Raw genomic sequence first — 137,465 nt, forward strand, 5'->3', positions numbered from 1 at the left:
CTTCTCTTATATGAGATATGACACAAGAAAGGTAAACTTTTTTATATCACCAGAGAAGATACAACCAAGTCATCTCTGATATGCTCAGAATACACTTTTTTTTTTTTGTTGAAGATCAGAATACACTTTCTTGACAAGGAAGAAGGTGGTGCTGACTCTCCCCAGGGGCAGATGCTCGATCTTACAAATGTTTCGTAAACCCTAAACTCTAAACCTGAAGTTAACAACTAACCAGCATAAACAGATAGAAGTGGTTCTAATGAGATAAGAAGAAAAGGATATTTGTATTCACTTAGGGTTTTAAGTGATAATCAGTAGGATATATGTATTCATTCATTCAAATTTCAAAAGTAGTTTACCAACTTGCTAAATAAAAATTCAAAAGTTGTAGCTACATAATTGTGCCAAGAAATATATATACTACTGAACTAGAACCTACCATCAGAGAAGAACCAAAAAACAAAACCAACCCCTATAAGTTGGAATGGATAGGAGAACCTGGTCTTCTTAGGCCCAACCGGACTTGTATCGCCGAAAGAGCTCTTCCGTCTGTGCGTTCTTAAACGCGCTACAACCAATGAGATAGACACATATAAGCACCACCAAAGTGATTATAAGAATTGTATTGGCTCTTCTCCATTCTTTCCTTAGGTTTCCTAGTAAGCCGGCCTTGCAGGCGTTACACCCGTAACACAACTGTGATTGATCGTTACCCCACATAAAGCAATCGGGGTCTGAAACTTGGTTCGTCGGGTTTACCCAAAATGTTGGATTAACGTATGTGTAACCACATATGGTTGGAGGTTTACAGCAACCTGACTGGTAGATCATAAACAAAACACACAAATACCAAGTTAATAGACTAAAATACATTTTCGACTTTGAACAGAAAGATTAGTGCTGTTCTGTTCTCATTGTCTCGATCTGACTCCTCTGACTTGTTTAAATTTGAATCATCTGAATAAAATAGACCCAAAATCAACCCAAATTTGCCATTTGTTTTGCTATTAATATGAGCCAGACAAAAACAAACATTCTGAAATTTTGACTGAATTAACTTTAGCTAGATATCAAAGCTAAAGATCTTTACTACCAACCATTGGATGGTTGAGATTAATTAAGTTCTTATCTCAAACATTCTAAGGATCATAAAACCAATCTAAATTTCAAAGAGAATCATAGCAAAATGGAGTTCTACAAAATGGGTTAAAACCCTCAAAATCCTACAAACATTTTATTTTCTTTCTAGGGTTCATACCCAAAAAAATGTTCACTTATATGGTAGCAAGTTCTACTCAACAAAGATCAAACCTTTAGACCAACTTTTAATGAATTTAGAGAGAGAGAGGGAAACAGAGTAAGAATCAAGAAACTAATAAGAACCCAAAAAAATGAAAAGAAAGAGTTTACCTGAAGAGGAGAGATATGAGTTACAAAGAACTGACCAGAAGAGGTGAAATCTCTACTAAGTTTAGAACAAACATCAGATTCAGCAAGACAAGTTCTAATTTTGCCCCAATTACCAGATTCAGTAACATAATTTCTAAGCCAAGAAGAATACCCATCAATCCTATACTCTTTATAACCTCTACCAGGAATTTGATAACTACCATCATCTCTAGTAACAACAAAAGCAAAGATTAGTAAGATAAGAAGGATAATGATAAGAAGTGCCATGGAAAAGAGGTAACAAGCTAAAAGGCCTTGACGATTCCAGTAAGAACCCACAAAACCAGCAAGTGAAACAAAGAGAAGAAGTACACCAAGTAGAAGAACAGGCCATCTAAAGAGATGAACACACTGGTTATCTGCTTTTTTTGATAACCAAATTCCAGCTGTTATTATGGGTATTGAACAGAGTAAAGCTATGAAGTTGAGTAGTGCTGTGATCTTGTTACTCACTCCCATGGCTTCTTTTTAGATAGAGAAAAACTTTGAGAGAGAGAGAGAGGGTCTTTTCTAGTGTGAGAGTGAGAATGGAATCAAAGAAAGGTTTTGTTGTTTTTCTCACTTTTTTCTTTATGAGATTTTTCTTACTCGGTATCTCACTTGCTTAAATATACTACTGGTGACAGGTCTAAGGATGAGGACTCAGTGTTGTATGTACAATTTTCTTAGCTTATACTTGGTTAAAGATGGGTTAAAGGTTAACTATGTTGAAGTCAAAGAGTTACGAGGGTAGATTTTTGTGACGCCCGAAGCCTTAACAGTTATCAGTATTGTTCTCGCTTTGACCGCCTCACAAGGCACCACGACCTCACCGAAAAGGCATTGGTACTTACTAAACTTGAGCGTACACCTATAGTCCAGTCTCTGGACACTTTTGCGAGCTATGTGGGACTATCTCAATCCCCCACCATTACCAAAGAGCCGTCCTCGGTTCTGATACCACTTGTGACGCCCCAAACCTTAACAGTTGTTGATATTGTCTCCGCTTTAACCACCTCACAAGGTACTGAGTTTTATTCCTGGCGAAGGCACCGCGAGAACAAAGAAAAAAGAGTTATGGGGGTTGAGTTGGATTAATGCACTTAAAACAATTAGCATTACTTGTGGTTCTATAAATAGGATTTCTCAGTAGTAGTCTTGGGCGAGTCCAACTATTCAAAGTTCAGAGTGGAACTCTTTTGGTTAACATATGAACACTTCTCAAGTGCACTTCCCCTCTTGTAGAAATTTTGGCATTCACATAAAGTCCAATATTGAAGCGGCTCAAAATACACTTTGCCTCTTAAAATTTCTGAGTGGAACTCTTTGGTGTCAACATAAAGTCCAATATCGAAGCGGCTCAAAATACACTTGCCTCTTAAGTGATTTTTATGTGTTAAGCTCCTCAATATTGGCTCCTAAATAGTCGGATCATATGTTGGTTGAACCGTCGCACAAGTTAAGACTTTCACGATGAATGTGTTCCGTCATTCATGATAGTAGATTAGATCTTGTCATAATTAGATAGTTTGTGACTAAAATCTTATCAGAAAATTGAATACGTACTTGCTTTTCAACACGTCATGAGCAACCTCAACTGAAATTATCAGTTGTGTAAAACATAACGATATAGGTAAGCCTAAAATCTGCCAAAAGTGAAAAACTCTAAGTTGAAACAAATGAATCTAAAGTTTGTTTCGGTTATTGGGTGGCGATGAACCTATCAACCTAAGGCAGGCGAGGATGCCGATCAAGTCTCCACATTTATTAGTTGTAAACAAATTGTAAGTCATTTGTTAGCAGACTAAATAGGCAAATTGAAATTTCACTTGACTCAGAATTAGCATGAAATTTTAAACTTATAATTTAAACTTATAATTTGTCACTTCCAATCCCAGAATTACATATAGTATAATATATCAAAATGGCACATTAGTAAACATTTATGGATGAAACAAACCAGGAAAATCTCATAAAAAGAGAACATAACAAAATCAGCATTGTCATCCTAGCCAAAATATTGAAATGGTTTGCTCCTTCATAATCAGTGAGGTACTGGCAGAACTTGAGAGATGGATTGGTGGGTAGAGATCGGGTTCGTCTGAAACTTACACTCTGTCGACACCAATCCTAGTGGGCAATTGTTGTTCTTTTCATAAATAATTGCGTTGATGAGTTGAAAAAGAATTCGTTCGAGATCTTCTCCGTCGCTCCATTCATGAATTTCTGCCTTGATCACTGATCTATCGACACTTATTAATTCCCATAATGGGTAATTCTTTCTAGGCATAACTTTATCTACTTGTTCGAGCTTTAAACTCGGGCAAAAATCACCCTTTCCATCTCCAAGATATATGAATCGATTCTTTCCATTTGCATGAGCTTCTGCTTTAATCCTTTCGAAAATTAATCCCTGTATGACAAAATCAGAACCATTTCATCATTCTACGTAATCAAATACCATCTTCATTCATTTTAATCAAGTATAAGGCATAAACTAACCAGTGTAACATCGTGGAAACCTCGTGATTATGTATTTTATAACCGATAAAGAGGCAACGTCATTAGTTTATGTGGGAGTATTAAATTCGAGACTTCTTTTTGTCTATAGCCGTCTATAATAACAAATACATCTTGACATGGCATGTTTATGAGTAAAAGGATCACATCCCCTAACTTGGTCATGTTTATTTCAGAACTGAAATCTGACTCGAGGCCTGACTCAAGTAGGGATTTAGACTCCATTTTTAACTGCTCCACTAAATCACGTAAAAACAAGTCGGCCGAAATTACTATTTTATCCACGTAGGTGTGACAAATAAATCATATACTTAAACGAGTCAGATTTAAACAACGAAAAAATATAAACTACCTCAAATAAATTAAAAAAGATATAATTAAGAGTAATGATAATATATACCTTGCACATGTTGGGAGGGCAAATAGCACAACCATGAGAAGAAGTAGTGAAATCATGGTAAGGTAAGATCCTGAGCTTTCCATCGTCATCGATATAGCTAGGGTTAGTGTTAATCTCCGAAAAGTAATCCATTAATCCATGGTGTTTTAAGATTGTTTCAATGAAGAATACATTTGCATCACTCAATATCCTCAATTCACATCTACAAAAAGAAAAAGAAAATCCTTATAAATAAATCTAATAATATTTTTTAATAATTTTGTAATTAAAAAATTAAGAAAAGAGCAAAAAAATAATTACCCAAGAGCATGAGCAGATTTAATGGCTGATATAATATTAGGATGGAATGGAACACTTTTTAAACAATTGGCAATCTCTTCCATTGTTCTTCCTTGTGAATGAATTTCAGTCATCATCCTATCCTGAAAATCAGATTAAGAAATTGATTTTGAGATTAAAATTACTAATAAGATTATAAATATATAACAAATAATCAAACACTAGTTTATTATTAAGAAAAAATAAAATAAAACCCCGGTTTATTTTTAAGAAATAAATCCAACCCTAATTTGTTATTAAGAAATAAAAATTTAAAGTTAAACCAAAAGAAAAAACAGAAAAAACAGAGAGAAGACAAACCATGAGGGAGTTGAAAGGCATAGTAGGCATTAATTTATGAAACAATTCAGTGATACCCATTCCATCAACAACCCAATCATCACTATCTTGATCGATAATTGTCTTGTCGAAGTCGAAAACTATAACAATTCCTGCCATCTTAAACCCTAGCTAGAAAATGGTTTTGTGAGAATGTGGCCAGGTGAAACTTGAGAAGAAGGTTGAGAAACAAAAGGAATCCGAAACGGATTTTAGATGCCTTTGGAATATTACCCTACTTTCCAATTTTCCATACTCTTTCTAAAAACCGGTTTTAATTCTTACTTGCCCACCTGCTCTTTCTAAAATTAATTATCACAATTATTTGAAATAATTAAGAATATTCTTTTTTTTTTTTTTTTGGTAATTCCATTACAATTGGTATTGATACATCATCGGATGTGATAAGCTCGATTACTACCCATACAAACTCAAACAAACCGGGCCTATACTCCATCTAATCTATGGCCTATAGCCCATCTACATTATTATTAATACCCTAATAATCTCATTTCAAATAAAATAACCAAAGATTCCACCTTCTCTGGGATTTGAACCTGGGACCTCCAGGGATTTCTGAAGTTTATGTCAACACCTTAGACCACTTGGGCTACCAATTGTTGACAAGAATATTATACTTGGAAGAAGAATTTTTCGTTTTATTTTTAGGGTTGTCGTGACCAGTCCAATATGTCGTCCAGTGCCACAACTTCGAAAAATGTCTAAACTTAAATTCCGTTAGGTACCTTTTCTCGCTCTCGCTTGGACTGGCATGCGTCGTGTGTCGGATGCTGCCACTTCAGCTCCCTCGACGTGCGCTTCATCATTGTGTCGCACCTAGGAAGCTTCCTATGGTTTCATTTCTTCGGGTCTGGTTTGGGATTTTGTGCGGCTTCTCCAGCAACTCGTACACGTTTAGAAGGATGGTTACCTCAGGGGCCTTTTGATTTTTTTGGCCTATAGCGCCCTTAAGGGGCCTACCTCGTTCCTCTTTAATTTCCCACTCACGAGGCGCGAATTGGGCAGGTCTTGGAAGCTTCCCCTTCACCTCCTCGTCCGAAATTTATCCTTGAGATGCACTACGTGCACAGTCGAGGACCTCTGGACATGTCAATACAAGGCCCTTGCGCTGACCAGAAGAAAGAGCTCAATCCTCCGCTTTATAATACAAAATTGATGTTTGGTCTATTTCCACCGGAAAACATCAACTTTTTAACCAAGCATAATGGACTTTATTCCTTTAGTGCACTGAAAAGAAATCTAATTATCAAGAATGACAATATGGTAGTTTGATTTCTAGTAACAACATAACTGTTTGGTTTGATCAGATTATATGATCGATACAGAGTAATTTTCTGAGTTTGTGGTTTTCTTTCTCAAGCTAAATTTTATTTGACCGAATTGTGATCCTGCGTGACAAATATTTTGGGAGCAACATAGGAATAACATTCTATTTTTGCATGCTAAACATGACAGTGAAGTTATTTTTCATGCAAGGAAAACACAAAAAGGATTGAGGTGTTAAGGTTGAGTTATTAACGGAAAAGATAGCCGAGAAACTCCACGACCATAATTTCTCCTAGGGTGTGTTTGATATCTCTTATTTCATGCAAATAAAAGATAGATGTTGCCCTCTTTTTCGTATAGAGAGGGAATATATAACTAAGAAATAATCCTATATCTGTAAATAGCAGCGTAAAAATGGGTCTAACAACATTGGAGTTCTCGGAGATGTATTATATCAAGTTTAAATGTGGACTAAATTGGTTGGGTTAATCCCAAATGTTCATCTATTCCTCCTGCTTTTCCATAGATAATGAGCATATTCCCAAATATGTGCTATTTGTCTCCATAGGGAAAATAAAGAGAATTAATGCAGAGGAAAAAAAAAGAAATTTGGTTTAGGAAACTCTTCACATGCCATCACCAATTTAGCCAGGGCAGATATATATTTATGGCTCATAGTATAAGTAGATTGGAACTCAAACCTTAAATTCGTTTATGGGATGTAGCATGAGGATATGTTAAGGATACTAGTTAATCATATAAAAATCAAGTTTCAAATTGATTTTCCATAGTTATGATGAATCAAACGTGATTATTTGTTCGGACTTCGGAGTCATTGGACATCTACGATTTTTTGAATATTATGAGCTTATTCTTATTATAGATGTGTTTACGTGTCCGGATAAGAAAAATACCTAAACTTTATTCCCCTCTTCATAATTTTATCTTGCTTAAAGAAAATTTGTAGTTTGAAAGCTTCTTTTCATAATTAATAATCTTTGTTAGAAGATGGCAGAAAAGAGAATTTGATGTTGCCAACACAAATTAAAGATAAGAAAAGGGGGGGACAAACCCTAAGTATATCACCTGCGAATACCGCGAACAATAACGCAATAAATACTTGCTATATAACAAGAAGAATCAAATATAGCCCGATTTAGACTTCGTTGCAATTTTCGTATTTGTTATTTGCTCATAACTACTTAGAAATTTTGTGTAGAAACACTCTTGGATAACTAACTCTTGGATAACAACTCTTCACCAAAACTATGGTGGATAAACTGAACAAAGAAACAAAGAAATCGAAACCTCTTACTCCTTCGGATTTGAACAAATCCTGGATTACCAAAGACTGAAGAAGTTCAACACAAATGATGGAGACCATCAAGATGGGCCTCACGGCCGAACTAGTTAGAGGGCCTCATGGCCGAGTCCATTAGGGTTAGAGTTTAGGAGTTTCCATGTTTTAGTATTTCCTACTAAGTCTAGGTTTAGAAGTTTCTATGTTTGAGTATCTTTGATATTTAGGAATCCTAGTTTGAGTCTATCTAGAAATTTCTAAGTTCCTATAAAAAGAAGTCAGGTCTGTCCTTGTTATTCAGATCAGAGAATATTATGAATCAAGTTTATCGTTTATTATTAATCAAGTTTATCGTTTTATCACTTTTATCTTTATTTCATTAGTTTAGTTTAATTACAATGGTGGATTCCATTACTTTTACGCTTCCGCAACAATCTACATCAGTTGGTATTCAGAGCTTGAAGAATCTGGGAACGAAAGATGAAATTTTTTTCATGGATACATCTCTCCTTGAATGCTGGAATTTTTTTCCACGTTTAGGTTGGGATCCCTTTCGAGATTCAAAACAATTTTATGTTGATCGAAAAGATCAAGAAAAAATTAATACCGTCTCTAAAATTCCTCTATTCGACGGTCAATATCATATCAATTTTTGGATTCAACATATGGAAGATTGGTTCATAAACCAAGATATCCATGACGAAGATAAGGTTTTTCTCATCGAACAACATATGTTCGAAAGAATCTATGAAAAATTCAATGCAATGCAATAGAGACTCATTAATCAAGGAAAAAAATTCGTAGACGATTGGACTACATTGAAAAGCATCTTCAGGTATGTTTTTCTTCCTTTAGATGAATATTTTTCATATGTGGAGACAAAGATTGAATCAAGTAGACAGTTCTCCAATGTTACTTCGGTCACCGTCTTCGATGGTATTGAAGAAGAAGTTTTTGACAAAAAGAACAAAATTTTCTCAATGATCGAGGAAGAAGAAGAACAAAGTGAATTATCCTCTTTTAGCTTGAAAAAGTCAGTTCATTCTGGTTTAGATTTTATCAAGCCATATTCGAGTTTGGTTTATAAGCAACACGAAGATGAACGTGGGAAGATCGTTCAAGTGAAGGATTTCAAGGTTGATTTTTCCATAAAATATTATGTGGTGTTTGTGGTCTTCTTCATCAAATTAAAAGATGACTGGAGATGTTGTAATTTGTTGGAAGTTTCTTTCCTACATTTATTTTTGCAAGATTTTTTGCACTATAAGATTGAAGCTAGTGATTTCGTCTAAGTGGGTGTCCTTCGACCCCAATGCACTATTCGCTCGAAGTGGGAATTAAGGATTGCATTGTTCAGTCTCACTTGAGGGCAAGTTCGTTCTCGGTCGGGGAGTATGATGGAGACCATCAAGATGGGCCTCACGGCCGAACTAGTTAGAGGGCCTCACGGCCGAGTCCATTAGGGTTAGAGGTTAGGAGTTTTCATGTTTTAGTATTTCCTACTAAGTCTAGGTTTAGAAGTTTCTATGTTTGAGTATCTTTGATATTTAGGAATCCTAGTTTGAGTCTATCTAGAAGTTTCTAAGTTCCTATAAAAGAAAGTCAGGTCTGTCCTTGTTATTCAGATCAGAGAATATTATGAATCAAGTTTATTGTTAATCAAGTTTATCGTTTATTATTAATCAAGTTTATCGTGTTATCGCTTTTATCTTTATTTCATCAGCTTTATTTCTTTAGTTTAGTTTAATTACAATGGTGGATTTCATTACTTTTACGCTTCCGCAACAATCTACATCAAAGACTGAAGAAGTTCAACACAAACTAAACTAATGAAATAAAGAGTTCATTAGCTTAGATGTTAGACTTTATGTAGACACCAAAGAGTTCCACTCAAAATTTTTACGAGGCAAAGTGTATTTTGAGCCGTCAATATTGGACTTTATGTTAATGTCAAACGTTCTACAAGAGGGGAAGTGCATTTGAGAAGTGTTTCTGAAGTGGTTCTTTCAAGAGAGATTGAAAGAGAAGAATATTGGTTTGAAGAAAAGAAGATTATTAATCTCATGCAACAATTTAGTTTGTGTTGAACTTCTTCAAGTCTCCACATTTACTAATTGTAAACAAATTATAGTTAAAGTCATTGTTAGCCTCACTAAATAGGCAAATTGAAATCTCACTTGACTCGGAATAAGCATGAAATTTTAAACTCATAATTTTTCACTTCTAATCCCAAGATTACATATATAATCAAAATGGCACATTACTAAACATGAGTAAAAAAATTTGGATGAACCAAACCATGAAAATCTACTACAAAGAACATAACAAAATCAGCATTGTCATCCTGGCCAAAATGTTGAAATGGTTAGCTCCTTCACAATCAATGAGGTACTGGTAGAACTTGAGAGACAGATCCATGGGTAGAGATCGGGATCGTCTGAAACTTACACTCTGTCGACACCAATCCTAGTGGGCAATTGTTGTTCTTTTCATAAATAATTGTGTTGATAAGTTGAAGAAGATTTCGTTCAAGATCTTCTCCGTCGCTCCATTCATGAATTTCTGCCTTGATCACTGATCTATCGACGCTTATTAGTTCCCATAATGGGTATTTCTTTCTCGGCATAACTTTATCTACTTGTTCGAGTATTAAACTCGGGCAAAAATCACCCTCTCCATCTCCAAGATGTATGAATCTATGCCTTCCATTTGCATAAGCTTCTGCTTTAATCCTTTCGAGAATTAATCCCTGTAAGACAAAATCAGAACCATTTCATTATATTAGGTAAATACCATGCATGTAATTCATTTGAACATAGTATAGAGTAAAGAATTAACCAATGCAACATCGTGAACAACCACGTGATTATGTATTTTATCACCGATAAAAAAACGACAATGTCATTACTTTATGTGGAATATTGATATTAAGTTTCCAAAACCAGCATATGAGAAGACGCCCTCGGTATTGAAGTTCGAGACTTCCTTTTATCTATATTAACAAATTTAATAAATCAAAGAGACACAATTAAGATTAATCTCATTACAGAGTCAATGTTCTAAAAAGAAAAAGAAATACTAAAACTACTTTAAAGTATTGCCTATCGAGTCTATGATCCTTCTTGAGCTTTTCCAGCAACTCTTGCCTTCTCAGCTTTTGACAGGTTCATCTCCTCTTCAATAAATACTCAGCTCCCTCTTGCTCCTGTCATTCATAATGATAAGAGTCTTTTAGGTATCACATACCTCGAGGAAAGTGTATTTAATTGAATAACTTTTAATAATTTTTACCTTGACCGGAACTCCCAGCTCCGTCGTTTAGTTCTTCCAAGAATCGCGGGCAATCTCTTAATCGAATATTAGATGTACTACCGCACACAAGACATCTCTTGTTAGGAAGGATAGTTCTGGGTCTTGGTGCTTTCCTGCCCATTCTCTTGCCAGACGGTTTCCTTCTCCTAACGTCTTTCGTTCACGTATTTACAGTCTCCTGAACTCCTAGAATCTCTTCTAGAGTTTCAGGGGTGCTGAACCTACTTTCAGCAACTTCCAGAATCGTCAGTAGACTTTCGAAGGATACCTGTCCAAACTTTTCTTCAAAGTTTGCTACTACATCCTGAAACCTTTCATCCAATGAATTCAGGATGATGTCAACTGCCATTACGACTGGCATAGGAGACCCCATCCATTCCATGTCTTTGAAGTGATCAATCATCTCCAAAACATGATAACGGACGGGTTTCCCTTTCTCCAGTAGCATTCCCAGTGTCACTATTGTGATTCTAAATCTTTCTATTCGACATTGTGTTCCAAACACTTCTCTTAGTCGTCGAATAATGGTGTATGCCTCCATTTCAATGAACATATCTATATATTTTCTTTCCGTGGCCATTAGCATTAAACCGGTTACTGGCGCTGACTTCCTTCGAATATCGTCTACTTGCTTACGTTCTTCATCAGAAGAAGTTTCTGAAAGCACGGGGATCGGAATGTCCAATATTTCTGCGCTTTCTCCTAGAACCTTTCTCAGGTTCCTCTCCCATTGAACGAAGTTGGTATCGTTCAATTTCTCAAGTATGGTATAGAGGTTGAAGATGTTCGTTGTCATAATTAAACTACATGTAAGAAATGCGAAAGTGATTAAACTTGTTATCCTGGCAATTTTCTCAATTTGCCTATATTATTCTACTTTTGTTGTCCCCTTAGAATAATATAATTCCAAGATCCCATTCCTTCGAAATTAAGCGTACTTTGGCACTGCCCTTAATTCGTCGTCCTGGGTGAGTAACTCCTTACTGATCATATCTCATATGATTCTTGGTTAACGATTTAAACATTAAATCGTCCTTTAGCCTCGAAGTCCAAAACCCTTTTGCTGACTCGTTTGAGAATAACCATTTAGACATGTAGACCTCTTCATAGATCTACCCGTATTGTCCCGAGGTAAAAGATGGCACCCTGCTTTGGCATGACCCACCATCGATGAACAAGGGCTCAACCGGTGTCTTAATCTGGGTAGGCTTTACTCAAAATTCTTTTTGGGACTTATTACGTAATTTATCAAGTTGCGTTACTGTGAACTCTTGCATAACCATTCATGAGTTATTACGTAAAAGTTTATGTGGGTTTGCGTAATGATTTGTTAAATCTTAGTATTACCCCTTAAAAGATCCCATCTTTTAAATTTATTTCTTGTTCGCCTATGGTTCGATTGGATCCATATCCAAGAACCTCTATTGACTACTCCCACTTGAACCATGATCTCATCATTCAGTTCGTCAATAGATTCTAAGACCCTATACTGTAAGTATTATTCGGGCACAACTCCTTGCGCTTAGAACAAGAAATGATAATCCTATCTAAAGGTATACTATTCTACGCAATCACATACATTCATACATACAAAAATATGACAATCATAATAAATAAAGTATGTATCCTAGATTTGTTTCTAGGTTTTGCTATGTATCGTATAGCTATTCGTGGGATTTTGTGACATCTCTATGTCTAATGGCTCTTAAAGTTTCGTATTCTCAATACTCAAACTAGAAGCACATTACGTTTCTTCCTTAATTGTTTCCAAAATCAATATAAGGAAAAACTCCGTTTGGGTTCTTCTCTAATCCCGGGTCTATGTCAGAAAAATTATGCTCGGAACCGGGAGAAAAGTCTGAAAAACTCCCTTTCAGATCATGGCCTAAAAAGCCCTTGAGTCCCACTCAAAAAGATCTGAGTCAACCCTGGTCAAAGGCCCTTGACTGGTCTCTGGTCAACTCTTGACTCAACCTGGTCAAGGTCCGGTCCTAGAGACAGCACCTTCCTGCCGTGCTTGGTCTCTCGGGCAAACGCGTCCTAGCCCAGCTAGACGCTTCTGTCCTAGGACAGACCATAGACATCTCGGGTGAGATGTCTAGGATGCGTCCTGGTCGCGTCCCAGACGCGTCCAGACCATCCGGTCGCCTTACATCCCTCTCAGGTGCTCAATCCGAGAGCTGTTGGAACTCCCAGACGCGTCCCAGACGTGTCTGGACTTGGGACAGCACATGTGCCATCTCGGATGTTCGGTCCGAGATGCACCCGTGCTTCACAGTCGTGTCCCAGACGCTTCTGTGCACAGACGGCAAGGCCATCCTATCTGGGATGCCTTCTGGACGCGTCCAGACGCGTCCTAGACGCTTTTGGATGCTCCGGTCGCATCCCAGTCGCGTCTGGAAGCTTCCAGTCGCATCCGAGATGCTTCTGGTCGCTCCAGACGCATCCTGGATGCATCCGGACACTCGTCCAGTGTCTCGGTCCTAGACCGAGACTCTAAATAGGTTCCCTCGAGCGCGTCCCAGACGCGTCAGGGATATCCGAGACGCTCCTGTCTCGGAATCCTATTCCGTCTCGGACTGGGATATCCCAGACGCGTCTTCCACGCGCTGGGACGTCCGAGACCCGAGAGTCTCGGACTCCTAGTCCGTGTTGGACTGGGATATCCCAGACGCGTCCTAGACGCTCTGGGATGTCCGAGACCCGAGAGTCTCGGACTCCTAGTCCAGCTCGGACTAGGATTCCCGGTCCTTCACGGACTGGGATTTCCAGTCCGTGTCCCTGTTTGTCTCGGACTGTCTGTCCGAGACGTGCTGGTCCGGTCCGGACCCGTCCTGTCCGGTCCGGACCCGTCCTGGCCGGTCCGGACAGTAGGGTTTCCAAACTTTTTGGAAATCCAACCGTTCCAACTGATTTTTCTTTTGTTTTTCTTTGTTCCAGCTGCTGTTAGGTACTGTTTTTTATCAATTCATCAACCAATCTTCATGGTTTTGATGATTTTTATCAAAATTCTAATACCCTAAAGCTTGTTTATGAAAACTCTTTTCATAAAACTATGTTTCTAGTGTTTCTAGGTCATGAATCTCATCCAAAACCCTAATTTGATCTCATCAAACTTATGCTTGAATCTCTATTCAAACAACAAAAACACTAATATCTAGTTGTTCAAGTATGAATCTAATTCGTCTAGTCAAAGATAGTTCATGCAAACGGCTCGTGATGCCACTGAAGGGGAATAACCTAGTGTATCTCATACACCTAATTGTCTAGTGTTGGTAGCGGAATCTCAAACATCATATGTTTAACACTAGTTTCCAGGATCTATACATGAACATACCAATGAACTAGATTGGAAAGATGATTACCTCTTAATCGCTTTCCCACGAACTAAATTCCGATCAGTATTCGGAAGATAAGAGCTCCAAGTGTAGCTCCTCTACTTGAGACACCGAGTAATGACTTGAACTCCCTCCTTTCAGTCAGCTAGGACCTTCTTGAAGGTTGAGATGAAGAACTCCTTCTTCTTGACTGGATACTTGAGAAAACTCCTTTTCTCTCTCTCTCTCTGAGATGTATATTCTGAAACTCTTTCAGTTAACCCTCAGACTCTTGAGAATTCAATCTCACTCTTTAGGTTGTATAATTAGGTATATATAGAAATCCCTAGAAGAGGTATTAGACTCAGACTAGGATTCCATAAACCTAATTATTAGGCAACACCCAAAATACCCTCCAATGGGTCACTTAAGTTGGCCGGCCAACATAGCCCTTTATGGGCTTCCTTGACCGGCCCACTTAGGGCCTAGCCGGCCATCACATGGCCGGCCCTATTGCCTGGGCCGGCCATCACATGGCCGACCTCCCTAAAGCCATTTCGGGCCTCCCTTTTGGGCCCGGACATGTTTATCTCTTCGGACTTCTCCGAATCTTTCAGGACTTACCAATAACGGATCCAATCCACTTATTTGCCATTACCCATCTCGTCAATTCTCTCCGTTCAAATCATTACTCTGTTGTGTAACCCTTGTAGGATCCGGTCTATGTTAGCCGCGAATCAACTCTTGATTCGACGATCGTAGTTGGCTTCTAGCTAAGCATTACGACCCCTAATTGGACCGGACTAATGATCTTCCGAGTAAGGTCATTAAGATCCTATTAGCCAAATTGCACGCATTGCATACTTGGTCGAAGGACACTCCTTCGGAAGAAGGATACCATTCCTTCAGACTTTTAGGCATTATATCCTTCACCCACCACACGAGGCCCACAAATCCTGTTAGCTATTAAAGGGCAAGTGAGTTTTATTGGTAATTTTTTTCTCTTTGAGGAAAGTTTTATTGGTAATGAAGTGGGCAGAAAATTTTCCGAATCTACTTTCCTTTTGAATTCTAGGCACGTGAGTTACTCTCTCTCAGTACTTCCCGTGCAAATCTCTCCTTTCCATACTAATTGGAAAAAAAAATTTGTATCTCCTCTCTCTAAACATCCACACTTATTTCATTTAAAATTTTACTTTTCCCAAATTCATCTTTTTCTTAATTTATTCTCTTTCTTTTATTTTATAAAATTTATTTTCTTTCTAAATATGCAACTTATTTCCTATCTTTTAAAAATTTATGTCCTTACCTGTGATTTTGGTGCAATATTAAAATCCTATCTCTCCTTTTGTAACAACTTTTTTTATCTATGACTAATTATTATGTTTAATTAGTTTTTTTGTTTATGGCACAACAAAATAAAGTCTACAAATTTGAAAAGGCACTAGCAAAAAACAAAGAAGAAATTAGTATATGTTAATATGTTATTGGTCAAATTATTTTGAATTTGATTATCGTTTATTTTTTTAAAAAAATCTTTTCATGTGGTTATACCAGGGCCCAGCTTAGAATCTGGCATTGGGCCCACGAATTCTCAGGTACAGCCCTGCCGCCGGGTTTTGGCCGGGTTTCGTGCTGGGATGTGTATCATGGTTGTAGTTATATTTATACATTGTTTTCAATGACTGAGTTCTTATATGTTTTATATCTTTGTTTTCAATAGCTCAAGTCAGCAACCTTAAGGAGGATAGATTTCAGTCAGTGGGGATTGAAGATGATGATCTATCTAATCTCTATGATCTTGTGAAGATTCTCACTGAGAACCAACTCACACTAATCAAGGGCAAGCATCTTCTTCATCTTTTGATATCTTTCGGTACCTCATCAAAGATTGCACCTGATGGTTGACTCAAGCTAACACGTCCCTAAAATGAACAGATACGCCCCAAATACTCACATCTATTCGATTCTTATAAATTGAACCAAAAAAACTCCAAATTCCATTCCATTTTGTCTTGTGCTTTCAGCACTAAGAGCTCTATATTACTGTGTGTCAAAAATATTAACTCTAAGGAAAAAAGTCGGGCATTTTAGTGAGTCTAGAATAACACCTCAGTGGAAATGTCAGAAGGATTCCGTTCAGTCTCTCCATATCTGAATTAAGCATTCTAAGTGTGTCTTGGTAAGTAAGCCTTAAATTAGTCGATGGATCAAGAGCATAGAATCAAAAGTATCCTAGTATGTCTAAATATGGAAAGACGTTCTAGAATCAAAAGCATTTTGTCGGATCGAAAACTTGGAGTCTGGAGCATCTGATTGTGACCAGAAGAAAAAACTGAAGTCAGGTGTTAATCTTGAAACCAAGTCAAAGTCAGGAGTTATTTAGAAACCAAACCAGGAGTCAATAATGTCAAGTCAGAAGAAGTCCATGACTTCATATTGCTTACGAAAGTTCATCAGCTTACAATCACAACCCTGAAAAGTATAGTAGTTGTATCCCTGAGGCATAAACCCTAACTGTAGGTGTTGTTATAGGGATGTAAATGTCTTAAGAAAAGAGAATTTATTCTCGCCTTGATTGAAACATTCTTTTTCTAATCCTCCAATATTTTATTTTATTTTCGTTTATCTGATTTCCAAATTAAAGACATCTGATTTTTTTATCAGAAATGTATTGACTTTCAATTAATAAGTCAGAAAACACAGAAGCAATACAATTCCTCTTTCCAATCTTAAATCGATAGTGAGATTCAGTTACATATCATTTGTTCTGGATAACGAACACTATTGGTTAGAAACATGAAAGATATTGAATTGTTCTCTTCCCTAGTCTATCTTCGTTAATTAGAAACGAAAGTGTTTCGTTGATTACTAATAAAGTCAAAGCAGTAATCTGTTCCACCGGTGACTCGGTTAAGTGACTCGCTAAGTCAACCCGTTGAATCAATACACCGGAAACAATAGGATTCTCCCTTTCATGATGAATCTTATTATTAGGGGTATGTTATTCTTGTTGCATTCTTACATATCAAATACTCCCAGATCACGATTCATAGAAATAACATTCTATTATTGCAGGCTAAACATAAGAGTAGGGTTATTTTCATGTGAACTCTTACTCACACCTTAACTGAATCAATACAGTATATTAGAGGGGTAGGGGCTAGGTTTTTTCACACAATGAATCCACCAAAGATTGGGTCTTCATCAAATCAATCAGTAAATCAATGTATCAAACCTATAGCTACTTTCGAATGGCCACACAACTACTGATGAAATAAAACACAGAAAGGATTGTGGTGTTAAGGTTGAGTCGTTAACCGATAAGATAACGGAGAAGCTTCACGGCCATACTTTCTCCTCATTTTTGCCCTCTCTTTCGTATTGAGAATGTGTAACTAGCATGAAATCGTGATGGAATATGTTCGATCATTCATGATAGATAAGATCTTATGAGAATTTGATAGTTTATGACTAGATTGAAATTTCACTTCTTGACTCGGAATCAGCATGAAATATTAAACTCATAACTTTTCACTTCCAATCCCAAGATTACATACTATATATTATATCAAAATGGCACATTAGTAAACATTTATAGATGAACCAAACCATGAAAGTCTACTACAAAGAACATAACAAAATCAGCATTGGCATCCTAGCAAAAATATTGAAATGGTCAGCTCCTTCACCATTAGTGAGGTACTGGCAGAACATGAGAGATGGATTTATGGGTAGAGACCGGGACCGTTTGAAGCTTACACTCTGTCCACACCAATTCTAGTAGGCCATTGTTGTTCTTTTCATAAATAATTGCGTCCAATTCTAGTAGGCCATTGTTGTTCTTTTCATAAATAATTGCGTTGATGAGTTGAAAAAGAATTCGTTCGAGATCTTCTCCGTCGCTCCATTCATGAATTTCTGCCTTGATTACTGATCTATCGACGCTTATTAATTCCCATAATGGGTAATTCTTTCTCGGCATAACTTTATCTACATGTTCGAGCTTTAAACTCGGGCAAAAATCACCCTTTCCATCTCCAAGATATATGAATCTATTCCTTCCATTTGCATAAGCTTCTGCTTTAAGCCTCTCGAAAATTAATCCCTGTAAGACAAAATCAGAACCAATTCATTATTCTACGTAATCAAATACAATTTTCATTCATTTTAATTAAGTATAAGGCAAAGAATTAACCACTGCAACATCGTGATTATGTATTTTATAACCCATAAAGAAGCAACGTCATTAGTTTATGTGGGATATTGATATTAAATTCGAGACTTGTTTTTGTCTATAGCCGTCTATAATATAACAAATTTTCATAATCACCGCTTGAAGATATAACAAATATTGACATCTTGACATGCCATGTTTATGAGTAAAAGGATCAATCCCCTGACCTGGTCATGTTTGTTTCGGAACTAAAATCTGACTCGGGGCCTGACTCACTTAGGGATTTAGACTCCATTTTTAACTGCTCCACTAAATAACGTAAAAACAAGTCGGTTTTACTATTTTATCCACGTGGGTGTGACAAATAAATCATACTTAAACGAGTCAGATTTAAACAACAGAAAAATATAAACTACCTTATAACCATATTTAATATAAACTACCTTAAATATAAACTACCTTAAACAACGATTCAAATTTAATATATACCTTGCACATATTGGGAGGGCAAATGGAACAACCATGAGAATTAGTAGTGAAATCATGGTAAGGTAAGATCGTGAGCTTTCCATCGTCGTCACCGATATAACTAGGGTTAGTGTTAATCTCCGAAAAGTAACCCATTAATCCATGGTGTTCTAAGATTGTTTCAATGAAGAATACATTTGCATCACTCAATATCCTCAATTCACATCTACAAAAGAAAAAGAAAATCCCTATTAATAAATCTAATAATATTTCTTAATAAATTTATGATTCCAAAATTAAGAACAGGGGAAAAAAAATTACCCAAGAGCATGAGCAGATTTAATGGCTGATATGATATTAGGATGCAATGGAACACTTTTTAAGCAATTGGCCATCTCTTCAATTGTTCTTCCTTGTGAATGAATTTCAGTCATCATCCTATCCTGAAAATCATATTAAAAAATCAGATTGATTAACACTACTAATAAGGAGATTAAAACAATAACAAACATTAGTTTATTATTAAGGGAAAAATAAAATAAACCCTTGTTTATTTTTAAGAAATTAATCAAACCCCCAACTTACTTTTAAAAGAAACAATTAAAGTTAAACCAAAGATTAGAAAAAACAGAGAGAAGACAAACCATGAGGGAGTTGAAAGGCATAGTAGGCATTAATTTATGAAACAATTCAGTGATACCCATTCCATCAACAACCCAATCATCACTATCTTGATCGATAATTGTCTTGTCGAAGTCGAAAACTATAACAATTCCTGCCATCTTAAACCCTAGCTAGAAAATGGTTTTGTGAGAATGTGGTTTGATTAATAGCCAGGTGATACTGTGAAACTTGAGAAGAAGGTTGATGTATGTATTTATAGTGCCGGTTAAGTTGATTTGGTGAGATAGAAAAGGAATCCGAAACAGATTTTAGATGCCTTTGGAATATTACCCTACTTTCTAATTTTCCATACTCTTTCTAAAAACCGGTTTTAATTTTTACTTGCCCACCTGCTCTTTCTAAAATTAATTATCACAATTATTTGAAAAAATTAAGAATATTCTTTTTTTTTGGTTATGTAATTGAATTACATAACCAAAGATTCCTCTGGGATTTGAACCTGGGACCTCCAGGGATTTCTGGAGTTTATGTCAATACCTTCGACCGCTTGGGCTACCAACTGTTGACAAGAATATTATACTTGGAAGAAGAATTTTTCATTTTATTTTTAGGGTTGTCGTAACCAGTCCAATATGTCGTCCAGTGCCACAACTTCGAAAAATGTCTAAACTTAAATTCCGTTAGGTACCTTTTCTCGCTCTCGCTTGGACTGGCATGCGTCGTGTGTCGGATGATGCCACTTCAGCTTCATCATTGTGTCGCACCTCGGAAGCTTCCTATGGTTTCATTTCTTCGGGTCTGGTTTGGGATTTTGTGCAGCTTCTCCAGCAACTCGTACACCTTTAGAAGGACGGTTCCCTCAGGGGCCTTTGATATTTTTGGCCTATAGTGCCCTTAAGGGGCCTACCTCGTTCCTCTTTAATTTTCTACTCACGAGGCGCAAATTGGGCAGGTCTTGGAAGCTTCCCCTTCACCTCCTCGTCCGAAGTTTGTCCTTGAGATGCACTACGTGCACAGTCGAGGACCTCTGGACATGTTAATACAAGGCCCTTGCGCTGACTAGGGGTGGGAATCGGGCGCCCATGGACACCCATGGGTAGCTTAGGCTCGGGCTCGGGCGGGTCGGGTAGATTAGGTCTTTGGTCATTAGGGCAGCCGGGTTAATCGGGCGGGCAATTTTCACTTCCCCAATGATCAAAGCCCGCCCATGCCCATTAACAGACTCGGGCAAGTCGGGTTCGGGCTAATCGGGTGTCGGGTAGTGCCATTACACATTAACGAAAATTTTAATTTTAATATTAATGAAATGATATCTAATGTAACTTAATAGTCAACAAGTGACTTAGTACTTACAACCTCTCAACACTTTATAAGAGTTTGCAACACCATTCTCACTTGTAAATGAACAATGTGGGATTATGGGAAGTTTAAATTATTTTGAAGTTTTCGTAAATATATAGTGCCACATTGAAGTGAATGAGTAGAAAATTCCATAAGGTTGACATTATAAGTAAATAACTCCCATTGCCATCAAACCAAGCTTCTACTTAATAAAAGTGTTTCCTACTCGGACCCATTTCTAATGGGCTCGGAAATTTAGTCTTTCAAGACTAGATAATAGGCTATTTAATGGCTAATGTTTATAAATATAAGTTGCGGGCTCGGGTATGGGCGGGATGGCGGGTGAGCTTTTCCACCCGAGCCCGCCCACTCTTTTTCGTCGGGCCGGGTGGGATGTGCCCACGTCGGGCATAGGCGCTCATGGGCCATTTCGGACCCCGGGTGCCCATGACGGGTGGCGGGCATTCGGGCGAAAATCCCACCCCTAGCGCTGACTAGAAGAAAGAGCTCAACCCTCCGCTTTATAATTCAAAATTGTTGTTTGGTCTATTTCCACCGGAAAACATCAACTTCTTAACCAAGCATTATGTACTTTATTCCTTTAGTGCACAGAAAAGAAATCTAATTATCAAGAATGACAATATGGTAGTTTCATTTCTAGTAACAACATAATTGTTTGGTTTGATCAGATTATATGATCGATACAGAGTAATTTTCGGACTTTGTGGTTCTCTTTCTCAGGCTGAATTTTATTTGACCGAGTTGTGATCCTGCGTGACAAATATTTCGAGAGCAGGATTCATAGGAATAACATTCTATTTTTGCATGCTAAACATGACAGTAAAGTTATTTTTCATGCAAGGAAAACACAAAAAGGATTGAGGTGTTAAGGTTGAGTTATTAACGGAAAAGATAGCCGAGAAACTCCACGGCCATAATTTCTCCTAGGGAGTGTTTGATATCTCTTATTTCATGGAAATAAAAGATAGTTGTTGCCCTCTTTTTCGTATAGAGAGGGAATATATAACTAAGGAATAATCCTATATCTGTAAGTACCAGCGTAAAAATGGGTCTAACAACATTGGAGTGCTTGGAGATGTATTATATCAAGTTTAAATGTGGACTAAATTGGTTGGGTTAATCCCAAATGTTCATCTATTCCTCCTGCTTATCCATAGATAATGAGCATATTCCCAAATATGTGCTAGTATTTGTCTCCATAGGGAAAATAAAGAGACAATTAATGCAGAGGAAAAACAAAGAAATTTGGTTTAGGAAACTCTTCACATGCCATCACCAATTTAGCCAGGGCAGGTATTTCTGGCTCATAGTATAATTAGTTTGGAACTCAAACCTTAAATTCGTTTATGGGATGTAGCATGAGGATATGTTAAAGATACTAGTTAATCATATAAAAATCAAGTTTCAAATTGATTTTCCATAGTTATGATGAGTCAAATGTGATTATTTGTTCGGACTTCGGAGTCATTGGACATCTACGATTTTTTGAATATTATGAGCTTATTCTTATTATAGATGTGTTAGGTGTCAAGATAAGGAAAATATCTAAACTTTATTCCCCTCTTTATAATTTTATCTTGCTTAAAGAAAATTTGTAGTTTGAAAGCTTCTATTCATAAAGAACAATCTTTATTAGAAGATGGCATAAAAGAGAATTTGATGTTGACAACACCAATTGAAGATAAGAAAAGGAGGGGACAAACCCTAAGTATATCACCTGGGAATACCGCAAACAATAATGCAATAAAGACATGCTATATAACAAGAAGAATCATATAGCCCGATTTAGACTTCTTTGCAATTTTCGTATTTGTTATTTGCTCATAACTACTGAGAAATTTTGTGTAGAAACACTCTTGGATAACTAACTCTTGGATAACAACTCTTCACCAAAACTATGGTGGATAAACTGAACAAAGAAACAAAGAAATAGAAATCTCTTACTCCTTAGTATTTGAACAAATCCTAGATTACCAAAGACTGAAGAAGTTCAGAAACACTTCAAACCAATATTCTTTTCTTGGTTTGAAGAATCTTCTTTTCTTCAAACCAATATTCTTCTCTTTCAATCTCTCTTGAAAGAACCACTTCAGAAACACTTCTCAAATGCACTTCCCCTCTTGTAGAACGTTTGACATTAACATAAAGTCCAATATTGACGGCTCAAAATACACTTTGCCTCGTAAAAATTTTGAGTGGAACTCTTTGGTGTCTACATAAAGTCCAACATCTAAGCTGCTCAAAATACACTTGCCTCTTAAGTGATTTTATGTGTTAAGCTCCTCAATATTGGCGCACTCTTAAGTGATTTGTGGGTGTGAAGCTCCTAAATAGTCGGATCATATGTTGGTTGAACCATTGCACAAGTTAAGACTTTCAAATTGAATGTGTTTCGTAATTCATGATGGATCATTCATGATAGATTAGATCTTGTCATGATTAGATAGTTTGTGACTAAAACTTATTCGGAAAATTGAATACGTATTTGGTTTTCAACAAGTCATTAGCAATCTCAACTGAAATTGTCAGTTGTGAAAAACATAACGACATAGGTGAGTCTAAAATTTCTCAAAGGTGATAAACAAGTCGAAACAAAATGAATATAGAGTGTCTTGGTAAACAAAAATTGGGTGGCAATGAACCTAAGGCAGGCAAGGATGCCGATCAAGTCTCCACATTTACTAATTGTAAACAAATTATAGTTAAAGTCATTGTTAGCCTGACTAAAAATAGGCAAATTGAAATCTCACTTGACTCGGAATAAGCATGAGAGTTTAAACTCATAATTTTTCACTTCCAATCCCAAGATTACATATATAATCAAAATGGCACATTACTAAACATGAGTAAAAAAATTTGGATGAACCAAACCATGAAAATCTACTACAAAGAACATAACAAAATCAGCATTGTCATCCTGGCCAAAATATTGAAATGGTTAGCTCCTTCACAATCAATGAGGTACTGGTAGAACTTGAGAGACAGATCCATGGGTAGAGATCGGGATCGTCTGAAACTTACACTCTGTCGACACCAATCCTAGTGGGCAATTGTTGTTCTTTTCATAAATAATTGTGTTGATAAGTTGAAGAAGAATTCGTTCAAGATCTTTACCGTCGCTCCATTCATGAATTTCTGCCTTGATCACTGATCTATCGACGCTTATTAGTTCCCATAATGGATATTTCTTTCTCGGCATAACTTTATCTACTTGTTCGAGCATTAAACTCGGGCAAAAATCACCCTTTCCATCTCCAAGATATATGAATCTATTCTTTCCATTTGCATAAGCTTCTGCTTTAATCCTTTCGAGAATTAATCCCTGTAAGACAAAATCAGAACCATTTCATTATACTAGGTAAATACCATGCATGTAATTCATTTGAACATAGTATAGAGTAAAGAATTAACCAGTGCAACATCGTGAACAACCACGTGATTATGTATTTTATCACCGATAAAAAAAACGACAATGTCATTACTTTATGTGGAATATTGATATTAAGTTTCCAAAACCAGCATATGAGAAGACGTTCTCGGTATTGAAGTTCGAGACTTCTTTTTACCTATATTAACAAACTTTAATAAATCAAAGAGACACAATTAAGAGTAATGTTAATATATACCTTGCACATATTGGGAGGGCAAATGGAACAACCATGAGAATTAGTAGTGAAATCATGGTAAGGTAAGATCGTGAGCTTTCCATCGTCGTCACCGATATAACTAGGGTTAGTGTTAATCTCCGAAAAGTAACCCATTAATCCATGGTGTTCTAAGATTGTTTCAATGAAGAATACATTTGCATCACTCAATATCCTCAATTCACATCTACAAAAGAAAAAGAAAATCCCTATTAATAAATCTAATAATATTTCTTAATAAATTTATGATTCCAAAATTAAGAACAGGGGAAAAAAAATTACCCAAGAGCATGAGCAGATTTAATGGCTGATATGATATTAGGATGCAATGGAACACTTTTTAAGCAATTGGCCATCTCTTCAATTGTTCTTCCTTGTGAATGAATTTCAGTCATCATCCTATCCTGAAAATCATATTAAAAAATCAGATTGATTAACACTACTAATAAGGAGATTAAAACAATAACAAACATTAGTTTATTATTAAGGGAAAAATAAAATAAACCCTTGTTTATTTTTAAGAAATTAATCAAACCCCCAACTTACTTTTAAAAGAAACAATTAAAGTTAAACCAAAGATTAGAAAAAACAGAGAGAAGACAAACCATGAGGGAGTTGAAAGGCATAGTAGGCATTAATTTATGAAACAATTGAGTGATACCCATTCCATCAACAACCCAATCATCACTATCTTGATCGATAATTGTCTTGTCGAAGTCGAAAACTATAACAATTCCTGCCATCTTAAACCCTAGCTAGAAACTGGTTTTGTGAGAATGTGGCCAAGTGATACTGTGAAACTTGAGAAGAAGGTTGATATATGTATTATAGTGCTTGATTTGGTGAGAAAGAAAAGGAATCCGAAACGGATTTTAGATGCTATTACCCTACTTTCCAATTTTCCATACTCTTTATAAAAACCGGTTTTAAATCTTACTTGCCCACCTGCTCTTTCTAAAATTAATTATCACAATTATTTGAAAAAATTAAGAATATTAGTATACTTGGAAGAAGAATTTTTCCTTTTATTTTTAGGGTTGTCGTCCAATATGTCGTCCAGTGCCACAACTTCGAAAAATGTCTAAACTTAAATTCCGTTAGGTACCTTTTTCCCGCTCTCGCTCGGCTGGCTCGCGTTGTGTGTCGGATGCTGCCACTTCAGCTCTCTCGACGTGCGCTTCATCATTGTGTCGCACCTAGGAAGCTTCCTATGGTTTCATTTCTTCGGGTCTGGCTTGAGATTTTGTGTGGCTTCTCCAGCAACTCGTACACCTATAGAAAGATGGTTCCCTCAGGGGCCTTTGATTTTTTTGGCCTATAGTGCCCTTAAGGGGCCCACCTCGTTCCTCTTTAATTTTCCACTCACGAGGCGCGAATTGGGCAGGTCTTGGAAGCTTCCCCTTCACCTCCTCGTCCGAAGTTTGTCCTTGAGATGCACTACGTGCACAGTCGAGGACCTCTGGACATGTCAATACAAGGCCCTTGCGCTGACCAGAAGAAAGAGCTCAACCCTCCGCTTCATAATACAAAATTGTTGTTTGGTCTATTTCCACCGGAAAACATCAACTTTTTAACGAAGCATAATGGACTTTATTCCTTTAGTGCAATGAAAAGAAATCTAATTATCAAGAATGGCAATATGGTAGTTTGATTTCTAGTAACAACATAACTGTTTGGTTTGATCAGATTATATGATCGATACAGAGTAATTTTCTGAGTTGTGGTTCTCTTTCTTGGGTTGAATTTTATTTGACCGAGTTGTAATCCTGCGTGACAAATATTTCGAGAGCAGGATTCATAGGAATAACATTCTATTTGTGCATGCTAAACATGACAGTAAAGTTATTTTTCATGCAAGGAAAACACAAAAAGGATTGAGGTGTTAAGGTTGAGTTATTAACGGAAAAGATAGCCGAGAAACTCCACGGCCATAATTTTTCCTAGGGTGTGTTTGATATCTCTTATTTCCATAGAAATAAAAGATAGTTGTTGCCCTCTTTTTCGTATAGAGAGGGAATATATAACTAGGGAATAATCCTATATCTGTAAGTAACAGCGTAAAAATGGATCTAACAACATTGGAGTGCTCTGAGATGTATTATATCAAGTTTAAATGTGGACTAAATTGGTTGGGTTAATCCCAAATGTTCACCTATTCCTCCTGCTTTTCCATAGATAATGAGCATATTCCCAAATATGTGCTATTTGTCTCCATAAGGAAAATAAGGAGACAATTAATGCAGAGAAAAAAAAATTTGGTTTAGGAAACTCTTTTCACATGCCATCACCAATTTAGCCAGGGCAGGTATTTATGGCTCATAGTTTAAGTAGATTGGAACTCAAACCTTAAATTCGTTTATGGGATGTAGCATGAGGATATGTTAAGGATACTAGTTAATCATATAAAATCAAGTTTCAAATTGATATTCCATAGTTACGATGAATCAAACGCGATTATTTGTTCGGACTTTGGAATCATTGGACATCTACGATTTTTTTAATATTATGAGCTTATTCTTATTATAGATGTGTTAGGTGTCAAGATAACGAAAATACCTAAACTTTATTCCCCTCTTTATAATTTTATCTTGCTTAAAGAAAATTTGTAGTTCGAAAGCTTCTATTCATAAAGAACAATCTTTATTAGAAGATGGCATAAAAGAGAATTTGATGTTGGCAACACAAATTAAAGATAAGAAAAAGAGGGGACAAACCCTAAGCATATCACCCGCGAATACCGCGAACAATAACGCAATAAAGACATGCTATATAACAAGAAGAAAATATAGCCCGATTTAAACTTCTTTGCAATTTTCATATATGTTATTTGATCATGACTACTAAGAAATTTTGTAGTATTAACTTTGTCACAAGGGAAAATAAAAGTTGAAAAATCAAAAGAGAAAGATCGAGTTAAAAGTTAAATTAGTTGATAAATGAAGTGGTTGAAGGGCTATTTTACTTATGAAACATATGATCACCATCAAAAGTTCACAAGGATCTCAAACAAGCCAGTGTTACTACACATTCATCATTTTATTACTTTTCTAGGTGTATCATGAGACCTACTTTATTTTTGTATATGAAGGTAAGGGTATACATGTGCAATTTATTAGGAAGTCTTCTGATAGAATTCTCATATTGTTATAAACTTGTAATGAAGTTTGGACAGACAAATATGAATCTATGGTTTAACATATTTCTATAAGATGACACATTAATATTGAAAAGCATTTCATTGTCCCCAAGCTCTATATTGGTACCAAAGAATTTCGGCTAAGAACTTTTTTTTTTTACTATTTAATTTCGAATGTCTCTCTAGTGCTCTATATTGGTACCAAAGAATTTCGGCTAAGAACTTTTTTTTTTACTATTTACGAATGTCTCTCTAGTGCTCTATATTGGTACCAAAGAATTTCGGCTAAGAACTTTTTTTTTTACTATTTAATTTCGAATGTCTCTCTAGTGCTCTATATTGGTACCAAAGAATTTCGGCTAAGAACTCTTTTTTTAACTATTTAATTTCGAATGTCTTTCTAACCGATTGAACTTCGGGAACAATATAAAATTATGATAGCTTCAAAATTTTGAAGTTGAAGAAGGTTTTTATTTCTCCCAAACACCACCACTTCTGCTCTTCATGCCACCAAGAGTGGCTGACAACTTTCCATGGTCGACGACCTTTCAGGGAAAAAAAAGTCCAAGTCATCTTATTCCTCCTCTCCTCCCAACACCTACAACCACCACCACCATTTATCTCCCTTCCCTCTCTGTTCCGACTTCTGACGAAAGGAAAAATACCTTCAACGAAACAGATTGAGAGAAAGAACATGGTAGTGGTAGTGGGAGAAGCCGAGAAGAAGAAGATAACTTTTTTTGAGAGAAAAAGACATGGTGGTGGTGTACTGGTGGTAGGAGGAGATGAGGAAGGTGGAAGGTGAAATGATCATGGTAATATGTTTAGGTTTCATACTTCCGAAGAAAATAGGAGATCGACGAAAACCATAGAGCATTCTGACCGAAAAAATAGGAGCTTAAACCACCACCACCATTTATCTCCCTTCCCTCTCTGTTCCGACTTCTGACGAAAGGAAAAATACCTTCAACGAAACAGATTGAGAGAAAGAACATGGTAGTGGTAGTGGGAGAAGCCGAGAAGAAGATAACTTTTTTTGAGAGAAAAAGACATGGTGGTGGTGTACTGGTGGTAGGAGGAGATGAGGAAGGTGGAAGGTGGAAGGTGAAATGATCATGGTAATATGTTTAGGTTTCATACTTCCGAAGAAAATAGGAGATCGACGAAAACCATAGAGCATTCTGACCAAAAAAATAGGAGCTTAAATAGATATACAGGAAAATAACAAAAATAATTCCATCCCTTTTTATTGAAAAACCTTCCCTTTTTATGCACCACCACCACACTCTTCCCTCTCCTTATTTATGTGCTTTGTGGTTCACACAACTTTATTGACTCCTCCATCTCTCTACAAATGAATGATTTCAAAACTCTTCCTCTCTCTCTCTCTCTTTCTCTCCCCCTTTCTCTCTAAATATTTCTCTTCTATATTTCTTCTATCTGCACAGTTCAAAACTTATATATAGACTCATATATACCCCTTAAGTCACCATATAGATTACAAGTAAGTTTTGAGCCCCCCCCCCCCCCCCCCACCCCCGCTGGTCCTCCGGTACACTTAAGTGTTTAAACGAACACCAGTTCCTCGTCATACTTTGAGAGAAACCCGCGTTTTTATCGGTTTTAGCTTCAAACCCATGCTTTCTGGTGATAGGAGCTCGGGAGAGATACATGATGGGCTCAACGGGCTTCTCGGACTTCCATTCAACTGGCTCGGTCTATATAGTCCATAGCCCATGAAGAAATACTCCAGAGGTATCAGCATTGCGTGTGGCTGCTCCTCTGTCACCATCGACCCGCATGCTTGTACCTGTTCAATCACCAACTCTTTGTAACTAGGACAGATCCAAACTTATAGTACATATTTTAGGGTTTAGGGGCAATTGGGAGATCTATGAATCTGACTAGCAAGTACAAACATCATTATATTAATATCGTGTTTGCCATAAGAAACAATGAACATACCTCAACCAAGGCACTGAATCTACTGTCCAAATTCATCGCCATATGGAGAGCCTCGGAGTGGTGAGGAGATTCATCACCAACAAATATGAGTGTCCTGCAACATAACTTCTTCAATCCCTTAGTAATGTCGTATCTCCTGCAAATAAGTTACATCTTGAGTTAGAACATTTCAATCTTTTGATTCATCCCCATTCAACATCAATGTTACAGCATATAAAAGAATCACAAACACATCTGTACGTATAAGAGAAAGATCGGGAATAGGCTTTACTCATTAATTGCTTGAAGAAATCTTGATACATTTGTGCTCTTTCTCTCATCTAACAACTGCATAATCAAGCAGATCATGGAATTAAAATAAGTATTCAGCCCGATTTATTCAAAATCGAACCGCTCAATATAAGTTAAAAGTTTGAAGAACTTACACTTCTGCAACTTGCTACTATATCTGATTCTGGAACTTGTGGACCACCACGAACTTCCTGTCGAAAATAGAGTACATTACCAACTTGGCAATCAGAATGAAGAAAGGCAAACCAGAGAAATGAACTAGATTAGAACGATATAGTTGTCATGGAATACCTTGCTAAAATACCGTTGCAGCAAGCTTTCCTTTAGCAAACCGCACATACCATAGAAGTAAAGCAAGTTTAACATGACCTGCAAATATTGGATATGAATTTTAACACTCAGCTTTTTGATGTGTGTGAGATAATGAGAGCATGAGTCGAAAAAAGGACCTTATTATACAACCACTCTGTCCAAGAGGGTGATTTGCAAAGAGGAGAAACAAGTATCAACCCAAGAACTCGCTCCCTGTACTTCATCTGTAACCACGTTAACATTGAAATCATTTAAAACCCAAACTCAAGGATATCAATCAGGTTTGAGCATATAGAATTTCATTTACTAACTGCTGGGAAGTCAACATACGGCAAATAATGAAAGGATGTAAGCACCCGCCGTGACCCCCAAACACATAACTGCATCAAGCCTGAAAAATAGATATCGCGACCATAATGAAAAGCGACTTACAAACTGTTTCCACTATGAGAAGGAACATATATTACACAAGATATTTCCACAATGACAAGAAACAAACGACAGCTTGTGTGACTCGAGAAGACCTTAGTGGCACAGCCCTATAAGTGGTTAATACATTAGGATAGTTTCGCGACTTCTAGTATTCACTTTATTAGCTTTAAACTACTTCCATTTCCATTTGAAAATAATGAGTTTTACATCTTCTCCTGATTAGTCTAGTTGATAAGTCATAAGTCAGTCTTCCTTAGTTGCTTCCGTGAAAGCTATATCATAGGACTACATATGCCACCACCCAGACACTACGGATAGAGAATATTCCACATCTAAATGTATCTAGCACGAGTTTGAGACTCTATAACAGAAAAGGTTAGTAACTTGTCATGGTAAATTTGTAACTGATTTACCCAAAGAAGTCAAGCACCTCAGCCACCTGATCGGCCAAGTCATCAACAGAGGGCACAGGTATATCAGAAGAAATCTTAGCGGCTCCCAACTGCACAATTCAGAAAAACACAACAAAATAGATAACTTGAATTAATGTTCAGTAGCATCCAACTAAAACTCGATTCGGAATACAAATTTGGGAAAGGGGGACGAGTAAAGGAATGAGTAAACGATAAAGAAAATCAAATCCAACAGAGGTTGCAACAAACCTCATGCCCAGGAGGACTTATATGATAGATGCAGAAGTTATGAAGCAACAAAGAATCTGCTTCAGGACAAAAGAATAACCCTTGGAAACATGACATATCTGGTGAAATAAGACAGAGATCAAGAGAAAACTATTTAGTACATCGATCACATGACAATGAAGAAAGCATGCAAAGTTGAGCAAACAATACTTAGAAATCACAAAAGAAAAAAACAATGACCACAAAATTCAAGCTTTTTCGCATATAGTAGATATTTATGCCACTGCAACCTCACTGTTATTTGTTTGGTTTCCCTGTGTACATTGTTACATAGATGAGAGTCACGTAGAATATCACTTTTTCTTGTTCATGAATATTTGTTGTATCAATAAGAGTGTAAGACCATGAAGTATCAGAATCCAACACAACCACTTCAACCTTTTCATTTAGCAATCTCATCTCGACATATATTTTCATGCAATAGTACGGAAGCAAACTAAGGTGGTTTGATTCGGGTAACCATTGACATTGAAACAAACCATGGTTAGACCTTGGAACTTTGGAAGATGAAAGTAACCTCCATAGAGTAGTACAACTTCAATAAATATCTCGTTTTAACCTTTTTAAATTCATGATGGAATAAAAAATATGATGACCTATACAATGTTTGAAAAAACGGCTGAAGCGTGCGCCTTGAGACGAGGCGGTCACGAGGTGCCTCGAGGAGTACGTTTCTTAGAACCTTCAACCTTATACTATTGAGAAGAAGAACTCCTTAGAATTTTTGGTTTTGCTTTTCATTGTTATTTCTGAGTTGTTTGGTAACACTTAAGACTTCACACTATGGTAGTAAAGTAAAAAAAACTTGTTATGTTATGTTATGCTGTTACATAATTGATGTCATTTTCTTAACCAATTTTCTTTTTCGTATTTTAAGCCTCAAGGCGCACTTCGAGGCACCGCCTCGCCTTGAGGCGTAAAAACGTATTTTGAAAACCTTGGACCTATAGATTGCAATAGGGAAATACCAAAATAATTATCAAAATTGAATTGTCTTTTTTTACAAGGATCAAAGTACATCATCATGATTGATTGACCACTATACTGCCATCACATAGATACTTGGACCCTTAAAAACCACGTCAAGGCCATAAGCAGACCCTAACAGGCCAGAACACGGACTAAGGAGGCCGAAATTTTATTGGTACCAAATAAAAATTGAACTGTGTTATTTCTTAATCCATCAACAAAAGAATCACTCACGATTTAGAGCTAAATCAGGATAAGTAACAAGGGCAGGCTTCTCCGGATCTCCATACACTGAAACAGATACAGAACCATGGCCAGTTTGTATAAAATGTTCCTGACCACATACAAACAAACAACATAATTGTCAATGAACAAAAAAGCAAGAAGAACACAACTCAATCAAATATTCAAGAAATGAATGAGACAATCATTTCAATCCTGTTTTAGACCTAATTGAACTTGTACCAAACCATAAAATCTTTGTCAATAAAAAAACAAACAATTAGGCATAGCTTATACAAAAAAAAACTACCCATTACAACAAATATCTCAGGTTTTTTGAAAAAAATCCTAAAACTCATCCGAAAAATGGCGATCAAATTCTAATTCCACATTTTCAATAGCTATATAAAATAGAATTTCAAAAGATGAAGAAGCCCATAATAACACAAAAAGGAGAGAGAGAGAGGGAGCTGTTTATTATATTAAATTATTAATAAGCACCTAAGATCAAAACACTAATCAATTTTTCCCACCAAAACCTAAAATTTGAACCCCAAACCAGAAAAATGAATTAATTGACAATCAACAAAATTAAATTTTCAAAAAATTGATCTGAAATCCTATGATAAACTTCACACAATCAATAATAATCAAAATGGGCCTCTTCAATCAAACACCTCAAACATTAAAGCTAAAATCATAAAAACAACAATAAATGAAAACCCTAAATGATCTCATTATCATTCAAAAAATTCAGCCAGCCAAAACAAATGAAACTGATCATTTCTTTTTTCTTGTTGAAGAATCTTTACCTTTCCACCGAGGGAGATTATTGTCTCCATATCAACAGAAACAGAACCGCTTGAATCTGCCATGACCACGGCTCTGTCCCTGGAAGCCGAAACCTCCCTTTCTCTCTCTCTCTAAATTCTCTCTCTAGAAATCTTTTTTTCTGGGGGGTTGGAAGAAAACTTTGCTTCTCTCTTACTATTTATACTTCCGATTCTCCCTCTCTCTCTCTCTCTATCTCATTAACTGCAACTTAACTCACGGTTAACCCCCCACCGACGATTTTATAATCTTGACTAACTTTAGACCTTGGTTAAAATTTAACCACAGTTAAATAAGAACAGATCATTTCTTTATTATTACCATAATAACCTCATCTATTTACTGCAAGATATTTAAATTACCAAAATAGCCTATTTCATGTTTTGGACTTTTGCCGCGAAAGAAGGAAATTATTTACCTTACCGTGACTTCCGTCTCTCCGGGCGGGACAAATATAACGAAATCTTGAGGCTCCATAGTTAGAAAAATTATATTCATTCCTCCGTCTCTCCTCCAACACTCCGCATGAGCGACATATCACTTGAACATATATTTTCATCTTTCTCTCTCTACTTAAAAGAGTGGTCTAACCACACACTCTTCCATCTCGTACCTTCCAATTCTTCCACGACTCATCATTATGTTTTCTTGTTTGTATTAATTGACTCATGATTTGGAAGGGGAAAGATTTTTCCACATTTTATAGCTAATTCCAAATGTAATAACAAACCAAATTCATAACAACTATTGTTAAATGGTCGATATAGTTGTACAAAATGACTTGATCAAATTAATGTAGGTTACTTTTCTTCCGTTTCTGACTGCAAAATGAATTTCACGTATTTGGTGTGATAGAAATTTAAGATGTAATGGTACAAAAATAATATTGTCGAAGTGATTCTATTGGATAATTATTGTTTTTAGATCTGAGGAAGAATCACAGCTAAGACCAAATGCACCCCTCGACAAGTCGACATCCATGAGAGAGAACTGTAAGAGAGAAAGAGACAAATATGCGAGTGAAAGATGACATGGTAAGAGAGAGGTAAAAGAATGACGTGAGGAAATGATACGAGGGAGATGGGAGAAAGACTTTAAAGATATAAACATAGACGGATGGAAGACTGAGTAGTCGCAATGCAGTGAGGAAACTAACTAGTAAAGAGATGACAAGTTGTCCCTAACGAAAGCATTGGCTGTAAAGAAATTCAAGGTGAGATAAGTAAGTTTAGATGTGGATTTGTAAGCGGTCTTCTCGTTCCATTTTTTTGTCAAGGTATTGTTCGTGAATTTCCCTTTCAACCAATAATGGTTTTCTGTCTATGGTTGTTCTTGCCATTTTGCTCTTACAAATATAGTCAGTGGCGGACCCAGAAAATCTTCTTTGTGGGGGCACTTTTAGTCAGGGACGGCACAGACCCAAAGCCACCAAAACGGTCGCTTTGGGCCTCAAAATTTGGATTTTGTATGATATTTTCAAAATGCTTTTATATTTCAAATATATTTTAAACTAGAGTTAACATGTAGCTTAATGGATAAGAGCATGAGTTTTGTGTAAGAGGTCAGTGGTTCGATTCCTCTTATTCTAAGCACTGTTAGAAATTTTATTTATTTTTTTAAATTTGCAATATATTAGAGACACTAATTTTAACTTCGCTTGGGCCTCCGGAATGTTTGGGTCGACCTTGCTTTTAGTTATAATATGTTGTAAATTGTTTAGAAATCTTGATGTGCGTCTGAGCTAGTGATTTTATACATTACTGTTAGTTCTAAGCCAACTCAACTACTATTTACTTGCGAGTTATGTTGACTATAACAAATATAAATAAGTAGTCTTATAATTCGAAATATATAAAGAAGTTAAGGAAATAGAGAGTGTAAACTCATTTTAGAAAATAGTTAGAAACTAACACACACGCAATTTAGAAAAATAGTCGAGAAAAAAATTATATATATATAAAATGAATTAAAAAGAAGGCATAAAATGGTAGTACGAAAAAAACTAGCTCTAACAACATTACGGGAGTTAATAGTGAATTTACAAAGAATAAAGGCAAAAAGATAAAATGATCTATAAATAAAGGGGTCAAAATGGAATAACATTGGGTTAATATGACAGCAAATTGAAAACTAGGGGGCATACAAGAATTTACCCACAAAAAAATCAATAAATGAAAGGCTACCCAGACAAGAACTCGGGTCTCCAAAACCATCACCTTACTCTCTTACCACTACACCATTCCATACTTACTGTAATTTCTAGGGTTTGTTTGTATTTATAATAAGGGTCATTTCCCTAATGGGCCCCAACTTTGTGACCAGCTTCCCGCCTGGCCCCCTACTTTACGAGAAATACCCATATGGCCCCCTTCCGTTATAACACCGTCACTCTCTCTCCTCCATCATGTTTTCTCTCTCTGCCAACTCACGCCACATCATCTGTTACGCCACCTCATCACCTTCTCCGACAGAGGTCGCCGGCCGGGCAAATTTCCGGTCGGCGACCTTCAAACTAAAAAAAAAAATTATTTTTTTTTCTCTTCCTCTCTCTCTCTCTAAAATTACTCCGGCGAAGGGAGACCTTCGCCGGAGTGGTCTGTTCTTGAAGAACAGACCTGGGTCACCACTCCGGCGAAGGGAGACCTGGGTCACCACTCCGGCGAAGGGAGACCTTCGCCGGAGTAATTTTAGAGAGAGAGAGAGGAAGAGAAAAAAAAAAAAATTAGTTTGAAGGACGCCGGCCGGGAATTTGGCCGGCCGGCGACCTCTGCCGGAGAAGGTGATGATGTGGCGTGAGTTGGCAGAGAGAGAAAACATGATGAGGAGAGAGAGTAACGTTGTTATAACGGAAGGGGACCATATGGGTATTTCTTGTAAAGTAGGAGGCCAGGCGAGAAGCTGGTCACAAAGTTGGGGGCCATTAGGGAAATAACCCTTATAATAATTGTTATATTCGGAAAAACTATATAACTTTACACTGGACGCATGGGGGCACGTGCCCCCACGGGTCCCTCTCTGGGTCCGCCCCTGAATATAGTTTTATATTTTTTTTAATGTATCGAAGGCTTGAAACTTCATTGTCACCAACTTATCAGTATCTTTTCACTTCAATTTCACTTGATTAGTATCCATGAACTTATTATTAATTGGAATTATGGAGGTTCAAATATCAATATCTATCTTTTTTTTTTTTTTTTTTTTGATGAGAAATATCAATATCTATCTATTGATTATAAATGTAAGAATCACATCATAGGGTTAGAGTGTCTCCTCACGCCCTCACCTATCAATTAGTCTAGATAGTACTTCCTAATTATATTTCAATGTTCAATGAGAAGCCCTATGACATGTATTTGTAGATTGATACAAATTTCCACGTAACAACATGCATTTCCATAACAACCATCGTACCTCCACCTTCACCTCTACCACAACCTACCTTAACCACCACATGCATCTCAACCACCACCACTCCTTAACCGCCATACTCCTACTAACACCAACCGTACCTCCATCATCACCACCGTATCTCCGTCACTGTACCTCCACATTTCCTCTACCACGACCACCACCACACCCTAATCGCCTCATGCATCTCAACCACCAAACATCTCAACCACCACATGCATCTCAACCACCACATGCATCTCAATCGCCACATCTCAACTTGTCAAACAACACCATGCCTCCATCACCACACGCTTCAACACTTCAACACAACCATGGGCGGACCTATGTGAGGGCAAGAAGGGGCAATTGTCTCGGGTCATTTTTGAAATTTTGTAACTTAAGAAAGGATAATTTCGTCATTTTGAATTTTTTTTAGAAAGTCTGATAGGTTTACAACCCACCAGCCGAGAGGAGAGAGACCAAGAGTATTTGCAAGGAAAGAAAAGATTGGGAGGGAGGGAGGAAGAGATAGGAAGATTTGGTTATCTTATTTCTCCCAAAATTCTTCAATATTTCTAGTTTTGATTCAGCCATTTAGTTAGTAGTATCTTTTAGTTTCTTATGGTAGGTTGTTTTAGGGTTTCATTGTTTTTCGCTTTTTAAAGTTTTGATTATTTGAGATTAGTTTAGCCTTTGAAGAACCTTGAACCTATGCAAAATTCTAGATTCATAATTGTTATAGTCTATAGTTTCTCACCCTAAATTGTTTTAGGTTTTTTTTTTGTTTCCCTCTCTAAATTGTTCAACAATGGGATTTGATAAATTTGTTTTAGTTTCTTCTTTGTAGATTGTTTTAGGGTTTCAGTGTTTTTCTCTTTTTAAAGTTTTAATTGTTTTAGATTAGTTTAACCTTGAAGAATCTTGAACATATGCAAATTCTAGATTCATAATTGTTATAGCCTATAGTTTCTCTCCTAAATTGCTTTAGGGTTTTTTGTTTTTCTCTCTCTAATTTGTTTAACAATGAGATTTGATAAAGAAAACTTATAAAGCCTATATTCATAATTGTTTCTCCCAATATTATTTTGAGATTTTTGTTTCTTTTTCTAAATTATTATAGTTTGATCTTGGAATAAGAATACTTATGCATAACCTAGAGAGTAGAGAGTTCATAATATATTATTAGATTTTGTTTCATAAAAAAGAAAATTGATTTTGACTCAAAATAGAATTTCATTTAAGTTAGTCTCTCCAAACCTTAAACCTAGGTAATGTATGTTTTGATTCCAATTGAAAGTATGGTACTACTTATATAGTATACTTCATAAAAAAAAAAAGTCTGTTAAGTTCAAGGAAAGAGCTCGCCTCCCTTGGTTTGAAATCCTGGTTCCGCCTCTGAACACAACTACATGATTTTATCAGCGTGACCACTACCACCATCAACCATCCTTACCACCATTTGCTACAAAGTAATCATGGAAATTATGAATTAATTATATTGAAATCAAGTGTCTCCGCCAGAAATGAAAATTGACCAGGTTACTATATTAAGTTTTGAGAGATGCTAGAATCACAAAAGATTTTGACAAAAAAAAATTCCCAGCTGATGTGGCGATTGTGATTTTAATCTCTCAACGGCCTAGATTTGGTCAAAGTTTGAAACCATACCCGCCACATCAGCTGGTAACCTTTTTTTGTCAAAATCTTTTGTAACGTTATCATTTCCCTTAAGTTTTTTACCTTTTTTTATTCATAAAATTTTATTTTGTCAAATATAATTTTGATAATTTTTTATTTATGAAAGCAAATGTGCCTCTACTTCAAACAAAACAACTACTTTTAATTGTCAAATGGCACCTTAATCATTACATTTGAAAATGATGTATAATAATTTATTTACGATTGAGTTATGACAGCTTTGTTTATATACATGTTCCCTTCGTACAGAAAAAACACTTTGTTGTACTCTTTTGAATGGTTTGTTGGATTGGAGTTTAGAAAGAAAACATTTACAATTACCTTGGCCAATGTTTTAAATAATGTTGCATTAATCAGTGCGATGCTGGAAAAAATAGTTGCAAGTGATTCATTGATTTTAGATGGAAATTTACGTTATATGTGTTGCGTTGAACATACAGTGAATTTCATAGTTAAGGATGGACTAGATGTAATTAGTGGAACAGTTGAAAACCTTTGAGATAATATTATGTTTTAGACAATGATCAAAGTAGAGTAAAAAAATTTGATGAAGCATCTAGTCATCTGGAAATTGCATGAAGGTAAAAAGTTGTCCCTTGATAGTAAACTCCTTTTAAATTATGTGTTTTTGATATTGGAATCCAAAATTTATTATAAAAATGTATTTCCACATTTGAAGGTAAGGGAAGAGATTTACGTATCTTTACCATCAGATTTTCATAAAAAATTAGCGAAAAATATTTGTGGAAGATTAAAGTTGTTATGTTCAATCACTGAGATATTCTCTGGGACAAGGTTTTCTACTTCAAATTTTATTTTACTGAAAATATGTGAGATAAAATTAGCTTTACATAGTTAGTGTTATTCTAGAAATGAGGTGGCTCAAGAAATGACAGCAAATATAATGATAAGTTCAATAAGTATTGGAATGATTGTCATGTTGTCGGAGGACTAACAATAATTCTTGATCTTAAAAAATAAAATTTGGAACATAGATCCCATAGACTGCGACTTTGGGGAATAAAGAAAAATCTCCGGAGCATAAAGACTTAGTCAACCGATATTGACATAAGGAAGCATATTTATTTTCTAATCCAAAAAATTATTAAGTCGTTTTTTGCTCCCGAATCTTCATCTTCACCTCAATTCGACTCCACGATTTTCAACCACTATAACTTTCAGCCACAGTAACCACAACCAAATTTTTTCTCTTTCTCCTCTCTCTTTTTCCTTTCTTCTTTCTTTACACTTGGCCAATCAGGCAATCACTCTTATCTTCATCATCTCTGGAACAAGTATAAAATCTTACTACATAGAATAAAAAGAAAACAAGAGGAATTATCATTTAAGCTCTTTAATTTTCCAAAGAGCTACTTTTATTAATCTATGGCTATGTTCACATAGTACCATCCCTGCAACAACTATAACCCCATTTATACGAAAACCCACTTTGAACTTTTCAAAACCCTCGCGAATCTCAGCAACGGACCTTGGGGAGAAACTCAATTCATTTGTTACAAATTCTTCTTCCTTGTCATCCAATTGGGCACTTGATTAGTTGGTTACTTAATTGGAAATGTTTTTTTTGCTTGAGGGTAGTGATTGTGACTGCGAGTTTTAAAGAATTTAGTGCTAATAATATTAGGAATACCTTTAGTCGTTAGGGTTTTGTTATAGATGGGATACTTTTAGGTATTTTTGATAAATCTGAATATGAGACTTTATATTTGTTTAAGATGAGGAACATAATAGATGTAATTTGAACTAAGTGTAAAGGAAGAAGAAAAAGGTCGTGACTGTACCAGGAAGTTGTGGTGGTGCAGGTGATATAGAAGATGAAGGGGCAATGTTTGATCAAATTAATTTTTGGACTAAAAAAAATATTCTGCCGAAAATGTACAAAAAAAACATGAATTTCCTAGAAAATTTATTCCTGGAGATTATTCTTTATGCCCCAAAGCCGTGGCCATTCCATAACATAGGGTGGCGTATCTCATTTGCGCCGATGCGCAAAGCTTGTTACAATTTTTCTAAGTGTCAAGTTAAGTTCAAATCAAATAATAAAGTAGTCGGGTTAGTGATTTAAGCGAAAAACAACATCCTCGTTAGTGATCATTTGTCAAAAGGTGTAACCGTGAAACCAAAATTGGACCATTACTTGGAAGAAAATGTTATCTCGCAAAACTCATATTTTGATATTCTAAATTGGTGGAAGACAAACAGGAGAAAATATCCAACACTACAACTGATTGCTCAAGACATCCTTGTGTATACCTATAGCAATTGCATCTGAATCGACATTTAGTACAAGCGCTAGAATAGTCATTGAATATCGTAGTAGACGTAGTTTAAAAGTTTTTTGAGCCATATGTCTACACGAGATTTAGAATGAAAGGCAATAAATATAAAAAGGTTTTTATTATTATTTTAATCAACAATTAAACTTACTAATGTTATTTTCATTATTCAATTTTCATTTAATACAAAATTCAGTGTTTTGCAATTAATTTTGGTCACTAAATTCTAAGAGCAAAAATATGTGACAAAGAATTAGATAAAAGAAAAAAATATCTAAAGTTGATATTTGATTTGACTTTTTTTTTTTTGTTGAACTATATTTGATTTGACTTATTATTGAAATCGAATTTTTGGGTTTATAGTCCAAAAAACGGGTCCTAATAGTAGATATAATCCTCTCTAATCCTATAAAGGGTTTTAAAACCAAAAAAATAATATAAATAGATATCTAGTCCATTTGGTCTCATCTAGAGAGAAAACACAAATCTCTAGAATAAATATTATTTCATAATCCCTAATCTAACATTTCCATATTTTATAACTGATTTATCTTCGAAATCTATGCATATCTTTTTCAATATTTATCTCTCATATTTCTCTCCAATCATGTTTCTATTCAAAGTAAGGATATCTTCATTATTATCTCCCATATTTCTCTCCAATCATGTTTCTATTCAAAGTAAGGATATCTTCATTATTTTCAGTAACAGAAACTCTTTATTTGATCTCTCTAAAACCGATTTAGTTGACAAACCTCCATTAAACACAGAAAATCTTCTTCTTCTACATTATATTGCTGTCCAAATTCATCATTTATCAGGTTTAATACTTTCGAAATCTTTATAAACACCATTGTTAATATCTAATATTTCTTCTTATAACTAAAACCTTAATCATTTCGCTCTATTATAAAACGTATCAGATTTATGATACATATCTATAAGATCTGTTTACTAATTCATTAACTTCGAATGTATGATGTTTATTTTCTCTCTCTAAAATTTTCATAACTGTTTAAGATCTTTATGTTTATTCCTTGTTCAAAGATTCATAACTAAAACCCTAAAATTTTCATAACTGTTTAAGATCTTTATGTTTATTCCTTATTCAATGATTCCTTCAAAGTTATTATGTTATGTTTGCATCCAGTGATAATATCATGTTTCTTTAGATCTATGTTTAATCTTCTGTTGTTTCTGATATTTCGTGAGATCAGATTATCAATCATCAATCGAATGTTTGATGTTTATTTTCTTTCTCTCTCTTAAAATTTCATTTATGTTTTTGATCTTGATGTTTAATCCTTCAACTCGAGTTTGACATTATAGCAATCAATCATCATAGCAGATATCTTTAGATTTGTAGTTTAAGCTTAATGATATTCTCATTTTTTTTCTTCAGATCTGGTTTTCAATCCGTACGGATTTATGAAACATTTGTTCTTTCATACGATTACTCATAACAGAATTTACAGTACATGTACTGTATCGTAAATTACCACAATTTATAGTAAATAATGGGTAATTTATAGAACATTACCCGTGCTTTAACACCAAAACAGTACTCATTTCATTAGTAGAAATACTTCGCTTTACTATCAAATCTCGTGTACTTTGCAAAAGTATATATAATTTACGTATATCTTCATGTTCTTACCATTATGTATATAATTTACGTATAAGTGCACATAAATTATGTATCATTTATTTACCATTACGTGTACTTTTCATCCAAAACAGTAGCCTTGATAAGTTTACCAAACTACTCAAAACCTTCAAATGTTGTCAAAATTTGACAAACATTATATATAATTTACGAAACTGTACATGTAGTTTATAATACAATATATGATTTTTTTTCTTTAATGTATGTGTATTTATGTGTGTAGATTTGATATACCAGATGAAATTTCAAAGAAAATCATCAAATCAAAGTGAGTCAACGAAACTAATGGAGAGTACATTGATGGGCACCATTTTTGAACCAAATAAGATTTTGTACTTTTTTTTTGTAACAGAATGTAAAGGATGTATAATGTAAAAGAAATTATATGTAATGTAAAAGAAATTATGTGTAATTTATTGAACAAGATCCACATACATTTGATAAATTATGTTGTATACTTGACAAATGGTGGTTTCATCGTCATAATTAATACATAATTTACGTATTTGTTTCATAATTTGTATTCTATGTGTATTTATGTATGAGTAAAAACGAAAACATATGTTGCTTTAATGTTCCCAGAAAAATATACTATTTCCAAAACTGAAAGTTAAGTGAGAGAAAGTGATATATATGTTTTGTATATTAACCCCCAAATCACGCTAAATTGATCCTAGAAAATATACTATTTCCAAATCTGAAAGTTAAGTGAGAGAAAATTGATTTGAATCGAAAAAAATTTACATAGTAAGAGAGAGAAAATTGATTTGGTTTCTAAATCTGTAAAGAAAAATAAAATTGATTTGGTTACGATTTTTGTTTTGAATTGATTTGGAAATAGATTTGCTTTTCAAAACGGTTAGAAGATAGAGAAAAATCAATTTCGGATTTATACGTTAGTTGCTTTAAATCCCCTAAATCACACCCACATTGGAAACATTCCAAATTCACCCTGGAAATTAAAAATCCCGTGATTTTTGTAGGAGGGACATGGACGGTAGTTCTCTCATAAAGAATGGGTTATTATGTCCATAATGTAAAAGGACTAAATATCCATGTTTTGGGAAGATTGGATCATAAACCTTTTTTGAATATTATTTTGGTTTATATACCCACGGACCCTATTGAAATCTTCACTACCGCAATCATTGTTTCTATTGGAGTTTTTTTTTGTTGAAAGGTTTCTATTGGAGTTAGGAAACAAATGTTAGTGGTTCAGATGATGAATGAGCTCCTCGGATATGAATAGCCTTAGAGTTAAACAAGTTTGAGTTTTATATTATCTAATTAGTTGTGGTTTTTACGGTTGATAAAGTTAAAACTCCTACAAAAAATTTCTTAACAATGATATAGTATTACTTTTAATTGAAATAACTTAACAAAAAAAAATAATTGAATAACTTGAAATGATACACATTACATTTTCTTTGAACCTAACCCTACCTGTTTCATATTAAAAGAGGCGAAACGTGGCGGTAATGGTTAAGCTACTTTTAGTCAGAGTGGTTATGGTAATTAATGCGCAATACATTAACAATTGGGACGGGTGTGGTAAAACTCAAGACTAACGAGCCTTAAATGGAAAAGGGGGTGACTTGTTCCAAACTCGCCCCCTAATACCAATAAAAAGATTTGAGTGTAAGTATTCATCTTTACGCCTATCTGTTAACTTTAATAGTCCTAATAATAATACTAGTAAATTTATGAGTTAATTCCTATTTGGCCCCCTACTTTGTGACCAACTTCAAATATGGCCCCCAAATTTCTGTAAATTCAAATATGGCCTCATATTTTCACACAAATGCCATAACTACCCCTCATATTAATGTATTTTCAAAATAAAATAAAATTTCCGGTCGGCGAAGCTTCATCGGAGAAGAGAGTGCTGACTTGGAGAGAGAGAGAGAGTGAGGTGAGTTGGAGAGAGTGGTGACGTGGAGAGAGATGAGTGGTGGAGACGGAAGTGAGGTGGAATTTAGGTTTTTTATTTTATTTTAAAATATATTAATTAGAGGGGTAGTTATGACATTTGTCTGAAAATAGGGGGCCATATTTGAATTTACATAAATTTGGGGGTCATATTTGAAGCTGGTCACAAAGTAGGGGGCCAAATAGGAATTAACTCTAAATTTATTATGCGCATTTTTACTAGAGGAGATGCTAGACTTAGAAAAACATAATATATTTTTTAAATTACGAATATCTTTTGTTGTTTCTCCCAAATATGATGCAATTGTCAGTAAACAAGAGGCGAGTCATATTAAGATTCGAACCAGGGATAATTATAACTTTTAAAGAGACCTTTGTACATTAAGTTTTAAGCGTTCCACATATAATTGGGCCCCGTCCCAGTGGCGGACGAAAAAGTTTTTTTTTTTAATTGTGGGGATGCGCATCTTATGCACCTTTTTAAATATTGGTAAACACTTTCTAGTTTTTTTTGTTGAAATACATTTTAGTTAATATATTGTAAATTTTAAAGCTCATAACTAATGTTAGATTTTGAAATTACATTTATAATCTCTAACGAAACTATGTAAATTATTGTGGTATAAGTGATTTAAATTATTGTTTTTTTCGACGATCTAATTTACTAATCGATTTGAAGAATATATCTATGATCTCGTTACTTATCTTCCTTCTGGTCCCTTTTCTGGTATGTGTTTGATCTTGTTTTTAATCTCATTCCCGTCAGGCGGCGGTGGTAGCCAAGAGGCGATTAGGTTTAGAAGATGAATATATGAGAGAGGAAGAAGGTGACAGGAAAAACATTAAAGAGTGGTACTTTAGGAAAGTGAAATGTTCAATTTATAGTCAATGCACTGAAAAAAAGGCACCTGTGTATTTTGCATAAACTAAGGGTCCAGGCGGAAAACTGATAAAAACTATGGGTCAAATGGGTAATAATCATTATTATAATCTTGTTTCTGATCTTTCTGTGATCTATGTTGCAGACCTTGTTGTTTTTTGTGACTATGTTTGATGTTTATCATTTTTTACCGTTTGTGGTTGTTTGATCTTCATTATTGGGTTTAGTTTTGTTTAGCTTGTTGTTAAACCATTAGAATCATCGATTCATACTGTAGTTTGTTTCCTTCAAACAGTTGTTTGTGTTTTTCAGGAAAAAATGAAGAAAGATATTCAACATCATTTAGTATTTAGGAAAAACAATGAACAAACAATTGTTTATTCGATAAAAATAGGTGTTGTGTTTCTACCAACTGTTGTTTTTTGTTTCTAAAAATATGAAAAAAAATGTACCCCCAATAAAATTAAGTATTTGGAAAAAGTAATGAACAAATAGATGTTTTTTCCATATGAACAAGTGTTTGAGCTTGTTTAAAAAAATTGTTCTTTGCATCGTTTTAGTGACAAAAAATCATAAACGATAACAAAAAACAGTAAAAATGTGTTTTGAGACAAACATATAAAAAATAAAACCTTCAAAATACAAAAAAACATTTGGTGAAAAACTGTTAGGCCATGCTTGGCGCGCGAGAATGAAATGTGATCCCCGTGAATGGCATACCCATAACGAGATTCCTGAGAATCAAATTATCAGTTTAATGTTTGGTTTGACCAGGAATAGGAATTCGATTCCTGATAGATTCTTAACCTGATGTTTGGTTTGTATAGGAATAAGAATGTAAATTTTTGTAAAAGTCATATTATGCCATTTTTACTTAAACTACATAAATATAACGTCAACCTTGTTATATATTTTAATCAGTATAATCTATTCAAATTTGTGTATATGAAATAGTAACGCGATACACCAATTCAAGTATATTTAAAATTTTATTTACAATAAATAAGTAAGGATCTAGGTTAATAACTTTTCGTTTTAAACGTTATGAAATTGATTGGAATGAAAAAAGAACAAGAGAGAAAGAAAAAAAAAACTAGAGAGATTGAGAGAGAGTTGCTATGGTGGTGGCTAGTCCTAGATTTTTAATTTTTTAATTCTGATATTATGTGGAGGACAATTTTAATACTAGTCATTCTAATGTTTTATTAAGGATAATTTTGTTCATTAATATTAAAACAAAGCATTCCCGGGAATGAAAAGCACAAACCCACCCCCTACCTGGGTTTGTTATTACCCCATTTGGGAAGAATAGGATTCCCTCTGCATTTCCGCGAGCCAAACAATAATCAGGATTGTGATTTTTAGGAATCACATTCCATTGCCACACGATTCTCACGGCCAAACATGGGATTAGGGGATAAAAACAAAAACTCTAAAAAGTGTTTCGTAAATAAAAAAATAATTAAAATAAAGGTAAAGTGAAAAAAACAACGAATCACGGACAAAAGGTTATAAACATTGAAAACTTTGGAGGGAAACAAAAATAGGATATGATTTATCGTTGTCCTTTTCGTAATTTTACCGCGAATAGTTTTTTTCACCCTTTCGAAATTGCATTGTTTTTTTCAAATGTTTTCGATTTTGTTTTGTCTGTTTCACTATCACTTATTTGTTTAATTCCTTTTCTTCATCGTTATTTTCTTTCTAAAGATTACATTGAAAAATGGAGTCAGGACAAGTTAAATCCTAACCCTTCCTAATGCAAAATCTTAGGATCCATTTGATATGTGAGACTTGATGGGAAAGAAAGTCATTTTCTTTCTGATGAGAATCAAGTTTTTAAGTGTTTGATTAGGTAGCAAGAAAATAACGTGTGCCTTTAAAAATCCCGTTCTCTTCGTTTTTTCACCGATTAAATGGGAGGTGCTTTTAGAATTTCGTGATATTTTTGTCATTTCGACCGAGATATTTTGAAACTTTGGTGAAAACTCGATACTCGACCGCATGATACCCGAAAAATTCGAAAAGTTTGACGAACTTGGACGGGTTTTGGACACTAGGATTTTTTAAATTACCCGTCCGATTAAACTCGAAAGCCCGAACGGACAGAGAGTTTCAAAGCCCGACCGGCCCGATCCGATGAATGTCATGAACCCGACCGATCCGACCCGGACCGATTCCCACCCCTAATTAAGAGACATTTTAATCAAAAAATACTGTTATATTTGGTTCCCATAGACATAGAAAGAAGATGCTACCACTCAAAATGTAAATTAATATCCAAATACTTTTCTAAGAAAAAAAAATATTACTTTATATATAATTGACGTACGAATTCCCGAATATGACAACCGGATGCAAGATTTATCAACTATATAACTCTTCATCCAAATCTAATGGCTCTTATACATCGCGGGCTCTATTTCCTACCGTTTCCGGACAAACGTAAAATAACCCTAACAAAACCAAACCAAGTTCATTTTCCAATTAATTTACTTTTTGGGTGCTTCTAAAAGCACCGGGCCAAAAGGCTGTTAGCATCCATCTCTGTTAGCACCATGCCCAACCGCTCATTTCTCTATTAGCACCGTCCAATTATGTAGGCACCGGTCAAGTGGAGTTAATCCTAACCCCTCCATCCATCTCTCACAAAATCCAACCACAATGATGCCCTAAGCTAGACGGACTGGACCAGTCCGCCGTTTCCCTTAAGTCACGGATTAGCCAATCCGTTACTCGTCACATGCTCACGGATTGGCTAATCCGTTTCTCTTCACTTTGTCACGGATTGGCTATTTGGCTAATGAGGCATGTATATAATCAGAATGTAAACAGTAAATTACAACAATCTCTTCTTTTACCTGTTCTGTTTTAATGCAAACTTTGACTGACAAAAAAGTTAAAAAGAGAAATTAATTCAAATTCGACTTGAATAAAGAGGAGTTGGTAAACACAAGCAAGAGAGAATGTAGAGAGAGAAAATGTTGGTTATGGACTTCACAGAGGGTAAATAAAAGAGAGAGAGAGAGAAGAAAGATAAACTTTCTGCAAGCTAGGCAGAAAATTGATGGTCATAACACTCTCCATCTCTTATCTTCTTTTATCCCGTTTTGAAAACCTAAACCTTCATCATCTTCTTCTTAATTATATTTTAGAGAGAGAAACTAAATAGATATATATATATATAGAGAGAGAGAGAGAGAGAGAGAGAATGGAGTTTGATGATGATCATGAGGAAAACCAAAAAGATGAAATGAGTATTGGGATGCCAGTTTCAGCTAGTTATGAATCTGTTCTTGAAAACTCATCAAAACAAAAAATGGGGATTACCGGAGTTGGAGGAGAGACGCCGGTGGTCAGAGGTTCTAGTTGGAGGTATAAAGAATGGTTAAAGAATCACGCTGTGGTATCGGTGGGCTTGCTGTTGATGGTTGTGGAGAGTTCAAAATACAGTAAGTATTATTTTTGAAGAAGATAGAAGAAGCAAGCGAAGGTGAACGTCACCTACATTAAAAATCGGTGCTTATAGAGAACTCGGGTCAATAGTCATTGACCCGAGTCGATAAAATTTCTGGATGCTAACAGCCTTTTGGCCCGGTGCCTTTAGAAGCACCCATTTACTTTTTTATTCTTTTACCAATAAAAGAAAAAAAACAGACGAAAAAAAAAGAAAAAGAAAAAAGAAAATGAGTTGAGATTCTCAGATTCTCATCCCACACCTTTTCTCTCTCTCTCTCTCTCTCTCTCTCTCTCTCTCTCTCTCTCTCTCTCTCTCTCTTTGTCAATGAAGAAGAGATAAAAAAAAGAAAAACCAGCATTTTCATGGAGTTTTCTAGGGATTCAGAAACCTAAGAAGATCTAGTACTAGTTGATAAAGGTTTATTATACAAATTGAAAGTGTTTCATGTTTTGAACTCCTCGATCTTATCTGTTGATTTTGGTACTGAAATTTCAATAGTCTAAAATTAGAGAATGAACGAAGAAAGAAAAGATGAAGTTGATCTTTTACATCCGCTCGAGTGGAAATTCTCTCAGGTTTTTGGTGAACGAACTGCTGGTGAAGAAGTTCAAGAAGGTATGTAATTATGTATGTATGTATGAATGAATGAATGAATTACCTTTTTTGTTGGATCCGTTTGAGTAGATGATATTTGGTTTTGATTAGGGCATGCTTGATGTGGTTTTGGATCTGTTAAAACTGATTCTTATTGATTCATTTGCATGTATAATGTTTTTGTGTATTTGGATTTGGGGAAAAAAAAAGTTTGAACTTTTGATGTTAAAATTGGAAGAAACGAGGGTGATTGGAAATATTAGGAAGTGAGTTAGTGAAACTTCTTTAAGTTAAGTTTGAACTTTTGAAGTACATGCTCGTGATTTTGGTAACAAAAGTGACTTTGTACTTTGAGTTAATGAGTTAGTTCATCTGAGCTTGGGTTTTTCAGGATTGCATTTAGAGAAGGATTTGGTTTTAATGGAAATAGCTAATAGAGCTGAGGATTGGAGGAGTTTAGCTGTAATCATGGATTTGTAATCCCTATTTTGATGCAAAGAGTATGCGATATGATCTGAAATAATGTATCTTTAATTGGAAATAGTTACTTGTTGGCATTAATGGATTTACCAAATTTGGAAAACCTTAACAAGATGGAGTAATTTTAACACGTATTGAGATAGAAACAGTGGTTATTAGTTACTCCGGTAGTTGATAAACGAACTTGATTAAATAGACACGTTTACGATATTACAGAAGCAAAAGATCGAATCAACAAGCGCATAATTGGTTGTCTGAATCTAAAAGATAGTACAAGTGTCTGAACTTCCAAGCACCAACTAGGTACGTGGTGGTCGAGTATAGAGCGAGAGAGAGAGAGAGGTAGCTAGGTTTCAGATGGGTAACCTACTAATCTAGTATATGGGTAGATGAGTGTGAGATGAATTGATCGCTATAAATATTAAAGGGAATTTGGGTATAGGATACGATAAAAGTCTAATGTATATCATGTCCTCTAACTTCTAAGGTAGTTTCGCTTAACTTTACTATGTATCGGTTATCTGCTAGTGTCTAGATATGAATGTCATTGATCTGTGGTTGGAAAGTAACGTGGAATAAACCCTAATATGTTAACCCTAGGTAACTAGGTTTTAATGGAATGGCATTATAAGGATTGCTTTCTGTTTACGGGTTGAATGTGTCGTCGGGAGCATGCATAAGTTTGTATTAGTTTTTCTTTTAAATTTCTGTATATTCTTCGAATGCTTTGCGTTGTGGGACGGAGGTATATATTAAGGTTGTTTTAGTAAAGTTTATTTATGAAACTTTTCCTCTACCGTTTTTATTGCAGGTATTTCTTTCGTATGGATAGAGTTTTATCTGATCTTCACTTGAGTATTATTATGTAATCTCCTGATATGCTAACCATTTCGTTACTTTCTTCAGTCGACATTATTTCCGCAATTGAATTTGATAAAACTGGGGATCATCTTGCTACTGGTGATAGAGGGGGCAGAGTAGTCTTATTTGAGAGGAGTGATACCAGAGATGTATGTTCGTCTAGCACTTGATTCTTTCATATTTAATTTCTTTTGATTCTCGGTATATACTGTAACCTTTGTTTGTGCAAGTTTCTCATATGTTCTGTGATTTACATGTAGCATGGAAATCGAAGAGATTTGGAAACAATGGATTACCAAATCAGTAGACACCCCGAGTTTCGCTACAAGACGGAGTTTCAAAGCCACGAGCCGGAGGTAAATACCATTTAATTTTCGCAGATTGCCTTTTGTCAAGTCTTACTTTTTCTTACAAACTGCCTCTACTTCAGTTTGACTATCTGAAGAGTTTGGAAATAGAGGAAAAGATCAACAAGATCAGATGGTGTCAGACTGCTAACGGTGCATTGTTTATCCTCTCAACTAACGACAAAACTATCAAATATTGGAAGGTGGGGATATTTTGACATTTGTTTTATGACTACGCTCACTTAATTCTGTTGTCCTTTATTTTTTCCAATCAATATGCCGCTGTACTTTATCCATAGATAGCCATTTTATGTTACATCTGTATATTTCTCATTTTCCTAGTGTGGGCTAATTCTCGAAATCATATTCGAGGTAGTCTTTGAGTTATAAGTACTCCACGAGTATGTTCTTGTCTGCACGACTGCATGAGTGATAAAACATGATTTCTATTTCCTTTTCAAGACAAGAATATCAATTGTTAAAATGTACGAATGTAAAGTAGGTACGTGTGTCACAACATCGACGATAACGATAAGCATGCGATTTTGCACAAATAACATCACATATTTATTTGCAATTTTCGACCACCCTTGATTAGTCAAGTAAAAGAGAGATCTATAAGTTGTGTAGTATTCTAATTCAAAATACATGGTGCTCCCTTCTGCTATTTCTACCTTCTTGAGTTAATGAGTCCTATGGGAGTTTATTATTATTGATGCCATGTTTTCGTTGGATAACTTTCCAAGCTTACTTATTATGTTCCCTTTTGAATCCTTGTGCAGGTTCAAGAAAAGAAGGTCAAGAAAATATGTGAGATGAATGTGGACTCCTCAAAAACTATTGGCAACGGCAGTAGTGCTGGTCCAAGTACAACAGCTAGCCCGAAACCCTATCTTGCAAATGGAGGATGTTCAGAAACGTCATACAGTAATTTGAGCAATGACATCTTGTTTCCTCCAGGAGGCATTCCGTCGCTACGTTTGCCTGTGGTAGTTGTACCTAACCTTGATCTTGTGGAGTACTAGAGTAGTACTACTTGAATTTATCAATTTAGCTTTCGTATTTGTAGTGGATCTAATCTGAGACCTATATATGCGTGTTTTGCTTGTTAAACATAATTTAATACATGATTTTACCCTTTAGTGGAGTTAGAGCTTCTTAACTTTTAGTGCTTTCAGGTTCAACTAAAATAACTGAATTTGAGAAGAGGATTTGATTTAAGATCTAACTCCACTACAGCCATAAAAGCATGCCAGGACTCATGTTAAACATTAAATTAGTAAATTGCGTATAAAACTATTCAGAATAGATCCATAAGATATAAGTGACACTGTAATGATTTACTTTATTTGATGTTACTTGTGCAAGATCTCAGTAGCTTCTGACTTCTGTTACTATCTATTTTGCGCTACTAACATTTGTAGAATTCATGATGTGTAGGTCGCTAGCCAAGAGACAAGCCTTACGGCGAAATGTCGAAGAATATATGCTCATGCTCATGACTACCACATAAATTCGATTTCAAATAACAGGTTAGTGCATTTCACCTTCTGGCACGATAAGTTATTTATTTACATAACACACTCTATTAGTAGTACTTTCTAGATCCATATTTTTATTGGAGAAAATATTCAAAATTACTTTATCAAAAAAATTTGGATTGTTTTTTGTACTCTGTTGTTACGTATTTATTTGTATATGTTCTTTCCGCAGTGATGGTGAAACTTTTATATCAGCAGATGACCTGCGCATAAATCTTTGGAATCTAGAAATAAGCAACCAAAGTTTCAATATTGTTGATGTGAAGCCTGCAAACATGGAGGATCTAACTGGTACAAGTAGTCAAAATTATTCATTATACTACATTATAGTCCTACTCGTAAATGGTCTCTGCATCTGAGGATCAGTGGTTGTTAATCTTTCCTCAAATCCATAATCCGCGAGCGTGCTGCTAAGTTAAATTTAGTAGTATCTTATAGTTGGGCATTTGGTAACCTCACCGTTGTATTTCATTTGATCACATAATGTAGTAGGGTCAACTTCATGCAGTACATGCTTTAACTTATACTAGTTTTCTACTTGCAGAGGTTATAACATCAGCTCAATTCCACCCTAGTCAATGTAATACATTAGCATATAGTAGCTCGAAGGGTTCAATCCGGCTTATTGATTTGCGGCAATCTGCTTTATGTGATACTCATAGCAAATTGTAAGTGATCTGTTTCTGAACACCAGGTGTTTGATTCCCATGACACTAGAAGGATTGATACCATGAACTTCTTCAATTTCCATTCATTGCTATAGCAGACTCTAATTTATGCTTACAGGTTTGAGGTGCAGGAAGCACCTGGCTCAAGATCTTTTTTCACGGAGATTATTGCGTCAATTTCTGATATTAAGTTTGGCAAGGATGGGAGACATATACTTAGTCGTGATTATATGACTCTTAAGGTTCGAATCTAACTTCCGTTGATACCATCTAGGGTCTGGACTCTGGAGGAAACCCCATTGTGTTCAAATTATTACAAGACTTTCTCTCTACTCACTAAAACTCACTTGGCTTGGTTGTTAGCTATGGGACATAAATATGGATTCAGGTCCAGTTGCAACCTTCCAGGTTCATGAACATTTAAGACCCAAGGTGACATTTCTTATCTGCATCTCTCATGATTGAACTTGACGATTCTTTCTTTTTCTTGATTGTAATAATCGTCTCTGATCTGTCACAGCTTTGTGATTTATACGAAAATGATTCAATTTTTGACAAATTCGAATGTTGTATGAGTGGTGATGGATCACATGTTGCAACAGGTTCTTACAGGTATATACATACTTTTAATTGCGCTATTCTACTAAAATCCCACAAACCGATAAAATACTAACATGTGCAATGTGAAATCCCAGCAATTTGTTTCGTGTGTTTGGTTCTGCTTCTGGTAGCACGGAAGCTACCACTCTCGAAGCCAGTAAGAACCCCATGAGGTATGTACCAATCAACTGGGAAGCCATAATTTCATCTCTGTTAATTCTTTTTGTCAGATTTTGGGATCTCTTGGAACTCAGTCATAGTCATCAGAAATATATCAATTTCCTCCAATCTTATATATATTTCACACATCAACCCATATGTGTGTGTGTGTGTGTGTGTATTCATCCCATTTCTGAACAAAGAAGAAAAGAACATATCAACCGAACGATTTTTCATCAGCAATGTCGACTAATAATATCTCTGATTTCCTCCGCCCCATTTTCTTGTTCAGGCGACAGGTTCAGACTCCTTCGAGACCTTCGAGATCACTGGGTAGTTTAACTCGTGTAGTTCGACGAGGTTAGTATTATTCGAGTTCCAGATAAACCATAGGAAGCTAATGTATAGTATATTTTCGTTTCTGGTGATTTAGTCAACATTTTATTTCCCTTGCCTTACTTCTTTTTTGAAATCTATAGCAGGAGGAGCAGATAATTCAGGTGTCGATGCAAATGGGAATCCTTTCGATTTCACCACAAAATTACTTCACCTAGCTTGGCACCCAACCGAAAATTCTCTTGCTTGTGCTGCTGCAAATAGCTTGTACATGTATTATGCGTAAAGAGATGATCGTGGAAGAAATTTTGCGTTGCTTGGGAATATCTCTCTCTGCAAATCAAATATAGGTCGTTCAGAAGTAGCACTTGCAAGTTTTCCTTTTGTTCTTCGGCAAGCAGATCATTTTTAAATTATTTCCTTTTTGTAGTTATGTTCCTATTGTGTTGAAATTAGGTCGGAAAAAGAAAATGTGATTATAGATATTCTGCTTCCGAAGCGAAAACTGTTTCGTACTGAGATTGAGATCAACGAGGGTGTAGAAATGTTTTGATAATTACATTGTTCTCAAGGGTACTTGATTTTTGAGGGTTTTATTCTCAAATCCAACCCAATGGAACTGTTAATTCCTCAGTTCTAAGTTCTAACCCGTTGATTATCTTTTACAAAGAAAATTAAATACCCAACTTAAACGAGTCCAACTTTTAAGATGGCTTGTTTCGACGACGCTTTTATGCTGCTCTTTGACATGCTCAGCCTCTTCCGCTGAAGTTTTCTAATGGAGTAATGTGCTCAAGAACGTCGCAAAAAGCACCTTAAGAATGCATCAAGTAGCCTAAAAGCATCACTCAGAGTGCTCCTAAAAGGAGTCGTCTACTGTGTCCGTCCCACAAATGCTACCTAGCGTGCTCGAATCCAGAGTGCTCCCAAAAGGAGTCGTCTAGAGTGTCCCACAAATGCCGCCTAGTGTGCTTGAACCCAGAGTGCTCCCTAAAGGAGTCGTCTAGTGTGTCCCAAAAATGCCACCTAGTGCGCTCGAAAACCGTCGCATTACGTGCTCCCAAAAAATCCCCTGTCCTAGAACTGTAGCCTAAAATATCTAAAAACTGTCATCTCATATGCCTCAAAAGCGTGATCTAAAGTGCCCCATAAACGCTAACAAGTGCTCAAAATACTCGGAAAAGTGCATCAACTTTCATAAAGCGTCGTCGCCTAAAGTATCTAAAAGTGTCGCATAAAATGCATCTAAAACGTCCATTAATTGCCGCGAATAAAGTGGGAGAAGAGTCGACCAAGTGTTTTCACCGCCTGGGCTTTTACATTTTCTCTTTCTTCTTTCTCGCTCTACCAGACCAGAAGAGGGATTTCTTTTCTTTCTTCAACAATGGCGCTTCTTCCTCGCGCAGCTCGCTATGCCCTAATTTCATCTCAAAGATCCGCATCAATCCACACCACACTCCCAGCTCTATCAACTACCTCTTCTTCTTCACCTGCTCCTTACTCTCGTCCACCACTTCCTGCAACTCCAAATGGGGTTTCCAAAGCGGCTGAATACGTGATCTCGAAAGTCGATGATCTAATGAACTGGGCTCGTCGTGGATCTATCTGGCCTATGACCTTCGGTCTTGCTTGTTGTGCCGTTGAAATGATGCACGCCGGTGCTGCTCGTTATGATTTTGATCGATTTGGTGTCATTTTTAGACCTAGTCCAAGACAATCTGATTGTATGATCGTCGCTGGTACTCTTACTAACAAAATGGCTCCTGCTCTTCGCAAGTACGTCTCAGATCTCCCCCTTTTTCATCATTTCAATTTCTTGTTGTTTTCATTATAATCAATTTTGTTTGTCAAGTAAAATTTATATCTATCTTGTCTTGAAAATTAGGGGTTTCGTTGTTTGTCATCGAAAATGTTAAATTTAGGATTTTTTTTTAGATCCCAAATAGCTTGAAATTGATACCATGAATAGGTTAGTGGATTGCTCAAGTTTTATGAACGATTGAAATTTCTAGTGAAGTATGTTTTCATGGTTAAATGATATTTTGATTACTTTTGAATTTATAGAAGTATTAAAGTTTGGATATTGGGAATATGTTTAATGATCACAATGGTTTGTGAGTAAACTAAAGATAGGGTTTGGGATTGAGAGGTTCCTTGTAGAATAAAATTCTTAGAATCATGTTCTAAGTTCTAACACATTTTAGATTCTAATTTTGTTCATAAAGGTAAGGGTATTACCAAGCATCCAATCCGATATTTGTTCCTCGATTCCTTGTTGAAAATTGAAAATCAAAATTGGAATTCCGAAGCAAAACAATTTTGTTCATTCTGTGGAGTCACATTCTTAGTTGTGCTTCCTATAATTTCTTAGTTTAAGTGATAATCAGAATCATTTCCTGGTATAACTTAAACCCACATACACTTCCAGTAGCTAAGGTATCCTATTGGATTGGTTTACATTCTTTCAGTTTTTACTTGCTCTGGTATCTTCAGAATTAGTCGATTTAGGACGTGAGAGAGATATTTGATCTTCGTCTATTTAGAAAAATAAGCTAAAGTTGAAATTAGTGTACTTAAACTTTTGCGCCGGCACAGACTCACAAATAATCTCCTTACTTGACTTGAAAACCACTGGGTAAAACATCATTATGTGATTTAGTGACTAGGTGGAAATGATGTTAAGGATCGACATGATTTTACAACTTAAGAGAAAGATGGATTAGTTATGTAAAGAAGGTAGCGGTTTTTCTTTTGCAGGGAAATTACTACCTAAGATGCCTTTGTTTTCTTAAACTGTTAACTAGAATAACCTTTGCGTTTTACATCATCAGGTAAAGCAAGTACCTATTTTTACATCATAGGGATTCCATTCGGGTTTTTCTTAAACTGTTAACTAGAATAATCTTTGGCTGAAAAATCTCTTAGCTAACTAAACATATGTAATTTGATTAGGACGCCATTTAATCCAACAATGAAATTAACTGTGTTGTGTGATTACTATTAAGAGAAAAGCTTGTGGTTTATAGGCTTATACCATTTTAGATGCCAATCTCCATGAAATGTTGGTAATAAAGAGCGAAATGATCCAAAAATGGTCAAGTAGGAGATCGGGTTTTGTTTTAGAAGTACTATTCCCATTTGTAATATCAATTTCTGTTTAATGATTTCAAACAGAATCAGCAGGAGAGTTCCATTTTGATACTAATTTGAACTAATTTGCAGAGTTTATGATCAAATGCCCGAGCCTCGATGGGTTATCTCAATGGGAAGCTGTGCAAATGGCGGTGGCTACTACCATTACTCCTACTCTGTTGTCCGAGGCTGTGACAGGATTGTACCAGTTGACATATATGTCCCTGGTTGTCCTCCAACAGCAGAGGCTTTACTTTATGGAATTCTTCAACTGCAGAAGAAGATTAACAGGAGGAAGGATTTCCAGATCTGGTGGAACAAGTAAATGTCCCTAAAATCCGCTATCGTACAGCTTATAAAACTGTCAATCTGAGTGTGTTTTTAGGGTTTTATTTGCGCCGTTTGTTGAAGAAATAAATTCTTCCATGGAAGAACTTGATTTGTTTGTCTGTTTTATATGTGGTAGAGAGATAGACCCTTGTATTTATGGGCTATGGGATTTCATATGGATGCTCTCTCTTTCTCACTCTACACATATTTGGACTACTATTTAATACTTATTTTGTAATTTTAAGTTTAAAGTCGGGCCCTTTTAGGACTAATAGAAAGCCTCTCTACCAATTGGCTAGCTCCCATTTTACCATTTCCTCTTGGCTTCAAAAAGCTTCACGAGGAAAGGTTACTTTAATTCTTTATAAAGAGATGGGAGACCCCATTCAACCACCTACTGATGTGGAATGGTTTAGAGGACTTTCTCAAAACCACATCTAGCAAAGATGGCAATCGTGATAATTTGTTTTAGAATTGTGGTGACCAAACCTTTTTTTTTTGTTACAACACCAATCAACCTCCGAAGTTACTCTTGCCTCCAACCCGGGAGCCCCATGCTCCCGGGCCCCAAAATATGGCCGTTGGGAGCTCCAACGGCCATATTTGGGGTGGATTCCCTTTTTAGGGGATCCACCCCACTTTATTTTAATTTTTTTTTTTATTTTCTTATTGTTGTAAATACTTCATTTTTAAGTATTTTTCTCTAATTTTTAATTTTTTTTGTTTTTTTTTGTGTTTATCTTTCTTGAATAATATCACATTTTAATTCATAGTCGAAATCTAATAATTCACAGTCGAAATTTAAAATCAAAATTTTGCACCACGTACTTCACACACGTATATTATTTTGATTTGGGAGCCCCTGCTGGGAGCCCAAAGTTGGAATTGAGCAAAGCCTCGAGGGCCGAGGCTCCCAAAATTGGGAGCCCGAGCCCCCACATTAGAGTTGCCCTAAGGGGAGCTTTAAAAGAGGCTCCTATAAAAGTGTTAGCCGTGTAAAGCTTCCAAAATTCCCAAAAATTGTTAGTGCCCCTTGCCAAAATGAGCACCTCTTTTGAACAGCACCTTTCCTCTTGAGTTTGACCTGCCAGCAAAGTTAACCACATTAGATCACCAATAGGTCACCCCAGTGTATTTATCTTATTAACCATTATTCCTATTTCACATTTTCTCTATTTTTTGTGCAGTTTAATTTTTTGCAAAAGGCACCACCTTTTTCTACCTTAGAATTTGTTTAAAACGATCACCGTTTTGAGGAAAGAAGAAATTTTTTTAGGGTACAAAATTTTGCATGAAAAATTTTAGACAAACTTTTTTGTTTCCCCCAAAACCCCCCACCACCATTTCTTTTCCACGTCGATAAAGACGGACAAATTGTCATTCCCGACGACCTTCCATAGTTTTGTTTTAGATATTTATCTCTCCTCTTTCCTCCGTTCAACAACAAGGGAGTTCCACCAAAGAGAGAGTCCTTCCATTCACGAGAACAATGAAGATTAAGAAAGACAAAGATACTGAGAAAGACGAAAAAAATGGAGGTGATGGACGGAGGTGGTGGCCGGTGTTAGTAGTCGAAGATGGAAGGAGATGAGAAAGAAGTGGTTTTATTGCTACCAAAAATTTAATAAAATCCAAAATGTTCCTTTTTTATTTTGTAAATTGGGAATTTACTTGTTTCGAGAGAGAAGAAAGATAGACATACACAAATAGGAGAAAAATGGTAGTGGTAGTCTATAGTGACCATTTTGTTGACTTTCTAGAAAACCATACTTGAAAAATTTGTTGTTTAAGTGGCGTCGCTAATATATTTTAGCCTATTTGCTCACAAAAGAAACGGTGGAAATAGAAATATCGAAATCGGTACTATAAAAGCAATTCTCCCCAATTCCTAGGCTTTCTCTCACTCTCTCTCTCTACTAGTGTACTGTCTCTGCTAGGGTTCTGAGAGAGAGTACATAAGTTTCACTTCACAATGGCGGACGAGGCGAACTACGCATCACGAACTGACAACAAGAGGAAGTACGACGATCAAACAAGCACAACTCCAATTTCATCCGGTCCTCGTCGTCCAACAGGTTTCTCTGCTCCAATCACTTCCCTATCTCCTCCAGATTCAGCCAATACTCCTCCTCCTCCTTCTTATAATAGTGTTCCTCCACCGGTCGACGAGATTCAAGCCGCTAAACAACGAGTTCAAGAGATTGCTGCTCGTATCTTTAGCAATGCTGAAGCTAAGCGTCCTCGTAATGAAAATGGTACTCCTACTGATGATCCTAATGATAAGGGTTTCTCTTATCCTCCCCCTGGTTAGCCCTTCTCTCTCTCTTTCTTTAGAAATTGATCTGATTTTACTCTTTTTGATGCTTTATGATTAGGGGTTACTTGGGTCGAGTTTATACTGCTGATTTATTGTTGTTAGGGTTTGGAAACTAATCTAATTATCGAATATTATTGTCTATTTCACTATATGGCTAGTTAGTTTTAGGGATTAGTAGTTTTTTGGTTGACATTTAAAAATGATATTTTTGAGACTTTATTTGTCTGAGAACTGATTAAAATTGTAAAAATTATGCAACTTGGCTACAGATCTTGGACGGAAACCATCGGGTTTTTCGAATCAAGCAGGGTTTTCTCCTTCTCCTGCACCTGCTGCTTATGGGTTTCAGCAAGGTCCTAGCAAAAAGATAGATGTTCCAAATGGGAAGGTTGGTGTTATTATTGGTAAAGGTGGGGAAACAATTAAGTATCTTCAGCTTCAGTCTGGAGCAAAGATTCAAGTAACCAGGGATATGGATGCTGATCCTCATTCCCAGACTAGACTCGTTGAACTGGTGGGAACTTCTGAGCAGATAAGCAAGGCAGAACAGTTGATAACCGAAGTTCTTTCAGAGGTAATTTTCGATTTACTCACATATTCTGCTTCGTGGAGTTCCTTCCTATGTAGTTTAGGACTGACAAGCTGAAAATGTCTAAAATGTACATTAACGGTGCGGCTGACGTTCTTTTTCATTTGTACTTGTTTATTCAATTGTGCAGTCAGAATCAGGGGGTTCTGGACAAGCTCCACGACGGTTCACGGGACAACCTGGGGCAGAGCAGTTCACAATGAAAGTCCCAAATAACAAGGCAAGTGAAAGCTGTGTTCTCTGTTCACTGCTCACATTATGTATGCGTTGTTTCCTCTGGTAACATACAAGATCGCTCGGTTTTTCAGGTTGGTTTGGTCATCGGCAAAGGAGGTGAGACCATCAAAAATATGCAAGCAAATTCAGGAGCTCGTATTCAGGTTTGCAACCTTATCATATTGCAGTATTCTAGTTGGCCAGTTGTTGGACTGAGTTGTCTTCCTCAAGTTCTCTTAGCCCACAAATTTTGTTTTACAAATTTTATTGTGTCTTTTCGTTGTTCAGCTGATACCTTTGCATTTACCTCCGGGTGATACATCGACGGAAAGAAATCTCTATATTGATGGTACACAGGAACAGATTGAGGCTGCAAAACAGTTGGTCAATGAAGTAATTGGTGACGTATGTCTTCTGGCCGTTTATCTGTTTTATATGCACCCAAGTGTTAAGACTTGTTTTTCAAATGTGGTTATTTCCCTTTATATAGTCCTCAATGAATTAACAGTGTTTCGAGAAACTAGTTCTGTTTTTTCATCATTATTAACCCCAACGCCACCCCCATTCTGGTATGGATGATGAGGTGTTCTACTATTTAATCCGATAGTGTACTGCTCAATTCACTAGATTTTCATTGCAGTCACAGTATATCCATGACAGGTTTCAGAGTGATGAAGTTGTTTACAATTAGATGTGCGAACTCCTTATATGAAATGCTTAAATATTCATATTCTTAGATAAAAGATGATTATATATTGCCTCCTATTCCATTAACTTTATTAGGTGCTGACATCACTCTTTAGGTGGTTCACGGACCCCGTATCCTAAAGCAGTAAGCTTATCATCACGCTACCTTTCTATTCTCTTGAGAATTGCAAACTTTTTTTGTCCTACCTGGTTATAAGTTGTGTTTATTATTCGTGATGGATATTTTATGAATTGTGACTTGATTTGGAGACTAGTATCTGCAGGATAATTGAGTTGCTACGGCCTAAGATTTGTTCTTCTTTATCAGCAGTTAGTTGCCTCATGTATTTTCATGATATTTCTTGAATGTATAGGCTGAACATGTAAATAGTACTTATATGTACAGCTTCTGGGAAAATTATTTGGAATATTATCACTTGTGAAGTACACCAATTATTAGGAAACAATCAAGTTAGACCTGTAGCTGTGGGTGCTACAGATGATCTGTCAGGAGGAATGGAGGCTATTGGTATGGGAGCTCCTCTAAGTGTTCAAGTTAGTGGGGAGACTCTAGAACGAATCTTCAACATTCTTGGAGAGCCTGGTGATATGTTAGGTCCTTGCCTGATTTCAAATATGCTATTATAAAATTCTCAACTTACTAGTACTCTCTCCCTCTTTGCTAAGTTTGGTGAATGATTTTGATCCTGCACTTCTACAATTAACTAATGCTTTTGAAAGGCACTCTAGCTATTAAATGACAGTATATCTTTCATCATAGATAGAATAAGTAAGTGAGAACATAATATGGCTTGATATCTCCTAAGTTTCTAGCATTTTTATGCGATCGTTTTTTATCTGGTTATTTTGTCATAAACTGCCTGGATAGTTGCCACTATTCTATTGTACCCATTCAGTTCTATTAGGTAAAGGATGAGCATCATCTCCTGGCGTAATTCGAGTAATTCACTCCAATTCGGTATGTAGGCGTCTTCACCCCTCTCAATACAATATATATAATGCCAAAAAATCCTTGTTTCAGGACTTCTTTATTTCACGACTCTATGTTCTTATATATTTTTGGTGCAGATTTTGATTTATGCTAGTTTATGTCGTGTGTGTTCTATGTTCTCCTGCCTACATATTTCGACAATAAGAAAAAGTTTCCTATTCTTACATAAATAATTTTTTTTTTTGCAGAACCGTGTTCGAAATTCTTCAATGGGTGGAGGGTTTTCTCAGCAAGGTTACCGTCCTCCTCGACCTCCAACAAGTTGGGCCCCACCTGGGCCTCCTCAAACACAGCAATCTGGCTATGGCTACGGTCAGCCTGGGGCTCCACCTCCCTATTCTCAGACACCTTATGGTGGTTATCCACCCCAACAGGCCTCAGGATGGGACCAAAATTCTGCCCCACAAAGTCAACAAACCAGTCAGGGTGGCGGATACGACTACTATAGTCAACAACCTCAACAACCACCTCATGGAGGCCCTTCAACTCCGGCTGACAACTCCGGTTATAATTATGGTCAGCCACCAGCTTCTGGTTACGGCCAGCAACAGGAAGATTATACTGCTGGTGGTTATCATGCACCGGCATCTCAACCTGGATATAGTCAACAGCCAGGATATGATCAGTCCCAAGGCTATAGTTCTGCATCTACTTATGCAGCTCCAACCCATGATGGAGTTCCTCCTGCTTATGGTTCACAAGCTCCTCCACCTCAGGATGCTCCTCCAGCTGGAGCTCAGCAAGGGTATACAGGTCAGCAGCCGAGTGCTACCACCACCCCAAGTTATCCATCTCAGCAAGGTTATGGGGTGCCTCCAACTTCACAACCAGGTTATGGAAGCCAACAACCAACACCAACTGGATATGCGCAGCCTGGTTATGGACCACCCCAGGGGCAGAAGCCACCACCCGGTCAAGCAGCTTATGGACAGACACAACCACCTGCTCAGACTGGATACCCACCACATTCACAGTCAGTCTCTGCTCAGCCAGGCTACTATGCCCCAAGTTATGGGGCACAACCACAGCAGCAGACGTATGGATATGGAGAGTCTTATAGTGGTTACTCACAGGCGCCCCCTGCATATTCTAATGACAACGGTGCTGGAGGTGGAGGCAATGCTCATGGGACGTATGAATCAGCATCGGCTGCTCCAACTGGTCCACCGGGCAGCGGAGTTCCCAAGGCATCACCTCGGAGTTGAATGTATTGTTAATGCAATTCGTTCCTCTTCAAGTAAGTAAACTTCTAAAGGTTTTATGGATCGAACGTTATTTGTTTTGTTGTGTTTAGGAAATGGTTCAACTCTTTATACTTGGTTTACTAATTTTTTGATATTGTGCTGATGGTTAGCTGATAATACTTTGTTTAACCGATTGAACTTGTCTATCATCGCTATGAAACAACTTAATGGCCTGATTTAGAAGTTTTACATTTCAGGAGAGAACTGCAAATGGTCACATAGTAGAACCATTAAACTTATAAATTTCTCAAATAGGTTTTGGGTGTCTATGCGTTAATGTCTCGTACAACTTGACTCGGCCGATTGACCTTTTGCAGGTTAACTGAACAGTTTTCATTTTCATTTGCTCGAGTTCAAACTTGCTTTCCCAACTAACTGGTTTTGGCTTCAACCATATATTTCTGGTTTAGAATGAAAATAGTCTCTTTAAATTAGTGCTACCAGAATGACAGAATGTGGACTAAGCATCTCCATGGAGACGCTTGATTTCTAAAGCATGAAAGTTCATCTCCAATGTGAGATTCTATTTGGAACTCCTTGTCAACGAGGAGGTAGTTACTTTTGGAGATCTCAAGAAAACATTTTGTATCTAGAGTGTGTTATTGTGATATATCTAGTTGCTCACCTCTAGTCCGAATCAAGATGACTCCTCCTTCTCCTGATTGAGCTTGTGATGCCTGCCTTCTGTCCAACTCGAAAGAGTTTTTCGCTGAATCTTAAAACTTTGGGGGTGCTTATGAGCGGTTCCGAAATGACATGCTATTCTGTCTCATCCTTTCCCCGGATGGTAGGAAGAAGAACCTCCCCTTTTGGGGCGAGTTGATGCTTCGCCCTTAAGGCGGGGTACTCCAGCCTACCCTTCTCTAATCATCCAATCTCGCGAGGAAAAGCAAAAGGACATGAAGTCGGGGATGTACGTCTAACTACCGCTACCTCTCCTCTGGCGAAAAGAACACCTAATACCAAAATTGTCGATTCATAAAACTGTTGAACCGTTCTCCACGTAGCGTCATGTTTCTCCTCTCTAATGCTTTCTTGGCTGCTCCAATGACACGCGCACACGAGGGTGTGACCCGTGTCCATTAGGTATAGTCGGTGCTTTCTTGGCTGCTCCAATGACACGCGCACACGAGGGTGTGACCCGTGTCCATTAGGTATAGTCGGTGTCGTCAACACATGTTACGTAAAAATTGGTGTGCATGTTTTTCTAATAGAAATTGTTTATGTTTTATTGATGTGCTATTGCTCCACGCTAAAAATCCAGTGGTATACATTTTACTACCGACACTTCACAATTGAAAATGAAATTTTTATTTGTACTTCTTCCTATCTTCACTTGTTTCATAAAAAAAAAGTTGTTTTAACTTCGTAAACACATAGAAATAAGGTTCCAAAAGTCCATAACAAAAATGGAAATTTAACAAAAAAAGCCACGTGAAAGTGCTACAGAAGATGGAAATATGGGACTATACAGTGAAAAGGGCGAGAAAAAAAAAATGTAAAAGTTGTTTCTCCTTTCCCTTTTCACTTAAACCGTGGCGTGACATGACACTCTAAGTTTGAGACATCAACCTTTGAAAATCACAACCAATAAAAAAAAAAATTTGTTAATAAAGTAGATAATGAAGAACAAGTCGAAAGCCAAAAGCGATTTTATACCAAAATCATTTTGGAGGGTTAGGGTTTTTGTGTTAACGTCTATCTTTAAGATGATAATTGTAAGTTGGACGCATATCATCCTCGTCATATCTCAAGCTACTACAGAAGAAGAAAATTCAAATAAAGGCTCTACACTGAGACTCGCAACATACCACTAACTAAATTATTATGAGAGATTTATAGGCAATGCCCGAAGATGTTATAAGCAACGTATTTTACCTGCAGGGTTAAGCTTCATCTTCTTCCTTCTATCTTCGCTATAAGAATGAAATTATTAAGCAATGAAGAGTCCAAGTCAATTGAAAATAAATAGCTCAAGCAAACAGTAGACCTAATTCCTCAAGTTAATCTAATGGTACAAACTAACCATTTTTCTAAATGTAAAAACAAATCCCAAATTCTTAATGGAAGCTTTTCTACAAACCCTTCTTTAGATAGTCTTGATAAGAGCCTCATAATACTTTGTGTTGTCACTTTTCTTAGTGCTATTCCAAACGTCTTTGCTCAATTTCAGAAAACCCAATCAAATCCTGCAAAATCATAAACCAAAACATCAACATCAAAACCCTAACACCAATTCCTAGATACTAACAATTTCCAACTCCATGAATTTAGATAAAAACGTATGATCCCAAAACATCAAAAACATACTTTGGGTGTCGATTACGACATTAATGAACTAATGAATTAAGAAATTAAATTGAAACCCTAACGAAGAAGGAAGGAAGAAGAAGAAGGAAGGAAGGAAGGAAGAAGAAGAAGAAGAAGAAGGAATATGAGAGAAAGAAAAAAAATCAGGTCAAACCTTGGATGAGACATCGCCTCTTAAGAACACATTGCCTTTAACCAAACTAGTGGTTGCTTTTATCGAGATTGCCTATAACAACTCTAAGCATTGCCTATAAAATCTCCCAATTTAGGAAGCCGATTTCCCTAGGGGTATTTTAGTAACTACAGCATGTTTGGTAGTGAAACGTAAAACTTAAAAACCTCGAGGACCTCTAATTGTTACTACCATCATTCTTTTTAGGGTTTCCGGAACTCTACAAAACGTCGTTTACATCAGCCACTAGGGTTTTTCTTCAGTGTTTTCTATCTCCCCTCCAGAACCTACAACAAGGTAAACCGAAACGAAAAACCCTAAGTTTACCTTCCTCTTCTTCTTCTCTGATCTTCTCTTGATTCGATTCAAGTATTCTCTTTCTTAGATCTAGATTTCATTGACGTTTTAAACTAATAGTTTAGTTGTTTATCTGCTACAGGTAAGATGACTACCGTTTCAGGAGATCTGATTTGGGAGGTTGTGAAGAGGAACAATGCTTTTCTTTTGAAACAGTTTGGAAATGGTTCTCAAAAGGTTCAGTTCTCCAAGGAGAGCAACAATCTCTATAACATTAACTCCTTCAAGCACTCAGGTATCTATTTCAACTTTTTTTGATCTGAACATTTTATCATTTTGTGTATTGATTTGTGTCTTTGTTTTGTAAATTCTAGGGTTAGCAAATAAGAAGACTGTTTCAGTTCAACCTGCTGATAAGGATCTTGCTGTTGTTCTTGCAACTACAAAGACTAAGAAGCAGAATCAACCTGCAAAATTAGTTAACAAGTCTGTCATGAAGAAGGAATTCAGACGTATGGCTAAGGCTGTCGAAAACCAGGTAATTTCATTAGCTTGATTTTTCATTCAAGATTTTTTAATTTAGTACATCAATTATTCGAGAAATCTTACTGATTTAGCGAAGTTAATGGTGAGATTAAATGTTAACTAGTGAGTTTAGTTGAGATCGTGAGCTTCTATGTTTATTTGTTTACTTCGATTCTCTGTTATTAGAAGCTTACAAATCAGCGAGAAGAAGCTAATATAGAACTATAGAAAGCATAACCATTTAGAGAAGTGGGTCTTCTGTGGAGGTACTTAGTCTTGGCTTATGATTTTATGAACTTCGTCGAGCATTCCGTTTAATATTCAGTTTGTGCGAAACTACCGTTTTCCCGTTTTTAATCTTTGATTGTTTTCGGTAGTAACCCATTTCAACCAAAAGTAAGTATGTGTTGTTTTTGAGTTACAAGTTAGAACTTTGACGACCATGGATTACTAATGTTATTTGAGCATTGCTTAAATTGCTTGTTTTGAGAGTTGGTTAAATTCTCCTGATTTTGTAAGATTTTTGATGTTTCTAAAAGCAGTGTTGAGTAGCTATCTTATAAGAACCATGCAGGAAGTGGTTCTTCGGTGAAATACTCTTATGCATGCCTTCTGAGCTTACTTTTAGTTTGATCGTATATTCGTATTAGATGTAATTGTTTTCTATTTGACTATTTTTTATCACTTGAGCTAGATTGGCTCAGTTTCTTCCATTTGCATTCTTTATTTCTTTTAGACTCCGTTCAAACGAAAGTGCGTTTTCAATTGTTAGTTGTTTACGCTTTCTCCTTTTTGTAACTGTATAAAAGTGATTTTGAATTCTAAAGCAGTGATGAACAGCTAACATATAAGAAGAACCATGTAGGAAGTGGTTTTTCAATGAGATGCACTTACGCTTGGCTTCTGAGCTTATAAATATGTGTATATAAAGTATAAACATAATTTTTGTTTGGCATACGGATTGAAGAGCTAGAAAAGTGTTTGTTCGGGTTTGTGATCATCCAGTTTTGTTTTTCTGTTCCCAAATAACCATCTAATAATAGATCTTGTTTCCTATACGTGAATGAGAAGTAACATACACGAAACTCATCAGGCATCAAACTTGCTTGCGAACGAGATACTGATTTCAACTCGGGAGTATATTATTACAATTATGCTTCCATTCAGTAATACCTATCTTCGTCGATCAATAAATGGACTGTTAGTGTTCTTCTATATAATAAAAAAACACATGTAGTTCGGTATCTGAACCATAATAACCTTGGTTCGTATGTCAATGTTGCAGGTTGGAACCAATTACTACAGGAGAGATTTGAAAAATGCAGCGCTAGCAAGGTTGAGTGCTGTTCACCGAAGTCTCAGGGTTGCTAAGTCTGGTGTTAAGAAGAGGAACAGGCAGGCTCTTTAGAAACCATAGATTCATATCTATGGATTTCAACCTTTTGTTTTGTTTCTTCTCCTCAGTTTTCGTTTCATTCCTGAACTTTTGTTTGTGTCTGGATAACAGGAGTTGGTATTGCCTTTTCAGTTCTTAATCAAAATAACAGTGATTTAAGTTTAGAAACTTCAGTGATTCCTTATTTGCATTCGAATGTTTCATCTCATTCTTCCCACACAGGCATATTCTTCTTACTTTGTCTCTCTCTCTCTTTAACTCTCTCCTCATACTCTTTCTCTTTCTCCCTCTCTCTCTCTCTCTGCAACAGTTGCTAATATTTTGCAACAATTGGTAATGTATTGGTAGAACCTACTATTTGAAAGGCAAGGAAAGTTTTGGAGCAACAAAACTTATTCTTCTTCTCCAATTCTCAGCCACCACCATCACCATTTCTCTCTCAGACTCTTTTTTCTTCTCTCTCACCACTTGGTAGCGATCTTTTACCGGTGTGGGGAAAGATGGCCCTTTGATCCTGTCAAGAAGTTTCTTTTTGATTTCCAAAACGGTCAATTAAAATAATGAAGTAGACAAGTTTAAAATAATGAAGTAGACAAGTTTTCATTCTGAGTAGAATTTGAAACAAACATTAAATTGTTTGTTTCCGTTTGACCTGTGATGGTAGGCTTATTCAAAATTTCAAATAATTTCTTCTAGTCTAGAGATAGGTGGGAATATTGAGATGGTGGGGAACCACCCAACCAGTTCCTATGTTTTTGGCTTGGAACAAGTGGGAAGGACTACAGGCGCTCACAAAAATTGGTGTAGGCGCTCTCTCACAACCAACTTCTGAGAAGACCTTGTGTGTTCTCAAAATTGAAACGTGGTTCCCACAATCCCACCCAATGAAATGTTTACAACTAAGACGTGCTATTTGTACATATAGTTTATTGCAACTTTAAAGAAAAGAAAATGCACACCTCCATTCAATAGTACTATTACTAATTGACCAAGCATGGAGAAGTTCAATGGAATAATAAAGAGACTTCCACTAAACTAATTATTTATTTCACTTAAAGTTTAAGTCATTTTGGTTGTCTAAGTTAGGTAAACTGTCTAATTTAGTTTTTCTTTTGTTTTGGTTTTTGGTTTGTCATGGTTAAAATGTGCTATCACAATCCAATTTTGTTTGACCTCTTGAAAAATTAATTTTATTAAAAAGAATTTATTTATTACTGACAATTAAAGTTATTTTACCAAACTACCCATATTTAATGTATTTTGTAAGTAACATTAGTAGAAACGTAGAATCAATTAGTAGAAGTTTTTAGTGTATTAAATGTAAATGACAGTTTTAGAAATGTCATTGAATTAGTAGTTAAATAAATATTATATTAGGAAAGTAAAAAAAAAATCGTAAAATAAGTAACACCCAAACAAAACGGACATAGGGACATGTAGTTTGAATTTTATCGAAACTAGTACTAAATTTGATATTCATCTAGTTGAGTCATAACATAAATCATGTGAGGAAAAAAAACTAGGACATAAGTATAATAGGGCATTTTAACAAAAAAAAAAGTATAATAGGGCATGGATTATGTTAATGAAACTTAGAGATTATATGTCTAATTTATTAAAACAAACTATACATTTTCCATTTATCTCTCTTCGAATGCCCAAGTAAATTGTTGCACTCTGAGTCTATAGAGACGAAATATTGATCGGAATAAGAATGTAGCAGTTAGGTAATAGTTAGATCTTGCGCCTTTCAATTTTCATATAAAAAAATCTAATAAACATGAGTTGTACATTCCCATTGGTAGGTTAGTTTCACATCTAAATTCTAATAGTTGGAAATAATACTATAATTTTCATTTTTCAGATCTGAAATGTGTTTTCCATTTAAAATGGAAATGCCTCAATTCTCTATTTCTTCTAGTGAGAATCCATCTTAAAATTCTCAATTCTCTATTTCTTCTAGCTGAGAATCCATCTTAAAATTCTTCTCTAGATTTCGCAGCCTCAATCAAAATTCAAAACACTCTCTTGGTTGACCATTTTCCCATCTCTCTCTCTAACCTCTCTTTCTCTCTCTACTTCTCATTCTCTCACATCTTCCTGGAGATTAGAGAGAGAGAGAGAGAGAGAGAGAGAGCTAATAAGAGCTTGCTTGTCTAAATTCTTCTGTTCCTTTCTTTGGTTGGCCCACGCCCAGCCCATACGATTCTTTCCACCTAAACAAAAACAGAAAACCTCTTCAATTACAGCTCGATTATAAATCTATACACTTTTTTTTTTTTCAATTCATCTTCTATAACTCCATTACCCATTTGTTCAAAATTCTCCCCTTTTTCTTTCTTCTTTCAAACTTTTCTCTCTCCTCTTCCTTCATTTCAAATTTGTCATTCCTTTCAGAACTATAATCCTGGAAGAGAGGGTCAATTTTTTTTTTTTTGTCTAAATCAACCAGATCTTGGCTTTTGTTCTTGATAATCAAATACCCATTTTCAAAACAAACAAAAAAATTCACCCTTTTTTACCATTTATGTTCTGATCTATCTCAAACTCTTTGTTTTCTGTTTGATTTTGAACATTTTGATTGAAACCCATTAACTGGTTTTAGTTTCTGATGAAATTCTAGTACCCATTTCACCATTTGTTTGATATTTGAGATCATTTTTAGAGTTTGAAGATCCAAAATCCAATATAAGTTCAGATTTTGAATCAATAAGTGATTCTTTTGATACCCATTATTCTTTAATTGAAAAAATGCCATTTGAGGAAGGCAAAGATCAACTTCTAATCAGACAAACACAATCTAGGGTTTTGCCATTAAGGCTTCTGCAATTTTTTGTTTTGTTTGTTATTTTGGCTATTGGGTTTTCATCTCTCAGTTTTTATATGATTAAAAACTTTGATGTTAAAAATGTTATTAACACAGTTCAAACAAGTTGGCAACCTTGTAGAGAAGAAGCAACTGACCTAGAGAAATTGGTGAAACCTCCATCAATTTTGATGCATAGAATGAGTGATGAGGAGCTATTTTGGAGAGCTACTTTTGTACCTAGAATGAGAAACTATCCATTCAAAAGAACACCCAAGATTGCTTTTATGTTTTTGACAAGAGGACCTTTGCCATTATCACCTCTTTGGGAGAAATTTTTGATGGGTCATGAAGGGTTTTATTCAATTTATATTCATTCATTACCAACTTATGATCCTGATTTTCCACCATCTTCTGTTTTCTATCAAAGACAAATTCCTAGTCAGGTATCAAATTCTTCTACTTCATTACATATTTTGCTTGTTTGATTATGCTTCATGAAAGGTTAACTACTTCAAGTTCATTTTCTTTATTTAATATTCTTTTTGTTTTTCTGTCTATTTATTCAATTTGAAGTTATGATTTGAGGTTTTGAGTTGTAATTGTTATGAGGAAGAACAATAGAAGACAAAGAATCGAAATAAACAATCATATAGAGCACTAAAGATTGCCGCAGTTCGGTCGTAAAACCTACTCTACGACGAACAAATGTACGATGACACGATGATTTTCACTATGTATGAAAGAAATAGTTACGCAGATTTCTCGAAGTTTTTTTAATAGTATGTAATTCTCGAACTCTGGCACTTCGAGAAACTCTCCCCAAAACCAAAAAACGGAATAATTCCCCTTATATTGATAACCACCCTCTATGAGACTAGGGCAAACGTAACGTAAATGAGCCAGACCAAAATTTTGATATCGACCCATATTTAAGACACTTCAAGTTTCAACAACTATTTTGGAAACTTCAGCTTCCCCACTTGAAATTTTTGATTGATTTGATCAATTGACTTCTTTAGTTGCATAAATTGGTATCTATTTTGAACTCTATGATTGTTTTCGATTTATAAGACAGTTCAATTGTTTACAGTATAAGCAAGGAAGTTGATTTGAGCTTTTTAAGTACTTAATCTTATTAGAATACATCGCTTATTTATTGATTGGTGAACAATCTCTGAGACCCCATATGTCTATATCTTTAAGTTCATGATGTAGAGATACAGAGGGACTGTGTGTGTGAGAGAGAGACAATGGAAATTTGAACATGACAAAAGTAACAATGCGATAATGTTTTTCCCCAAAACTTTTTATGTCGTTATACAATTCGATGATTTGATGGAGATTTGGACCCTTATACATGTATCTTTTGCAGCTGACAGAGTGGGGAGAGATAAGTTTAGTCGATGCAGAAAGACGTCTACTAGCAAATGCATTACTTGATATATCAAACGAAAGATTCGTCCTTGTCTCTGAATCTTGCATTCCCCTCTACAACTTTGATACTGTATACTATTTCTTAACGAAATCAAAGCACAGTTTTATACAAGCAATTGATGATCCAGGTTCATGTGGAAGAGGACGTTATAACGAAAGTATGGCACCTGATATTACCCTTGATCAATGGCGAAAAGGGTATCAGTGGTTTGAAGTTAACCGTCAACTTGCAGTTAATATAGTTGAAGATACTAAATTCTACTTGAACTTCAAAGTATCTTGTAAACCAGATTGTTATGTAGACGAACACTATTTTCCGACCATGTTGACGATACAAACACCGGAACTCATCTCAAATTTCTCGATTACTTGGGTTGATTGGTCAAGAGGCGGAGCTCATCCTGCTAGATTTGGAAAAGATGATATTAAAACAGAATTCTTGAAGAGGATTTTAGAAGGTCAATCTTGCCTTTATAATGACCAACCATCAACAGTTTGTAAGCTTTTCGCAAGGAAGTTTGCTCCTAGTGCTTTAGAACCATTGTTAGAGCTTGCTCCGAAGCTACTTGGATTCGGATGAAACTCGGTGGATCTACTAATGCCACTTCTCAAAGCAATGCGCTAGCCGATATTTACAGGTTTGGGATCGAACTTTCTTCTCATTCTGGACCAATTCTTTGTTTGTTATTACCATACACCGAAAAAAGTTTCTAGGGTTCCTGTGAAGTATCTAAGATGCATGTATTTAGGAAAACCATAACCCATTTTTGTAACAGAGTTTTCTTAATCTCTCAGTGACCTTATGAATGAAATAAGTGCATGTAAAACGTATTCTGATTCAATCTGCAAGAATTCATCTTCCACGAACTTGACGGTTTATTGATTTTATTATATTCATCTGGTCTCTTTCTTGTTCTTGGTTAATGTCTCTGAATCATGGTCTTCTCGATCAAACCATGCCTCCACTGGAATGTTTATTGATTCGAAGAAAGTTTGACGGAAATGTAAATTACCTCTTAATACATTGAGTGAAAAGAAAACACATCATTTTTTTCTCTCATCTAAATATATGTACTTGATACTCTCTCTCTCTATATATGTATATATATATATATATATATATATATATACGAATGATAAGTACCTCTCAACTATGTAAATAAGGAAAAGGTTTGTTCTAGTAAGAGGTCATTGCGTGAGAAACGGATCCATCTATTCATGTTTTCTACAGGGGCTTGTCAAACGGTGTAATGTTGTTGGATCGTATCAATGTCAAGTCCTTTCAACTTCACCACTGATTCAACGTGTCCCTTCAGTGTGTGCAACTCTCGAAGCCTACAAAAAAGTAATAGAAAACGATATCAAATTGGCTTAAAAATGTTGATTTCATTCCAAAGTTGATTATCTTAAAAAGCGAAGTTAGAAGTACTATAGAGAATCTGACAGTTACAAACTAGGCCTCAGTGTTAAGCGATTACCTTGCAACTTCAGCTCGTCTCTTAGCCTGCTCAGCAATCTCAGAGAGTTCTCTGTAACTGTTCTTCTCGGAGAAGAGATTATTGGTTTCAGGGGGTTGAAGACCATGTAAAGTTCTTTGTGCATGAGCCCATTGTGCTTCTCTCTCCTCTCTTCCATAATCCTTCTTGGTTGTGAATGCAGTCTGTTTTTGTACAACACAATTCAAAACAGCTCCTTACTTCCCGAACTCCGATGTTGCACATAAATTGCAGTGAAAACTACGGAAGTATTAAAGAAGAAAAGTTACCTTGTTTTCAAGGAGGGTATCCCAAGCTTTTCCACTCTGAGCATAACGGATTCCGAATTTTAGGATGTCAAGTGGGAAATAGGTTACGATACTGTAAAGCCAGATGACTCCAGCCCATCCCCAACCAACTCCTTTGATCTTTGCAAAACCCCAATTTGCATATACAGCAAGCAGTGTTGCAACCTATCAAATCATCAATCTCGTTAGTTTGTTTCCTGCCAAACGTTGATTTTTTCTAGCCATGTTTCGGTTACAAATCATTGATATGATCATATTTAGGCATCTGGAAGACAATGTTGGAAGATATTTCATGGGGTTTGTTTGAACCAAGTAGATACAATACCTTCCAAGAGGGTAGATGTGATATCCCCCAGAGCTTAAAGAAGCGGCCAGAGATTGAGCTAGAGGTTCCAAGGCCTTCTGGGTGGCCTTTGTAGTGTATTCGTCGAAAATAAAACCATATACCTGTTAGGCTTGGGCCTAGGAAGCAAAAGTGGGAACACTATCGGTTATTGTTTGAGCTTGGGTTGTTTGACTAGAGAATTTGTATAGTTAGTGAAGAAATGGTTGGTATGTGTCTTTGTTTTCCTGAAAATTCTAGTTGGCTGATCTAAGTTGCAGCCCATCCTTTAGTGGTGGCCTAATACTGCCGGATTAATGCTAGTTACCTGTTAATCCATCCGTTACGGATAGACATAAGCTAGCCACTCTAGAAAATCCGCTTCTGTATGTATTAGAGTGAAAGGGGGGAGTTTTGTTTTCCACGACAGAACTAGAAAAAACTTAAGGAAGAACTTTCTTACCAGCTGAGCAGCTGCAAACGCACCGAGCAAGAGCAATCCGGGGCGTTCAACAAAAGACCAGCTACGAGAACGAGTAACAAAAATGAGGGCCTGACTCACAATACTCACTTGCAGGTATAAGGCAGCCATCATTTCACGAGGATTATCTCTAATAGATCTAACATGGAATTTTTCCTGCATCATAAAAATTAAGACGAGCTAGATCATCACATACGGAAAATCGATGCGGTGTATCTGTCTTAGGAGAACGAAGAAGGTACTTCTTACCTCGAAGAAGTTAGTTCTGTATGCAGCCCAGAAAAATACGACTGTCATTAATGCTTGGTAACTACCAAGAACAACTCCAGTAGCGAAGATTTCCTTTAATTTCCAGCTATCAGGTGTTGGAGATGGCTTTACTCGATCCTTGGATATGGTCATGATTGTTCCTATATGTATAAACCATTATTGTCGTGAAATGGATACCGTAAACTTAATAGCAACAGCAAGGAAAAAGGATTCAAGAATAATCCCTACCATCATTTAAGACAGCAATGATCAAAACCATGAAAGGAGAGAAGTCGAACTTCCATAAAAGAGCAATGAACATGAACCCAAACTGCAAGATTGTGGTAGACGCTAAATCAATTATTTTCACGATAACACAACTTCATAATCATTTGGCGTCCTATTATTTTAACTTACGACAATTCGAATTGTGATTGAGACAGCATATATCTGCACCAGAAAAGCACAAACATCTTAGCTATAGACTCATATGGTAAAGCTTATATATATATATATATATATATATATATATATATATATATATATATATGAGATAGAGGTAACCCACAGTGTAGTTTTTCATCCTCTGGAAAATAGCTCTGCTCGTAAGCACTGCACTGATGATAACACTGAGTCCAGGTTCAGTGAGGACAATGTCTGAAGCACTTCTAGCAGCATCCGTGGCATCAGCAACAGCAATTCCAATATCAGCTTTCTTCAAAGCCGGTGCATCGTTAACACCATCTCCAGTCATTCCACATATGTGCTTTTTCTCTTGTAACTTCCTCACTATTTCATATTTATGCTCTGTTCCACCAAAACAAAAGCCCTAAGTTAGAAAAACAAAATGGAAAGAAGAAGTTTTCGTGATCTGGTTTTGCAAGTCCAAGTTTCTATACCAGGAAAAACTCCTGCAAACCCATCAGCTTTCTCAATCAATTCATCTACAGGAAGAGCGGCAATAGATGAATCCTTATCTTGACCAAGTAATGAAGATGATGGATACATGTTTGTTCCCATTCCGAGTCTTCGTCCAGTTTCCTTGGCAATAGCAAGTTGATCTCCTGAAAATTATTGACCAATACAAGAGGATGAAAAAGCGTACAAATGAAAATAATGAAACGTGAGAACGAAGTTGCAGGAAGACCTAAACGTCACCTGTAATCATCTTTACATTCACACCAAGATTGAGAGCCCTCCTAATGGTTTCTGCACTGTCATGCCTGGGAGGATCGAAAAGAGGCAAGAGACCAACAAATTGCCAAGGTGCACCTGGACTTTCTTTTGTTCTCTCAGGTACTTCCTGCAAAGAAAAGAAAATAATATTCAGACCATGTGTGTGTGTGTTGAGTGAGAACGAGAGAGAGATTCCGTAACAACCTGCCTTGCAACCGCCAATGATCGAAGCCCACGTTCAGCAAACTTATCAATCACAGAATGAACCTTGTTTCTCACATCCTCCTTACAGTTACAAAGGGAGATAATCTGTTCCCACATGAAATTCAAAGAGTAACATAAAACAACTCGTCGATCGTCATTCTGATAACTTCTAGAAGTAGAATCAAACACCAAGACACGATGAAGACCAAACTCACCTGTTCCGGTGCACCCTTGCTAGCCCTGTGCCAGCTTCCATCAGCCTCGATGTAGGTCAGAGCAGTTCTCTTGTCTACAGGATTGAATGGCAAAAAGTGAACCTCTCTTATACCAGCTCTAGCCTGCCAAAAGTACACAAAATGTTGCAATATGAACTAGACTACAAGCGAGAGAAAGAAGTCGAATTTAAGAGAGAGGCTATACCTCCTTTGGATCAGCAAGCATCCCAACCATGGCAGCGTCAATGGCATCTTGATTTTCAGTCCTAGATGCTCTTGCAGCAAGAAGGATCACATGTTCCTTATCTACACCCTTAGCGAACACTTCGATCAAATTCTTATCAACACTAAGCTTGTTCAGTGTCAAAGTTCCTGTCTTATCACTGCACAAAACATCCATGCCAGCCATCTCTTCAATGGCAGTCATTCTCTTAGTAATGGCACCTTGCTCGGATAGCCTATGTGATCCAATAGCCATTGTAACAGATAAAACAGTAGGCATAGCTATGGGTATACCACCGATCAAAAGAACCAAAAGATTATCAATTCCATCTCTGTACTTTCGCTTCTGAATTGGGTACATAACTATAATCTCGATGAGGATTCCAATAGCAATCGAACAAATACAGAAGTTACCAATAGCAGTAAGAACCTTCTGAAAATGGCCGACTTGATTAGTACTATCAACCAGATGTGCAGCCTTTCCGAAGAAGGTGTGAACTCCAGTAGCAATAACAACAGCTTCAATCTCTCCTTGTTTGCAAGTTGAACCAGAGAAGACCTCTTCGGAAGGGCACTTTGTTACAGGAAGGGATTCTCCGGTCAATGCGGATTGGTCAATCTTTAAAGGATCACCCTCAAGAAGACGAGCATCAGCCGGAACGATATCACCTAACTTAATGCTGATTATATCTCCTGGAACAAGAATAGCAGCATCTTGCTCACTCCACCGACCGTCTCTAAGAACCTACAAAAACACATAATTGTATATCAAAACAATATAAGATTGAATGAGGTTTCCACTTTCTAAATATGTAAAAAAAAAAAAGGTAAGATTCGAGTTTACTTATCAACCTTAGTTTTTGGTGCGAGACCAGCCATTAGAGCAGCTGCAGCATTACCGGCATTGTTTTCTTCGTAAAAACTGATAGTGGAGTTCAATACCAGCAAGGTCATGATACCAACGAAGTCTTGCCAATCCGGAGGTTTATGGTCACCATTTGCTAAAATGATAGCCATTAGAGCAGCCATTTCCATCACCCATGATAGAGGATTCCACATAAAACCAAGAAACTTAAGAAGTTTGCTCTCCTGTAATAAGATAACAATAATGTCATACCTATTATACGACTACGAAGAAGCAGAAGAAGAAAAATTCCAAGTAGCACCCTAAATGTACCTTTTTCTCTTCGAGCTTATTAGGTCCAAATATTTCAAGACGACTAGCTCCCTCGGCAGAAGACAGACCTTCCTTGCTACATTTCAACTGTTCGAAAACTTCCTCCATGGGAATTCTTTCCTGCAAATGGACATTCGAAATGAGGTTAGTTCTCAGTACTGTCACCCTACCTTAAACCTTGACATACATGGTAATGTTCAACTGTGATCAAATCCTTATCGCTTTAGAATTCTAACCGAAGATAATAGGAGTTACTACATAATTCATCAATTTAACCCGTTTGGTTCGACAAGTTCAAATCTAAATAATTCATTTTTGAATGATTTGTTCAATATGAACAATCTTCTAACTTAGAGGTCAAGGATTCGAGGCACACGCTGAACAATTCAAAAAAAAAAAAACAATCTAAATCTCAATAGAATTTGCAAGTAATGACTTGTTAGAGCATCTCCAAGGGTGGAGCTTCAAATGCCTCTCCAAAATGACATTCTATAAAGATGGGTCCATAGTTGGAGCTTCACTCAAGGGTGAAACACTATTCATCTCTAATAGGGTTATAAAATCATTATTCTAACCTACTTTTTTTTTTTTTTTGATGAAGAGCATTATTTTAACCTACTTACTTTTATTTAAACAAAAACTTATTGAAATAATATTTTATAAGGCTAATATTATATTTATCATTAAATAAAAATTTTAGTTATGTTAATCTCCGACAAATATTATTAATTTATATTTTTTTTGTTTATTAATTACAACACAACTAAATTAAAATGGGACATAATTATCAATCCATAAAAAGCATTAAGGACATAAAGTTAATAACGTAATAGAATAGAGATGGGAAAATAACAAATATAACTTAAAATAAAATTTAGGGACTTCAAAAATAATATTGTGGACTCAAATTCAAATTCAATAAATGAAAAAAGACTCAAAATTAAATTCAAAAAGCATGAGGGAGTAAACCCAAAATTTTGGACGAGTGAATAGTATCTCTTCCATATTTGGAGGAGTAATATTCACCTTGCTCCAAACTGTTGGGGGTGCTTTCCCTCCAAACCCTACAATATTTGGAGGTCTTGAAAAAGGGTGTACAAAAATCAATCCGGTTCAGTTTTCAAACTGAACCAGATAATATGTAGTCTGGTATGTTGTTAATTTCTAAAAACTAACAGATTAGTTTCGGTAAATGAATGCGCCTTCTAAAGACTGCAAAAACCAAGTGGCACCAATGTTCAATTATAATATAAATATTGTTTTATATATAGTTATATTATAATATAGTACATAATATTATACATATATAAAATTTATAATATGTAGATAATGGTGGGTCAAGATTCAATTTATGATTAAATCTCATGTCCTTAACACTCTATTATCTAAGGTAGTGATTCACGAACACCAAGACCTCTTTTTCGATATCCACATCCCCACTATTGCACCAAGGGCAACTCATGTCGTCTTCATCATTCTTCTTCTTTCACGAAATCCACTTAGGGTTTTCATTTGTTTAATCGTGCTTTAGGTTTTAAAAGATAAAAAAAGTCCATTCTATGAAGAAATAGCTCAATGCATTGTTTTTTATACGGAAACAAATTGTTTGCATGGTTGATGTGGTATCCAATTGTAAACAAACTATAATTTGGATGAAAATTAAATCAAACCACAAGCGGTTTGGTAAGATTTTTAATAAAATTCATTAACCAAATCACTCTGGATTGGTTAGCAGACGACTCCAAAATACCAAATACCGAACACTTTTAATTTAGACCACCCTTGGAGATGGTCTTAATAGGTAATATGGGTTCCTCTTCCATTTGCACCTGGATCTCTCTATTCGTGCCCGAGAGATAGCCTTAATAAGTAAGTGCGTCTACGGCCCCTTTGTTTTTAGAGGGGTTGGGCAAAAGGCCCAAAATCAGCCCAACAATATGTATCAGGCCCACTGCAGATAAAGAATGAGGGGCAGGTCCAAAAAAGTCAGGCTAGGGGTGGAATTTCCGAAACACCCTTCTTCTTTTTGAAATTTACGAAACGACCATCGAAAAATTCCCGGGAAACTCGAAAATTTCTGACAAGTAATCTGACACGCCTCCCATCAGACTGTGTACTTTCCATAAATTCACAAAATTGCCATCGAAAAATTCCCGGGAAATTCGAATTTTTTTGGAAAATAGTCTGACGCACCTGACATTAAACCTTGTACTTTCCATGAATTTACAGAATTGCCATTACAAAATTTACCAACTTGCCATTTTCGTTCTTTTTTCCAGATTTATTTCTTATTTCTTTTTTATTTTCTCCCACACATATTTCTCTCTCCAATCTCAACAAATTTCGTTCTTTTTTTCCAGATTTATTTCTGATCTCTTTCCAATCTCAACAAATTTCTTCATTTTTGGTAGTATTTCATTGATTTGTATAAAGAAATTTTCTTGTGTACCGGGAACTATTTAGTGTACTGGTCATTTTTTAGATATGTACTACACATTTTTGTACTGGGAATTTTCTTGTGTACCGGGAATTGTTCTGTGTACAAGCCATTTGGTTATGTACTAGAAATTTTTGTAGTGGGAATTTTCTTGTGTACCGGGATTGTTCTGTGTACTCGTCATTTGGTTATGCACTAGACATTTTTGTACTGGGGAATTTTCTTGTGCACCGGGAATTGTTCTATGTACTGGTCATTTGGTTTAGTACTGGACACTTTTGAACTGGGAATTTTCTCCTGTACCGGAAATGGTTCTGTGCACTGGACATTTGGTTATGTACTTTGATGTTTTTAGAGATGAAGAAGATAAAATGTGAAACAAATAAGAGTGATGAAGAAGAAAAATAAGAACATAAAACTTTTAGAGAGAGAGACAGAAAACTTTGATGTTTATAGAGATTGAAAGAGATGAAGAAGATAAAATGTGAAACAAAATAAGAATGATGAACACCCAAAAATGAGAACATAAAACTTTTAGAGAGAGTAAGAACAGAAAATTGATGTTTTTAGAGATTGAAAGAGATGAAGAAAATAAAATGTGAAACAAAAAAGAATGATGGACATCCAAAAATAAGAAAATAAAACTTTTAGAGAGAGAAAGAAAAGAAAATTTATGTTTTTAGAGATTGAAAGAGATGAAGAAGATAAAATGTGAAAAACAAAATAAGAATGATGAAAAGAAGATTTTTGGATGTATAAATAAGAAGAAAGAAGGAGTTGAAACAAAATATAATGGGAGGGATCCAAAAAAATTGGCTGAAATTTCGTCAAAAAATGGCGCCATTTTTGAATTTTCAGAAAATCTGAATGTTTCTCTGACATGACGTCATGTACGGGGAATTAATTGATTCGCTGTCGTCCGTCAGATTGTCAGAAAACACAGAAATTTCCCGTGGAGGGGTAAAAGAGGGATAAATAAAATAAAAACCAGGAAACTGTGAGCTGTCCTGACAATTTGGACTAGGTTCTAATTTTTTTTTTGGCCTGGGGGTAATGTTTATTTACCCTCCATTTTTTGGGCCTCTCCCTCAAAAATCCTTGTTTTTACACTTGCGTCTCTCTTTGCGCCCCCAAGAGGATGCCTATAGAGGGTTGAACTAAGAGCAAAAAGATGGAACCCCTTTAGATACACCCTTCCATTAAAAAATTGTTCCATTATTTCACCAAACAGAGGAGTACTCATTTGATTTGACTAACTTTTACAAAAACAAAATCATGGGTCATTGGGGTAAATTTCTTTGAGTTGAAAATGGCAAAAGCTTGCACCACAGGGCACCATTTTGATTGGCCCTGATTGCCAATATTGGGTTCTACGGTTGATTGGGTCACATCCTTTGGCCACCAGTTATGATTCTTTGGCCGAATAATATCATAGTCTGGCCCACCCTTGACTCTACTCTGAAAGGTGCGAAAGCCTCTTACGCCATCACATAGTATATATATTATAGCGTAAGGGGCGCATACCTTTTGTTGGTCGGTGCGTGTTATCTGAAGGGAACACGCTTTTTCGACCGCGGCGTTGAAACTTTATCAAATAGTACCCCCCTATATATATACTGGACCAATACTACCACCCTAATGGCCTAATCAAACTGTGGAGGAGGAACATGTGGAATTTTACACAAGGTTTCTCGATACAAAAATAAGGGGTCAGCAATCCATTGCTCCAAACTTTAGGAAATAAATTAGATTTTTTTTTATATCTAATTTAGCAAAGGACACCGCTTTGGGGAAAGCTAAAAAGTTTTCGGGGAAGACGGTGGAAAACCAAAAAAACTCGATCCAAACGCACCTTATCTCTCTTCTTCGGCCAACTCTCCCTCTCCGGCGACCGGATCTCGCTCTCTCCCCTCTCTCTCCTCTCTGGCAACTCTTCTCTCTCATCTCTGTCTTCTCTCTCTCTCTCTTCTCTGTATTTCTTTCTTCTCTCTCTCACTCTAAGTTCCGGCGAAGGGAATGGTCCCTTCGCCGGAACCCTTCGTCTGGAAATAATGGCCGACCATGAAAGCTCAGAGAACTTTCTCTCTCTAAATGTGGTATGAATCTTGAGAGTTGAACATTCTCTTTCTCTCCTCCAACTTATTCGTCTCTCTACAAAGAGGGTTTCAGTTGAAACCCTAAAACTCTTGATACATCTCGGGGAGGTCGAGCATGATGCACTTTGTGAGACCAATTCGCTCAAGAACCTTGAGAGTTGAAGTATTTTCTCTAAAACTCTATACCTTTTGTCTGAGAATTGGATCAGTCCCCTTCCTTAAACAGAGAGGGTTCTGGCGAAGAAAAATCTTTTCGTGAGAACCGTGAAAGGAGATGAGAGAAAGAGAGAAAAAGAAATTAGGAAAAAGAGAGGAAAATGGTGGTGGGTTGGCGGTAGTCAGAAGTGGTGATGGTGATGAAGAAGATGGAGAAGATGATTAAGGGGTAAATTGAAACAGTTTAGTTTTTGGGGGTGAAAATGAAATTTTCCCTTCCAATGAATTAAGGTAAAAAACTTTACATGCGTCTGAACCAAAAATAAATTCCCCAAACCACTGACTTTTAAAAGTTAACAAAATGGTCCTAAACTTTATGTCACGATATGGACAATTAGTCTTCACCAATTTTTTTGGTGTAATCTTGGTTTTAAGTAAAATTATAACGAAAAAAAACCATAATTGACCAAACGTTCAAAATCAATTTTTTTTTTTGCAACAAAATACCCTTCCAACAGTAATACATTGTGATTGTTTAGAATGTATTATGAATTGTCTTATTTTAGACCCTCTTTCTACGAGCACTCATAATGATTATGAACGTTCATAATACATCATGACAAATTTGGTATTTTGTTCTTGAATACAATTTATCTTTTTCTTTCTAAGCGGTTTTTCATTTCTCGAATAGTACGTTATGACGAGAAATAATACATTATGAACAAGAACAACTCAATATGCTTGTTTATAATATGTTATAAACAAAATAAATCATATTCGTTGTTAGAATTTTTTTTTCTCTGTAGAAGTTTCGTATTTTCATAAAATATTGTGAACTCATACTACCTAAATATTTGTTCATTATATGTTATTTCTCAGTATTCCATTTTTTCGTGTATCATGTAGTAAATATAGAAAGACAGAAACGTCATTTCCACTTGGTGGCCCTTCTACCTATTTTGTCGAGAGAAGATCTCAACCTATTTTTTGGGTTGAAGTAAACTTTTGGCCTAATCGTAAAGTAAAAAGTTTGACGATGACAATAATAGTTTTATTTTTTGTTTTAATTCCGTACAAAAATAAAATATCAAGAAACTGACAAGGTATGGTCTATAGCACCCAAATATTTTGCTATAGGTCCGACCCTCTCTTAGCACTTTTTGTGGGTCTTGGACTGCCCTGAGTCAGGACTATTCAAACATAGCACGGATTAGGCTCAGTTTGAGTGACCTCTAACTGTCCTGTCCAAGAGGCGCTAATAGAGAGGGTGGGCCTATGGTAAATTTTGGGAGCGTCGGTAAACCCTCCCAAGTGGGGGGAAGTAACCAAATCCCAAAAAGAAATGTAGTAGCAGTTAAATAGAGGTGAAGAAAAGGATGAATTCAGCAAAGAAATAATTTTGAGGTCTTAATTGACAAACCCAAAGAAAATCAGACACCTTAAAATAATAATATCTCCCCTGTTTTGAACAGAGAAGAAATTATCGTTACAAGTATGGTGGCAAAATCAAACTCAAAATCAAAATCAGATAGAAACGTTGATTTTTCTCTTAAAAAGATATCAATTTCAGAACTAAATTAGAACTCAAAATAAGCTGAAAATAAAAAAACCTAAATAGAGATTATAAACAGAGAAATCAAATAAAAGAGATAGAAATTTAAGTTTATCTTACCAGATCAACGGCTTCATTTTTAATCTCCTCCAAACTAAACGTTTTTTCTGTTCCCATCTTCACTAAACAAGAAGCTAAGAGCCTAACCAGACTGTTATTTAATCACCAATCTAGAAACCCTAGAAACAAATCTAAATCATAAATAAACGAGAGAGCTTTCCCCGCGAAATAAATCGCACCCAAATTTTACTTCTTCTTCTTGCTTGTTTTTTTCTTTCTCAGTTCATTAATCCATTTTTATACTCACTTCTTTATCTGACGCTTTTACCCCTCTTATTCTCTTTCTCTCTTGTCATTGCTAAACAAAATGAACCACCCTTTTTGACACTCTTCTTGACTGATAGGTGTCATAAAATTTTGTAAATTTATGAGGGTCGCTACGAGATTTGGAAAATATTATTGGCTTGTTATTCGTGGTTGAACACTTCCTCTTAAGTTTATTAAATTTTTTTTTTTGTTGCAATAGCCTAGCAGACGCTGGAATGACTATCGTAGATCGTTGTTGGGCTTTAGGTCCGTTCTTTGTAAGAGTTTGAATTCGGCAGTTCCGTGCTTATCACATCTCTGATGTATCAATGTCAATGTAATGACTATCGTAGATCGTAGTTAATTTCTAAAAAAACTGAAATAACCCATTAGACGATGGAATCTAATTTTGGTAGAAGCACTTCAACACTCAAATTTATGTACATGTCTTGTAGTTCTTCATTTTTTTTTTTGAACTACATGTCTTGTAGTTAAGGTAATAAATAAATGTCCTTCATATTGTATTTATGATGCGTGAAGTCGTGGATGCGATATAAATGTAATGATTTTTGGAGTCTATTGTCGAAAAAGAATAGCAAATATTCACAAATGAATGTGAAACAATTGGTGTATCCTTGAATGAATGGACTTAATAGACGTGAGACCAAATCTAAATAGTTTTATTAGATGCTTGAGGAGTAATTGACTTTATAAGTGAAAACTCTTTTAGATTGATATCTACACTGATATAATTATGTCTTAATATCAAATTTTAACATGACTAGTTTAGTCAATATTGGCCATGTTTATCAAGTAATTATTAAAGTAATTTGCTTTAAGGTAGCACCAAAAAAAAAGGAAAAGTGGGGAAATTAAAAAATAATATCCAATATCCAAATTAATCAGCAAGATTGCAATCCCTAAAGAATAATAAAGAACAAATAATACAAAGTACAAAATATGGTTAGATTTGGTACGAGTGGTTGCTCATGTAAAGTGCAACACTCATTTATACTCCATTTATATACTCATTATATTCATATATATATATATATATATATGTTCACCTAAACATAATTGTTTTATTTCTTCTCTGCCAGCACACATTATATTATTTGGGGGAAGACCTAATTTTGAATTTTTTGTAAGTTAAAAAGATAAGTTATAATTCTTTTTTTTTTTGCTAAAAATCTAATTTTTTTTGTCATAAATTCAATATTTTGGTAAAGTTGTTGCAGAGTTGCCGCAAAGTGTTGCGAAGCTGTTGCAGGGTGTTGTAAAGTTATTACAAATTAAAAAAATAATTAAAGGATTGAAGACTAAAAAAATGGACTTACCTTTTTTCGCAAAAATAAAACATTTATAATGAGTTTTAACCAAATTTCCCGTTATATTAAATAGTGAGATCTGCCTGTGGTAAAATAGATGAGATTTCATATATCCTACAAACATAAAAAATATTAAAAGGATTTTCAGGTGTAAGTTAAATATAAAAATAACATGTTAATGAAAAAAAGAAGAATTAGACGAGACAAAAATAATACTTAGAGTAACAGAAAGAACTAAAATAATACTTATAAGAGTTACACTAAAAAGACAAAAATAATACTGATAAGAGTAACACTGAAAGAACTAAAAAAAAACTATAATGCACTTTCAATACTTTAATAGTACAATCGAGAGTCCACCATTTTTTGGTGCAGTGGTTGGACACTCCCGCTTAGCCCATGAGATCGTGAGATCGAGTTCCGGTAAAAGTAATTTATCATTGAAATTTATCACATGTATTTTAGATATTGCATATTATAATTATGACGCATTAATGTGATTCTAATGTAATGATTTTTAAAGTCTGATCTTAAAAAAAGAAAAAAATGTACAATCAGGATGAATAGTGGAAACAAATATCTAATATTTTCTGAACTTAATTATTTGCTTATTCAATGACTGAGTAGTCTAGATAACAACAAAACGTTAGAGGCATAATATTCAAACAAAATGAATTTAACAACATCTTTTCATGAAAAACTATACACAAGTAGGACTTGTACGAAAATGAGTTGAGAGTGACTATTGCTTGTCATGTAGCTTAGGTGTGTTAATTGTTAATAACCACTTCATAATAGACTAACCTGCGTAAAAGTTACGGGCACAAATATACTGGGAGAAGTGTGTTATATAGATTATAATTCAGTTTAAACTTATCTCGTGTAAAACAGTTTCCAGCAACAATGACTAAGAGACAAAAATTACATATAAAAGATCAACCATAGTCTAAACTCGTTGATCATTGAGTTCCTAACATAAATTAACTGGCTGAGAAAATTACGTGACCATCAATTTTTCTTGGATTTCATAAAGATTACACAACTATTGAGCTACTACCTTTTCAACAGGCCAACTTAACAAGTTATTCAAGAGACAATAACAAAGTCCTGACCCATGGGAACACAAGATCACATCAAAATCACCCATTGCTTTTTTTAAGGATATCTACTCAAAGGGTATGTCTTCATCATGTGTTTAGGTTTTATTGCCATTTTTGCTTCTCATATGGCCCCTACAACATGTGTATGTTTGTTCCTTGAGAGTTAGATAGATTGAGTTTTTTTCTCTCAAATATGATTTGATATTTTGAGGTTGAGTATACTACTCAACTTTCTTAGATAGTATTCTGGTAAGATTTAATGTCCTCAGTCACCGTAATATTATAGATTATATCGTACAAGAGATTTTGTGCATAGTACCATGTAAGAGACTGTTAATCTTTCTTCCTACTAATGATAAGGTCTATTCTAGGACCCAACTCTAGATCTTATGGATGTGAGGTTGTTTACATGGGTAAAATATTATTTTGTAATTAACAACGACAATAATAGAACTTTTGACATTTGAAGATAATAGTTATTGATGAACTACCTAAACTAGTAGATTAAGACCATTCTACTAACTAGCACCTAAAATAAATGTACTTTCCATTCCATGGAAAGGAATCAAAGATAAAGCATTTCTCAAATTCTCAATCTATCATAGAACTAGAGGACACCAAATTTATTATGAATGGGATATTTATCAATTTATGAATTTAAGACTCAGAACCTATATATTCTCCCCTTTTAGCAATTTGGTGTAATTGGTACATTTCAAGATAGATTATGCAAAGTATAGTTCTATTTTGGGCAAAAATACATATTGTTCATAAAGTGTTAATAAGGATTCTATCCAAATTAAATTGTTGGTTTTATACAATGTACTTGCTAATCACGCTTTAAGTACCCACTCTTTCTACATGTTTTTTAATATACATAAGATTTAGGCAACCAACTAGATTTTTCCTGACTTTATTAAGAAACAAATAGTGCGAGTCAGACAAACCAACTTATATATACAGATATAAATATGACTATGTAAGAAGATATTTTGAGATTAAAAATTATCTTTCAACTCGATTTAATAAGTAAGATATTGTTGACAAATCTTCCCCTTCATGTCTCAATAACCTCTCCAAATTAAATACCTACTAGTCTACTACCATTGTTTATTGTGGTGTGTGCCCTCTTTTTCTATCTCTATCTTTTTCAACTTGCACCATCTTGCTTTGAAATAAATGTCAAGAAGCACCTATATAAAAGATTCGACTCACAAGTTTGTTGAAAACTGTTAGGTTGCTGTCCTTTTTCTTTCTTTTATCATGGATCTAAATCTTTTTGTGTTACCAAATTATTAAAAACTAAAAGAGCTAAAACAATTTTTCAGTTCCTTTTCTCTCAACATTTTCCATCCTAAGTATGTAAGATGCTCAATAACAAATAGTGCCTATTGAGATAAACATCATTGTCTCATCTTGAACTTTTTTTTTTTTTGATGAGAGGTGTCTCATCTTGAACTTACGAATACATGTTAGAATACATCTTTACACATGTTAACATCGCACTATAAAACAATCATGGTGTGTTTGGATGGCGGACTCATGAATCCGTGGATTCATGAGTCCTTGGGATTCATGATTCCACGGATTCATGAATCCAAGTAATATTTTTTGACTTGTTTGGTGACTAAGAATCCTATGATTTATTATTATTTGAGTATTTTTAAACGTCTTTAGAAAAAATATGATTTTTGAAAAAAATAATGATTTTGAAAAAAAATAATGATTTTGTAGAAGGAAATATTTTTTTGTTGATTTTAAGTTTGAAATTTAGGTTCATTAATCCAAAATCCTAGCAAATCCTAGGGGGTAGGGTGGGATTTTGGTCCAATACAAATTTTGGAATTAGGAATCCTTAGGATTCAAGAGTCCTAGGATTCTTGGTAGCCAAACAGACCAAGGATTCATGATTCCTACCAAATCCCACTTTTGATAGGAATCCTACTTAGGAATCCTGCAACCAAACACACCATCAATGTTTTCCTTATTCACAAAAATGCTTTTCTTGTATCTCATAGTTATTGGTTAAAACTAGAAATAAGAGCTTATCCAACCAATTAAGATTTGACATGCTGGATAAGAGGTATTGAATAAGCAATGTGGTAGCAATTGTCACTTGATTATACCATCCAACATTTACATGCCTTATTCTTTTTTCCAAGTTAACAAGACAATCTATTTACACTTATCTACTCCTTATATTTTTTTTTTTTTTTTTTTTTTTTTTTTTTTTTGTTGAAAGAAGAAATACAAACAAAAGCACTACAAATTAAGATCCCACTTCATGTTGTCTATAGAGAGCCACGTTCTGGGAATCCTGTGTTTCCGTCCCCACTTCGCGAGAGCGTCAGCCAGGCCATTCGTTTTCCTCGGACTGAACTGAAATCGGATTTGCTCGAAGTGGTTTATTCGAGCTCTGATTTGTTCGATGTTAGATACTGATTGCCAGTTAATAGCTATGTTTCTGTCATGAATATGCCTTATCAGATTGTTGTTGTCGCTTTCAATTATGATGTGGTGAAGATGTAGCTCTTCCGCCCATGTGACAGCTCTAAGGATAGCTATGCTTTCGCATTCTTCCGCCGTTTGTCCCCTGATGCAATCCACTCTAGCCATCCTGAAATCACCGTTTGCATCATGGATGATGTTTCCGATGCCTGCCGGCGTAGTGTGGTTTTTGAAAGAGGCGTCCACGTTTATTTTGAGAAAAGGTGGTGGAGGTGGTTGCCACTGAGGCGGGTCTGCCTTCCTTTTAGCTCTAAATTGCTCAGGGATGTTTGTTATATAGCATTGGATTTGCCGGATAGTCTGCGTCGGCTGGATGTTTTTCTTGCCGAAACTTTTCTCGCATCTAGCTTTCCATATAAACCACATAATTTTTGCTAGAAGCTCGGTCGTTTCATCTTCCAACGAGGCCCAATGTGTAATCCATTCCGGCACGGAGCCAATCTCATCCGTTTTTATGCTGTAATAGAACCAAATTGCCCGTGCAAAGTTGCAGTGGAGAAGAATATGGGTAACAGTTTCCCGATTGTCGCAAAAGGCACATGTATGATCGTTGCCAATGTATCTACCAATTTTGTCTTTTACCGGAAGGCTGTTGGTGCAGCATTTCCAAAGAAAAAGTTTGATTCTGGGGATGGTCCCAATGTTCCATATGAATGCCCAATCTACCTTTTCCGGAGTTCCGGAGTCAGAACTAAGATGCCTATACATAGATTTTATAGTGAATTGCCCAGAGTTTGTGAGTGTCCATACCATTTCATCCTTCTCCGAGGGGTGAAGGTTGATGCCAAGGATCGCGTTGCCGATGTCCTTGTCGAAGTATCTTTGCAGCAGGTTTCTCTTCCAAGAATTATTGGCGATTAGTTGATCAACTGTATTTAGGGGACAATTTTTTAGGTTGAGTAGCGGTGGAGGGTGGTTAGGTATCCAGAAGTCCTGCCAGATATTGATGTTGGTACCTTGGTTAATGTTCCAGAAGATAAGTTTTGAGAGGTTTCCGATGGGTTCGGCAAGCGATTTCCAGACCCATGAGTGATTTTGTTTTGGGGGTGGGTTTATCCGTTTGAAATTTACACAAATTCTCAACCAAAATTTATTATTATAATATTTACTTATTTTAAAAAAGATGTGAATTTTCTGTGTCCCTGTATATAATCACATCATGGTCCCTCATCTTTGGTGAGAAACAAACTTGATCATCATCGGACCACACGATTAGTCACGTTAGGACGTAATTTGTCAAGACGATGATTAAAACTTTAAACTACGTAGAAGTTTAATCAAGAATTTGAAAGAAAAATTCTATGATGTGTTAGCATTAGGGGTGTACACGAGCCGAGCTCTTAACGAGTTGCTCGAGCTCGGCTCGACTATTGCTCGTGCTCGACTCGAATATTAACGAGCACGAACTTAACACGAGCCCAAAATCATACTCGTTTATCTATAATTTCATTTGAAATGTATCTGAATCTAATCTCTCCACTATTTGTAGTTCATTTGAAATGTATCTATAATTTCTTTGAAAATAACGTAAACTGTCCCGAATGATGATCAAAGTCATCAACATTTGGGAGACGAAGAATATGAGGGTGAAATTGTGAAAAGAATGGAGGAAAAATTGAAAAGTGACTCAAGTGGTGGGGGATAAATCTCATGTGACACTTTTGAAAAGGCTTCCAAGCTTTTATCTCATATCTCATGCTTCTTGCCTACCAAGATAGGTGTCCATTTATCTGTGAATCATTCATTCATTAACTTTACTTTTTTTTTTTTATCTTCCAAGAATCTGTAACAGATGAAAAGCACTAAAAAATGAATGAGAAGTCATGAACCACTTGAGTTCTCAGACTCCCCAACACCACCCACTTGGAGATCTAGAGTCTAGAGAGAGAGAGAGAGAGAGAAAGCAATAACTAAAAGTAGAAGATTTGGCAAGTCTTTTCAGTTGGACATATCTCTCTGATGAAATTTTTGGTCCTTTTTGTCTATATTTATGGAGAGAGAGAGTCTGTTCGGTGGGGAGATCTCAAGTACCTAAAAGATTATTTGGAAGTTGTGACCATTCATTTGAGGTGGGGAAAATCCCTTCTACTTTAAACCAAGATTAGGAAGCCAATCTGTTAGACGCTCACAAACTTGAGATAGTATCTGAACTAGGCCAACACTTAAGAATTTGAAGGACCGTATTTGTCCAGCGTCACCCAGGAAAAAAGAGAAAAGAAAAACATATTAGGCTCAAAAGAACATTATACATGACGAGGCGAGTGAACACAAACAACTCTTATAGCCAAGAAAGGCAATTGGTCGAGTTGGATGTCCATAAACTTAATATTTCTTAGTTTGAATCTTTTTTGAGCGCATATGCTGCCAGCAGATCAAAATCATGAAATAAACTTGACAAGAGAAATTATCAAATGGAAACAAGATAGCAAGCAAGAAAGAGAATAATAAGAAGTGTCATAACACCTGCGACTATACAAAAGTCTTCCTTAACAGGGGTATCTCATTGACATCAATCTTTAAGATAGATGAGATTATGGGTTGCTTTTAAGCAATGTAAATATATATCAATCACACATCAAACCCAATCTTTACACAAGTCTCTCATTTAATTTCAGGACCGAAAACCTGCCAAGTACCAAAGAAGGAAAGAACATGAATTAGCTGTCTTTCGACCTCACACTATGCTTTTCTTTTTCCAAATCTAGTCGACGCTGAATGATCTGATTAGATAATGACAAGGTTTCTTTTTTTTAATCCAAACTTTAACAATATAGCACCAATATCATGAAATAAACGAACTGAAGTTCAATTCTTTTTTGGTTTATATAATCGGTAACACTGATGTACTTATTTTGTCAATTGTTTATTTCCTACATATGAAGTCGAATAACGGAAATGTAATTGTTTATCCGCGAAACAAAAGATTAAAAAGTAATGGACCTGTTTAAAGAGCCATCTCCGCCTCTAATGCAGCCAACTCATCTTCCTCAGCTTTGTTTTTCTGAGGAGTAGGGCGTGCTGGTTGTCTTCCAGCTGGGACATAAACCGAAGCGGATGGAGCAGTAGTTGCTGGCTGTAGAAGTTGTTCTTCCAACTCAGCTCCTTCCAACTCCTCTAGTTCAGCTTCCAGTTCATCCTGAAAATAGCAAGATGAATTTGACTCTGGCAGAGGTACATCGAAGTTCAAAAAGAAATGGTATATAAGTACTACCTCATCAAAATCAGCAGCTGCACCAATTGGAGCTGACAATGCTTCCTGTATCTGCTTCATGTTCTCTGTCTGCTCGTTAATTTCATCCATTGTCTTGTCTACATCATCAATATTTCTGTAACACGAGAAAAAGATAACATTTTGACATGGTTAAGTTTCAGTTATCCGCAAAAGAATGAAAATAAGTGGACAAATACAGGTCAAGGAGTAAAACATCCAGCATTAACCGTGCGTAAGGTTTTCAGAGGCGAAAATCGAGTAAGACAGAAATAAGAATTAGTGGGCAGACCGAGGAGGGACTAGAATGGATAATACATAAATATCTATGGTTATATTGTTTCTTATGTTATGGAACTTGACTTAATTAATTGGTCTTGTTTAAAAGACATGCCAAAAATTCGTTAGGCTTAGGCACCCCGCGCGAACTTTTGGAAGCCATGCAAACTATGTGCAAAGCTCAAATAGTATGTGCGAACTTGTAAAACCTTACTCTGTGCGAACTTGTGAAACCTTACATAGGTAGCTAAAGCCTTAAAAACTAATTGATGGATCCTTTTTGATAAATTAAAAGGCCTAAGGAAGTCCCGAAAAAAAAATTCCATATATTTATATGAATGACAAAAACACCAATGTTTACCACGATCACTAAAAATTGTAGTCAATCAGAGAGACAGAATAACCCAATTCCAGATAGAAACTTCTACAGACACGGTTTCGCCTCTGGGAACATAAACTATGCGTACATTTAATTTGTTCGTTAGACTTGAACTATATGTAACTTAAATAGAATGTTAATAAAGGTATTGTTGGAAAACTATAGCACTGAGAGACAGAAGAAACGAGAAAAACCAAAAGAGAACTATTTGTTAAATTCATAAGTGAAGCATCTACTTACGTTGCTTTTTGCATAGCCTTCATAGCAGCGGCTCCAGTCCTTAATGCATCAACTGTCTCAGTTGTCGCTTTTGCACCTTCCAGCATAATCATCTAAATTGGTGTAAAAAACCCCATAAAAATGTAAAACCAACTGTTCGTAGAAAACAATTCGAATAGGAATTTAAAACATCATTGAGAATTTCGTAAATTTACCTGATCATGAATGCGCAGTTGGAAATTTCCAAGTTGCTCAACTTGTTGTTCGTAAAGCCTCTTCCTCTTCAAACATTGAATTGCAGCTAATATAATAAAGATAAGTTAGAACAACGAACTAACCGATTTCATTCGCTAATCTGAAAGATGTCGGATTCCAAAAACAGAAAATTATGGAAATCAATTACTTTGTTCATCGATACACACTACGCTTATTTCACACACGCTATATACATTCATGATTCATCTATATCGTCATTACTACAATGAGTCGAAGTTGGCCCAAAATCCTTACAATTTTGAAATTGTTTCATGTATTAACTAATATAGCATTATGAGCCTCAAAGTTACTAAAAACATGAAAAAGGAACAGGAAAAGACATATCACATACCCCTTTTGTTCTTTGCTCTTGTGAATTCCTTGGCTTTCTCAACCTCTGCAGAAGCCTTCTTTATAAGGACGCCTTCTTTCTTCTCTAGCATTTCAAGTGTCTATAAAACCCAATACCGTTAGTCAGTTGGCGCTTACGAGACGACACTTCACGAAGTAAAAAAAGTAGAATCCTCAGTTTGGAAGTTTTACTAGGGGAAAAAGAGAAGCTCGAGATTGGAACGTGAAAGAAAAGACTAAATTAGGCACGTCAACTAGTAAATGTGCAATGTGCAAGAAACTCATGAGATTTAACACATCAATCAATGCAGAATATGTTTGACGGACGATAAATTCCCTCAATAAAAGGAAAACGCTAGTTGGTTTGAATTTCATGTCATGAATCCGTACTGAATGATGTGGCAACATCTTGATTAGAACATTAACGAATTTGTATTTGAATGTCATTATGATCACATTATTCTTATAATGGTTTCCATTTTATACATATATGAAATTTCCATGAGACCATCTAGAACAAGTACTTCAAAATTCATACATAAGAATTAATAATTCCAAAACCCTAACAATGAAATTAGGATCACCCACAATAGATATTGAAACAATCCAAGAAAAACACACTAAAATTCTGTAAAAATCACTCCTTTAAACAAATTAGACGAAATCACGAAAGACAAAGAACAATAATCAAACATAAAACTAGCCAATATATCCAAATATATATATATATAACAAATAATGATCAAATATTCTAACCTCATTCAACTTATCTAACGTTGTTAATGCATTTGATTCCTGTTTAGGTTTTCCAAACATCCGCGAAAACATGATTACGGCTTAAGACTCGACTATAAGCTGCAAAAAAGAAAAAAGGAGGAAACAATTAGAGATAATAACTGAAACCCTAAGTTATAAACTTGAAGAAATCCCTAGATCGATCAGCTTAACATAGAATGAGTTTTGAGAATTGAACAAATATATAGATGAATAGAACGATACCCAAAAAGTATGAAGATCGAAAGAAAAAAGATGGGTTATTTGAGGGTTTAAGAGAATTAAAGGAATCGATCGGTAAGATTGTGAGGGAAAGTAGAGAGTTTTGATCGGAACCGGGGAAGAAGAGTGGAGTCCGCTATAAAGAATACGGCAAGTCGACTCTAGAGAGAGAGAGAGACCACAGAAGAGAAGCAACCTGGAGGTGGGGAATTCTATTCTACTAGTCACCCTCCCTGGCTATACACACTCGGGAGCGCCTTTGACGGAATCTGGACTCTCTTGGTGAACTGGGCGTCCACTTTACTTCTTTCTCTCTAGTCTATAGGTCTAGACGTCTAGTTTTGATAGTAGGACTGGGGTCTGGTGCGCATCTATAGCGGCCGCAACATTTTTCTAGACCTCCTCTCTTCGCGCCCCCATAGATCGGGACAGTCGGAAGACATTCGGACTGGGTTTAATTTGTGCTGGTCTTGAACAACACGGATTCGACCTAATCTGAGAGCCTTTGACTAACACAAGTTGTGGTCCCCGGACTGCTTAGTCCGAGGTCCACCGAAGAGCCCAGAGAAGGATGGGCTAATAACAAGAAAAAGATGGGGCGCCTTTAAAGGCACTCAAGGACTAGTACCTTGGAATGTTGAGGCGGCCTGAATGGGCATGTAGGAGCTCAAGTGGAAACCAAACCTCCAACTTCTATATAGTGGCAAATGAATACATCTACATGTCGTTGGGGACCAATTAGGCAAGTGTATTGTGGTGTTATAACCAAATTAATGGTGGTGTTATGTAGAATTTTCCCCTCGAGATATCTTAGCTTACTAGTTGTACAATTTCATTTTTTTCAACATAAAAAAAATTGCACGTAGCACAACTTTTTATTTCCGGCAAACACGAATCAAAATAACAATATTGAAACTGAACACATTTGAAAGAACATTTGACTGAGTAGGTTGTGCCTTGTACAATGGAATGATATAATAAATCATTATAAAAGATATTTTTAATGAGGTTCTGTTAAAAGCTCCCACCTGAAATGTCATTAGAGGGCGAGACTATTAGCAGGAGGCTAAGAAACTTACAATCCTATAGAGACCAGAAAATTATTAGCATCCAGTCTTATTCTTAATCTCATTAATTTTTTGTTTCTATCTTACTCCCCTTTTCTCTCTTGTTCGTTTCTCTCTTGTTCGTTTCTCTCTCTGACTTATCTTCTTTCTCACTTCAGCCGCCTAGACTCCTTTTCCGATTTTTTGAGCTTAGCTCAAAAAGGGTTGGTTTGTCCTAGACCTATACATGTCCAAACAGATAAGTTGATATGTTTAATAGTGATAGATCCCTGGCCCAATCGGTCTGAATATGTAACTCAAATTCATATTATTTTCGTGCAGAAAACTATACATTACACATTCAAACATTAAATAATTGGTTGGAGAATGTTTGTATACCTTATTACAAACTTCTCCTTGCTCGATATCGATTAGGAAGTCTCAATCCATTTAGACCTTTAAGGTTTTGAAAAACAGGGTAATAAATGATTTTCTCGGAAGAAGAGGAAAAAAGAAATAATGGAGGCGATCTTGAACCTTAAATACCTAGGTTAGTTGGTTGGTGCTTATATAGGACCTGAATCAATGACCAATGACTCGAGTCAAACAAAGTCCCACCCATTAATACAATTTCGGGTGGGTGCTTTACAACGTCCTTTCTACTGTGTCTGCCGTACGCAAATGAATAGTGTTATCATACCGAGTCATTACATTTGAATGAGTTTGATACATCATTATTATAATATGTAAAACACCTTTCATAGGTGACACCTTCAACAAGACCTCATCTCCAACGATAAACTCCAAATTCTTTCGTTGCTTATCAGCATAGCTCGTATGAAGGCTTTCAGCTGCTTGGAGCCTACTTCAAATCAAAGCAATCTTCTTAGAAGTGTCCCGAATCACCTCTGGTCCTTCTAGTTTCGCGTATCCTGCCTCTGTCCAACACAATGGTGACCGACAAGGTCTCCTGTATAATGCCTCGAAAGGTGTTATGCCAACACTAGATTGGTAACTATTATTATATGCAAATTCCACCAAAGGTAAGTGATCTTGCCAACTCCCTCTAAGATCTAGTACTGAACATCACAACATATCCTCGTGTACTTTGTTAACTCGTTCTGTCTGTTCATTTACCTGAGGGTGAAAGGCTGTACTAAAGTGTGAAGATGTCCCCTTAGAAGCTTGGAAACTGTTCCAAAATCGTGAAGAAAAGGACAAGTGTTTGTCTGAAACAATAGACACTAGAACTCCGTGCAACCTCACTACCTCCTTGATGTAAAGTTGTGTCAGTCGATCTCCAATTAGATTGCTGGATTTGGAATTCTTGCAATAATGGAAATCCATACTTGAGAGTTTATAGGAAACATCATAATTATAATATAATATGTAATACATCAAAATCTTGGATGAATAGTATCACCGTCAATTAAAGACATCTTTGGACTCTAAAAGTCATATACGCGCAGGGTGGTGGACTGTACAAAATTTTATTCACAAGAAAGTAAAATACAAAATAACTTGTTAAGTTTCTAGTTTCTATCACGAACAAACCACTTAATCAGAAATAGTGACAATAACAAACATAGTATCTTTCCATAGAGAAGACTTTTTTTTTTCTATCTCTCTAAAATCTTTGCTTGCATAACCGTCTTCTTCTTAAGAGATCTGACTTTCTTCGGCGAAAGGTTCTCCCTTCGCCGGATCCCTTTCCCGTTCTATTAATAGCCATGTTATCCTTCCGTTCATAGTTTCTAGGGTTTCCTTTAGGAGCATCAAGAATACGGAGTACCTGACTTCTACTTCAGGTACAAAACCTGCATACAAGTGATGTTGTGAGAATGCTTGAAGGTCTCACTTCTACTTCTGATACAACACCTGTATAATACTCTCATGTTCAAGTTTCATGTGAAAGTGTTTATTGAGATGCACAAAAGGGAAATAGTGTTCATATGAAGATAGAGTTGCTGTTTCTGTTTCTCGTTTGCTTTTTGTGAAGGATTCTTACTACGCTTCTCGAGGAGGAACTCTTACGCGGACTTGAAGATTCATATCGTTACTTTTGGTTCTCCGGTGATGGCGGCGGTCGGTGACGGAAGTGGTTTTCCGGTGCCAGTGGTGGTTCTTTTAGTTTTTTTTTCAATTATGTTGTTGACCTTTAGGGTCTTTTCATCTTTGATTTTTAAGATCTTTTCATATTTCTTACTTTCGTTAGTGTCTAGTCAAGTTCTCTCAATACATGAGGCACTTTACATACTCTCAAGTATCCGAGAGGAATAACATTTTAGCCCTGTAAATTTGTGATTGTATCACTTATATGAATGAAATATGGTTTCGGGGTTTCAAACCAAAAAAAAAAAAATACTTGTTGAGAGTGGGATTTGAACCCACGCCCTTTCGGACCAGAACCTTAATCTGGCGCCTTAGACCAACTCGGCCATCTCAACCTTGTTGAAAAGGTTCCAAGGATAAAAAATACGATTTAGTGGAAATGACATCTAGTCGTCCAATCTTGCAAACTTTCATAAGAGAGGACAAAGATTTGATTTTTCAAGTTTGAGTGTGATGTTGTGGTGTACTTTGGTGAAAAAAATTGGATTTATTTAGTGGGAATTTAGAGAGAAAGAGGAGATAAGAGAAGAAAAGCAAATTAATGATACAGGAAGAGAAATGCCAAAGCAAATTAATGATTCAGGTCAGATGTGTTCAGTTGTGGTTTCATTTTCTCTCTCTAAAAATTCATAATTGAGTATAGATTATTATTTTTTGTTAAGGGGTTTTTCATTTGAAGTCCAAAATTGATGTGGGTAGTTGCACATGCCGGGTACACAATAAATACCTAATTTTGATGATTTTCTTGTGATTTGATGTTTACACTATGATATGGTTTTATTGATATTGTGTTCTCATTTCTCCTCAAACTGTGAAAACTCTTCATATTGCCAATAGTTTTTGAGTTCTTTGTAATAGAATTAGGTTTTTGGCTTTCTCAATTCAATTCTCAGTACCTACAACTTCAGTTTGAAAGTTATCCAGTAAATCTTAGATATAGAAAAATGCAAGGGAAAAAGAATTAGCCAGACTCTGTTCAGAAATCTTATGTGCCCTGATGTGATTTGTGCTTTCGATGATTTTGATCCACTGAAGCACGAATCACTGCAAGCTACATAGGATTTGTGCCAAAAGTCTTCCTAGTTTTTCTTGATTTTAGCATTACTCTTAGATATATTACTAGTTTCAAAAATATTATGAGTTGAGTCTATAATCACTTCATTAATGTATAACAATGGTTAACTTAGGTCATAGACCGATTAGCGAAAACAGTATGGACTTCTTCATGGACACCAACGGCTCCTACCCGGACCTCCGAAGAAAAATTCAGGCTCTTTAATGTATTGAACATAGTTATAAGAACTATAACAATAGGGCTCGTCCATATACTCGTGAACCCATTCTGGGTACCTCTCTGTTAAGGAGTAGTCCATTATTCTGATGTGATGAATATAGGCTGGAGAACCCCATAACCTAGGTTGATTTCCATTGCCCATTGCTGTTCCTGTGTGAGGTATACCTTCTTTTCCTAAGTTTTTACTATAGACCTCACCTCCGAATTGCACCACACTTGCTTTCTGTCTTAATAATCCAAACAATGAACCCGGCCAATATCCAACAACTTTATCGTCGTACCTCAACCACCAGTTGCTTGTGTGTGTATCCTGAAATCACCAACAAAACAATTTTAGAGTAGGGTTGATACTTTCGACAAAGAGAGGTAAGAAGTTTCCGTGTTTGTAGTCGGACTTAGGAGTTAACAAGTTGGGTTGTGCCCCAAGCCTGAGCCAATTTTGGTGAACTCGGCTCGGTAGCTCACATATGTGATGGCTGTGTTATTTCTCTAGACTCCCAACAAACCCCTCTGCGCTCAAGCTCAGTCTAGCCGAGCCAGGAATCAGTCCAGAGTCGACCTACTTAGTTCCATGGACAAAGAACTCTTTGTCATCCCAACAAAGGGTAGTCTCATAACCAAGAATATAATAGCTAGATTCTCTCAACTCATTGTCAATTGGTCTCGAGTTGGATGTCTAATTTAACACAAACAAGAAAACACGCTCTTACCATGAATATGGAAATTGGTATATCATATTGACCGCCCCACTCGGTTGAAATTGGCTCGATTGTGCCACCAAGGGTTATCTCTTGGCTCGTTTGCACAAACCCTGTGCAAATTAGGTCAAAGCAACCTGTCTTCACCGATCCGTCGATCTAGTATCAAAGAAAAAATGGTCATAAATCAGTAGTTACCCGCACAAAAACTAACGCTGCTCATTAATATTCTAATTGTACTTGCACACGCTTCAGATTATTCTTTTGTGTTATTAGCATTTCATATCATCACTAGAAACTTACAGTCCAATATGCGAAAAATCTTGTTCTTTTATCGCCATAAACAGTAGGATTTACCTGAAATATTTGCACAAATAATTCATACATGTAATGATTTACTTCTAAAGATATAAATGACATATATATATGTATGTACTAACCGTCCATCCGCATTCAATACTCTCAAATGATGTACGAGGGCCGCTAAGAAGCCATATTTGACCTGTTGAGTACTCATCATGAGCTTCCACAAATGGATTCCAAACATTTATCTCTCCTCTAGCTCCTAAATAACTGTATCCTTGAGTTATTAAAACTGCAATCTGCAGTTTCAAAACTTAGTAATATTATTAGCCGAGTATATTGTTTTAGACTTCAGAGTCACATTTGAATTTGAATCAGATCTGATAAAAATTCGAAGAGATTTCTTAAAACTGAAAACGGTAGAAGCTTACTTACTGAACGATTGACAAAAAGATAATTTGAATGTTGATTTTGGTTATATAGATGTTCAAATTTATCTGTTATGTTGTTATGTACTTTAGAAGAATTCCAAGCTATATAAGGACTCTTCCTTCCATAGCTCTCGAGAGAAGTAGCTCTTAGTAAGTCTTCTTTTTTGATCCTCCGAATAGGGATTGTTCCGTCTGGACAATTTCCACTTTTCTGCCATTTCTGCGATATTTTTGGTACGGATGACTCGTTGTTCTTCATCGTTGTCAACTCTGTCTTTGGAAGATAACTTGGTTTCATCTGCATGAATGTTTAGATCAACAAACCAAATGATGATTAATTCTATTTCAGTACTACATCTATTGCTAGTTATAATGATTTTGAGTCAGACCTTGAGTTAGATTTCATATCTGCAATTACAAAAAGAAACACTAGGGTGCCCTTTGCTTTTTTTTTTTTGTTAAATCTAAATTTGAAATTTGAAATGAATAATGTGTAATTTACTTGTATAGTTTGAGTACGTCCATGTGTTTACTTTTCTAATCAATTCAGACATTAAAACAAGTCTTCTTTTCAAATTCAGAATTGTTTTTAAATCTGAAAACATATGCATTGGATGTGGTGTTCGCTCATTTTGCAAATATTTAGTGATTAACGTTGGGTTTATTTTTCACTGGAGTAACCATGTTTTAGGTCAATACTACTTAGCGAGAACCATGAAGAGAAGCAAACCTGAAGGATATGATTCTTAAGAGCAGGATGATCGAAAGCAGGTTGTTTGTAGATATCAACGCAGTCAATAATATCACCATCTTCACTCTGTAAGAACAAAAAATTAACTCAATTGTAAGGTTTCGATCATTAAAAAAAAAGAAAACAAGCGAAAAGCTTACCTCGATGCTCTTAAGTGGAGGTTTGTTGAGAAGGTGCAACTTCATGTCAACTTCCAAAAGTCTTTTATTAGTGTCTACTCCATAACTTGTAAAAATAGAAGCCAACAATACTAAGAAAAACATTTTCCCTTCCAATCCAAAACCATAAATCCTCATTTCTTGTTATTTTCTCTTTATAAAATGATGAAATAACAAAGTTTAATTTGGTTGAATGCTATATAATAAAAGAAAGAGTAATTATTCATGGCTTGTAATTATCTAAAGGAAGTTCTATTAGTTGAATCATATTGTTAGTGTGAAGATAACCATAAACACACAAATATCACCCACTTATGACTCGAGTCGACCACTCCCATCAAACCGAAAGATATACCACACAACTCTGAACCACTAAGAGAAGCCAGCCCTTCACATATCTATCGACTGAGAGACCTAAGTTCGAATATTACCCTTTTCAAGCAAAGAAGAAGTCTAACATTTCCTTATTCAACTGAATGAAGATATTAAGACCGGTACGATAGTTGTTTAGTCCCAACAATTTTATTATTTTTTTCAACTATATGTTGAAGTACTACTATAAATGAATCGAAATTTGAATAAGAAAATAAAATGCAAATATTGAAAGACCGTTTCGATAAAAAAAATATTTTAATGTGAATTTTGTATTCATTTCCTTGTTGATTACAATTGTCATTTTCTTCTTCTTTTTCCCTTTCTGACTGAGATGATGGTTTAATGTGAATCACTCCGAGAAGGCGAGAATGTGACGGGCATTTCCACCCCAAATCTCACATGATATCTGCAAATGCGATTCCACCCCAAATCTCAGATGATTTCAGCAAACGTGGTTCCATCATATATTACGTAGATTTGTCCAAGATCTGTATCGGAGCGAGAATATTCGTCTTGTTTGTCTCAACAATACACCCATTCATTACCATTTCCTCTAGCATAAAATGTACCTTCTCTAGATGGAACATTATATCTAATTCACACTGCACATTTTCATTTCAAGCAACAAAAGCAAAGAATGTCAAAAAAATGATCCAAAATTTGCAATTTTTCTTCATTTAAATAATCAAAAAGAAACATATTGTGTTTCTAATTCAACTTACCACATTACCAAAATGACGATCCATCGTTTCGACTAGCAAATGTATGAATTCTAGAATAGAAAGTTCATTCTGCAAACTCAAATAAAATTAATTAACAACTTACAAAAATATACTAATATGACATGTAAGTGGATTAATAAAATTACCTCATCGTCTTCGACACCAACCAAGAAGAAAAGAGATGCATATCTTCTATAAACAACTTTGTAATTCCGGTGTTCGACGAAAGAACACTAGGTTTTCAGAGGCAGAGGATTTAATGTTAGTGGATGAAGATCAATGGGAACACAATATAGTTTAGAGAGAGAGAGAGAGAGGGGGTAACTAACCTGTTGCTCAGAACGGGAAAGACATTTTCGAACAATTTCACCTTCAAGAACACGACGTTGATCAAGAGTGAGGTACTCGTAATATTGAGCAAGACGAGTTTGTCCTTGTTTGTTCACCAACAATACGAATCTGATTCCCATCTTCACAATTCAATTCTACTTCTTAATCAAACTAACAACCAAAATTTCCAGTTTTCAGATGCTAAAGTTAGGGTTTCTGGTTATAGAGATAGAGCTTCCCGGGTCTCAATCAACTTTCCATTTGACACGCAAAAAACTGTTGAGAATGAATCCTACTTTTTTAGCAGTCAGATCTGAATCGAGGTCTTAATTGAATCAAACTTAGATTTGAAAATGTTAGTAATTTTTGGGGACAACTTGTTTTTTACATATTTGTTGACTAAAGGAAAAACAAAGGAAAAACAAAAAACAAGACTCACTACAATCATAGGAGGAAAGTAGGGTAGGTAGTCCACTCTTTGGATCTCTTCTGTTTTGCTATCTTGTCTGCTTTAGAATTGCCCTTTCGTAGTATGTGTGAGTATCGAATACTTTCAAAAATCCTGATTCTTGTCGTCGTATCGTTGTTATGAGCGCCATTGATTGCCATTGGAAATTCTTGTGTTGATTTCGAAGATGATTGATAATATTTTTATTATCATTTTCCATATGCAGATATTCCACTTTATTTGTCGCTTCCCATGTAATGCTGTGTAAAATTGCTTTTGCTTCACATTCTTCCGCATTCCTTCCTTGAGTTGTTTCTGCTGTTGAGATAATGAATTGGTTTTGAGAGTTATATACGGTGTTTTTTATGCTTGCAGTTTCCTCTATGCTTGTAAATGATGCGTCTGTGTTAATTTTGACGTAAGGCTCTTCGGGTGGGCGAAGGAGTCCATTCTGCCATACTTTTGTTTTGTCTATTTTGGTTGCATTGCTGTGTAGTCGTTTGCATGTATGTTTCGAATCATTTGTTGTTGGGTCGGGATTGGGGGGCGAAAATAGAGGTCGCACCTGACTTTCCATATACACCAAAGAATTTTAGCAAGAAGGTTTACCTGAGTTGTTTCCAGTTCTTGCCAAGATAAGATCCATTCTTTCACTGCGATAATTTGGTTTGTGCGTACTGCAAAATAAGACATACAAGTTTCGCATATGAGCAGTGAAGTAAAACATGTTCCATCGTTTATATTTGGTTGCAATAATCACAGTTATATTTTTGTCCGATATATTTTCCAATTTTCATTCTGACTGGTAGGCTACTAGTACAACATTTTCACAGAAAAATTTTTATTCGCGGTATAGTTCGGATATTTCATATAAAGTGCCAGTTTGGATGAGACATATGGATTTTTATACATTTCCAATGGATGTTATATGTACAAGCCCAAAATTTACATGTGAACCTTAAGCGTTTAGGAACTTTATAGGGTTTATGATCTTTATCTTTTGATCTTATGATGGTGAAGTTTTTTTGTGTTGCGATTTTTGTTTCACATGTCATTACACGCATAAACGAAAAATCTTAATAAATTGAGGGTATAATAGGATATTGAATTAAAAGTTTGATTCCTATCCCTACATGAATCAAACACAAAGTCACAAATTTCATAGGAATCACACTCCAAGTCCCAGTCAAACCAAACATTGTATTAAAATTATACGATTATCAGGAGTTTTTTTGTTAAAATCACGATAATCAAGAGTTTCATCTCATTTCGTGCGCCAAACATACCCTACGAGTTTTGTTTTGTCAGGGAATCGGTCAATCTTTCGGTGGCAAGCAATATTAGGTTCGGACGGAGATCTAGAGTTCGAAAGAAGGCTCCATTATTTGTCTACGTGGAAACGTACAGAATTCGACCGTTGCAAGTTTCATTCATTCAAAATACACCCCCACTTCCTCACTTTCTTTCTCATTTATTCTTCGCATCTCTTTCTCTCTCTACTTCTTCTTCTTCTTCTCTCTCTCTCTCTTCCTTTCCGTCTCTCTTCATTTCAGATGGGAATGGCTACAGAAACGCTACCAGGAGATAATAAGGTAAGAAACACAAAACAATTCTGCTTCTCTTTATGTTTCTTTAGATTTTAATTCATATTTTAGGGTTTATCGTATTAGGGTTAAATTTTTTATTCTTGACTACCCTTTTGATTTTCAGAAACTAGGAACCAGATCTGACATATGTGTTTTTCGTCGTTTAATAAGTGAAATTCAGATGTTTGTTAAAGAATCGAGGGTTTCGGAATTTATTATTAAGGTTCCAGATCTTGGTTACAATCTTGAAGATCAGATAATAACCATGAAAAATAAGACTTTTTTGGGGTATAAACTGTTTTGATTGTGCAATCTGTCTCTACTTGTTGACGAATCTGGGTAATTTAGGGTTTCTGGGGTCTGAAGATGACCTCTTTAAAAGTTCTTTTTTGAGCTGTAAACATATTTTGGTGTTCATACATGATGTTGATAGATTCAAGAAATTAGGGTTTCTTCTGTCCTGATCAAGTTTTAAAATTTGCAGTCTTCATCAGAGGTGTCTGGTGCTGAGTTAAGGTGGACTCTGAACGACTTTGACATTGGAAAGCCTCTTGGAAGAGGAAAGTTTGGCCATGTTTATTTGGCAAGAGAAAAAAAGGTGATTTATTTCATTGAATTGGCTTTCATTTTAGGAACAAATTGTGTTTATATGTGTGTGGGGAAGCAATAGGAATTCAGTCCACATATAACTCGTATTAGGTATACAAAATGTTATCGATGACATTGTGCTGCAAATCAATATGATTAGTTGTAGGTATAGAGTTCGGACTTCTTTGGACTCTTTTCATCTCTTAAATTGTTAACATATGTAACTCCTCTTAGGTATACAAATTGTTATCGATGACTTTGTGCTGCAAATCAATATGATTAGTTAGAGTTAGAACTTCTTTTGGAGTCTACCTTCATCTCTTAAATTATTAAGCTATGGGTGTTTTTGGTTTTGATCCTAAACATCTTTGTAATTCCATTATCTTCAATTGGTTTAATGTTACTGAAATTACTCGATTCATATTTGGTAGTAGGTGATAAAGAAAATTTGTTTGACATTTTTCTTTTTAATAGAGTAACCATATTGTGGCACTTAAAGTACTCTTTAAGAGCCAGCTAAAGCAATCCCAAGTTGAGCATCAGCTGCGCAGAGAAGTTGAGATACAAAGCCATCTCCGCCACCCCAACATCTTGCGCCTCTATGGTTACTTCTATGATCAGGTATGAAAGTTCTCGATTACTCCTTTCTGGCACTTAATCTTGTCAAGCCTAAAATGTTATTAACACAGGACCCAATTTCTCTCATCTAATACTTGCAGACAAGGGTTTACTTGATACTAGAATATGCTGCAAAAGGCGAACTCTATAAGGAACTACAGAAATGTCAATATTTCAGCGAAAGACGATCTGCCACTGTGAGTTTATTCTGTGCTCACTCGTTGCCCCCTTTACTATCTTTCACCTTTGCTCGTAATTCATGGAAGGGTCTAATTGAATACTTCTTTTTTGTATGTGGGCGTGCTCGAAATGCAACAGTACATTTCATCATTAGCTCGAGCATTGATATATTGTCATGGGAAACATGTCATACACCGAGATATCAAACCGGAGAACCTTTTGATTGGTGCTAAGGTTTGTAATCCAACACTGACTGATTTTTTGTGCGACTGTTGGATACTCGGTTCTCATGCTTTATCTGAATTAACATTGGTTTTCTCAACAGGGAGAACTAAAAATTGCAGATTTTGGTTGGTCTGTGCATACTTTTAACCGCAGAAGGACCATGTGTGGCACTTTAGATTATCTTCCCCCTGAAATGGGTACGTAAATAAGTCGTACTTCGGGTGGGTGGAGAGATATATATCTCTTACGAGTCTTATATCTAACTTTGTGATAAAACATTTTTGATTTTACAGTGGAGAGTGTAGAGCACGACTCCAGTGTGGATATTTGGAGCCTTGGAGTCTTGTGCTATGAATTTCTGTATGGGATGCCCCCGTTTGAGGCAAAAGAACATTCCGATACCTATAGAAGGTACAGAGACAATTTCCGTCCATATTGGGTTGATTTTATTTTCTAATGGTTGCGAATTTCTGAAAACTTTTGAATGGTGCAACCTTGCAGGATTATTAAAGTGGATCTTAAGTTTCCTCCAACACCAATTGTTTCTTCTTCGGCAAAGGACCTTATTAGCCAGGTATGATATCATAACATAATCCCCTTTTCAATTAAGCAAGAATGAGCATTGATTTCAGAATTCCAAATTTTTAGATATCAACAGCACTTCTTATGTCTTTTTGTTTGTTCAATTGCAGATGCTAGTCAAGGACTCAGACAAACGTCTTCCGCTACACAAGCTTCTTGAGCATCCATGGATTATTCAAAATGCAGATCCTTCAGGCATTTATAAGGCCTGAGCAGTGAAGACTTGAGCTCAATATAGGAAATTATGTCATCTAATTGTGGTTTCATAAAATGTTATCGTCATCTCTCTCTCTCTCTTGTAATAGCTCTTTACATATATAGCTTTGTTTCATTCCTTGGGTGTTTCTGTGTACTGAGTTTAGAGGTTTATAATCATGTAACAGTCGTCTTGTTAAAGTGAGACTTTGGAGCTGTAATAGGGAAGACTATCAAGTGATTGTTCTTCAAGATGAAACAAAGTTTGTTATCTACCTGCAGTTGCTCACAAACTTCTAGTGTTTTTCATTTTTAAATAAAATTGTACTTATTTGTGTATCTTTCCACTGATTGGTGTTCGTAAACAGGTGGACATTTGACGGCCTTCATTTCGAAGTCGACATGTCAAGGTTGAAGTTTGATTAATCCACCAGGCCAAACTTGTACAAATAAGTTGAAGTTTGTTATCTTCAATTTGCCAACATTTAATTATAAGATATCTTAAGAAGAAATCCAATATTTGAGATTCCTTTTGAAGACCTCATTTCTCCACTCAATATCAAAAAGCTATCTATACAGATAATTTTTCAAGTTTTTATAGTATTGCATTGATATATATATCTTTCGAATTGAGAATCTCAATAATGTCATCTAGAAAAGAGAATCTCCATTATGACCGAAAAATAAGACATTGTCAAGAATTGTGACCAAACAAATTAAACTGGAGATTTAGATTATGACAAAATAATATAAGAGAACAAAGTCGAATCAGGTTCAGACAGTTTGTTGTGGCTGGTTTAAGTTGAAATCAGATTCACACAAGATGAAGTCCATGAAGTGTCCAATCGCCATGGTGTTCACGTTGACTCTGTGGCCCAATGGATAAGGCGCTGGTCTACGAAACCAGAGATTCTGGGTTCGATCCCCAGCAGAGTCAGTATAAACTTTTAGTATATATTTTTTTAAGAACAGAATTTTAGGGTTTGATCCAATGAAATATAATTTGGTAATAAATGTGTGAACTTTGTTTTTAATCATGTGTTGTTGGATTTAGTAAGAAAATTTTGTGGAGTAGACAGGAAGAAGAAGCTACTACAATTAGATAAGCTAACACTATCCGTTTAAGCAAACCAGAGTCCCACCCACCTTGACAAATCTCCCAACCCTAATTCTCTCATTCACTTCTGCTCCTCTCCCTCGAAGACCTCTACTTTCGAAGTAAGTAACTTGTAAGGTGGCTCGTTTCCCTTCTTTTGTTTTTGCTACGCATTTCAGCAATCCACATAATTTGGATCGTTTCATTTTAAAACGACTAGCATTGAGATGTTATAATGCCTGAGTGTCAAGTTATTTAGTTGTACAAATCGACTTTCTATATTAATCAATCATGTGAAATAACAATTGTAATGCGTATGCAATAGTAACATACGCAGCTCAAACTAGCTATGTACAATATCATCACATTCAGATGTTTACTTAGGCCATATAAGACTATATATATATATATATATATATATATATATATATATATATATATATATATCAAATATCTTGTTCTACATAAAATTTCTAGGATCTTTTTTTTTTGTTGAAAGAAATTTCTAGGATCTTGGTGATGTAGGATTTTCCCTTCGAAAATAAAACGTCACTCCTTTTGTATCTTTCTACGACGGTTTTTTTTTCTCTAATTGTTGTGTCGGGGTTGAAATCTGACTATCACAACACTTAAGTTGTAAACATATGACAAATCTGCCCCGTCAGAGAGGTAGTCTCTAGGGTTACATTCCTTGTGGAAGGAGTATCAATTGATGCATATGTGGAAGGAGTATCAATTGATGCATATAAGTGATTTTCCAATTTATCAAATGGCTGTTCAGTACTTGACTTTTGTTTAAGTCGAGTGATTCAGACTCTCACAATCTCACAAATAAGTAAAATCCTTAAAATTTCTTATAGATAATAATATTAACTTCGTCAATGTTTCCAACGATGACTCTGTGGCCCAATGGATAAGGCGCTGGTCTACGAAACCAGAGATTCTGGGTTCGATCCCCAGCAGAGTCGATATAAGTGTTAATTTTTTACAAACGGATGAAGTACATTTGGTTTGGTGATCGGCTGGTTCATGATTTTTGTTGCTGAAGTGAGAAAGTGGAGTATCCATTTGAGTTTGTAAAGAGCCACTTGAACAATTTCCTCCAATCTCCACCACCATTATTTCTACACTCCGGTAATGCGAACGGCCATCGACGAAAACCTTTGATATTTTTTCTTCGAAACTTCACTATTATCTGACCACCATCACCACCATTAGTTTCTCGCTTTTCCTCCCTCTCCCCTTCTCCTCTTCTTCCTCCTCCCTATATTTATCTTCTCCTACCTATTTCTCACCCCTTCTCCTTCTCTTTATCTATTCCGACAAAATATATTGGAAAGCGACACTAGTTTGGAGGATTTCTCCTAAACCAAATCAGTTTTTCGGCGAATCAGGATAGATAAAGATAAGAGAAAATAGAAACGGGTGAGGGAAGAGAGAGAAGAAAGATAAATGGAGGTTGTAGTGGTGAAAGGAAAGGAATAAAAAAAGTGAAGAAAAGAGAGAAAAGTGGTGGTGGCCGGAGTTGGTGGTAGTAAATGAAGAAGAAAAAGAAGATATTGTGTTTGTCTTTAAATTTTGGCTGTTTAAAAAATACGAGCAAAAACATCATCTTTTAAAGTTGTCTGACGGTTTAAAAAAAATGGTTATGTTTGAATTTATGGAAACTAGGGCGAAAAAAAAGAAGTCATAAACTAAGGGACAAAAAAGAAAGTAAACCATAATATATTTTAGATATTATGTGAAGTCTTCATCATCTAACAATCACATGTGGTTGATGTCTTCATGATCTAGTGGTAAATATTAATCTCCTTTACATCTACATCCATAGAGTCCCACCGAACCTACCACCCTTAATTTTTTTTTGTTCTAAGGATCACAAATTAATAAATTGAAGTGTTATTACAATATTTGTGCAAAAGGAAAGATGAAAATATAGTCATTTGTGCGAGTCCATTTTGCTAAACTGTTAGTTGGAGCATTTTCTTTGCAAGGAATATGGGAGAACTTGACACCATTGAACTATGGAAGAAGGTAGCCGATTGCCTTAACATGAGCCTTCGACTATCGGTGAATCATGTTTGTTGGGTTTGGAAGATGCTTGATGATTGGTTGATTGTCACTTTCCACATGTAAGAAATTAACATTGTTGCTAGAAGCCCATTTGATTCCCATTGAAATAGCTTGGATTTCATATTCTTCCTCGTTTCTTGATCGGATGGTATCAGCCTTTGCATAAATGAATTGAGCTATGTGGTGTTGAATTATGCAGCTAATTCCAGCAATATCTTGAGTTTTGGTTAATGAGACATCGGTGTTCATTTTAACATAGAGATTAATTGGGGGTGCCGATTTTGTCACTTTTATTATAGGAGTTTTTGACGTTCTACGAACAATAGCTTGGGGAACAATCAAAGTCTGATCGATGACTTGCATAGGGGAAATGTCATTCTGTTGAAAGCAGCGATTACATCGAGTTTTTCATATAAACCATAAAATAATAGCAAAAATTGTGTCTAGATTTTTATCATGATAATACAAATTGTTCGAAGAAGCTATCAATTCCTTTAAAGATAAACGTTACTAGATTGAATATTGAAATAAAACTAAATAATTCTAGCATAGGTGTAGTGAAGTAAAGTGTGATCCTGAGTTTCAATTGCATTACAGTAAGAGTAAGTCAATATGTTGTCAATATATTTTCCTATACGATTTCGGACACGTAAACTAACATTATAATATTTCAAAAGTAATAGAAAAATTCTAGGTATAGTATTAATGTCTCAAGTAAAGTTCCAGTTGAAATCACTTCGGTTATCAGGAATGGTCTCTTCAATCAACTTATGATACATCGAGTTGACATTGTAATTGCCAGATTTCGTGAGCGTCCACTTAATAGTATCCTGCCCCCTTCAATGATGGGAATAGTTTAATACGATTATAGTATCGGAATCAAAGATGAATGAGAGCAAGGTGTCATTCCAGTGGCCATTTTGAATCAACTCAGACACCTTTGAATACGGGGAGTTGTGTTTGTTGCGTATTGATGGAGGGTAATTTGGAAACCAATAATCATTCCAGATACTAATTTGAGTGCCGTTTGTGAACTTCCCACATAGAGTATGTTTTGACTTCAATAATCTACTTAGATATGGCTTTCCAGACCCAAGAGTTCGTTTACTTGGCCGGTCCAGATTGTTAGTATTATGAAGATATTTAGCTTTAATGACAGAAAATTCACGAGTCCATACAATATCAATAGAAATGTCAATGAGAGTGGATGAAAATGTCGCTTTCAACAAAAAAAAATGAAAATGTCAATTAGAGACTTAGAGTCCATGAAAGTCTATACAATATCAATAGAATGTTATTCAAAATATCAATGAGAATCCATTAAGGACTTCCCTTAAAGTCAGAGTTTGGGAGAGATGTGAAAACAAAGGAGGTAATTTTGTGTAAATTTGAAAATACAATCTCAACTCTTGGATATGAGTTTCTTAGTCATTCAAGAAGAGGATATATGCTAATTAATACCTTCCTCTCTTGTTATATAGACGAAAGTATAACAGTGTCAGTCGGACACGGATAGTTCTATCAAATGTGTAATCTTAGTCATGAAAGATGGTCCGAATGTAAGTTCGCGAGGTGTAATCTCAACCGTTTGAAATAAGTTTGGAGATGTAATCTTAGCCATCAAAGGTAAGAGTATATTCTAAAAAAATTTACCCCTTAACAGACATATATAGAAGTAGGCCCACCCTTGTTTTTTTTTGTTGAACTTAGGCCCACCCTTGTGGCCTTGTTAATCAGAGAAAGTTGTGAATTTGTGACCCTGTTTTGGGTTGGGTTATCATAGGGCGCGGGCCACTAAGCCATATGTAGAAACATCTTAGAGCAAATCAGATGACCCTAGTCCCTAACCATCAAAGTACTCAAATGTGTTCCCTGCTACACACGGTGTCAATAGGTCGTATTAAATTGAAGGAGGAACAAGAGATATAATTATCAAAGGTGATTTCATTGATAGACTTGGGTACATATTTATAGAGATTACAATAGGGTTTGTAGAGAAATAATAAATAAGGAAATATTACAAAGAGGAAACAATTAAAATTACAATTGCTATATTATGTATTTCTTTCTATCTTGGGGAGATATCTTCTAGATATCTTCCTTTTCTTCAATATACTTCAATACCCCCCCGGCAAGTTGGAGCAGGGGAAGGAATCTGATTCAAGCCCAACTTGGAGAGTAACCGATGAAATGGATCTGAACCAAGTGGTTTCGTAAAGATGTCAGCTATCTGATCGGCAGAGCGAAGGTGAGTCGTCTTAATAAGACCAGATTCAATTTTCTCCCGAACGAAATGGCAATCGATCTCGATATGCTTTGTTCGTTCGTGAAAGACAGGATTGGCGGCAATGTGCATAGCCGCCATATTGTCACAGAAGACCTGAAAGGGTTCTGGAATTGAGACACGAAGGTCTTGAAACAAATATTTCAGCCACTGCAGTTCCGTAGTGAGTGTAGCTAGAGCCCGATATTCTGCCTCAGCCGAGGATCGGGAAACAGTCGGTTGTTTCATGGACTTCCAAGACAACGGACTTGAACCAAGCATAGTGAAGTAGCCGGTGGTCGAGCGACGGGTGATGGGACAACTAGCCCAATCAGAGTCGGTAAAACCAGAAATAGTTAGAGTGCTGGACGAAGAGAGAAGGAGGCCATGATTCATGGTGCCTTTCAAATAACGAACAACTCGAGTAGCCGCATCCATATGATTGGAGTGGGGATTTTGCATGAATTGACTAAGGTAATTCACAGAAAATGAAATGTCAGGACGAGTCACCGTGACATATAAAAGTCGACCAATAAGACGCCGAAACGAAGTTGGATCGTCTAATGGCGTACCATCAGTAGGTAATAACTTTAAGTGTTGTTTCATAGGAAAAAGACTTGGTTTAGCTCCGAGGAGACCCGAGTCGCGAAGAATGTCCAACGTGTATTTGCGTTGACAAAGGAAAATGCCTTTTGGGGAACGAGATACTTCGATTCCAAGAAAGTATTGAAGTCGTCCAAGGTTTTTAAGAGAAAAACGTTTCTCGAGACGTAATTGAAGAGATGAAATTTCCGAGGCATTATTGCCAGTGATAATGATGTCATCTACGTAAACTAAGACGTAAATGGCAGTCGGACCATCAAAAAAACAAAACAGTGAATGATCAGAAGATGACTGTTTAAAACCTTCAGCTTGTAAGCCGGTAGAAAATTTGGCAAACCACTGTCGAGAAGCTTGTTTTAATCCGTAAAGGGATTTGTGCAAGCGACATACTTTGTGGTCACCAGTCCTGGAAAACCCAGGTGGAATAGTCATGTAGACTTCTTCATCCAAGTCACCTTGGAGAAAAGCATTATTCACATCCAACTGATGGAGGGGCCAATCTTTAATGGCAGCAACGGAAAGAAGTGCACGAACAGTGACCAATTTGGCGACTGGGGCGAAAGTATCATGATAATCGATGCCTTCTACTTGGGTATAACCCTTGGCAACGAGTCGCGCTTTATGACGTTCAATTGATCCGTCAGAGCGGTATTTGATTTTGTACACCCATTTACAACCAATTGGTTTCTTTCCCGGGGGTAAGGGAGTTAATGACCAAGTGTGATTTTGTTCAAGAGCTTGAATTTCCTTATCCATTGCAGCACGCCATTCTGGAAAAGCCTTGGCGGCGGAATAGGATGTGGGTTCTTCCGTATTGACAACGGAAGTAAGAAATGCTCGATGGGAAGGGGTGAATTTTTCAAAACTGACATAGTCAGTTAAGGGATATTTGGTGGAAGTCGTAGGTGCAGTAGTACAAGAACAAAGATAGTCAGCCAGATAGGCAGGACGTCTCGTTGTACGGACTGGTCGAGAAGAAGGTAAAGGTTCTTCGGGAGAAGTAGCTGAAACCGGGGTGGTGTCAGAATTCGAAGGTGAAGGTTCTTTCGAAGGAGAAGCACCTTGCAGAGGGGAAATACCTTGCGAGGGAATAACAGAGTCAGAAGGAAGCTCGGGAGATTCCTCCGAGGAAGAAGCAGCGGAAGAGGAGGAGTCTAACACAATAGGTGGGATGGGGGTCGCGTCAGTGGAAGAGTGTGAATGGTCGTCGACCAAAGACGGAAGAGTATACAAGTCCGGATGAGACGAGTGGGTATCGTCGATGGGACTGAAGTAATAGGCGTTCGATGAAAGCGGAGTGAAGGAGGTAGGTTCAGAGAATGTCGATTGACGTTCAGCGAAAGGGAACTTATCCTCAAAAAAACGCACGTTCCGGGAATCATAGAGATTGTGTGTCTCTAAATCGTAAATGGTGTATCCTTTCTTCCCAGGCGGATAACCAACAAATATTCCAGGTTTAGCTCGATGATCGAACTTATTTTGGATGTTGGTATTGGTTGCAAAACATAAACAACCGAAAACTCGGAGAGCTAAGTAGTCCGGTGGAGAATCATATAACATTTCATAAGGAGATTTGTATGAAAGTATTGGAGTCGGCATTCTATTGATTAAATAGGTTGCCGTTTTTAAACATTCCCCCCAAAATTTTAAAGGGAGATGTGCTTGAAAACGCAAAGCGCGAGCAACATCGAGTAAATGACGATGTTTACATTCGACGACACCATTTTGTTCGGGTGTGGAGACGCAACTGCGTTGATGGAGAATTCCATGAGAATGGAACCAAGTTTGGAGATCATTGGATAAGAACTCGGCTCCATTATCAGAACGAAATGTTTCAATCGGGTTTGAAAATGTATTTTCAGGACTCGAGGATATAGATTTAATCTTCTTATGATATTGTTTAGAAACAAACTGAAAAAAGAAGTTTAAATGTGTTTTAGTCTCAGACTTGGTTTGCATAAGGAATGTCCAAGTAAATCTGGAGAAGTCATCAACAAGTGTGAGGAAATAACGCTTGTTGGTTAAAGATGGAACCGGAAAGGGTCCCCAAATATCAGCATGAATAAGTTGAAAAGCAAAAGTACTAAAACTACTACTTTTATTAAAAACCAACTTAGATTGTTTTGCCATAGGGCATACAACGCATTCATGCGACTTATTAAAGGAAATAAACGGGAAACGTTCTGATAAAGTACGTAAACGGCCTAAATTAGGATGTCCAAGTCGACAGTGCCAGACGTCGATTGACTTATTCAAAGCAAGTGCAGTAAAATTCCTACGGAGAATGTAGAGTCCATCAATAGCATCAGCCCGACCAATCTCCTGATGATTTGAGATCGTCTGAAAAAGGCAATGAGTTGAATCAAAACAAATACCAGATTTCAAAGATTTACAAGTCTGATTTACAGACATCAAATTAAATTTGAAATTAGGAATGTAATAAACTTGGTCAATAGAGAGAGAGTCGGAAAAGACGACTCTGCCAATGTATTTGACTAAGTAAGTCGCTCCATCAGGAATTTGAACATAACAAGATGGTGGTGCTAAAGCATAAGAGCTAAAAGCATCTAGAGAGAAGCAAACATGGTTTGAAGCACCACTATCAACAATCCAAACAGAAGGGTGAGATAGGGAAGTACCTGACATCATAGCAGAACTGAAAGGAGTTTGTGCATTGATAACTGCCATAATGCGGTCATAGTCTTCTCTGGTAAGAGTTGGAGCTGGAGAAGAGCTGGAACCCTGAGAAGTGCTACGGGCACCACCTGGACGAGGGGGGCGACCATGTAGGAGATAACATCGATCAACAGAATGACCGAGACGTTTGCAATGAGTGCACATTACATCTCTGTTACAAGTGTCAGCAATGTGTCCATGAAGGTTGCACTTAGTACAATAAGGACGAACTCGCTTATTTTTCAGGCGAGGTAAATCACTTTCTTTCAACTTGTTAGCAGCCGTGATCTTAGCGTTGAAAGCGTGAAAGTCAAAAGGAGCATTGATCTTATTTTTCTGCTCTTCTTGAATGACCAAATTATATACCTTGGCCAGAGAAGGTAGTGGTTCCATGAGAAGTATGTTATTGCAAGTCGCAGAATAACGTTCATGAAGACCCATGAGAAATTCAATCGTACGCGAGGTAAGATGATATTCAATAGTTATTTTGCCAACAGGGCAAGCACATGAAGTGGGTGGAATGATAGCATCCAATTCGTCCCAATAAGACTTCAACTGAGAATAATAAGCTGAAATAGTCTGGTGCTCCTGAGTAAGGGCAGAAATCTTTTTCTTCAGCTGATAAATGTAGGTAGCGTTAGACGTAGCAAAACGCTCCTTCAAATTCTTCCAGAGATCAAAAGCAGAAGCCGAACGTCTCATGCTACGTCGGATTTCCTCGCTGACAGAATTAGATATCCAAGCAGCCACCATGGTGTCACAACGGGTCCATGCATGAAGTTGCGCAGGATCCGTCGGTTTAGGGAGCGACCCATCGATAAAACCTTGCTTATTTTTAATGATAAGAGCATCGTGCATACTGTGAGCCCATTCAACATAGTCTGGACCGGTAAGAACGGGATTAACACCAACAGAAGTGGCATTGTCCGAAGGATGCACATAATAAGCCTCACATATTTGTTGAAGAGGAGGAGTAGTGTCTGTCATCGGTGGAGTGTCATCTGAATTCGAGTTCAGATCACTGATGTTGGCAGATTGTCCAGAAGTCATTGTTCTGTAAAGAATAGAAGAAAATAATCTATTTTAAAATCAACGTCACAATAATATATAAGGGACGGTTCAGAATTTGCACAACTAACAGAAGTGTCGGAAAGAAAAAAGGAAGTAGGTGCTGTCTCAAATAGTCCAAACAGAAGTGTTAGGAAATAAAAGGGACAGCCCAGAATGTCACAACTTAACAGAAGTGTTGGGAAGTTAATATGACAGTAGATGCTGTCACAAATAAGCCAAACAGTTTATGTACTGTGGGGGAAAAAAAGCGTCACAAACGTGAGGTGTCACAAAAAGAAAGTCAAAAGACTGGGTCAGTCAAAGTCAAATCTGGGTCGGTCAAGGTCGGCTGACTGTAGTGAAGTCAACAGAAGTAAAGTCACGGGTCAAAGCAACAGGGTTGAGTCAAATTGGTTTGACTCAGTTGCGTCAGTTATCGCCGGCCAAAATTAGGGTTCCGATGAAATCTCACCGGCCAAAATTAGGGTTCCGATGAAATCTCGCCAGCCAAAATTAGGGTTCCGAGTAAAAAAAAACAGGGGCTTTTGTGTGGTGATCGAAGGGACAGGTTTTCGCAAAGAGAGATGGCTGGAAACCGAGATGGTGGGTTGTAATTTTTAAAAAACCGATCAAGAAAAACTAGGGTTTCCGATCAAGTTTTAATGGTGTAGAGAGAGAAACGTCGGGGGAAATAATATCTCGGTTTAGATGAGGGAAAACCCTTCGCGGTCAGACGTCGGAGACTTTGCTTTCCTTCATCTGTAACCTAATTCCGGCGAAAAAAACGAAAAAACCCTAGAAGTAGTCACCGGAGAAGATGAAGTTGGTGTCAGGAACCAAAAGTGATTTTTTGGTTCCGATCGGGAACAGAGTTTGTTGTGTTCCGGGTTTAGTTTATACACTGGTATTGGAAAATACCAGGTTAAGTCTATTCTGGTATACAAGTATACCAGGTTTTCTCTATTCCGGAGTAAAGATGTACCGGATTAGGTCTGTTCTGTTTTTAGATAAACCAGAACGGAAAAATTCTAATCTGAATCGGAACAGGATTAATTTTAACCTAATTCTGGAACAGAACTATTCCTAACCTAAAAATAGGTTTAAAAAATATAAAAAAATCGAAAAAAATCGAAAAAAATTGAAAAAATTCAGAAAAATTGTGTTAGTAACTGACCTTTGAAGATGGAGTTGGGATGATCAAAGTATAACGATAATAAGAGTCCATAGAGCTCCTTAGAATGAATAAAACCCGAATTATTATCGAGTAGAAATCCCAGAAATATCAACTTTGCTCTAATACCATATTAAATTGAAGGAGGAACAAGAGATATAATTATCAAAGGTGATTTCATTGATAGACTTGGGTACATATTTATAGAGATTACAATAGGGTTTGTAGAGAAATAATAAATAAGGAAATATTACAAAGAGGAAACAATTAAAATTACAATTGCTATATTATGTATTTCTTTCTATCTTGGGGAGATATCTTCTAGATATCTTCCTTTTCTTCAATATACTTCAATAGGTCATAAGTAAAAGCATCTTAGCTCATTAGCAGGGGCAGCTCGGGCATAAAGCCACCAAAATGGTAGCTTTCGGCCCTAACGTGGCCTCAAGTTTCGAATTTTGTATGATAGTTTCGGAATAATAATTATTCAAAATAGAATAAAAATAAAATTTTAAATTTTGTATGATAAGTTCTAGCTTAGCGGATTAGAATATGGGTTTTGTATAAGAAGTCTGGGGTTCGATTCTTATTGTAGGCATTATTTAAAATTTTATTTATTTTTCGAATTTACACTATATTAAGGCCCCAAATTTTAACTTCACTTGGGGCCTCCTAAATGTTTGGGTCGGCCCTGCTCATTAGCTGATCTCCTGTTTTTAGTCCACTTAAACATGGTGATGATTCTAGTTATCTTACGTAGACAAACCGCATTTAAGAAATAAAATGAATCACTTCTCTAAATCATGCGCGATCACAAAAGCTGGTTTGAGTTCTGCCAACATAAGGTCGAGCATAATGAGATTTTTGTTTACGTATGTATAGTTTCGATAGAGCCGCACTAATTCGCCGAAATTAAAGACTTTGTATTAAAAAAAAATTGGTGTGCTTGTTGAACAAGCCTTGCATATCAAGCAGTATCAGAATCCTAATAACATTCAACAAGACCTCAGAAAGCTGAGTATAAAGCTCACAAAGTGGAATAAGAATGTATTTGGCAACATTGAAAACAATATCAAGAATATCACGACCAGCCTTCAAAATAGTAAGTCTAAAGAGGAAGACCACAGACTCAATACAAAACTAGAAGATCTATATATGCAGCAAGAAAGTCTGTGGAAAGAGAAATCTCGGAATAACTTCATCAATCTAGGAGATAAGAATACTAAGTATTTTCACTCTCAAGCCATTCAGCGTAACAGAGTCAATAAGATTAATGCGATCAAAGACAAATATGGTGATTGGCAAGAAGAGATTACTAATATCCAGCAAACCTTCACGTCGCATTTACTGGACATCAGCACAACAATCCATCCGAAAGAAGATTATAAGACGCTTAACCTTTTTACACCCACTATCACACAAGAACAAAATAATAACCTCATAAGGATACCAGATAGGGAGGAAATCAACTGGGTGATACAGAGTCTAAAGAAAGAAGCAGCGCCAGGTCCAGATGGCTATCCCCCTTATTTCTTCCAATCTAACTGGGAGACCATCAATGCTGATATATACGACCTAGTTCAAAACTTCTTCAAGACCGCACAATTACCTCCTGATATTAATCACACTCATATTTGTTTGATCCCTAAAACCCATATTCCACAAACCCCAGCAGATTATCGGCCCATCAGTCTCCTTAATACCACGTACAAGATTATTACCAAATTGTTGGCTGAGAGGTTTAAACACACGTTAAACTCTATTATTTCTCCCTTTCAAGCCGCGTATGTTCCTGGTAGACAAATTACGGATAATATCATAATAGGACAGGAAATCATTCACTCTTACAAGAAAATGAAATGTATAGCTGGATATTTTGGCCTGAAGTTAGATATGTCTAAAGCTTTTGACAGAATAGAATGGAAATTTCTCTCAGACCTAATGAAGAACCTTGGATATAATGAGCACTGGATTAATATGATAAATACCTGTATCACGACCTCAACGATGTCGGTTCTTATTAATGGTCGTCCAGGAAAATCTTTTCACCCTACTAGAGGCATTCGTCAAGGCGACCCCCTTTCCCCTTTCCTGTTTACCTTAGCGATGGAAGGCCTCAGTCGTAAGTTGATGACGAATAACAATCAAGATAGATTCTTAGGTTTTCCCATGGGCAATTCTAATCTAGAGATCTCCCACCTTCTTTTTGCGGACGATTGTATTATTTTTGGGAAGAACACGTTAGACAATATCCACTTACTCAAGAATATCCTTCAAGAATTCTGTGAGACTTCGGGGCAACTGATAAACTATGCGAAGTCCAATATTTTCTATTCGAAGAACTCTCATCCCAAATTCAAGAGAATGATCATGCGAACCATGAAAGTCAAATATGCGTCCACTTCGGAGAAATACCTTGGAACGCATCTCTTCATTGGTGCTCAGAAAGTGTCTGTTTTCAAAGACATTCTAGAACAAATCAAGAAAAAACTCAACAACTGGAATCACTCGTTCCTTTCACAAGCTGGTCGCACGGTGGTTATTTCAACCATTGCGGCGGCCGTACCCCGATATCAGATGTAGTGCTTTGCAATTCCTAAAGGAATTAGCAAAAGCATCAAGGCCGTTCAACGGAATTTCTGGTGGGGTAAGTCTAAAGGTATTTGCACCAAAGCCTGGTCTAATATCTGCACTCCGAAAAAACTAGGAGGTCTAGGACTTCATCTGCCAGACTTGGACAATAAGGCTCTCTTAGCTAAACTGGCGTGGCGACTCAAGACTGACTCTGAAGCTACTTGGGTTAAAATTCTTAAAGCCAAATATTTTCTTAAAACTATAACCCCTGGGCCAGCTAAAGCTCATCACTCCTGGACGTGGAAAAATATAAGGAAACACTACAACCTGCTTGATGATCTGGCAATTTGGGAAGTGCATTCAGGTGAAAATATAAATATTTGGACCGATAATCGGACTCCAGAGAGTAATGGCAGAATTCCCAACATCAATAATTCTAATCTCACAAAAGTTTCGCAATTAATCTCACAGAACAGCTGGAATACTGAAGTTTTAAGAGAGAATTTTGACATTCACACGCAGAATATTATTCAATCTATCCCGTTGATTAACGAAGGTAAAGATCAGCTCAGGTGGAAACTCACTAAAACGGGAAAATTTACGGTAGCCTCTATGTACCAGCACCTTAGTACCAATACCAACATCAATAACTCGAATAATCAAAACTGGAACCTCATTTGGTCTCTCCCTACAATTCCACGGATCAAGATGTTCATCTGGAAAATATGCACCAAAGCACTCCCGGTGAAAGAAAGAATAGGTAAATATATTAATAATGATAACACTTGTCCTAATTGCACGAGCATTGAATCCATTGAACATGCACTTTTACATTGTGCATTAGCTAAAAACATATGGTTTAAGTACAACATAATCACCGAGAACATAACATCTTTATCGGAATGGATTTTCTCATGGGAGAATCAAAAAAATCAATGCTACACTAGTAATAATGTTCATTTAACTACCATCTTATGGATTATATGGAAAGTGAGATGCGACCACTGCTTTCAATATGAATTAAATGACATCAATAAAATTATCAGAATGATTGATAACTTTCCTAAAACCAGCACCAAATCTGGAAAAATTAGGCAGAATAACAGTGAAAAATGGCAGCCCCCGCCGGAAAACTTTATTAAGATAAATGTAGATGCATCATATACCAATGTAACATCCAATGTGGGAATCAGTTTGATAGTTCATAATGCAAATTCTAAATTCATCGCAGCGAAAGTAACATCTAAGAGAGCGAGAAATAGTGAAGAAGGAGAAGCAATGGCGATCTTACTTGGGATTGAATGGGCGAAGGGGAATCATTATAAGAAGATAATAGTAGAAAGTGATAGTATCAATCTAGTCAAACATCTAGACAGGAATAGGCAGGTAGTGAACTGGCAATCGTTAATCCATACTCGCAGAATTAAAGATCAAAAGAAAGATTTCGAAGAAGTGCAGTTCAAGTATGTCAAAAGAGATCTAAATTCAAGTGCAGACAAACTAGCAAAATGGGCGAGAAAGAAAAAGGAAAGTAAGAGCTGGAAGAATATCCCTTGTATGTTAGTTAATAAATATTGTAATAACATTTTGATTTAATTTATGAACTCTAGTTCAACAAAAAAGAAAAAAAAAAAAAAGAAAAAAAAAAAAAAAAACAAGCCTTGTGGGACAGTGGGAGTATAAATATATTAAATGTTTCAAGTAGAAGAAGTGATGGTGGTTCATCAAGTGTCCTGCTCTATTTGACTTGCATATTAAGTAACCCTAATAGAACCCAGACCTCTCTCTCTCTCTCTCTCCTCCTCCTCATCTCTCTGCAACTCTGAGGGCCAAAAAAAATCATGCTTTCAGCCCTCCAGCTCAAAACCCATGTGAGTTCTTATCATCTTCTTCTCTCCCCCACTCTATATTTTCATTTTTATATACTTATGTCTCTTAAGTTGTAACAAAATCATTGATAGAATTTTGTTTTCCTTTACTTTTTTGTCTTAGAAAACAAATCCCATACTTTTTCTTCATGTGATGAACTAGTTTTTATCTTACTTGATTGATAATTTGAAACTCATCAAAGATTTGTTAAAGTGGGTCTTAGTGGGACAAAAAAGAAAAATAAATCTTGTTGTATGATCCAAAGTTTTGATATGGGGTTTGAATATGTCAGTCATGGTCACAGCTAGCTAATTGGTGAAGGCAGTTTCTTTTCCTTTCCTTTAATTAGTAGTCAAGGTTTAACCAAAGTTATAGGGAACCTTTATATACCTTTGCATATGCTTATATATTTGCCTCCACTCTAAACACCCACCTCTCTCTCTCTCTCTCTCTCTCTCTCTCTCTCTCTCTCTCTCTCTCTCTCTCTCTCTCTCTCTCTCTCTCTCTAGGTGGTGAGGGTTTGAAACATCACCTTTTCCTTTTTCTCATTTGGTTTCAGTTAAAGTAAGAGGGAATTGTGGTGGTTTCAAATGGGATAAAGTACTTGAGGTGTTTATATTCAATATATATCCCTCACTATAACAGTTTCTTCTTTTGCTCTCTTTCTTGATCTTTTCTTCTCCACTATTTATTTCTTCATCTATTTTCCATTTTATTTCTAGCTTGTCTTCTAAGAGAAGTAGTAGGGTTGATCTTCCTTTTCATATTTGGATCTTTTCCTCATATTGGTTCTTGTATTATTGCTTGAGTTTGAATGGTGGCACATAGGTTTGTGATTTCAAACACAAAAAAGAACTCATCTTTTGTTTTCTTTTGTTTTTTCTAACATGATCTTATAAAAATGTATACTTTCTTCTTTCAGGTTCTTCAACTTCATTCAGAATACATGGGGATCAGGAGGAAGACAATATAGTAGTTGATAATAAGAATCAAATTTGTAGAGTGATAGACAATAAAGAGAGACATGAATAAGAATTATCATATAGGAGGTTCTAATCTTATAGATGCAAAACTTGGAGAACATCAGATGTGGGGAACCAAGCAGTGCCCTAGCTGTGGATACAAACTTGAACGGAAGCCGGTATATATACTAAACGAAATTGAGATTCTGCGCGTCTCGTTTCCCGGCTGAATCCGAGCTGGGTGATGTGGCCGGACAAGATTTAGAGAGAGACCGTGTTTAACTTTCTAAATCTTGTCCGACCACGTCACCTGACCGGGATTCAGCTGGGATACGAGTCGAGCATTCTATCATGGTTGTATATTAAATTACTAAAGTGATAATATCCATATTCATTTATGTTTGGCTTAACCTATAAGGTACTTTTTTATTCTTATTTAAATTATATGTGTATGGGATCTTACAGCAGGATTGGTTAGGTCTTCCAGCAGGTGTGAAATTTGATCCAACTGATCAAGAACTGATAGACCACCTTGAAGGCCAAGTTAAAGTTGAAAACTTTAAGTCTCACCCTTTAATAGATGAGTTCATACCTACAATTGAGGGTGAAGATGGAATTTGTTATACTCATCCTGAAAAACTTCCAGGTCAAATACATCTCTCTCTCTCTCTCTCTCTCTGAAGAAAACTATTGTCTTAAAAGGCCCAAATGAGCCCATAATGTCAAAGATGTCCAGTGAACTCACAGACGAGACTGAAATCTGACAGTGGTTCATTGGTTTTGTCTGTGAGTCGTTCAGACGTTTCCGGTGGCTTTGGGCTCCGGGCAATACAACAAGTTTCTTATACCAAAGTTGACTAACTTGGTTTTTGAAAATCTACTGTATATTATTTTCTTTTAGGGGTGACAAGAGGTGGTCTAAGCAGGCATTTCTTCCATAGACCCTCCAAAGCGTACACAACCGGAACAAGAAAGCGAAGAAAAATTCAAACCGAATGTGATCTACAAGGGAGTGAGACTCGATGGCATAAAACAGGAAAAACTAGACCTGTAATGGCTAATGGAAAACAGAAAGGTTGTAAGAAAATTCTAGTACTCTATACAAATTTCGGTAAGCACCGAAAACCAGTAAAAACCAATTGGGTAATGCACCAGTATCACTTAGGTCAGTTTGAAGAAGAGAAAGAAGGAGAGCTTGTTGTTTCGAAAATATTCTATCAAACACAACCAAGACAATCAAATTGGTCTGACCAAATCATCCGAACCATTAAAGGTGGTGGTAAAGGGAGTGGCGAGCCGAATAGTAGAAGAGAAAGTAATAGTGGAAGTTGTTCTTCTTCCAAAGAAATCGGTACCCAAAGAGATGAACTGTCTGGTGGGGTTTCTACTGGAGTTTCAAGTTACAATTCCATGGATATTCAACAACTAAACTCTGACCATTTCAGCTTTGTCCCATTTAGAAAAAGCTTCGATGAGGTACACTTGATACTATTTTACTTTATGTTTACAATAACTTTTATGGTCTTACAGAATAATTAGTAGGAATTTTCTTACCTAATTAGTATAGTTAGATGATCAAACTTACCCGTTTTTCTTCCTCACTAATAGAACTTTGAAATTCTATATTTGAATTACTTTCTAATTATATTATTTAAAGAGTTAAACTATAATTTGATCCAACAATGATACAAGTACTTCTTGTTGACTCCATCCTAATAAGACAAGTGACATTTTGATATTTTCACTCAGGAGAAAGACAAAATAACTCTCGTCTTATGTCACTACGTAGGTAAGGACATAAGACGAGAGTTTGATGTCCTTACCCATATTTTCACCAAGGATATTTTCACCAAGGAAGTACTTTTATCATTTTTGAATTTGATCTTGGTCTAACCAATATTTTCAGAAATTTACTAAGGTTTGATGCCATTTTATACCTTAAAGAGAGCAAATGAACTAATATTTTCATGGGGTGCTTCTTACAGGTGGGATTCATGGAAGAAGCAATTTCTACAGCAAGAGAATACACATCATGTCGTCGAGCTTGGGATGAAAATGAAGATCACCATCATCGTCAACATATATCAACATTTCATGTCAGCCTACCTTCTTTTCCAATCTCCTCAACTATCTCACCTCCCCATCACCATACTTCCATTGTTCTTGATGAAGGTTCCTATAATAACCCTAGTACAATTCCCCAAAACGACAAATTTCGCGTATGTATAAGCTTTCTACTTCAATCTAATACTTTTCTCGTTTACTTCGATTAGTTCCTTTTTAGTTTACATACCTTGTTTTCATACTAGAAAATTTGTTTTTCGATCTTTTGTGCTAACTTTGTCACTAATTCTCTCCTTGGCAATATAATTTCAACAGCAACAACATCATGATCATCAACATAAAGTAGTAGGAGGAAGTTCTCCTTCTGGTTTGGAAGAAATGTTGATGTTTTACACTTCATCTTCTGATATCAAGGAAGTAAGTTTCTCTTTTCACCACAAGTTTTACATCCAAAATAGGTACATTGTTGCAAATTCCCACTATATATATAACTATGAAATAAGAAAACACCCATGAAGTTCCATCTTTTCTTCCCATTTTTATTTTACATTTAAAGAGAAATTAATAATACTATGTTCAGTTCAATAAATTAGTATTATTATTTGTTTAAGCCTACAGACTTAAACGAAATCAACAATCTTAATTTTCGGGTCACCTCTCTCTCGACGGATTTTCTCACTCTCTTGCCAGAGGGTTGTTTTCATTTAGGTTTAGGGCAGGTATACCTTTTTTTTGTTTTGTTGAAAGAGGGCAGGTATACCTTGAACATTTTCTATCATATGTTTCAGTAAGAAATTATTGGTCGACTTACTTATATAAAGTAGTAGGCTAGTAGCCTAGGTTTTTTTTTGTCCAAAAATGTAGCCTAGTTAGCTAGCTTCTAATTGAAAGGAAAGGGAAAAAGGGAAAGGAGAATGGATATAAAAACTATTCACCGGGTCATAGTTCTCCTAGCAATTTGTAGAAAAGGAGGAAAATACCCCAGCCTCAAACTATAGATTAAAAAAATATATAAAAATAGAAGTTTTTCTCATGTGCAAACTTTCAAAGGATTGGAAGTAGAATCCATGATATATAAAAATAAAAAAAAATATACCCAGGGTCGGCCCAAACGTTTGAGAGGCCCTAAGCGGAAATAAGAGTAGGGGTCCTGTATAATGCATGATAGAAAAAAATTAATAAATTCTAAAATCTACTTATGTACAGTGTGGATTTGATCCTACACGTTTCAATCATGAACTACTCTCTTTACCACTAAGCTACAACTTAAATTGTGCTATAAATCTATTTCAATTATAATTATTGTTTCAAAACTGACAAACAAAATCTAAACACGAAGCCCTCAGCTACGTTGGGGCTCAAAACAGTTTTGGCTGCTTTGGATTTGGGTCGCCCCCTAATTTAGAAAATGAGAATCCGATTGGAAAACATCAATATCTAGTTTTTCTTAATCAGTGAGATCCGAACTGTAGTCTCCACAGCAGAGATACATAATCTTAACACCCAATTAAATTAGTGCTTCATCAGATGTCACTAAAGGTAATGCTCCGTTTTGCCCGAGGTCTATTTTATTGCTCACATGCGTTAATGTGAGATAGTCCCATGTGCGAAAAAGGGTAAGAACATAATGTCTAAGTCATATCCACTTATTTTCAATTGGTTTTGAATTGGATGACCACAAACTTAACATCGTATCGGAGTTAGACCCGCACGTGATAGGTTTGAAAGCCAAACGTGTCGGGCGTCACCCAAAAAGAAAAGCAATACGTGTTAGGCTCAAAGAACCCTACACGTGAGGAAGCGTGTGAGAATAGTCTTGCATGAAAGAGGAGTGGTCTAGTAACCAATAATATAATGTTTAGATCATATCTACTCATGGTAAATTGGATTTGAGTTTGATGACGACAAACTTAACATGATACCATAGTTAGGCCGACACATGATAGGTTTGAAAGCCAAACGTGTTGCATGTCACCCGAAAAGAAAAAATACGCGCCGGACTCAAAGAACGCTACACGTGAGAGAGTGAGAATACTATCACGTGAAAGAAGATTAATCAAGTAACCAAGAATATAGTGTTTAAGTCGTTTCTATTCATTGACAGTTAGTTTTGAGTTTGATGACCACAAACTTTTAACATTTACCTCACCAGTGAAGATGGGATTTTAAACTCTGTGAATCTTTTAGTAGGATGAGATCGAAGTTGAATATATAATTGTTTATTTTAGTATGTGAAGAAGATAGAGGTAGTCAGCCACCTATATATGTCTAATGACCTAATGCTTTCTAAGGTACATTATTGTTTTCCCTGCAGGAGAGAGCAATGACAAACCCACAGGGAGCAGAATGGTTGAAGTACTCATCCTACTTGCCAGACCCTGACAACCAAGATCATCATGGGTAGGAGCAAGAAAACAAAAATACTATAAAATATTACTATGAACAAGAAACCCTAACAGACATTATCATAGTCACCCTCAGTACTTGATACCCTTGTTGTTAGTTCTAAAAAAGTACCCAACAGTCTGTGTAGGGTTTCCTTCTTTTAACCTTTATTCTTCATTACCTTTTCTTTCTTTGTTGGTTTGCTTTGTATTTTGTACTTCTACTTCAACTATAGAAAATAAACCTTGTTATAAAGAATGAAAGAAGAGAAGAAAAAGTAGAAGAAAGCAAAGGCTGCGGCATGACTCACTGACAATACAAGAAGAAGAAGACCAAAAGCACAAAAGCAAAGAAAATCAATCATGCATGAAAATCATCATCTTCATGATCGAAGTATCCATCTTTATTAGGGTTCTTTATTTATTTATTTTGTGTCATTTTAAGATTTTGTTGTATGTGAAAACACAGAAACCAATGTGTTGGATCAAAGGGAATTTTATAATTGAAATTTTGGGTCTTGGGTCTAAAATTTGTGTTGGAATACAAATCTAAACCAGGTCCAAAAACATCGTCAAAACTCACATATTTGTTTGAATCGAACAAACTGATCAATTTTTTTTGACAAAATAACATCTATTGATTGATAATTAAGCGAGGTACATTGATGTTACAATGAGATAGAATGCAATTAGGAAAACAAATAGTGCTAGTTGTGTTGTTCTTCTTAGAGTTTACAGCAAGGTTATAGGCTTTACTGTTAAACTTCATATTTACATGCCTCATCAATGAAGGCATAGCTATCTTTAACAACATAGAAGAAACCAGAAGCTTATCTGAGGATGAGATAAATGAAAGAAATGAGCTGCTCACCCAAACCAACAAAGTAGCAGCTGACTTAGAAATTAAGTGGCACCAAAGGGCAAAAACAAATTGGGTAGCCGATGGCGACAAGAACACCAAGTATTACCATCTCATTGCCAATCATAAGAAGAAGAAAGGTTTGATTAGATCACTTCAAATTGGTTCAGCTACAAGTACAAATCCTGAAGAAATCAAACAAGCTTTTATTCAATTCTACTCACAACTTTTCTCGGCTCCGACTACTGTTCCTAATTGGCAAGATTTGCCTCCTCTGTATTCCCTCACAGATGAAGAAGCTCAATCCCTAGATAAGCCTATTCTGGTGGAAGAAATTGATTCAGTGATAAAAAAACTAAAACCATGTAAGGCACCTGGACCCGATGGCTATACATATGAATTCTTCAAGAAGACATGGGGAATCATTAAGAGCGACTTCATCAACATGATTGCCGAGTTTAATAATGTTGGGTTCTTAGATTGGAGACATAACTGCACATTCATCACTTTGATTCCTAAAAAAGACATCTCCAATCATCCCAAAGACTTTAGGCCAATAAGCAACCCACAAGATCTTCAACAAGGTACTTTCCAATAGACTCAAACCTTTTCTTTCCAAGCTCGTTTCGGATACACAAGGTGCTTTTGTTCCCAATAGACAGATTCTAGACTCAATACTCATAGCCTCAGAAATGATAGAGTCCATGACTAAATTGAAATCTCCGGGTCTGCTTTTCAAGATCGACATAGAGAAGGCCTTCGATAATGTTCGTTGGGACTCTATAGACAAAGTTTTGGAGAGTATGGGTTTCAATTGGAGATGGAGAAGATGGGTTAAACAAGGTATGAATTCAGCTCACTTTTCAGTCTTGATCAATGGAGAATCGAGTGGTTTCTTCAATAGCTTCAAAGGGTTGCGACAATGCGACCCTCTATCCCCCTTTATCTTCATTCTAGTAGGTGAGGTATTTTCTGGGCTAATGAAAGAAGCCATAGCATCTAACAGATTACATGGGCTCAAGATTAATGCTCAGGGGAGCGAGATTTCTCATCTCCAATTCGCTGATGATACCGTGATATTTCTAGAAGCTAAGATTGAACAAGTTCAAGCTCTTAATATGGTTCTTCAACAATTCGAATCTCTTACAGGTCTTCGCATCAATAGAGATAAATCTAATATTATTGGGGTAAATACAGAGCAAGTTTTTCTAGATGAAGTCAAAAGCACTCTGCATTGCAAACAAGAAAACCTTCCCTTATCTTATTTGGGGATGCCTCTAGGTAAATCGTCAAAATGCAAGTCCTTCTGGGACCCTGTTATAGATAAGCTTCAAAAGAGATTGGCTACATGGAAATGTAGATTTCTGTCTAAAGGAGGAAGAATAGTCTTGATCAAGAGCACTCTCTCAGCTATACCACTTTACTATCTCTCCCTTTTTCTAATGCCGGTAACCATCAGGAAGAAGATTGATAGAATTATCAAAAACTTTTTGTGGGGCTCGACTGTTAACAAGAGAAAGAATCATTGGGTTGCTTGGTCTAAAATAAATATAAGCAAAAAGTCAGGAGGCTTAGGTATTAAAAATTTGGAATTGTTGAATCAAGCCTTAATCGGTAAATGGGTGTGGAGATATGGGCAAGAGCCTCAGAGCTTATGGAGAAAGATCGTTGATGAAAAGTATAAGGGAAAAGCCTCCCTTTGGTTCCCTACAGATCAAAAATCCTCTAAATTCTCGGGTCCATGGAGATACATCTCTTCTATGATCCCAAGTATCCTCAAACATACAAAACTAGAGATTAACAGGGGCTCACTTTTAAGCTATTGGTTAGATGATTGGACCGGGAGAGGAACCCTCAAATCTAGATTTCCAACATTGTGGCGAGCCACCAAAAAGAAATTTGCTACGATTGAAGATAATTTAGGTGGATCTTTTAGCGATGACTCTTGGAATCTTCACTTCTCACGTCCGATTAAAAACTCTGAGATTGGTCTCCTTACCGCCCTCCTTGATACTACTACAGAAGCGACTACTACTCTCAACTCAATGGTAGACTCTCGAAAATGGATGCCTTCTAACAAAGGTTTTTCAGTCAAATCATTGTACCAAAAGCTAGAACAACAAGCAGAATCATCCTCTCAATCTCAAGTTAAAATCCCAAAATGGTTTTGGAACAAGGTTATCCCGTCAAAGGTCTCCTTCCTTTTATGGGCTATAGTGCATAACGCAGTCCCCACAATGGACAACATCATTAAGAAAGGTTGTACGGCTCCTAATAGGTGTTCTCTTTGCAAGTCCAATTGGGAATCATCAACACATCTCTTCCTCACTTGCCCATTCACTTCTAAAATTTGGGAGTCGATTAATCCCTCTCATCATCTCATTACTAGCAATCAAACCATCTCTCAGGTTCTGACAGAGTGGAATCCGAAGAAGGTAACAGATAGGAAATCTTTCATCCGTATATGCATACCTCCTGCCATCGTATGGGCCACTTGGTTAGAGCGAAACAACCGATTAATGAAGAAAGATTATGATAAAGAAGCTTCCATGGAGAATTTAATCACACAAGTGAAAAACTTGATTCATTATTGGGCTTGTAATCAAGAATGGAGTAGCACAACTCCCTTTAGCATTTATATTAGGAATTGGGATGTCTTGAACAGGCTTTAGACCCACTGTAGCATCCTTAGAATGCTCTTGTTGTGGTACCATGGTTGGTTAACCATCTTGTTTCCCTCCATGGTTGTACTTTTGTTTTCCAATTAATGAATCTATTTTACCTTCTCTAAAAAAAAAATATATTTACATGCAGAACAGAAATATTAGCAAAAGATGGAGCTAGCTTCTTGAGGTCATTCAAAACAAGTTTTGAAGTCTTGTGGATTGAATAAGCCACGGGTTGGTCAATCTTGTGTCGAGCTGCCTTCCAACCATTCTTCAAGAGAGGAAGAATCGCAACAAATTCAGATGGACAAATAAGCAAAGTCAGTGCCCACTTCAACCCATCGTGACTCAAGCGTGATAACCAAGAAACCAACACAACTCCATAAGCCTTTCTAACAGATCAATCCATACTTGTCCCAAAACTACAAATATTAATAACAACTCTCGGGTAGGGTGAAACATGTAATTAACATCTTCAAAGAAGAAAATTAGGTCCCAGAGATCGGAGTCGTCAGACTCCAAGGTTACCCTCCAGACTTCTCTATCGAGAGAAATAATATCCAACTGTCTACCAAAGGAAGAATAATTGAATACCTGGTAATTAGGGTCGCTGAACCGGTCTAGGTCGAAGGACCCCGCTGAATCAGCAAAACGCGGTAGCAAGGCTACCCAAGGCGAAGAAAGTGTTAATGGAATTGTACTCCAAGACAAGCAACGAAAAAATTCCTTTCGAAAAACAAAGGAGATGAAACCAGCTCCAGTAGAAGTTTGCGCAATAAAGTTAGTCAATTTACCAGGGTCAAACGTTTGGCCCAAAAGGAATAAGGCCCAAGCTCGAGTAAAAACTCCAGGATCAAAGGGGTGCCCTAGCCAGTAGCAATTACAAGCCCAATAGAAGGAAAGTAACTTGGGCCCAGTGCAAACCAAGCCCACTAAGATATAGTTATCGACCAAGGAGATTGTGGGAGGGCAAGTGTTAGGATACGTGTGACATTCAAAAGGAACAAGCTCTCCACAAGTGACACGTGTCTTGTCTTCTGCAGTTGGCCGGAGATTAGTATTGCTATCTGAATCGTCGAGCTCGGCGCCGAGAAAACCATGAAGGTCAAAGTCGAACAAACTTAAAATTAAACATTGTTCTACTACCATCCTACTAAGATTATCCTATCAAAGAAAAGAAGAGTTAGAGAGTAAGAAAAACCCTACTGAAAGAACAGATCAAAACGATGAAGAGGTACTAATTATAAAGAAGTTTAGGAAGCACTCTTTGAACCCTAATACTCTGAATCTTGAAGAAACAGAGTTACTAAGGTGGTGAAACAGATATAAGTAGAAGTAGAGTCGTAGAGATGAGATCAATAGAGATGTACGAGTAACCCTTTTAAAGGCTGGGCAAGTCATTTCCTCCGATCAAAGATCAAGCCACAGAAAAACCACTGAAAACAAACAGATCGATTCGAACACAATTTATTTCAAACCTTTTGAAACATAAATCTGAAGACCAAAACAAAATCAATTTTAAACCATTTTGAAACAAAAATAAGGAATAAAGCTGTGTAACCTTTGAAAAAGACATTGGGTGTTGACAATTTCTACAGTGATTTGCGAAAATCAAAATCTTCATAGTTTCAAGTGGTTGTGAAAGATGATGGAGGAGTTGCAACGAGGAAGAGAAGAAAGAAAACTGAAATCCTAGATTTCACATGTTTTTAGAGAGAAAATGAGTTTTACTATCAAGAGGTATTTTGAAATGAAAAAAATAGAAAATGACATGATTGATGATTATAGTCCATTACTTTAGACATAACTATATTGGTCACAGTTACACATCTTTTAACAAAAAGAATGACGATTACACATAATAAACATGACATTTTTAATTAATGGTTTTTTTATTACCAAATAACTATTGTAGTAAACAAAAATATTGTTTCACACATTAAAGCACATGGTGAGGAGTAGGGGTGGGAATAATGCTCGCAGACCCAAATCTATCCGCAGGTACCCTTGGCCTGCCTTCCTTAACGGGACCCGATGCCCGCTATCGGGTAGAACCCGTCCATACTGATGGGGAGAAATGGGCAGGCTCTAGTTGCAACCTCGTGCCTGCTGACCGCCCGAACCTGTACCGGATATTTACCCTGAATAGCCCGATTAGGTACACAGCCATAGGTGAATTCGTGGGCTGGTATTTATAACACTCTCACAAGTGTTTGCAACACTATGTTACCAGTGTGGGAGACTAAAAGATATCTCTAGCTAAAGAAATAAAGGACAGATTTTGATTGGCCTCCACCAACACCTGCCATATGACCAACTATAATATGGACACATTTAGTGATTTCTTGACAAATTCAATTTGGTTCTCAATCATGTGGGCAAATGTGAGGGTTAATTTTGCCCTATGTCCAATGAGATTTTTTTTTATGATGTTCGTGACCTATGCTAAACACATTCCTATTAGTAAAACCTATGTTGGTGGTCTGGTCCTTTACTGGAAGCACTACTTAAACCTCTCAATCATTCAATCTAACCCTAACATTATACATGCGGAGATAAAAGATACTACTAATAACATGAATACTTATCTAACGGGCTTCTACGGCTGCCCTTACAATAAAAACAAACTTCGCCCCTGGAAAATGCTTACAAACCTTAATATGAAGTTTGGACCACCCTTGGTTGGTAATAGCCTAATAGGTGACCTCAACAACATTCTCGACCCACAAGAAAAGTGTGGTGGAAAAGACACGTCTAGTTCTTCCCTCTCCGAAATCTTAGACATCATTCAACAGCTAGGTTTGGTTGATTTAGGTTTCCAGGGCAACCCGTTTACGTGGTCCAACCGACAATTAGATGGAAACCTAATTCAAGAGAGACTAGACAGAGCTCTTGTCAATGATACTTGGTTACAATCCTTCCCCAAATCTAACCTTACTCACCTCGACACCAATGGATCGGATCACAATCCGATTTTCCTAAACACCATAAACATTCATCAACCTAAACCTAAACCTTTTAAATTTATCAGAACATGGATGTCACACCCGGACTGCCATGATTTCATAGCTAACAAATGAAATGATAACTACCTTAATTCTCCTCAAAATATTCAAACAAACTTATCCGACTTAGGCAAACACCTTTCTAAGTAGAACATTTCATAATTTTAGGAGACAAAAATACAAAATTTCCACTCTCAAGTCATACAAAGAAATCGTAATAATCGTATTCTGGCTATTAAAGACCTCAATGGTGAATGACAGGATGACGTCAAAGATATTTTCAACATCTTCACTAACCACCTCCTCACCATTAGCACATCTTCCAACTGTAGTAGCTCTCCCACAATTCTAAATCTCTTCGAACCCATCATAACCCAATCCCAAAATATAGAATTGACAGCAATCCCAAACAGAACAGAGATCGATCTTGCTACCCGGTGGTTGAAAAATGATGCCGCCCCTGGTCTTGATGGCTATCCTCCTTTCTTCTACCAGGCTAACTGGGATACTGTCAATAAAGATATATACCTATTAGTTCAAAATTTCTTCCAAACAACAGAACTTCCTCCAGATATCACACACACATCTGTCTTATCCCAAAAACACCTGTGCCCCAATCCCCGACAGACTACAGGCCTATTAGTCTGCTTAATACTACTTACAAAATCATAACTAAAATTCTAGCAGAGAGATTGAAAATCCACCTGAACCTCTTCATCTCTCCTTTCCAATCAGCCTTTGTTTCAGGTAGGCAAACTTGTGATAACATGCATCATAATGGGTCAAGAAATTATCCACTCTTTCAAAAAAATGAAAGGAGCTAAAGGATATTTTGGCCTTAAGTTAGATATGTCTAAGGCCTTTGATAAAATGAAATGGAATCTAACTCAATCATGAAAGCATTCTGTCCGATCCATGTATCACCACCTTAGTTCGATTAACCAGTATCTTCCTTCGGAGGAAGGGAATTGGAATTTTATTTGGTCCATTCCCACCATCCATCGCATTCAGCTCTTCATATGGAAAATTTTCACTAAAGCTCTTCCAGTTCGTCAACGGATAGGTAAGTATATTGGTAATAATTTTATTTGTCTTAACTGTATAGAAATTGAATCTATTGAACACGCACTATTGTACTGACCCCATGCGAAAAACATTTGGTTTCACTTTATTATTATCTCGACTAATATCTCTTCTCTTTCTGAATGGATACTTTCATGGAAGAATCCTGATCAACTTAGTTGTACCGCTGATAATATTCATTTTGTAACTATTTTATGGCATATATGGAAAACCAGGTGTGATCACTGCTTTCAGCAAACCCTATACAATGTTAACACTATTTTAGAGCTTATTAAAACGTTTCCCATGGTTAGTCCTGCTCAGTTGAAGGCTCCTTCAACGACTGTAGCCAGATGGCAACCTCCTCCCCATCCCTTCATTAAATTAAATGTCGATGCATCTTTTGTAAATGTTGAACAACTTATAGGTACCAGCTTTATTATACATGATTCTCAATCCAAATTTATAACTGCTAACGTGAATACTTCTAGAGCCAGAAACAGTGAGGAAAGCAAGGCTTTATCCATTCTCAACAGTCTTATTTGGGTGAAAAAACATAACCACACGCAGGTCATAATTGAAAGCGACAATATCAACTTGATCAAACACCTTAACAATCCCAGGCATGAGGTGCAATGGCAATCGTTGATACATAT

At 36.2% G+C, this 137,465-nt stretch overlaps 17 protein-coding genes, 1 long non-coding RNA gene and 5 other non-coding genes across 29 annotated transcripts; 12 read left to right on the top strand and 11 right to left on the bottom strand.

The window, feature by feature from the left end:
• Positions 1-298: 298 nt before the first annotated feature.
• Positions 299-1,990, bottom strand: LOC147536975 (tetraspanin-2-like). Its single transcript, XM_086644071.1, has 2 exons — positions 1,411-1,990; positions 299-819 (listed from the first exon to the last, which is right to left on the bottom strand). Exons 1-2 carry the CDS (start codon positions 1,906-1,908, stop codon positions 508-510), a joined length of 810 nt encoding a protein of 269 aa, XP_086500197.1. The 5' UTR covers positions 1,909-1,990; the 3' UTR covers positions 299-507.
• Positions 1,991-3,268: 1,278 nt separating this feature from the next.
• LOC147536976 (thiamine phosphate phosphatase-like protein) lies at positions 3,269-5,175 on the bottom strand. Its single transcript, XM_086641244.1, has 4 exons — positions 4,988-5,175; positions 4,649-4,770; positions 4,349-4,550; positions 3,269-3,841 (listed from the first exon to the last, which is right to left on the bottom strand). Exons 1-4 carry the CDS (start codon positions 5,123-5,125, stop codon positions 3,473-3,475), a joined length of 831 nt encoding a protein of 276 aa, XP_086497370.1. The 5' UTR covers positions 5,126-5,175; the 3' UTR covers positions 3,269-3,472.
• A 4,797-nt stretch (positions 5,176-9,972) lies between these two features.
• LOC147536977 (inorganic pyrophosphatase 1-like) lies at positions 9,973-11,286 on the bottom strand. Its single transcript, XM_086642719.1, has 2 exons — positions 11,173-11,286; positions 9,973-10,341 (listed from the first exon to the last, which is right to left on the bottom strand). Exons 1-2 carry the CDS (start codon positions 11,284-11,286, stop codon positions 9,973-9,975), a joined length of 483 nt encoding a protein of 160 aa, XP_086498845.1.
• Positions 11,287-17,763: 6,477 nt separating this feature from the next.
• LOC147536978 (thiamine phosphate phosphatase-like protein) lies at positions 17,764-19,692 on the bottom strand. Its single transcript, XM_086641735.1, has 4 exons — positions 19,511-19,692; positions 19,188-19,309; positions 18,888-19,092; positions 17,764-18,329 (listed from the first exon to the last, which is right to left on the bottom strand). The coding sequence occupies exons 1-4, from the start codon at positions 19,646-19,648 to the stop codon at positions 17,916-17,918; spliced, it is 879 nt and encodes a 292-aa protein (XP_086497861.1). The 5' UTR covers positions 19,649-19,692; the 3' UTR covers positions 17,764-17,915.
• Positions 19,693-23,613: 3,921 nt separating this feature from the next.
• LOC147536979 (inorganic pyrophosphatase 2-like) lies at positions 23,614-25,298 on the bottom strand. Its single transcript, XM_086641461.1, has 4 exons — positions 25,102-25,298; positions 24,779-24,900; positions 24,479-24,683; positions 23,614-24,174 (listed from the first exon to the last, which is right to left on the bottom strand). Exons 1-4 carry the CDS (start codon positions 25,237-25,239, stop codon positions 23,806-23,808), a joined length of 834 nt encoding a protein of 277 aa, XP_086497587.1. The 5' UTR covers positions 25,240-25,298; the 3' UTR covers positions 23,614-23,805.
• Positions 25,299-28,854: 3,556 nt separating this feature from the next.
• LOC147536980 (protein NDL1-like) lies at positions 28,855-33,573 on the bottom strand. The gene is made up of 11 exons (XM_086642444.1): positions 33,337-33,573; positions 32,537-32,636; positions 31,295-31,392; positions 31,046-31,134; positions 30,531-30,591; positions 30,338-30,424; positions 30,180-30,257; positions 30,023-30,079; positions 29,869-29,924; positions 29,598-29,733; positions 28,855-29,442 (listed from the first exon to the last, which is right to left on the bottom strand). The coding sequence occupies exons 1-11, from the start codon at positions 33,397-33,399 to the stop codon at positions 29,221-29,223; spliced, it is 1,047 nt and encodes a 348-aa protein (XP_086498570.1). The 5' UTR covers positions 33,400-33,573; the 3' UTR covers positions 28,855-29,220.
• A 15,257-nt stretch (positions 33,574-48,830) lies between these two features.
• On the top strand, positions 48,831-54,894 carry LOC147536981 (serine/threonine protein phosphatase 2A 55 kDa regulatory subunit B beta isoform-like). 4 transcript variants are annotated; one of them, XM_086644101.1, is made up of 14 exons: positions 48,831-49,290; positions 50,656-50,759; positions 50,871-50,966; positions 51,041-51,160; positions 51,740-51,949; positions 52,398-52,489; positions 52,671-52,789; positions 53,043-53,166; positions 53,285-53,408; positions 53,530-53,598; positions 53,687-53,778; positions 53,862-53,939; positions 54,218-54,285; positions 54,405-54,894. In XM_086644101.1, the coding sequence occupies exons 1-14, from the start codon at positions 49,188-49,190 to the stop codon at positions 54,545-54,547; spliced, it is 1,542 nt and encodes a 513-aa protein (XP_086500227.1). In that variant the 5' UTR covers positions 48,831-49,187; the 3' UTR covers positions 54,548-54,894. The 4 variants fall into 4 exon arrangements, with proteins under 4 accessions (XP_086500227.1, XP_086500228.1, XP_086500229.1 ...); XM_086644102.1 differs by having other exon boundaries at positions 48,857-49,290; positions 51,740-51,946; XM_086644103.1 differs by having other exon boundaries at positions 48,858-49,290; positions 54,408-54,894.
• Positions 54,895-55,533: 639 nt separating this feature from the next.
• Positions 55,534-57,974, top strand: LOC147536982 (NADH dehydrogenase [ubiquinone] iron-sulfur protein 7, mitochondrial-like). The gene is made up of 2 exons (XM_086644105.1): positions 55,534-56,037; positions 57,484-57,974. The coding sequence occupies exons 1-2, from the start codon at positions 55,646-55,648 to the stop codon at positions 57,716-57,718; spliced, it is 627 nt and encodes a 208-aa protein (XP_086500231.1). The 5' UTR covers positions 55,534-55,645; the 3' UTR covers positions 57,719-57,974.
• A 1,408-nt stretch (positions 57,975-59,382) lies between these two features.
• LOC147536983 (uncharacterized) lies at positions 59,383-63,961 on the top strand. Its single transcript, XM_086639559.1, has 6 exons — positions 59,383-60,029; positions 60,310-60,614; positions 60,760-60,849; positions 60,938-61,009; positions 61,134-61,250; positions 62,733-63,961. Exons 1-6 carry the CDS (start codon positions 59,696-59,698, stop codon positions 63,747-63,749), a joined length of 1,935 nt encoding a protein of 644 aa, XP_086495685.1. The 5' UTR covers positions 59,383-59,695; the 3' UTR covers positions 63,750-63,961.
• A 2,499-nt stretch (positions 63,962-66,460) lies between these two features.
• Positions 66,461-68,656, top strand: LOC147536984 (large ribosomal subunit protein eL28z-like). Its single transcript, XM_086639560.1, has 4 exons — positions 66,461-66,567; positions 66,710-66,862; positions 66,942-67,105; positions 68,378-68,656. The coding sequence occupies exons 2-4, from the start codon at positions 66,715-66,717 to the stop codon at positions 68,498-68,500; spliced, it is 435 nt and encodes a 144-aa protein (XP_086495686.1). The 5' UTR covers positions 66,461-66,567; positions 66,710-66,714; the 3' UTR covers positions 68,501-68,656.
• LOC147536985 (small nucleolar RNA R24) lies at positions 67,628-67,713 on the top strand. The gene has a single exon (XR_015226810.1). It is a non-coding gene; the product is annotated as a small nucleolar RNA R24 (small nucleolar RNA).
• Positions 67,916-68,004, top strand: LOC147536986 (small nucleolar RNA R24). The gene has a single exon (XR_015226806.1). It is a non-coding gene; the product is annotated as a small nucleolar RNA R24 (small nucleolar RNA).
• Positions 68,657-70,178: 1,522 nt separating the features above from the next.
• LOC147536987 (glycosyltransferase BC10-like) lies at positions 70,179-73,628 on the top strand. Of its 2 annotated transcripts, XM_086644108.1 has the most exons (3): positions 70,292-70,408; positions 70,452-71,740; positions 72,670-73,628. In XM_086644108.1, exons 2-3 carry the CDS (start codon positions 71,240-71,242, stop codon positions 73,309-73,311), a joined length of 1,143 nt encoding a protein of 380 aa, XP_086500234.1. In that variant the 5' UTR covers positions 70,292-70,408; positions 70,452-71,239; the 3' UTR covers positions 73,312-73,628. The 2 variants fall into 2 exon arrangements, with proteins under 2 accessions (XP_086500233.1, XP_086500234.1); XM_086644107.1 differs by having other exon boundaries at positions 70,179-71,740.
• A 95-nt stretch (positions 73,629-73,723) lies between these two features.
• Positions 73,724-85,260, bottom strand: LOC147536988 (plasma membrane ATPase 4-like). The gene is made up of 16 exons (XM_086644106.1): positions 84,922-85,260; positions 78,561-78,680; positions 78,236-78,472; positions 77,367-78,128; positions 77,162-77,284; positions 76,947-77,051; positions 76,725-76,869; positions 76,466-76,630; positions 76,135-76,373; positions 75,984-76,016; positions 75,816-75,897; positions 75,567-75,727; positions 75,300-75,473; positions 74,497-74,679; positions 74,210-74,391; positions 73,724-74,066 (listed from the first exon to the last, which is right to left on the bottom strand). The coding sequence occupies exons 1-16, from the start codon at positions 84,976-84,978 to the stop codon at positions 73,970-73,972; spliced, it is 2,865 nt and encodes a 954-aa protein (XP_086500232.1). The 5' UTR covers positions 84,979-85,260; the 3' UTR covers positions 73,724-73,969.
• Positions 85,261-92,526: 7,266 nt separating this feature from the next.
• LOC147536989 (vacuolar protein sorting-associated protein 32 homolog 1-like) lies at positions 92,527-96,129 on the bottom strand. Of its 2 annotated transcripts, XM_086641179.1 has the most exons (8): positions 95,794-96,129; positions 95,551-95,649; positions 94,796-94,895; positions 94,404-94,489; positions 94,210-94,301; positions 93,315-93,429; positions 93,044-93,239; positions 92,527-92,728 (listed from the first exon to the last, which is right to left on the bottom strand). In XM_086641179.1, exons 2-7 carry the CDS (start codon positions 95,620-95,622, stop codon positions 93,048-93,050), a joined length of 657 nt encoding a protein of 218 aa, XP_086497305.1. In that variant the 5' UTR covers positions 95,623-95,649; positions 95,794-96,129; the 3' UTR covers positions 92,527-92,728; positions 93,044-93,047. The 2 variants fall into 2 exon arrangements, with proteins under 2 accessions (XP_086497305.1, XP_086497306.1); XM_086641180.1 differs by lacking the exon at positions 92,527-92,728 and having other exon boundaries at positions 92,889-93,239; positions 95,794-96,087.
• Positions 96,130-99,202: 3,073 nt separating this feature from the next.
• Positions 99,203-99,283, bottom strand: TRNAL-AAG (transfer RNA leucine (anticodon AAG)). Its single transcript has one exon. It is a non-coding gene; the product is annotated as a tRNA-Leu (tRNA).
• A 140-nt stretch (positions 99,284-99,423) lies between these two features.
• LOC147536991 (uncharacterized) lies at positions 99,424-102,549 on the top strand. Its single transcript, XR_015225524.1, has 2 exons — positions 99,424-99,531; positions 102,366-102,549. It is a non-coding gene; the product is annotated as an uncharacterized LOC147536991 (long non-coding RNA).
• On the bottom strand, positions 100,090-102,904 carry LOC147536992 (protein neprosin-like). The gene is made up of 7 exons (XM_086641497.1): positions 102,566-102,904; positions 102,405-102,491; positions 101,679-101,972; positions 101,381-101,542; positions 101,244-101,297; positions 100,953-101,099; positions 100,090-100,552 (listed from the first exon to the last, which is right to left on the bottom strand). The coding sequence occupies exons 1-7, from the start codon at positions 102,719-102,721 to the stop codon at positions 100,172-100,174; spliced, it is 1,281 nt and encodes a 426-aa protein (XP_086497623.1). The 5' UTR covers positions 102,722-102,904; the 3' UTR covers positions 100,090-100,171.
• A 290-nt stretch (positions 102,905-103,194) lies between these two features.
• On the bottom strand, positions 103,195-104,278 carry LOC147536993 (AP-4 complex subunit sigma-like). The gene is made up of 4 exons (XM_086641498.1): positions 104,010-104,278; positions 103,827-103,913; positions 103,681-103,749; positions 103,195-103,560 (listed from the first exon to the last, which is right to left on the bottom strand). Exons 1-4 carry the CDS (start codon positions 104,148-104,150, stop codon positions 103,426-103,428), a joined length of 432 nt encoding a protein of 143 aa, XP_086497624.1. The 5' UTR covers positions 104,151-104,278; the 3' UTR covers positions 103,195-103,425.
• Positions 104,279-105,933: 1,655 nt separating this feature from the next.
• On the top strand, positions 105,934-108,771 carry LOC147536994 (serine/threonine-protein kinase Aurora-2). The gene is made up of 9 exons (XM_086644009.1): positions 105,934-106,050; positions 106,529-106,642; positions 107,107-107,253; positions 107,352-107,447; positions 107,569-107,664; positions 107,756-107,852; positions 107,949-108,066; positions 108,157-108,229; positions 108,348-108,771. Exons 1-9 carry the CDS (start codon positions 106,012-106,014, stop codon positions 108,447-108,449), a joined length of 882 nt encoding a protein of 293 aa, XP_086500135.1. The 5' UTR covers positions 105,934-106,011; the 3' UTR covers positions 108,450-108,771.
• Positions 108,772-109,296: 525 nt separating this feature from the next.
• On the top strand, positions 109,297-109,369 carry TRNAR-ACG (transfer RNA arginine (anticodon ACG)). Its single transcript has one exon. It is a non-coding gene; the product is annotated as a tRNA-Arg (tRNA).
• A 1,054-nt stretch (positions 109,370-110,423) lies between these two features.
• TRNAR-ACG (transfer RNA arginine (anticodon ACG)) lies at positions 110,424-110,496 on the top strand. The gene has a single exon. It is a non-coding gene; the product is annotated as a tRNA-Arg (tRNA).
• A 13,177-nt stretch (positions 110,497-123,673) lies between these two features.
• Positions 123,674-129,739, top strand: LOC147536997 (NAC domain-containing protein 75-like). 2 transcript variants are annotated; one of them, XM_086644110.1, is made up of 7 exons: positions 123,674-123,809; positions 124,730-124,948; positions 125,235-125,415; positions 125,671-126,245; positions 126,755-126,988; positions 127,149-127,250; positions 129,148-129,739. In XM_086644110.1, exons 2-7 carry the CDS (start codon positions 124,832-124,834, stop codon positions 129,235-129,237), a joined length of 1,299 nt encoding a protein of 432 aa, XP_086500236.1. In that variant the 5' UTR covers positions 123,674-123,809; positions 124,730-124,831; the 3' UTR covers positions 129,238-129,739. The 2 variants fall into 2 exon arrangements, with proteins under 2 accessions (XP_086500236.1, XP_086500237.1); XM_086644111.1 differs by lacking the exon at positions 123,674-123,809 and adding an exon at positions 124,400-124,635.
• The last annotated feature ends 7,726 nt before the right edge of the window (positions 129,740-137,465 follow it).

Source organism: Eschscholzia californica, unplaced genomic scaffold, assembly GCF_041429995.1.
Source record: "Eschscholzia californica isolate CP2 unplaced genomic scaffold, dmEscCali1.0.p SCAF_5, whole genome shotgun sequence".
Classification (NCBI taxonomy): Eukaryota; Viridiplantae; Streptophyta; class Magnoliopsida; order Ranunculales; family Papaveraceae; genus Eschscholzia; species Eschscholzia californica.

Excerpts from the sequence above, each read along its gene's own strand:
- LOC147536975 (XM_086644071.1), bottom strand. The coding sequence starts at position 1,908 with ATGGGAGTGAGTAACAAGATCACAGCACTACTCAACTTCATAGCTTTA. Across the intron at positions 820-1,410 it reads CTCATATCTCTCCTCTTCAG|TCAGGTTGCTGTAAACCTCC; the intron begins GTAAACTCTTTC and ends ATGATCTACCAG.
- LOC147536976 (XM_086641244.1), bottom strand. The coding sequence starts at position 5,125 with ATGGCAGGAATTGTTATAGTTTTCGACTTCGACAAGACAATTATCGAT. Across the intron at positions 4,551-4,648 it reads AAATCTGCTCATGCTCTTGG|ATGTGAATTGAGGATATTGA; the intron begins GTAATTATTTTT and ends TTCTTTTTGTAG. Across the intron at positions 3,842-4,348 it reads GCCCTCCCAACATGTGCAAG|GGATTAATTTTCGAAAGGAT; the intron begins GTATATATTATC and ends TTTGTCATACAG.
- LOC147536977 (XM_086642719.1), bottom strand. The coding sequence starts at position 11,286 with ATGGAATGGATGGGGTCTCCTATGCCAGTCGTAATGGCAGTTGACATC. Across the intron at positions 10,342-11,172 it reads TTGAAGAAAAGTTTGGACAG|GGATTAATTCTCGAAAGGAT; the intron begins GTATCCTTCGAA and ends TTTGTCTTACAG.
- LOC147536978 (XM_086641735.1), bottom strand. The coding sequence starts at position 19,648 with ATGGCAGGAATTGTTATAGTTTTCGACTTCGACAAGACAATTATCGAT. Across the intron at positions 19,093-19,187 it reads AAATCTGCTCATGCTCTTGG|ATGTGAATTGAGGATATTGA; the intron begins GTAATTTTTTTT and ends TTTCTTTTGTAG. Across the intron at positions 18,330-18,887 it reads GCCCTCCCAATATGTGCAAG|GGATTAATTTTCGAGAGGCT; the intron begins GTATATATTAAA and ends TTTGTCTTACAG.
- LOC147536979 (XM_086641461.1), bottom strand. The coding sequence starts at position 25,239 with ATGGCAGGAATTGTTATAGTTTTCGACTTCGACAAGACAATTATCGAT. Across the intron at positions 24,901-25,101 it reads TGCCTTTCAACTCCCTCATG|GATAGGATGATGACTGAAAT; the intron begins GTTTGTCTTCTC and ends TATGATTTTCAG. Across the intron at positions 24,684-24,778 it reads AAATCTGCTCATGCTCTTGG|ATGTGAATTGAGGATATTGA; the intron begins GTAATTTTTTTT and ends TTTCTTTTGTAG.
- LOC147536980 (XM_086642444.1), bottom strand. The coding sequence starts at position 33,399 with ATGGCAGATTCAAGCGGTTCTGTTTCTGTTGATATGGAGACAATAATC. Across the intron at positions 31,393-32,536 it reads TCCTGATTTAGCTCTAAATC|ATATGTCATGTTTCCAAGGG; the intron begins GTGAGTGATTCT and ends TTATTTCACCAG. Across the intron at positions 29,734-29,868 it reads TTTCTTCAAGCAATTAATGA|GAGATACGACATTACTAAGG; the intron begins GTAAAGCCTATT and ends ACTTATTTGCAG.
- LOC147536981 (XM_086644101.1), top strand. The coding sequence starts at position 49,188 with ATGAACGAAGAAAGAAAAGATGAAGTTGATCTTTTACATCCGCTCGAG. Across the intron at positions 50,967-51,040 it reads TTCAAAGCCACGAGCCGGAG|TTTGACTATCTGAAGAGTTT; the intron begins GTAAATACCATT and ends CCTCTACTTCAG. Across the intron at positions 53,409-53,529 it reads GTGATTATATGACTCTTAAG|CTATGGGACATAAATATGGA; the intron begins GTTCGAATCTAA and ends CTTGGTTGTTAG.
- LOC147536982 (XM_086644105.1), top strand. The coding sequence starts at position 55,646 with ATGGCGCTTCTTCCTCGCGCAGCTCGCTATGCCCTAATTTCATCTCAA. Across the intron at positions 56,038-57,483 it reads ATGGCTCCTGCTCTTCGCAA|AGTTTATGATCAAATGCCCG; the intron begins GTACGTCTCAGA and ends ACTAATTTGCAG.
- LOC147536983 (XM_086639559.1), top strand. The coding sequence starts at position 59,696 with ATGGCGGACGAGGCGAACTACGCATCACGAACTGACAACAAGAGGAAG. Across the intron at positions 60,030-60,309 it reads TTTCTCTTATCCTCCCCCTG|ATCTTGGACGGAAACCATCG; the intron begins GTTAGCCCTTCT and ends ACTTGGCTACAG. Across the intron at positions 61,010-61,133 it reads ATTCAGGAGCTCGTATTCAG|CTGATACCTTTGCATTTACC; the intron begins GTTTGCAACCTT and ends TTCGTTGTTCAG.
- LOC147536984 (XM_086639560.1), top strand. The coding sequence starts at position 66,715 with ATGACTACCGTTTCAGGAGATCTGATTTGGGAGGTTGTGAAGAGGAAC. Across the intron at positions 66,863-66,941 it reads TAACTCCTTCAAGCACTCAG|GGTTAGCAAATAAGAAGACT; the intron begins GTATCTATTTCA and ends TGTAAATTCTAG. Across the intron at positions 67,106-68,377 it reads CTAAGGCTGTCGAAAACCAG|GTTGGAACCAATTACTACAG; the intron begins GTAATTTCATTA and ends TCAATGTTGCAG.
- LOC147536987 (XM_086644107.1), top strand. The coding sequence starts at position 71,240 with ATGCCATTTGAGGAAGGCAAAGATCAACTTCTAATCAGACAAACACAA. Across the intron at positions 71,741-72,669 it reads AAAGACAAATTCCTAGTCAG|CTGACAGAGTGGGGAGAGAT; the intron begins GTATCAAATTCT and ends TATCTTTTGCAG.
- LOC147536988 (XM_086644106.1), bottom strand. The coding sequence starts at position 84,978 with ATGGGAACAGAAAAAACGTTTAGTTTGGAGGAGATTAAAAATGAAGCC. Across the intron at positions 77,285-77,366 it reads TGCTTGCTGATCCAAAGGAG|GCTAGAGCTGGTATAAGAGA; the intron begins GTATAGCCTCTC and ends TACTTTTGGCAG. Across the intron at positions 75,474-75,566 it reads ACAGAACTAACTTCTTCGAG|GAAAAATTCCATGTTAGATC; the intron begins GTAAGAAGTACC and ends TTTATGATGCAG.
- LOC147536989 (XM_086641179.1), bottom strand. The coding sequence starts at position 95,622 with ATGTTTTCGCGGATGTTTGGAAAACCTAAACAGGAATCAAATGCATTA. Across the intron at positions 94,490-94,795 it reads AAGAGCAAAGAACAAAAGGG|CTGCAATTCAATGTTTGAAG; the intron begins GTATGTGATATG and ends TTATTATATTAG. Across the intron at positions 93,430-94,209 it reads AAGGCTATGCAAAAAGCAAC|AAATATTGATGATGTAGACA; the intron begins GTAAGTAGATGC and ends CTCGTGTTACAG.
- LOC147536992 (XM_086641497.1), bottom strand. The coding sequence starts at position 102,721 with ATGAGGATTTATGGTTTTGGATTGGAAGGGAAAATGTTTTTCTTAGTA. Across the intron at positions 101,543-101,678 it reads ATCTTTTTGTCAATCGTTCA|ATTGCAGTTTTAATAACTCA; the intron begins GTAAGTAAGCTT and ends TTGAAACTGCAG. Across the intron at positions 100,553-100,952 it reads TACCAATTTCCATATTCATG|GATACACACACAAGCAACTG; the intron begins GTAAGAGCGTGT and ends TGGTGATTTCAG.
- LOC147536993 (XM_086641498.1), bottom strand. The coding sequence starts at position 104,150 with ATGGGAATCAGATTCGTATTGTTGGTGAACAAACAAGGACAAACTCGT. Across the intron at positions 103,914-104,009 it reads TTTCCCGTTCTGAGCAACAG|TGTTCTTTCGTCGAACACCG; the intron begins GTTAGTTACCCC and ends CTGAAAACCTAG. Across the intron at positions 103,750-103,826 it reads TTGGTGTCGAAGACGATGAG|AATGAACTTTCTATTCTAGA; the intron begins GTAATTTTATTA and ends TTGAGTTTGCAG.
- LOC147536994 (XM_086644009.1), top strand. The coding sequence starts at position 106,012 with ATGGGAATGGCTACAGAAACGCTACCAGGAGATAATAAG. Across the intron at positions 107,853-107,948 it reads TTATCTTCCCCCTGAAATGG|TGGAGAGTGTAGAGCACGAC; the intron begins GTACGTAAATAA and ends TTGATTTTACAG. Across the intron at positions 108,067-108,156 it reads CATTCCGATACCTATAGAAG|GATTATTAAAGTGGATCTTA; the intron begins GTACAGAGACAA and ends GCAACCTTGCAG.
- LOC147536997 (XM_086644110.1), top strand. The coding sequence starts at position 124,832 with ATGAATAAGAATTATCATATAGGAGGTTCTAATCTTATAGATGCAAAA. Across the intron at positions 126,246-126,754 it reads TTAGAAAAAGCTTCGATGAG|GTGGGATTCATGGAAGAAGC; the intron begins GTACACTTGATA and ends TGCTTCTTACAG. Across the intron at positions 127,251-129,147 it reads CATCTTCTGATATCAAGGAA|GAGAGAGCAATGACAAACCC; the intron begins GTAAGTTTCTCT and ends TTTTCCCTGCAG.